The 144179-nt window shown below is 41.3% G+C and overlaps 1 protein-coding gene across 3 annotated transcripts; it reads right to left on the bottom strand.

The window, feature by feature from the left end:
• Window positions 1-28090: 28090 nt before the first annotated feature.
• Window positions 28091-103129, bottom strand: FAM110B (family with sequence similarity 110 member B). Of its 3 annotated transcripts, none has more exons than XM_033155272.1 (2): window positions 102930-103129; window positions 28091-29641 (listed from the first exon to the last, which is right to left on the bottom strand). In XM_033155272.1, exon 2 carries the CDS (start codon window positions 29299-29301, stop codon window positions 28189-28191), a length of 1113 nt encoding a protein of 370 aa, XP_033011163.1. In that variant the 5' UTR covers window positions 29302-29641; window positions 102930-103129; the 3' UTR covers window positions 28091-28188. The 3 variants fall into 3 exon arrangements, with proteins under 3 accessions (XP_033011163.1, XP_033011165.1, XP_033011164.1); XM_033155274.1 differs by lacking the exon at window positions 102930-103129 and adding an exon at window positions 58827-58969; XM_033155273.1 differs by lacking the exon at window positions 102930-103129 and adding an exon at window positions 58802-58965.
• Window positions 103130-144179: the final 41050 nt, after the last annotated feature.

Raw genomic sequence — 144179 nt, 5'->3', positions numbered from 1 at the left:
TCTTGCCCTGTGAAAGAGGCTTCTATTTTCTTGCTCATGCTCAGGGAACTTGAAAATGTAGTTACGATTTATTTAGAAATCTTGATCATTGAGGTGGGTGCAGATGTTTTCTTTCCTGGATACATTTCTCTAGCACTCTGCAGCCTCCCTGTGCCCTGAACCAAAAAAAGCCCCCTGGGAAGAATTATGATTAACGTTTTCAAATGCTTTGCAAATGTTAAGCGGTTCTACTAGAAATAGTAGAAACCCCTCCCCCCATTATTGAATGATTTATGTTGAGTTAAATGCAGTAGTGACTGTTTACTGATAGAAGGGGATCAGTCAGCAGAACAGAGAGCGAGACTGTTTTCATGACTTCCTCTCCTCCTTGCAGTGGCCCCCGTAAATCTGGGAGACTCCAAAATGACCTCTCTCCCTTATCTGCTGATGGATTCCTCTCCATCAGCAGATAGTGACCACTGGATCCCACCCTTAATTATTTATTTATTGCAAATATTTTCATACTTCTCTTCAATTAGACTAGTTTACAATTTCCAAAAATAACAACAAACATAATGACACACCCCTTTGTGACTTATATTGGAATTCTAGGGATAATACAAAGAACAGCAGCTTCACTGCTTCAGATTTCATTGTTTTGTCTGACTGAAATGCCTTCAAATAATAAGGATACTAGAAGAAAAATGCAGAAGAAAAATCCAGGATGTTTAAAAACTGATGTGGCTGCAATGATGCATTAGGGAGCAATAAAAAGGAAGCCGATAACCTGTTTGTTGAGTATCCATCCTGATTTCTTGGCACAAAGTTTGCAGGCAGTTTAGACAACAACAGTTTTTATTGAGCATTTATTCTGGTTTGCTTATGGATAGAATAAAGTTAGATAACATTGCATGATCAAACAATTGTTACCACACTTTCCAGTGCATTTTCCTTCTTGCAAAAAGTCCACTTGTGAGGGATGAAGGATGTTTGTTGTACAACAGTGCCAAATCAACTTTAATTGCCTAACCTGAATTTGGTAGGCTGTGATTAAAAATAGCAACAGGCTATAAGTGCCTCAGTTTTCCTTTGCAGTCAGATTCCACCTTGTTAAGTTTCCCCAGCAATCAAGCTAGCAATAGTGGACACCAATGTAATAATGATATAAGGGTGCTTTGTGGAAGGTTATTCCTGTTATTCTGTTGGGGTTGTGGTGCTGAAACCATGCATATGCAGTCTGATTCTAAACCGATGTCCTTGGAAACAAACTCTGTTCAGATTACAAGGAAATGTATTCAGGATTGCACCCATGGGTGCACCTCACTTCCTTTTGCCCCTGCACAATAATACAGGAAGCTGCCAATTCTAAATATAACTTCACTTTGAGTTGCACTTCTCCTGCAAGATGAGAGACCACTTTTACCCTTCCTAAGCTTCACATTGTTATTGATTTATCTATTTTTTGCTGTGCATGAGCTCTTAGCAGAAAGCAGCAACTCAGCTGATCTGCTCACTGGAGTTGTTTGACATGCTCCGAAAGTGCTTCTGTTGATGCTGAGCGATCGGGGAAATACAGTAAATCAAAGCCAATCCCTTTAATTTAGCCATACTAATCTGAAAACAGTAGTAAGGCCTTTTTGAACAACTTTGTCTACATCACTTTAAGCAGTGTTGACAAGTTCCAGTTCCAATGAAATGGAACCTCCCCTTCATTCTCCTCTTTTTCTCTCCAATGAAAGCAAGATAAAACATGGGTCCTTTTGATGCCCTTCTTTTCAAAGGAATGAGTACTTTACCTCCTGTCCTTCGTCTGCAGAATTCTGTACAGCAGTCCCAAGACTGGCAACACTGAGACTGTTCTTAGAAAGGGATGCAAGTTTTGCAGGTAGCTCCTCTTTGACAGAAGCTCAGCAGATGGTCAACCAGTTGCCTGTGGGAAGCCTGGAAGCAGGACATGAATGTGTGATTTCTGGGAACTGCTTTTCAGAGGCCTCTAGCAGCAGAGGTAGCACAGAGCTATCATAGCTAGTAGCTTTATACTTCATCAATTTGTCGGACTCCCTTGTAAAGCCATCCAAGTCAGTGGCCATCACTACACCCCGTGAGAGCAAATTCCATAGTTCAGTTATGTGCCGTGTGAAAAAAATGCTTCTTTCCCCCCGAATCTTTCGTCATTTAGCTCGACATACTAGTAATATGAGAGAGTGAGAAAAAATATGCTCTATCTGCTTTTCACACAAAATGTGCAATCTGATTCACCTCTATCATGTCTCTAACATGTTGTTCCCCCCCTAAAAAACAACACCACCACCCCAAATGTTGTAATCTTTCCTCATGGGGGAACTGCTCCAAATCAGAATAGATTTTCTACAAGGCTCCCCTTCAACTGTTATGATTCTATGCGATGCTGCTTTTTCATTAGTAGGATATAGTGACAAGATAGGTCACTATAAAAAAATGAACTTAGAAAAATTAAGGTTGAGCAGAATAGAATGGCTTGTTGCTACAGAGAATTCCTCCTAGAGGCATCAAATACCAGGATGCCTCAGGTTGACAGGCAAGGAAATGCCAGGCCTTAACTTGGCTTTCTTGTGGAGAGCCACCACTGCAGTACAGGTTAAAGAAGCTTTCCTATCCTATTGGTAAAACCTTGAAATGGCAGTTAGAATTAAATCCCTTATTTTCACAGGAATGTCACAGTTTGGACATGGCAAAAAAAATAAAATGCATCTGGCCAACTGAATGCTGAGCAGCTCAAAAGAATTGCCACTTTCTTTCACGGGCTGCTTTCTCATCAGATTTAGGCATTCAGTGACCTTGGCAGCCTTACAGCGGGAATCTTCTTAGGGGGGCTGAATCAGGGTTTCTGCAATTTCCTTAAAGCTTAGACATAAATACACTTGGCTGCTTCATCATTAGATTCACAGATTTGTGTCAGTTTCCTCTCCTCTTTCCCACTGAATAAGCGGCTGTTCAGGATGGGGGGGGGCAGTTACTCCAGCTGCTTGGTTTCTGTCAACCCTCCTAAAGCACCCCAAGATGGAAGGCACAAAACAGTTGTTCATTTCATTTTTTACAGAAAGATTTCAGAACCAGCAACGGGAAGTGACTTTTCTGTGTGAGAATCCTTCCCTTTTGGCAATGGACCAGGTTGATCTCATACGACCATGCAGATAAGGCATGTTTTTCCTCACTGAAGAATGTTCAGTAATAAGACGGGTGGGATGGGGGGAGAGAAGCAATTGCCGTGTTTATACTTTAAATACTGGATTTTCCATACTTGATTAAAACATTGGTTTGACTCCAGCCTCTTCCTTCAGGCAATAGTTTCTGGAATGAGACAAATCCCACCAGGCAAATGTAACAGATTGCTAAAACCAGGACCTATTTTTTTCTGGGCATACCAACATGAACAACTTAAAACTGAATTAAAAGAACAATCCTAAACATGTCTACTCAGAAGAAAGTAAAATTGAATCCAATGGGACTTACATAGAAGCAAGTGTGTATAGGACTGCAGCCTCAACAATCATCCCTACTTCTCAAGGAGCTCTGCAAACAGGAACAAGAGGGGGTGGCTTAGAGATCCAAGACTAGCCTTTCCCAACTGCTTCTCTTCTGTTTGTCACTGAACAACATCTCCCATCATCTCAGTTCATTGGCCATGTTGGCTGGGACTGATTGGAGCTGGAATTGAGCAACATCTGGAGAGGTCAATGTTGGGGAAGGCTTTCACAGAGCCCTTGATGAGGCTGTTTAGAATACCTTCTGAAGGAACTTCCACTTACTCCTATTATGGCATATTAGGGAGCATAGTTTCACTGCTTCCAAAGAGCTGGCAGGTGACAGCAGGGGCAAAGCTTCTGGAACACAAAACCAGATTTCAAACATTTACTCTCTCAACTTAACTTCCTTGTGCTAAAACACTTCTAGTGTGTCATCATTACACCGTATTGATTGTTTTATTTATTTTTTGGTGTGTAAAATACACACATCTCCCAGAAGAAGGTCATTATTAGAAATGAATTAACATACAAGAAGCAGAACATGTTGTATTACAGCTCAAAATATTTACTATGGTGATGATGTGATTTGGCACACCAGGCGGCTAGAGAATGAACAAACAGAAAGAAGTCAAGTAGTAATCCAGAACGAAGTTGTAATGAACTCCAGAAGGCCTGGTACTCAATCATATTTTATATTGCAGCCAGTGGCATTCCCTTTCTGTTTCTAACATTACTGGAACAACGGTATGTGGAATTTGAACTATTAAAGAACTGCTTAATAGACATGTCACCAAAGTTACCTGTATGATTGTGGCCAAGTCTAACAATGCCAGGAATGGACACAGTTTGTAACCAGCTGAAAGTGAGCAAAAATATCATCTTAAGGATGGCCTTCTTCCATATGTTCCTTCTCAGAAATTCAGTTTACTATCTGAGGTCCTGTTCCAGATTTCTTGGCTGTATGAGGCATGCAGGTGCCAACATGGAAAAGGCATTTTCGATAGTAATGCTCTCTTTGTGAAATGCCTTCACAGAGGAGATCTACCAATCCCTGACACTTTGGAAGGCATTCAGTTAAATTTTAGTCTGAATAAACCCATTGAAATGATTGGGCATGACTAAGTTTGGTTCATCAGTTTCAATAGGCCTACATATTGAATGCCACTTGTTACGTTTTTAGCTCAAACCAGGTTGTTTATTAAGGCCTTCAGCTAAATAACTTTTATTTTCTCATTATGTTAATAATGTTTTCCTCACTGTCTTTGCTTGATTGTATGAGTTGTTTTTGTCTTCAATATGTTATTATTTTTGTTGTTGTTTTGGTTTAATATAATTTGTGATTTCGGTCTTAACATTTGTATATTTGTTTGTTGTAAGCTGCTTTTGAGTTTCTTTTGGGGGGGGAAATAGCAGGCTATAAAATAGCAGGATATAAAATTCTATAAGGCAACCTGTGGGGAAAAAATGAGAACATTAGGATCACCAAGCAGGAACCATCCCCCCTTCTTTTAGAAACTGTATTGTTTAGGGAGAATCTTCACAATGATCGACGTTTGCGTGGTCGCACACAGCCCCTTGAGCTCCTACGTGACACCTGGTAGTTTGGACTGGCTGCGCCTTCACCCAGGAGGGATACCTGGGGTCTCCGCCTACCCCAGCTAAGCGCCCAATCCTGCCTGGGGGAGGTGTTGCCAGGGGGTTGGCCAGGTAAGGGAAGAGACTACCTTGACCACACAATAGAAGGTAGCTTACCAGGAAGCAGCAGTCAGGCTCCCGAGCTTCTCCCACCCTCCACTCCCTCAATTAACACTTATTTTTGCAAGTTAACCTCTTCTCCACAGGTACGCAGGCGCTGCTATGTCAAGGCCGCTGTTGAAGGGCCGGAAAGGAATTTCCCTGCATTGGCAGGTTTTGCCTTTCCCATAGCAATTTGTCACAACTTTGGCGGTTTCAGACCTTGGGCAGAATCCTTTAGTCATCTTTCTAAATGGGAGGGGCATGACTCAACGCCCCCAGTGCGGCAGCGATACCAGGGTTTCTGTTAAAGGGGTATTGGGGGGAGGCATTGACCATACGCCGAGAGGTTGTCATTGCTCTCCCCCACCAGTGGCGGCAAACAGGGGGCCAGCTATCTGCTTGAACATATGTTCTCCAGAGCTAGCCCAATCCCCGCACATTCTGGATAACCCTGAAGTTTCCCAGATCCCCGGCTGGGGGCTGGGAAGGATAAAGGCCCAACGCCTGAGCCAAGGTCTCCCTATATCTGAATCTTAATAAAAGTTGTGGCCAATTTTAATCCCATAGCACGTTGTCTTGTGTCATTATTTCGCTTGGGGGGTCACCTGGGGGTTGGGGGACTCTGCCTGTCCACGCAATATGAATTTCTGTTTTTAACCAGCCAGTCCTTACGCATGTTGTACTGAAGCTTTTGATTATGTTTCAATGGATGTTTTTACTGTTTTAATATATTTCATTTGTTGTGGTACTGCCTCATTCTTCCAATATTCTCCTCCACCTCTGTGTCCCTTTCAAGGAGCAAAAAGCAAGCAGTCTCCCTACCTCATGACAAAAAGGGTATGGGGCAGGGGTTGGTGCTCAGAGGTTTCATGGGCACCAGGGAAAGTCCTCACAGGTGCCACATTGGTGATCCCAGTTTTAGATAAGAGATAAAGTTTAGGAAGACGTGTTCCCTGACATGCTTTCCTTGTTTTGTTTTGTTTTCTTTTCTCTTCCTTCCACCCTGTTCACCACTATGTGAACTTTTTCCTTAATAATTTCTTGCTATTGTCTCCTAGTCTATTCTGAAAGGAGCAATTTTACTCAAGAGATTTCTAGCAGGAGCAAAAGGAAGACAAAAGTCCTTGTTGAAGGTTTTAGACAACAAATAAAAGGCTGAACAAGAAGGTAATTAAAGAAAAACACTAAATGCTCTTCATTCTACAAGGAGTTGGGGTGGGGTGGGGAGACAGTGGAAAAGATAAAGAGTCTCCAAATCCCAGTTTAATTTTTCTTGTCATGAAGGCAAGCCAGCCCTCACGAACAGACAAAATGTTCCTGCTTCTCTTCCTTTGTGTGTAGATGTTCAATTTTCTTTCCACCATGTTCCATATAAAAGTTTAAACATTGGAAATAGAGCATAGCTGTCAAGTTCTCCCTTATTTTTAGGGAAATTCCATTATGCCGAATAGGCTTCCTCATGAGAAAAGGTAAAACTTGACAGCTATGGAAATAGAGTGCCCAGTTATGCATTGCTAAAAAAGAGGATTTGCCTCAGCAGGTAAAAAAAAGAACAAAAGAGGGCGCCAATTTGTACAACATTTGCATATGGCAATTAGTCTGCAGAGCTGTAAATTTAGAAAAAGTACAATAATTTGAACAGAAATATTTAATTATTATATATAGAAATGAAGTAATGAGTGAAGAGACACCAGGTGGCATGTGTTGGCTTGATCTGCTGCCATGGTAAGAGGGGTTGTGCACTCATTTCGCTCTATATGCCAAGGGAGCCGGCGTTTGTCCACAGACAGGGTCATGTGGCCAGCATGACTAAGCCACTTCTGGCAAACCGGAGCAGCGCACGGAAACGCTGTTTACTATCCCGCCGGAGTGGTACCTATTTATCTACTTGCACTTTGACGTGCTTTCAAACTGCTAGGTTGGCAGGAGCAGGGACCGAGCAATGGGAGTTCACCCTGTCGCGGGGATTCAAACCGCTGACCTTCTGATCGGCAAGCCCTAGGCTCAGTGATTTAGACCACAGCACCACCCACGTCCCTCATAGTAAACCTATTTAATTTAAGGAACTTAACTATTTAGGCTGATTAATTTTACTATGCAAAACTTGGCTAACTATTGTCCTTTGTATGTTAGCCATGTTGTGCTTCCAGACAATTTGGTATCTTAGCTGGTTGCCATAAACAGTATGGTGACCACTCAGAGCAGGATGATGGTCTAGATGAGACTCTGATATGATTGAACAGGGCTCTTCTTATGCAGTTTACAGGCTTGAGACTGATCTAACAATGTAGACCAAACCACATCCTATTAGTTCTAAACATCCCCACTCCTATCCCTTGTGATTGGATACATTATTCTTCTATACCAACTTACACCCTCCCTCCTCTTTTCCAAACTTCCCACCCTTCTGCATACACTAAAGGAATAAAAGCCAGGGACAATTAGCCATCTCTTAAGAACTAATGCAAATAAAAAGGAGGGAAACCCAACTCCAGGATGTTGCTCTTACCATTCTTGACACAAGAATCCATTCAGAGTTTGCTTGCACTGGCTGGACCATACTTTCATTGTGGATATACTACTGCAGTTGTGACTGAGAATTTTTTAACACAGTTCTTTCCCATGAAGTCAATGCACACACACTCACTCAGTATAAACAGTCCCTCTTGGCAGTATTGTACTCTGGTCTGTGTTTGTGTAACCCTCATCATGCTTGCTCCCTGCCTCTCCGTTCCCTAAGGGGGTAAGAATTCAGAGTGAATCAATCTCTCTTTTATCTCCACACATTTCTAGAAAGATCAAAGCTTCATTATCAGTAGACTATAAATGCCACAACATTATAAATCCGGCGCATCAAGATGGAACATGTCATCTTCTCAACATTAAGAAAGTGTTCTTTCTTTCTTTCTTTTCTTTCTTTTTTAAAAGAAGGACACAACATTTTGGTAACATTTGAGAGGGTGCCTTAAAAATGATCCCACATTTTTCAATCTACCTTCTGCTTCTGTGGCAATACAAACAACAGCCCATCGGGCTTCACCAGTTTTAAAAGTAAGCTTATCCCTCGATCTTCTTCTATTCTTAACCTTCAAACGTTGAAGTTATCTCCCCCTGCCACTGCTCCCGATCCCTTTCCAGGGGAAAACACGAAGGGTGGGTGTGGCATCCAAGCCTCTTTCAACATCTTCATAAATTATTATAGTACCAGAGTGGGATTCAGGGGCCATGGTGAAAATGCAGAGGATGTGGGCCTGTCCGTGAAAAATGAGAAGATAAGATCTGTTGTTGTTTTTTTTTAAAAAAAGGTTAGTCTGTGGGAGCGAGAAAGCAATGTGGTTTTAATTTAAGTCTGGGAATCAGATTTAACTGTGGAGATGACAGCGCTTGAAGCTCTGCAGTCTTTGCAGGAGACCCAAACAGCTGGTTATCTGAGTGCAAGGAGCCAGCAGTCAGCTGGAGCATTTTGCTTTCATTCATTTGAAGCCAATACAGTTAAGCAAATTCAAAAAAGGGAAAAGAGATAGAGAGAAACCCCGAGTACCTGGCCCAGTATCTTTTCCTGATTCCGCCCCCCTCATCTTGGCACCAGACCAACATTGGGCTTGAATCTATTGCTTCCTTAAGTTTTCCATCTTTTAATGGACTGCATGTCATGTCCCATATGTTGATACCAAAGCTGAGTCCAGGGGACAGCAAGTGGGGGGGGGAGAGAAAAACCTGACAGACTCCTCTTTAGAGACAGGAAATTTTAATCATATCTCTAATACCTGGCAAACTCTTTTGGCGTCTGCAATTATCCCCCAAGTCTGCAGTCCATTTGGGAAAGCTTAACTAGATGGGACTTTTACAAGAGACAGTTAAGAGACAATTTCAGACACTTCTGCTTGCTGGAGATATCTTATATAGCCTGAGAATAATAATGAATTTAAAACAATGACCTCTGTTTTTAATAAAAGCAAACGTTGGGGGGGGGGGAAGTATACTTCCACTGGGTGGTATTCAACTAAGTTTTATTCAGAGCAGACCTACTGAAATGAATGGACCTAACTTAGTCATGTAAAACTTAGCTGAATACCATCCCATTAATTATTAAAATTAATTTTTTATTTTAAAAAAGCAAACTTTAAGAAAATTACTTTCTCAGCGTCATTATTTTTGGGCAGGATTCAGCTAACTAGTCCTGCCAGCAGAAGCCTATGCAAGGACTTCCACTAGTGCAAGAGGGCTTCCCATCCCTCTGCTCTCCCCATGCACTCTGAAAGTGGCTTGGGTAGGTCAGGAGAACCACAAAACAGGGTGTGGGAGAAGAAAGGGGCAGGTTTTTCTGTCTGACAAGCTGAAAAGCTTGAGCTGCTGGGATGGTTGCCATAGTATCATGCTGCACTTCTCCCTATATTTTGTACCCCCACTCTTCTTCCAGCACATTCAACGCTGGTCATCCTATTTAGTCTTACAGCAATGATTCTGTGGCAAAATTAGGTTGACCAACAGGGCCAGCAATAGTTAAATCATGCCAGTTTTCTTTTTCTTACCTTTTCATTGGTCAGTCTCTTCTCAGGGAGCCAAACGGCTCTGTTCCTTGTTTGTCAAGTACTGAATACATAGCGACATTCCAGCTACATTCAAACCATGAGCCAGAGATACCCAGAAACTCTGTACTGCAGTTCCTTTCCTACAATGAGAAAGAAAGTGTCTATACATTTTGTTTTGAAATAAGAAGCGTTTGTCAGGCCTCTTATTTCAAAAGGAAAAGAACGTCATTTGTAATGCCCCTGATGCCAGATTTAAGAAACTGAGTTGCTGTTATACGTAACAATCAACTTTTTTTTTGTTTACTAACCAACACGTCTATATAAAAAGCTAAAAATAAAAACCTAGGAATGAAAACATCTTGTCCAGACTATATGTTTTGTAACACCCTGGGGCTTGGATTCCTTACTGCGCTGTGGCCCTCATAATGAGAAGATAAGTTTTATTATTTATAGCACAGCCAAAATTTTATTCTGCATCTGCTGTGATAAGATTTTTGGAAGCAAAATAAAGAGCTCGGAGTGTCCTATTTTAAAATAGTTCCCCGCCCCCCAGCAAGAGTTCCCTATTTCCTCCTTGAGCAACCAATTCCTTTCTTTCTCACTGGTGAAAGATAACTGCAAGTCCCGTGATTAATGGCTCATGCCCAACCTTTATCTTTTGAAAAATGTTTTTGGTCTGTGTAAGGGAGTGCTAACTGTTATACGGGGATTGTCATACTAAGCAGCTGGAGTAATCCCCTGGCATTTAAAAGAGGCCTGGACTCTTTCGACTCTTTATTTTCATTCCTGTTGGCAGCACCTGAAAAAAGATACAGGAAAAAGATCTGTGCATAAGGAAGATGCTGTTGCACCTTGCATTGCAAATCCTGCATTGAGCGGGAGAGTGGGGTGGATTAGATGCTTTCCAAGTCACTTTTCAACTCAGCAACTCTATGATTTTAACCTATAAACAGTTGAAAGAGACAGAGCAAGATGATTTATCTGAGGTAAGGAGTCTGAGACCTGGTTCACACACAGTGCTAAGCCATGCTTTGTTTAGGTCATGGTGCATTTAACCAATTTCAGGTTAACCCCAAGTTGTCCCCCCACAGCTGATCAAACAAACTATGGTTTGTTTCACCAAAGCTTGTTTCATTTTCCAGCTGCTCTTGTCTCAGGCCTTTGTAGCTTGGTGAGAACCTAAGGTGGTAGGGTGTTGGTGTTGTGATATCAGTACAAGCCGAGCTGCGAAGACGCTGAAGCAGCTAGGTCACTTGACTTGACTAAGAGTCATATTTCTCTCTGTGGGAATTACACTGGGCATACCAGCTCCCACACATGTGATGTCATTGTAATTACTGTTGTACTCCTTACTTTCTGTTTTGCATCAGGAGGTGCAGACGCTTTACAGACAGCTCTGAATTATGAGCTGCTACGCAGAGACATTCTGCTCTTAATCTACAATAAAGTAGATCTTAGCCCAAAAGGCTTTTGTGTGTTGTTTTCAAGCTGGGAACAACCGCATATTACATTGTGTCCCTGGACTCTAGAAGCCAGAGGGCACAGAAGCTTCGTCCGCCTTGGGGGTCAGTCTCTCATCTTGCCCCCGCGGGAAGTTTTCATAACAGTTGGGTTCATATGTAACACCAAGCAGTAGTTAAACTGAAGTTCTTAAGCCAACAACAAACCATGGCTTCAGATATTGGTTTATTGACAAAAAGCAAACAATAGTTAAGCTGCAGTGCTGGGTTCACATATAGTCAGTTTGCATTTCTTAGTGCATAAAGTATTGATCTGATATATAAAGATCTTTCCTATTCTAATTAATTCAAGAGGGTTCTGGAAGCTTCTCTGTGTGAAAGAAACAAGCAGAAGGTTCATGATGCTTGGGTTATTCCTTCAGAGAAGCTGAGTACAGTTGGCTTAAACTGGTTCTGTTGAGGTCATGCTGACTATAAAAGTAAGGCCAGAAGGTTTCACTTTCTCTATCTCTCTTCCTTCTAGTGTGGTGTTCTGTACATAGCATGCTTAGTATTAAGGTTTAGACTTATTTTAAGTTATTGTAAGTTTAAGTCTGCTGTAACTGGATTTCTTGTGGACAGTGCCAATCCTGAATGTATTGGATTTGTAACCATTATGCTCATTTGCCTTCAGTAGCAGTAAAGCTCTGCTGGATGAAATACAATTGCCTCTGGTCTATTTTTGGGGGAATCCTGCAATGTGTTTAAGTTTTTACTCTGCTAACTATACATTGGAATCAATTCTGGATCAATTCTGAGTAGCATTTCATGACACATATAACGCTTTGCCATGGTTTCATAAACCATAGTCTGATGACTCATGGTTTGGCATTATGTGTGAGCCGAATATGAATGTGTGGGCCACAGCCAAGAAGGCTGTGTGCCATGTATCCACCACCTACATTACATCATAAGCTACTGTTGAAAACCCTTGGTGGTATAGCACATGAGAAAGTTATTCAGGAAAGAGTTTTCCAAATGCCCCTGAAGATACAAAATCTATAACATGCCAAGCATTGGTAGTCAAACCTACCACTGCAGAATTACACTCCAAGTCCAATCTTACGAGACGAAAGCAGAGCTGCTATTAATAGACAGGGAATATATTATAACATTGATTACTGCCTGGCTGTTTGCTTCCTGTTCACACTGGCTGCAAACTATGAATAATGAGGAAACTCATTAAATGTGATTTATATCAACCCATGTAATGTTGGGTGCACCATAGCTTGAAACAACTTAATTTGTTTGTAATAAGGATTGTCTGAAAGACTAGCAATTACTGTGCTGGAACACTTATTGGGAAGAGAGCATCATAAATACAGAAGCAAAAGACTGTGCTAAAGTTTACATGGTACATTAAAAGAAGCCCCAGTGCGGTGTTGCAAACTGGCAACAATTTATCCCATGTCTAATGATGTACAGTACTGCTAGTAACACACAACAAACTTTTAGAGTGATCCTTGTAGTCTCACACAAAGTAAGCTCAGGCCTCAATTGTTCACTGGTCTGCAGCCCTGAGATACCAAAAACAGTTATGAAAACTAGACAGTGCATCCATTAAAGTCAGTCCTGCATGAAGACTTTCTTAAGCAACTGTATACAGTAGCAAAGTTGCAGAAAGCACATATTTGGAAATCTCCCATGCAACCATTTAAAAACTGCAGTGAATTGATAAAATATGGGAGACTTTGTTTACATTTGTTTACATTTACATTTGCTTACTAAGGTGCATTGTATTTTGATCTCAGCACATTACTTAGCCAAATATATGCCAATACAAGTATTATTTGAAGGTTAATACTGTGGAGTCTTTTTTCCTGCTATCGGCTTCTGTAGGAGTTGCGTTTGCCATTTTAGGAATATTGCTGCTAGGGATTTTGGCTTCTCTCATTTTTTAATTTTCCCAGTCTTTAAGGTCATTTCATCATATTTCCACATGCATTTGTGATTCTGTTAAAAAATATAAGAAGTCCACATTAAATTGCATCTGCATGTTAGTACAAATTTCTCCCTATATACACATATTTGCAAAGGACTTTACCCTAATGTAATGCAGTTTTATGTTATTTGCACTAATATATGCTCTTTTATGCACACTTAAAAATGGAAGCAATATCCCCTTGCTGTTAGGCATCAACTTCTACAGAGGCAAAGGATACAACAGAATAGGGGAAAGGAGATGGGCTGAGCAGCTGGATCTCACTCAAGCAGAGTTTGAATGTATGAAAAGCAAGCACAGGGACCCTTCACAATGGCAAGAATGGATGTTGACACAAAATTAATATACTAAAGTGTCTAGAGAACAGCATTACAAAATTCGGGGAAGTGTGATTTTTGAAAGATGGCTGTGTTTCAGGTCATGTATTGCTTCACAAAGCATAAATTAGGTGGGTTTATCTTTCAATATGAACTTAATTGAATATAGTGGAACTATATTGGAATACAATGCAAGTTTAATGCTCATTTTCATATTATTTGCATATGGTTTTTTGCCGGAAGCAAATAATATGGGAATGAGAGCTAAACTTGCATTATATTCCACTATTTTTCCAGAAGCAGCTTTTAAGTCACATGAAAGCACAAATATAATTCAGAATTTAAGTTAGGGGAAAGTCGTGAAAACAGAATTGCCATGTGAATGCTGCCCAAGTGAGGAAGAGCAAATTTAAAGGAACAGAGAAGAAATTATTTTTTAAAAAGAAACAAGGATTGTAAAGGAGAGGATAACCTGATCAGCAAGCAAAGTAAAATAGTGGAGCACAAAAATGCTTTCTTGAAAGAGTATTGTTGATCAACATGGCAGAAAAGAATGGATTTATTATCAGCACCATTCCCTTGCTGGATCCCAAATGTCTTCCCATTCAAATACTAGCTAGGCATGGCTTCTTAATCTAAGTGATATGACAAGCTCACAGCTCAGCAGAATAAGTAACCTGACAGCTCTGTCAATCAGTTCCATTTCAATTTGGTTGCTTAGGTTACTATCATTAGCAGTAACAGGGTGCCACAAAATCAGCCCAAAGCAAATACTAACTTTTTTAAAAAACAAACAAACCCATTTCACTTTGAGAGTTGGGACATGCAAGATATTTACACAAATTTAATTCCTTTTCATGTTTGCTTCATATTTATTGACCAAAAAGGTGTCAACAAAGAACTGTATCAACTTTCAAACATATGCTTTAAGTAAAAGAATGGACCCTACAAGTGTAAGAAACATAGGAAGTTGCCTTATACTGAGAGTCAGTCGAAACAGAAGGCACCGGCTGAGTATTCCACAATACCAGACCAAAGACACTAAAGACTGCATTTTTTGTTGTTGTCAAATGAGCTTATGCAACTCAAGGAATGAAGCTCTTGCAGAAGATCTGAGCAATTGAGCTAGGATATAAGTGTTCAGGCGATCCCAGAGGTACCTAAATTGTTCTAAGCTTTGCAAATTAATACAAGGACCTTAAACCTGGCTCAGTAGTACATGGGCAGCCAGTGCAGCTGTTTTAACAATGGTCCAATGTGATCCTGGACAGATTCCCCCATCAGCAGTCTGGCTGCTGCATTCTGCACCAGCTGGAGCTTCTGAACCAGACCCAAGAGCAGCCCCACATAGGGCGCATTGTACAATTCCCTCTTCATGAAAGGATTATGTGCACATTCTCTATGAGGCCTGGTGAATGTGCACAATGGCCAGTTATTATGCACATTAAACACTCAAACTACACCCCCCTAAACATATGTTCAAGCTCCCCTCGATTCTCAAGGGGGAGGGGGAAGCCCTGCTATCTGCCCTCAGCCTTAAATTATGCTATTACCTGCTTAAAGGGGCAATCTAGCCTGGGCAATGGAGAATAGTAAATCACCTTTGTGAGCAGAGAATTTTTCTTACTTACTGGGAACATTTAGCATTAGAATATCTAAAGGCCCTAATGTTCTCATTTCATGAAGATATACTCCACCCGTCTCTGCATATAATAAGTTTGTTATAAATAGTCTCTTTTATAGAAGATGAAAAAAAGAGTCTACAAGAATCTGGAATATGTTCCTGTAAAAGTCTTAGGCATACATTTTTCTCCATGTTTGGCCTCCAAAATTGAAGCCTGCAGTTTAATGCAGCTGATCTCATTTCATCTTATTAAATGCTATGATTTATTTTTCTATCATAATGTCAAAAAGTTACATGATTATTGGACTTGATAGATTTTGAATTCTTCTGCTGTGCTAGCACCTGCTAGGTGTTTCTGGCTTATTTTATTTATTAGATTTATATACCACCTTTCATCATAAGATCTCAGGGTGGTTCACAGAGTAAAAGTGAAAGTTAGGAAATAGGGTAAATGTAGGAATGTAAAAAGTCCTTGTCGGCTGTAGTAAATAAGCAACCACTAGGTAGATTATCTCCTGCCCACCTAGCAGTTCGAAAGCACGTCAAAAGTGCAAGTAGATAAATAGGTACCGCTCTGGCGGGAAGGTAAACGGTGTTTCCGTGCACTGCTCTGGTTCGCCAGAAGCAGCTTAGTCATGCTGGCCACATGATGGCCAGCTCCCTCGGCCAGTAAAGCGAGATGAGCGCCACAACCCCAAAGTCGGACACGACTGGACCTAATGGTCAGGGGTCCCTTTACCTTTAGGAAGATTATTATTTTCTGATACATGTGAATATTTTTGGAGCCACCACCATTTCTGGCATTTTGGAACACCAATATTTTCATGGTAGCATAGTAGCTATTTGTGTGAACAGTGAAACGAACAAGTTCTCAGATATAGCTCAGAAACCCACCAAGAGGACTTAGGCAAGTCAGAATCTCCTAGCATTGCATCAGCTGCTTAATATGGGGATAATAGTATTGGCTTACCTTATACAAACAATTGTTAGAGAATGTATTTTGAATATTTATATACTACTTTGTAACCCTAAGAGGCTCCCAAAGCAGCTTGTAAAAAGATGCTCAAAATAAAACCACCCTCAAATCTAGCATAGGAACAGAAACAACATCTATCCATTTGCGACCAGGATAATTCAGGCAGAAGTCCCTGCCCTTAGCTTTTCTGGTGTCATACCATGCAGCAGCTCCTGCCAATATCCACTGAGGCAAAGGAGTGAGTTTGGGCTGCTGGATCTCACTCAGTCTGTGATGGAAGCAATCTTCCCTTGCTGTTAGGAATCAACTTCTACAAAGGCAAAGGATACAACAGAATGGGGGAAAGGAGATGGGCTGAGCAGCTGGATCTCACTCAAGCAGAGCTTGAATGTATGAAAAACAAGCACAGGGACCCTTCACAATGGCAAGAATTGATGGTGACACAATTGCCACGACAACACTGAGTAAATGAACACCTACAGTGAGGTGGGAGCAAGATCGCAGTGGTGCCACATTTGAGATTTCCCCCCACCAGCACAATAGCAGGGGCTTACCAACAGCCCAGAGTGCTCACTAGAAGGACAGTTACAGGTGGGTAGCCGTGTTGGTCTGCCATAGTCAAAACAAAATCGAAAATTCTTTCTAGTAGCACCTTAGAGACCAACTGAGTTTGTTCCTGGTGTGAGCTTTCGTGCGCATGCACACTTCTTCAGATACGTATCTGAAGAAGTGTGCATGCACACGAAAGCTCATACCAGGAACAAACTCAGTTGGTCTCTAAGGTGCTACTAGAAAGAATTTTCGATTTTGTTTTCACTAGAAGGACAGATCCTGAAGTTGAGGCTCCAGTACTTTGGCCACCTCATGAGAAGACTCCCTAGAAAAGACCCTGATATTGGGAAAGATGGAGGGCACAAGAAGGGAACAACAGAAGATGAGATGGTTGGACAGTGTTCTCGAAGCTACTAACATGAGTTTGGCCAAACTGCGAGAGGCAGTGAAGGATAGGCGTGCCTGGCGTGCTCTGGTCCATGGGGTCACGAAGAGTTGGACACGACTGAACAACTGAACAACAACAAACCAACAGCGGTGGTGAGCAGCTGCAGAATCGGAATCTTGTTCTGGAGGATGGTTGCAGGAAATTTTAAAGTGGCAGGTGACTTGCAGCTTCCTGTCAGCGAGTTAAAAAACAAACCAGGCAGGCCAAATCTGCACAGCTGACATCAGCAACAGTGTGTCTTGGGTCCTCAGCAGTGGCCTGAGAATGCCAAATGCTGATGCTGGCCCCTCTGAATAGCAGTTGTTGGACATCACAAGAGGGTCACAACATACAATTAGAAATGTGGGAAAACCTTTGGAAGAAACATATGAAATTTACAGCATGTATACTCCTAAAGGAAAACATCATGAAAATGATGTATCGATGGTACCTCACACCAGTAAGATTGGCAAAAATGTATAAAAAATATGATAAGAAATGCTGGAAATGTGAGAGAAAGGATGGCGAGTTTTACCATATGTGGTGGACATGTGAAAAGGTTAAGCCTTTTTGGGAAGCAATTTATAATGAATTAAAGAAAATTTTCAGGTATACATTCCCAAAAAAACAGGAAGCGTTTTTGATTGGCTTGGTGGGGGAAGAGATTGAAAGGAAAGATCAAAGCTTCTTTTTATATGCCACCACGGCAGCAAGAATATTATTGGCGCAAAAATGGAAATTAAAAGAGGTACCAACAGTAAATGATTGGAGAAGGAAGGTATTGGAATTTTCAGAATTGGCGAAATTAACTGGGAAAATAAGAGAACAAAAGGATCAAAGGTTTCAATTGGAGTGGGGTAAATTTTTGGAATATATAAAAGATTATAAAGAGGTGTAAGCACTTACAGGGTATAAAGAAATCTTGTAACAGGATAAAATTAGTAATGAAAATACTGAGATAACAAAATATGTGAAAGAAGAAAAGAGAATAGAAGAGAAAGCGTAGGAGTGATGTAAAAATTAGAAAGCCAGAGATGAGAGGGAAGGAAGTCAATAAAAACTCGGCGGAGTTTGGTGATATTGTAAAACTTTATTTGATGTATACATTTGTGTTCTGTATGAAATTGGAAAATAAAAATATTTGATGCAAAAAAAAAAAACTTTTGAGATGTGGTGGGGAACCAAATACATTACAGAATAAGTCTCACTCATTAATGGATGCTTTCATGACTAAGTACTGATATATTAGTTCTCCAGGAAACCACTGTAGGCAGAGATTAGTAAGGTGTTGTATTGTAGAAATTCAGTTAATTTAGTCAGTTAAGGGCTTAGATGCAACTCAGACAAACACAACCATTTTATTTACAGGTAGGTAGCCATGTTGGTCTGCCGTAGTCGAAACAAAATAAAAAAATCCTTCCAGTAGCACCTTAGAGACCAACTAAGTTTGTCATGCACACAAAAGCTCATACCAATGACAAACTTAGTTGGTCTCTAAGGTGCTACTGGAAGGATTTTTTTTATTTTGTTACAACCATTTTATGATTAAGGTGTTCTGTGCCAACCATCTCCAATACCTTCCCAAATTGTAGGCCATCACCCTTTCTGTCTTGTCATGCAGACCTACGTTCCACAGAGGATGTGTTGTTCATTAAGCAGGTTTGGTCAGTACTGACCATCATAATGTTCTATTTGCAGAAACACAACGAAAATAGGGAGACCCATCTCTGTCAGTTACTACATGTTTATTCTAGATATGGAACATAGGAAATAAATAGAAAGGTGTTTTAGGAAAATTAATCACTCTACTTATCAGAGTTGGAGCTTTCTTCTTTGCATCGCACAGCCATTGCTATTTCCTCTTCAGATTTTTTTTTTAATATAAACCTTAGCTTCCCATTAGAAGCTGTATTTGGAAATGATATTCTTTTAGTCTAGGTTAATATACCTTTAGTGCTTTTTACAAACCTCTGCCAAGGTTAGGTGCTTTGATCACAGACATGCTTCTAAGTTATTCCACTAGATCTGATGGAGGAATGGATTTAACCTCCTCTCCCCCAGCAACCTGGGTTCCTTAAAAAAAAGAAAAAGAAAATGCAAGTAGGAGTTGTGGTTTGCAGTTTCTATGGATTATTTTTATGGATCATCTGGTATTTTCGAAACAGAAAAGCAATCACAGACCAGCCAAATAGCAGGGTGACTTTATGCCATGAGTTTTTATTAGTAATGCAAAAATTGTATGGCCTTCACCTCACTTGTTTTTGCATCCCAGGATCTGAGATGTGCCTCCCATACTTTCTCGCAATGTCACAGAGGATGCAATATGGCACCTTTCAAGTTCATACACTGTTGACTAGTGTGCCTAACAACACTGCATACTATGCCACAACTGTTTCTTGCACCAGCCTGGGAGCTGGCATGGCAAAAATACAAAGCATTGCTGCTGCTCCTCCTCCTCTCCCAGTTCTTCCTCCCTGGCTCTATAGTGCAATGCAATGGTGACTCAGATGCCGCTGCCCAGACGGGTTTACAATTGCAGCTGTAATGTTTCTGCTTTACTTTATCACAGTTTCAACTTTGGAAGGTTCTCTTGGAAACCACTGAAGTCAAATTTGTTTTTAAAAAGTACCAACTACTTACTATACAATGTGAGAACCTCACTGAACTTCATCAGTCCTCTATAACTCACAGGTGATATCTGCTAAGCTGGAATGATCTGGTGAAACAAGTATCTGTGTCTTGTGTGTGGCAAAGCCTTCTGTGTTTCATGTTTCCTCATACAGCACATAACAGCCCACCTGGGAAAAAGACCCTTCCAAGTGCCAGGAAATTGGGAAGAGGTTTGGTCAGAATCATAGTGTTGGAAGGGACCCAAGGGTTATTTAGTCCAACCCCTGGCAATGCAGGAATCCCAACTAAAGGATCTGCTTAAAAGCATCCGAGGAAGAAGGAGAATCTACAACCACTGTTCCACTGCCGAAGCCCATTCTCAGCATATAGCAGAGGATCTACCTGGGCAAGAATGCTCCAACTAAGGCTGATCTTAGCTGACACCAAAAACAAAGCACCAGATTTTGCCGAAAGTACATTTTATAATGAAAATTAGAGAGAGGTATTCCAATCTCTTCCCAACACATGAAGGTTATAAACTCATCAGGTTTGCCTGTATATCTCCACTCTGCTTGTATATCACTGCATGCCAGGAATCTTAAAATTTAGATAACAGTGCCTTTTTGTTTTTGTTTTTTTTTATTTGCTTGCCATATTCTTCAGGATATGCACATGTTAACATATAGGACACAGACAATTCATCTGAATTGCCATTTAGTGTTTAGCAGCTGGAGAAAGTGCAAAAAATGAGAACCTTGGGAAACCTGGGAGTGTTATGACTGCTTTCTTTCTTCACAAATGCTTTATACAACAGACACATCAGCAGATGGGAGTCCAAATCCATAAGCTCACAGGAAGGGTTTTCAGGAGAAATTCGTTTTGTGCCAGATAATGGTAAGCTGATCTGCTTGCCGATATGCATAACATGGATAGAGCAAATTAAGCATTTATTGAGATTTAATACTATAATTTTCATGCAGCGAGGCACATTAGCAAAGCACACATTCCCAAGTCATTTGCAGGTCAGAGTTAATGGAGAAGATATGTGGAAATTTGTCTAAACTGAAACACTGCAGATAAAGCAGTGTTATATCCCATAATTTAAAATGGGGGAGGGCAGGAGGAAAACTCTCTCTTTGTACTCTGGAATATTATCTGCAGATGAGAGAGAGGGAGAGAGAGAGAGAGAGAGAGAGAGAGAGAGAGAGAGAGAGAGAGAGAAACCCTAGCATTATTCAGTCGCCTCACAAAAGCAAGATTAACTCTATAAAATAATAATATGCTTGAAAAGCAGGACACATTTTAGCACACTTTTAAAAGCACCAAGCTATTCTCTTCTAACCTATATTTATATAAGCAATTTTTCTATATTTCTTCCTTCCCCATCCCGATTTTCCTCCTGTCATGATTCAGAATTACCCAAAATGCCCTCATACAACCTTTTCTTCATTTTAAGATGCTAGTTATCCTGTTAGCATAAAGCCACTGGGAAGTATCAGGAACTGTCGTTTTTTTCTGCTTCTGAATCTTTTGGAAGCTGTTAACACTTTCTTAATGACTTTACCTGCTCACCGCTGACAGAGTAGATGTGTCAACAGTCAAAATTGGTATTTCACACACTAGAGGCAATTGGCCATTACTTTCTCAATAACAGACCAGAACATGTACCCACAAGAAGAGTGCCAGCTTCTAATCAGGCTAAATCATTTTTTAAGGCCGCTGAATCCACTTTGTTTGGGTTCACTAGCAGTGCTATCCTAGATATGTATTCTCAGATGTTAGTTTAATGGGTCTCACTCCCAGGTGTGGAACAGGGGTGTGGAACCTGTGCCCCCCATGTTATTGACTATAACTCCCATAATCCCTGATCATTGGCTATTCTGTTTTGAGCTGATGAGAACTGTAGTCTAACAGCATCCAGAGAACTACAAGTTCTCCACCCTTGGTGTAGTGTAATGACAGCCCTGTAACTCTTCTTAAACACCCTGAAAATGGAAGTGCTCTGTTTCAATTCTGTACCTCCTACCTGAGAGGAGGGATTAAGAAGCCTAGTTTTCCATTGTGTTCTGTATTTCTTGCATACAGCAGTGTTAGTGTTCTGCTGCAGTTTGTCTTCTTCCAAAAATCACATCATTCATCTCATATCTGTTGAGATGAAATTGCATAACTTACACTATTAATTGCATAAATAACATTGCCATTACATTGTTCCACCACCACCCCACTAATGCAAAGCAAAGCAAACACAATGCAAGGGAGGATGTAATCAACTATGTATCATTTGAAATCAACAGCAAATACTGATCATATTTACTGGATTGTTTTCTGTCTGGACATTGGATGAATAAGTGAACACTGGTAATTTCCACTGCTATTCCTGTTTTCATTGGAATTCTCCAACACCTCTAACTGAAACTAAGTCCCACTAATATTGAGTGGAATCACTCGTGTAAATGGTTAAACCACCTTCTCCCCCATGGTCCTGGTATATATTTTATTATTTTATAAGTAACATTGGTGTTGTTTCATATGTTTGTGCGTAATGTATGCTTGGCCTCTCATTTCCCCTCCCTCCCTGCTTCATTCTATTTCTTGGCCCGTTTGTGGGATGACTTTCCCTCCCATTGACCTTTAATATTAAATCAGCTAAACTGATTATAGAAGATGCCATGGTTAGGTATGAACAGCTCCTGAAAGGGCTTAAGAGAACTGTTGAAACACCTCTTTACCCACCTTCTCTGAGGCTACTTAAGATCTGCAGGCCATGAGGGAAGGCAGAAGCCCAACCAATGATTGAACCTCTCTAGTTCACCATTTCATTCCTGAGCAGTTGGAATGTTCATGAAAACTCCAAGATGCCCCACTCTCAGTGGATTCAATGCCCCTAAGAAAACCATCTAATAAACTGCAATATAGGCTCCTGAGCTGTCATCGTCAAAGCCTCTGTCACAGATCAATCCCATTTATTGAGGCATCGTCACCTTTTAATCTCCTTCATGTTGACGTTTATGCTACCTGTGAACTTTAAAAAACCCAGAAAGAAAATAAATAAGTTATTTTGTCTGAAGCCAGGAATTATAGCATTACATACAGGCAAGGGAAAAGTCTGCTCCAGCTGCTGATATTTGGCACTTTCCGGGTGATAGACTTCTGCGGAGAGTATATTCAACTCCCTTTCCCAGAGCTCCATTAAGCACTTTGTTTCTCACTGAATGAACAGAGAGACTTGAATCAAATATGTGCAGCCTCCATGGATGGATGAAGCTGCAGCAGAAAAAAAGAAAGAGAAAGTCAGCAATGCTGATTGGCTACATTTTCTAAATGTGTCTTTTGACTGTTGAATTCCTGCCAAACACATTATTCCTTCTGTGTTTGCCCTTCAAAAGCCCTTGATCATCCGATGTTAGATTTCTTTTGCAAACAAACACAGCATTCTCTAGCACAATAACTGAAATGCTAAATTTCTATCTGAAACTTTTCATCATCATTTGTCCCTATTTTCCTACTAGAATATAATTGCAAAATATGAAGTAGTAGCAGAAGAGCTGCATTTTAACTTTCTCGTGACTCTCCCTTTTGGGCATATGCAGGAAGTTATTAATTCAATGTTCCACATTTTTGAAACAGAGTTGAGAATGACACATACATACCCTTGAAAGTACAATGCTTTATGAAAAATCTGAATTCCTGCTAATGGGAGTACACAGACATGCAACTCATATTTGTACTAACAATGAAGAAGTAGCAAATGCTTGTACTACAGTTGCTAATAGGAGTGTGCAGAGAAAAAGTATTCATTTCGGAACCTGCTTCAGTGCTTCCAATAGGGGACAGCTTTGCTTCAGACAATATTTGGTTTGCTTTGGAGGCAGGCCAAATACATCCAACAAAGCCCACAGTAGTTCAGCAACGGCTCTCTCCAAAGCAGATACACAATCCAAGTACTGTAGGTAACTCCTTTGGAGAGTTACAATGCCTGCTGTGGGGGTAGAGACCAATACAGGAGCTACATGTTTCATTGTTGCTAGGGTACATAAAGGACAGACCACCGCAGGAGCATTTGGTTTTCCAACTCTAAAAATATATTACGACCCATTTAAATTCAAACAACTGATCCATGTTATCCAGAATGAGTCTTCCCTGGGAACTTCTGCTTCATTCGCCATCAGTAAGGGCAGTCCTCTCTTTACCATGCTAGAAAGACACAACATCTTTTTAAGGGCAATGTGGAAATCCTGGGCTAAAATGCTAACATGACATACCAGTACATTTGTCACAGACATAGGGAGATATAAGCAGTGCATTGGCTGGGGAAAATGCAGACTGAACCAGACATCTTTATTAAGGGTAGATGGCAAAGCAAAGCACAACTTGCTGAAAAGCTTCAAGGTAGCAGATTAACTGGCTGCTACAACATCAAATAAGCTCATTTGCATCTAAGCTTCTAAATATTCAGCAGGCAACACCCTGACAGTTACCTCAGTTCCTGAACATATAGTATCCACCATTTGCAATGTGTTCATTTTCAGTCTTCTGATAACAATGAAGTTTTAAGAACTCTATGAGGAATCGATGCAGGAACCTTTATTCTGGAGCTTCGCTTGTCATTCATGCGGACCAAAGTGCTCCACAAAGTCCACCTCAGCTTCAGTATGTGTGGTTTCCTTGGAACTCATGCATAGGTGCTATCTTACCCCCAACCATTTTTGCAACATCGATAGAACAATGTCTCTCATGTGTGCTGGAGGAGATGCAAGGAAAGGAGGGTGAATGATCTGCACGGGGTGGGCTGGTCAAGTGGTTAAGACATTCTGGGAACAGGGTTTGAGGAATATATCAGACATTGTATGTCTAAACATACTGTATTGCCCCAAGTTACCATTTTGCATATGTGTGTGTGTGTGTGTGTGTGTGTGTGTGTGTGTAGAGCATCAATAACAGCTTCTCCAGAAGGACCTCATCATATTCTTTCTTATAGCAGCTACCTGTAGAATGAAGGCAGATATAACTGGAAATGCTTCTCTGGATATTCAGTTCAGAATTGGTCCAGAATTACGTTTTTTGGGCAGTGCCTGAAAGATAACATGTCAAAGTAGACTGGCAAGTGATGCAGCTAAATAAGAATTCTTTGAAATGTGATTTCCCTTCATCACATCAACAAAGGGGTGTCAAGTACTCACCCCCCGCAACATCTAATTCTTCTTTTTTGAAAGATTCACTTATTTGACATTATGGTTATAATGTTGTAATCTAACTTATTAGTCCTTTGGGCTATGACTTCATTCATATTCGTTTTATTCACATTTGTGTTTTTCTGTGTGGCAATATATGCACTTGTACTTCAGTAAAATAAAATACAAATAATAATTCTAGCTTTAATAATTCTACCAATTTACCTAGGACAAAGAGTAACTAGCTAATTGTCATGACTCTCCCTTAGATCCCTTTTTAAGAACTGGTATTGCACTGGCTGTTTTTCAGGATGGATTTTGGTGCCAAGTTGCATATTTTTTGTCCAAAGCATACCAAATTCATATTTGCATTATGTAAAAACCATTGAGCACATGCCACTGAGCCCTAGTGATCTGTTAAAATTCTGGGACTAACTGATAAAAGTTACCTTCTTCACCTCCTTTCATCTCTGCTCTTCTCTGTGAAACATGTGGACACATACTTATACCTGAACTACTTTTCTTCGGGAATGGCCTCTAAAGAGGAGACAACATGTGAGGAGATAGGTTTTAATCCTTCCGCCCAGATGTGACCCTCATGAAAATCACCCCCTCTTCTATTAGCCTTAGAAGGCAGGTTTGCATCTCCAGGTGGGGCGGGGAGAGCCACTGCCAGTCAAAACAGACAATGGTGTGGTAGTTGAACCAACAGCGACTCTGGTATAACACAGTTCCCTACATCTGTAACACTGAGCCTTAAGGATATGTAATGGCTGCCTGTTTTCTACTGGGCCCAATTTATGATACTGACTTTGGCTTAGGCTACATAGATGCCATAGGCCAAAGTATTTAAAATAATGCCTCCCCCATTACCTGGTATCCCATGCCTTAAGATTTCCAAGAAAGGCCTTGTTCTTAGTTCCACTGATATCTCAATTTAATGATGTGGATTACGATCTTTGTTGTAGCATTCTGGATGTGGAATTCTCTCCCCATCGAGATCCACCTGTCGCCTACACTGTTTTTAGGTGTCAGATTCAGATGCATTAATTTCTACAGACTTCTTCTTATATTCAAATTTGTATACTGCCCTTCATCTGAAGATCCCAGGGTGGTTCACAACAGAAAAATACCAAATAAGAGTACAAAATACATAATAAAACAAAAACAAAAGAATATGGCCTGGGCTGATGTAACAGATAGATTGCTGCTGGGTTGTCTGAATTTCTGATTTTTTGATATATTGGTTTGATATTTGCTTTATGACTTTTGTGTTGATTTGTGCATGTTAACATATTGTTATGAACTGTTATGGCCTTTAGCTAGCACAATAAACTTATTGAATTGATGAAAAAACGTATTGTTATGCACTGCCCTGGGAAACTTGGGGTTGAAGTCTAAGACCACAAATTTTAACAATAACAGCAACCCTGATTATGCCTAATCTAGCAGTAAAAGGGTTGAGGCAGGGGGTGGGGACTGTTTCTATTATACATTTAACCAGGAGTTGCTTTCACACTCATTACATTCAATCTTTTTCCTGTGCCCACTTTAGCATAATGAGTACAAACAGAGAAACTCATGACAAGTAGCTGCACCAAGAGCTATTTATTAGCATAACACTTTTTTTAAAGATCTCATAAGAACTGAAATATGTACAAAGTCTTACAGCATTTACACAAGAAAAAGTTTCCTATTAGCTGATGAAATATAAGATAGTGCTGCAAAGTACTTCAAAGCATGAATAATAATGATAATAATAATAATAATAATGAAGCAGACCACTGCACTTTCAACTCTCCGCTATGCACCACAACTGCCACTTTGACATGACAGTTAAACCATTGGGAAGACACAAGATTGTCAAAAGAAAAAAGGTGTAACAGATTGACGTGCAGCAGCACTAAACACCGTACGGTGTGAGGAGGAAGAAAAGGGTACAAAAAAGAAGAAGCTACATACTGTCATGTTTCTACAGTTTCCTAGAGCTGTAACAAACTTCCACAGCCTTAAGATATAACATATTTAAGACAACATAATCACAATTTCTCAGATATAGTTCAGCTATATTGAGTGTGTTTAAACTTCTGGGTAAGAGGCTCTTATTATACTGATATGGCTGTGTACTTCCATTTTCTGTTCATGAACTGCTCAAACAGGTCTACAAAAAAAGTAGTCAGCAGCAGGAGCTTGTAATCATGATGTGCTTTGTCTAGTTTAAAGGCATTCAAGATCAGCAAACAGGATCTAACCATTCCTGTCAAAAGTTTAAGACAAGGAAACTTCCTTTAAAATGCCACCCATCCTTTTTCATTTTCCCAGCCTCTTTTCAAAATACCCCTTGATTGGTGAAACCAAACCATTACCATTCTTGCTAGATTTTTTAAAAAAATAGTTTATAGCTTTCCAGACCACTGCTTGTAAAAAGGCTGTGTATGGGGGCACCAGGTGTGTGGGTGGGTGTGGAGGGGGGATTCAGTTAGAAGATTACGACAGAAAACCTGTGTATCCTTTCTTTGAAAGGTAAACAACTTTTTTTAAAAAAGAAAAAATAATTGCATTATACAATGTAGTTCATGGACAGGCCAGCCCCCGCCCTCCCTACAAGCTCAGCCCTACACTACTGCCTTTTACTGCTGTTCACAGATGAAGACATCTGAAGGCAGCCCTGTATTGGGAAGTTTGTAATGTTGGACATTTTAAAATGTTTTTATATGTGCTGGAAGCTGCTCAGAGTGGCTGGGGAAACCCAGCCAAATGGGCAGGGTATAAATAATAAAAATTATTATTATTATTATTATTATTATTATTATTATTATTATTATTATTATTACAGGTAATCTGACCCATTCATTCCACAAACTACTATGCCGTTCTAATGCACAGTGCTATAACAATCTTAGGTTGGCAATTTCTGTCCTGTGTCTTAACTATACCTGTGCTCAAGACACACACAAAAATGTACAAAACAAAACAAAACCCCCAAAACAACCACAAGGGACCTACAGATCTAGAAAAAAGAAGCCATATAACCATTTAATGTAAACAATTTGTTCATAAACAAAGCCCTATTTAGATTCTGGTCTTAAACTTTTGGCAGATAATGTGTGTATGCTTAGCCAGGCTCTGTAGCTAGTTATTGTTCAAGTGGAAGCCAGGTCAGTTCACATGTTGACAGGCATGCAACTTGAAAACATTGCACAACAAGCAACACAAAAAGAGATCTGAGAAGTGTATTAAGACTTCAAGTAGACTTCACAACCCTTCACAATATTCACAAAGATACAGTCCCTCTTTGCCCCCCTGCGGATCCAACTCACACATGGGACACTTTCTGTGACTCTCTAGCTTGCTTGATGCTGTATAACCACTTGATGATTCTGGCATTTCTTTCGATTGCAGAAATGCCATATGGCACGCGGTCATTGGCACTATCATCGTTTCTAAGGTCACTGTTGCTGTCCTGAGACTGTTCACAGTCTGAACTGATCATACTTGCACTGCGAAAATTGAGAGAGATAATATCAGAGTTAGCCCTTGCAAAATTTTCCATCCCAAGATTTTCAAGTTCTTCAGGATCCAGTCCACAGTAGTTAAAGAATCTTTCAACATCTGCATCAACTCGAAAGTATCTGTCACTTAAGTCTGACTTTGATCGCTGTAGAGAAGGTCTTCTACTGACTCCACAGCTGGATTCTACTGTGTCCATCTCTGGCGATTTCAGCGTGGTGATGGCAGCAATTTTGGGTTTGGGAGGGAGTGGTGGAGCTGAACTACTGCACGGTATTGCTTTTAAGGTTTTGCCACTAGATACTTTCCTAATGTCTGATGAGCTATGGGAAACGTGCAAGAATGATTCTGGCGACTGTCCCAATAGCCTTCTACCCACATTGGAGTTGCTTTCTTGAGGACTGCTACGGCCTTGGGTGGGGTAAACCTTTAAGGATTCTGCAAACGAATGCCGGTTAAGGTCTCCTGAATCGGATTTGTGGGGAGGCCAGTTTCGTGAACTATATTTGTGACCCGAACCTGAACTAGAGCCCTCTGAGCTATTGATTATGTTTTTCAAAATCTCCAGCTTCAGATTCTCCCTTTGGACACCACTCTCAGTCTTTGCATTGTTGCTAAACACTTTCAAGGTAGGGCTGCCCAAAGCTCGCTTGGCTGCAGGACACACTGGTGGCTTGGGAAGCACTGCTGGTTTCACAGGCTCTTGTTTGGCGTTGATGACCTCTTGGCTCTTAACATATTTTGCCTTGTCAGCTTCCAGCCTCTCCACGGCACTAAGTCTTTTTGGGTTAGGCTCTGCTTGCCTGCGAAAATAGTCAGGTCCTTTGTTTAGAATGCGGAGTGGAACGGCTGAAGTGAAAGTGATGGCGGGGCTGACAGGTTTCACCATGCTACCTGTCTGTAGTGTTTCTGTAGGCATGTTTGGTGGTCTTTCCCCGGCAGCCGTTTTGAATTCCTTTCTGGGATCTTCTAAATGCACAGTGCAGAAACATGTATATTAAGCACAACGAATAGCAGATGAATCTAGGAATTGGGAGGTTAGCAGCAGCAGCAGCAGCAGCGCTTCATTTCACAGCTCATTAAATAAGCACGGTGTTTCTTTCTTCCTTCTCCCCCCCCCCGCCCCCTTGAAGGCAGCCTTTGTACAAGAAGACCACCAGAAACAAGCCTGTATTAATCCTGCTCTGCTGGCTTCTTTCTTCTCAATGAAGGACGTGGAAGTCTCTGCGGTTCCTTTGTGCTCCACTACAAGCAGTGATCTGAAACGCAAAATAACCAACCACATGTTAGTAACCGTGTATGATATCACAGCTATAGCAACAGAGATCTCTCTCCACACCCCTTAATTTGTTGGCTGTGCTACAGCTGTGGACTGTTCAAGCTAAAACATTCCATCATACTTTCGACTAACGGCATGCGCCTTATTAATATGGGATTAACAAACTGGGATTAATGCACTTCTATGTAGGTATATTTATGCATCTTTTAAAGATGTTAGTTATTTGAAATCTAAGCCTGGGGTTCGAATGTTTTTATATATATATATATATATATATAAAATAAGTTACAGCGACAAAGCTGCAGGCTTATATGGTAAATCATATTCTTGCTTAGACATTTTATGTGGTCTCTTGAATTTTCAAGGCTGTCCCCATGTTTCTGCCTGTCATTTGAAACGAGGCAAAGAGGCTGAATGAAAAGGACCAACTGGGAGGGGAAATTTAATAATCCCTCCCGCTGTATCTATTGTCACAAAAGAAAACCAGAACTGCAGCTGTTGGCGTTTTGCCTAGATGATCTTAATTCATTTATTTTATACTGAACAGTTTATGCAGAGTTAAAAACAGCAATAGCTCCCTTCTCTCTTAATGTTTGTCTCTGCTGTGAATGTTTAAACAAGGAGTTTTGTGGCACCTTTAAAAGACTAACACATTTTGTTGCTGCTGCTGCTGCAACAGACTATCATGGCTCCCACCCTGGAATGTTTAAGGAAAATGCTACAAATGTCTAAGACAAACATCTCCTTCTGATCTTAGAGTTACTTCATCATTGGCTCTGTATTCGCTATACCTTTAAAGCATACTCAGAGCACATTTTTCTTCTTAAAGAATTCTGGGTGCTGCAGTTTGTGACGGAGTGATGGAATTGTAACACTGTGAGGGGTAAACTAGAGTGCCCAGAATTCTTTGAGGGAAGCAACGTGTTTCAAATGCTGTGTACAGAACCCTTTTGATCTCATATGATCACACGCCAAAATCAGTTACAAAAATAAATCAGTCTTGCCACCCTTACCTCTCAAAGGGGGAACTTGCCTCCTGTCTCCTCTACTTGCTCTGCCTACTCACGCCCCAGTCCTTCCACCCTATTCTTGTTACTCTTGCTCACTCATTACTTCTTTACCTAATACCCTTTCCCTTCAACTATGCTTATTGCCTTTCCTCTGCTATAGTTACTACTGCTGATGTTACGGCAACAAAAGGGGAAGGAAACAGAATGTAGTGGCAGCACCTGGTGGGCAGAGAATGAATTAATGTATCTGCCATCAACACAGCTGCTACTTACTGGTGGTAAATGATGAATTGCATGGCTGATAATGCAGGGTGAAAACCATAACAACCTAATTGAATTGCAAGCAAATTAATCTACCATCAGAGGGTACTTAGTGCCTACAAGCCATGAAGCACCATTCCTATACCTATACCTGTGATTATCTAATGCTGGGGAGCAACAGACCAAGATATGACCATCATGCCTTGCATGAGAATCACACAATAGTATCTGACTGATCACAGTCAGCAGGCAAAATAATGAGTTAGACAGAAAACTAGTTTAATCCAACATGGCAGCTTGTATGAAAACATCACATTTTGAAGTGGATATAAATCAAATGAATAGAGGGTAGCTCTGCACCAGGGGTGTGAAAGTGCTCCCCATGCCCCTGCACTGGGACTGAGTGGGGGATCCAAAAGCTTTTTGATATGTCTTCCTTTTAATAAGCAAATTATGTTACCAGCATGGGCATTAAATAAAAACACAATTTGGTAACATTTTATTAATGCACTCCAAACAGAACATTATAATTCTTTTTCAGAGATGTTACATGTGTATAAAATATTTATTATTATTTCTTGCTATGAAATTATGACACCAGTAATTCACATATATTATTAATTCTTAAGTTCTCTTAATCTACTTATTAGTATCCAACTCAATAAAAGTTTTTTTAAAGCTTCATAGAGCAGGAAAGGTTTGTCATACTTCGTCAGTAACTGCTGAAATAAACACAGCAATAAAGACAGAATTATACATCTTAGTGACATTAAGTGACATTAAGAATATGGAATCTTTAATAGGCATTACCAGGCAAACTATGGAACACTAAGTGCTACAAAAAGGCAGCAAATTATGCAACAAAATTATATTGAATATCCAACCAGAAAGTATATGCAATACTGCAAAACCTAAGGTGTTTATTGAGTGTGGTAAGCAAGTTTTCCAGCCATACAAACACTGGCTGGTATTTAACCTCCATTACCCCCTCCATTGATGCAAGGTATCCATTTGTGAAAGAGGGGGAATTGTCTCTCTCCCTATTTCCCTATAGCACCCTGTCCTCCCTATAGCGGCCTGTCATACACATATTCCCCAGAAGTCTGAGGTGGTGGTGGAAGGGAAAAGGAAGAATAGCAGAGCAAGTAAACTGTTGTTGCATTTATTTACAGCACAATGGCAGGACTAGCTGTGCCCTTTCTGTATCAGAAGTCTAAGCTCAACTGCAATGGATACCATTTATCAATCAAAGCTCAAGCTCCGCTATCACAATAGATGTTCCCCTCACAAAACCTGTTAGTTCCATATTTTAAGATAGATTCTCCCCACCCTTGACTCAAAGTTTGTTGTTATTGTTCTTTATAGTTCCATATAATCAGCAGATACTAGTAATAAAACAAGCACCAAGGAATGTCCTGATTCCTGTTACTCTATTCTTGCCCTTTTTATTGCTTTTATGACTCCATACTAAATCTGCAGTGAATCCTAAGTTTCTTGCGCAAGGTGCTAATCAATTCCTGGAAGTTGCTGCAATTGAGAATCACTGTCCTGATACACTGACACCATAAACATTTCAGCTGTGATATGGCATGCCTTGCATCTCTAGCTCTCTCTTTATACTGCAGACCTGCAGTGTTATTTCAGTAAATGAGGATCTAAATTCAGTTTCTAAAATGTAAATTCAGTAGCATGTAAAAAAAAAAAACTGGGTTAAAACCTGGCACACGTGTAACTCATAGCCTATGCTCTCAGATGCAAATTATTCTCTTTAAAAGGTTGCCAAACACAAAAAGCCTTGCATCTGGATTATGAATAGACTTATTGGTTTCTCACTAGGTGGAAGTGTCCTTCAAAGGGTTGTTGTAAGTTTTTAAGCAACACTGTGTGCCAAATTTTATCTCTTAGCTGTGTCTTGTGGAAAGGGTGATTTGTTTATTTCAAGTAGACAGATGAATCAGAACTTAATTTTAGAAAGCAAACTTAAATCAGACAATTGTTGTGCTGCACACATGCTGGCCATAAAAAAGATCTCTTCGATGGCATGTATATGCTGAATTGAATATACCGGTATCTAGAAAGTAGAGCTAAAATATGCACTTCAAAATCTGACTTCATATAGTCTTCTAATGTTAACAAATCAGTTAAGAGTTCAGAATACCCTGCTGAACCATCATCTTGTTTTCTGGATAGTGATTCATAAAACTTTATAGCACTATACCCTATCACCTTTTGACTGCTGCTTAAAAACAGCCTTCTCTGCAATAACGGCACTGTAAAGGTTACTATTTATTGGCTTCCATCCTTCCCCTCTCTTATACATCATTAATAATGGAAACTCTTTGGAACTCTCTATTTAAGCGATCCCTTTGTGTTCTGCTACTGTATTAGCCTTTTATCTCAGGGCTACTATGCTAGTTTTCAAAGCACCCTGGAAAAAACCCATGATTACTCTTGTTGCAATCTAAGGCAGTGTGCACATTACTGGCTTAAAACACAGCTAGGTCATTCTTCTTTCTCAATTCGGATCAAAGCAGGTTTGTGGAAGTCATGGATCAAAATGCAGTATTTCTTAAGAAATCACAGGATAGGTGTAGATTGTGGTTAACCTCTTGTGTACATGGCTTTCCAAACCAGCCATGGGAGCACAATGGATAAAGAGCAAAACAGAGAGTGTCCACAGCCTATTTTGACATTGCAAGCAAATACGAACAGAGCAAACAAAAACCTAGTGCTACATATAAAATGTGTGCTTAGAAACTAGCTCACTTCTTTGCAACTGTTTTCTTCCTTGCCCTTTTGCTCAGGCCTGACAAGGAAAACATGGCAGATTTTGGATATTTTAAAAAGCCCATAAAACAAGCAGTCATAGTACCAGATGTGAGAGAGAATCAGTCTGTGCACAACATACATTCAGAGCATATTTCTTCACCCACAAGAAGCCTGGGAACTGTAGTTTGTAAAAGGTGCTGGGAAATGTAGTTCAATGGCAGGGTAAAAGCTACAGTTCCCAGGATTCTTGGTCCGGGTGTGCTTTAAGAGAGCTTTAAATATATGTTGTGTATGCAGTCTCAAATAAAGGATGGCTGAGATTTAATGAATACCAGAAATCTTAAGAGATGAGAGTTCAAGAACCATCGTTTAGGATTTTTCTTGTCCAACAAGAAAAGGGATTAGGCAAGCTACTACTAGGCATGATGGCTATGTTCCACCTTCTGGGGTCACCAGTATGCCTCTGAATGCCAGTGGCTGGGTTACGTGAGTGGTGAGTATACTGTTGAACTCATGTCCTGTTTCTGGGCTTCTCGGGTATCTGCCTGGCCACGAAGAACAAAATGTTGGATTAGATGAACCTTTGGTATATGATCATTAAAGCAAAGACACACTTAAGTCTCTGATAGTCAGGTATTAAAGGAAGTTATTGCACTTCTTATGCATCTTAGGGTTTTTATTTTGGTTTTAATCTAGCAAGATGAAAAGCAAATTTTTCACTGCCTTAGGAGCTGTGAAACGGAAAAAAATGAAGCAGGTACAAAATGTTATTTTCTATGGTACAGTTGCACTGGATGTAGGCAAAGGTGGTGGTGGAGAGGTTATATCTCTGAAAACGAGGCTCCAGTGACCCTAGTTGAAAGCAATCAGTTAAATAAGAACGTAAGAAGAGTCAGCTGGATCAGGCCAATGGCCCATCTAGTGAAGCATCTTGTTCTCACAGTGGCCAACCAGATGCCTGTGGGAAACCTGCAAGGAAGACATGAGTGCAACAAGACCCCGCCACCTGTAATCCCCAGCAAGTTGGTACTCAGAAGCATGCTGCCTCTGACAGTGGAGCTGCAACATAGCCATCGTGACTACCCTATGATCCTTCAGGGTGTTATTGGACTCAAACTTAGCGGTCTGATTTTGTATTTAAAATCCAATCTTATATCTAAGGTAGAATGCTGAGTAATATTAGTGTGAATTATACGGAAGCAAAAGTGGAAAACTGTGGGCATAGCTTTTTCCTGCTCTGTGTTGGGGAGCATGACAGTGGGGAAGAATGGCTTCTATGCTAGCATTTGTGAAGTGTGATATGCTGGATGCCAGAAAAGTCTAAGTGAAAGTGTTCTGAGGAAATTGGTCATTTAACTCTTAAGAAGAAAACATCAGATATCTTCCCAAATAGACACCATGGCTCATGCAAAAGGGGTTGGGGAGAGAGAGGTCTTTGAAAAGGTTAGAAGCAGATTCTGGGCAGTGAGCCAGTTTCTAGCTGTGTTTTGCCCTGTTAATCTGCACCTAGATTTCTAGCAAGCTGCCTATGGACTCAGCTAAAAGGTAAAGGTAAAGGACCCCTGACAGTTAAGTCCAGTCATGAACTACTCTGGGGTTGCAGCACTCATCTCGCTTTACTGGCTGAGGGAGTCGATGTTTGTCCGCAGACAGTTTTTCCGGGTCATGTGGCCAGCATGACTAAACCGTTTCTGGCAAAACCAGAGCAGCACATGGAAATGCCATTTACCTTCCCGCCGGAGCGGTACCTATTTATCTACTTGCACTTTGATGTGTTTTTGAAGTGTTAGGTTGGCAGGAGCTGGGACCGAGCAACGGGAGCTCACCACATCGCAGGGATTCAACCTATCTAAAGACTCCAACCTCCAAATGCAATTGCATCCTGCAAAACTGCATGTATGCAGTTGCAACATGCATGGACTACTTTTTGCCTATTTGCAATGAACACAAGTCTGCAGAGACATTTTCTCTTCTGCTTTGATTTAAAGTGCTAACTTAAAAAAAGAAACCCACAGCAGGATATATCTGGTGCATGGATCTGTACTGCATTTCAAATAGGGACACTTTGAGTTGTGGGAATTCCCTCGATTAACTCTGCGAGGCAAAACAGTTTTTCAAAGTGTCCATGAGAAGAGAAAATCAAGTGTCTCAAGTAACAATAAGGAAGATATGTATCCAACTATCTTCACCACATTTCAAGTCCTGCAGCACAACTCCTGCAGAATAATATATTTTTGCAAAGCAAAGTAGTAACTTCTAAGCACTTATATATTTTAGGATTCAGTCAGTCTTTGGGAGCAAATCTGGCAGAACAGCAGCAAGGGAGTATCTACCGTAATTCACTTGCAAAACTTTGAATTTATCAAAATCCATCTGTAGTAGCTCAAGCAGTCATCTTTGGGTTTGTTTGTTTTTTAATTGGTTTCAATAAACTGCTTTCAATGGGGCAATTTGTTTCCTCTCTGTGGACACAAATTCATTGTTTGGCATGACTCAGATCCAGGCACATTCCAAGAAAACTGCTTTCATGCACGGTAGTGTTTACAATTTACAGGGAGTGATTCTGCATATAATACAACAGTGATTAAGTGTAAACTAATGTGTAGCTCTTAGTCAAATGCAGATGAAATGCAAATCCTTTCTGCTGAAGGTGAACAAAGAGTTCCACCCTCTCTAGCAATTCTAGCTCACAACGCATTAAGCCTCACATAATCACCAGCACATTAAGTTTTTTCACAGCTGCATGCACTTCACCAATGTCAGGGGATGGGTAGGTGTTTGTACCTGAGCAGGTGGGGGAGAGAGGTGGTGGCAAGGGAAGGGGTGCATGCGACCTGAAACAATGGGTTGCAATAGGGCATTAATGCCCAGCATAATTGATAAACATTGATCTTTGCTTTTTAAAAAGAAAACGAAACACTATGCACTTGTTCAACAAATTTTATCACAATTTTCCTTAAGGAAACTCAAAGTCCAACCCTTAATTTCACTACTGTTTCTGCTTCTTCAGTGAACTTCCAATAAATAAAGTAAAATGACCTCAAGTACAAGTTATCTAACTTTATATTTAGATGTAAACTGAAAGAACAAATGAATTACTCAAGACATCAGGAAAACAAATTTGTAAACTGATATCTAAGTTATAATAATTACGTTTTAAGGAGAAGTGGGTTACAGCATCAAATGCTGGAAACACTTAAGATAATTCTTGGAAACAACCGCTCATTTTTAATTTTTGCCTTAGATATCCCAAGACAAATTTGCACAAAAATATGTACAAGGCCTATGCAATAAATATATATCAGTAATTGTATTCTGGGAAGAATATGCTGGGTTTCTAGATTTATGCTTTTATATGGAGAATAACAATCACAATAGCTTGATCTCGTGATCTGAGTAAATTTGGCACAGCACCGCTAATGATACTAAATGCCCAATCCTCAGCTGAATTGCTCTTCAAACTTTTATCTCATTCCTTGCGATTGAAAACACTGAGCAAGGAGCAAACTGCATAACCTCTGTCAAATGCAATCACAGTTTATAAGTTCAGTTTTAGAACTAGAGATGTATAGGATACAGAAGCATAGACCAATCAATCAAAATGTAATAGAGCCAATTAGAATACACAGTGCTAACTCACAATTGAATTCAACTGTCTTATCTATACAGCTTGTTGGATAATTGCTGGTATAACCCTTGATACTTCATTTTTTGCAATGAACTGGATCCAGGCACTTCTACAGCAGTAGAACAGCCCTGGAACCCTGAGGTTAGGGGCAGAGACCCTTTCCCTGAATTATCTTGGACATCACACACAGAGGCAACCTATCTGCAACAGATATATACCAATGCTGCAGAGGAACTACTCTAAGGCCAACACTTTTATTTATTTAACTAGACTTGTACAGTTTATGGAGTACAACCATCTTGTTTTGTTGATCATGGCAGCCACTCTGTGTTGGCACCCAAGGCAGTTTTATCAAGATATGAGCACTGGCACTTCATTTTTACCCCCCTCCCCCGGGGTCCTCCCAAAGCACTGCAATTATATCTCAACTTTTCTCCAAGGAGCTCAATGTGATATACTGTACAGGTGAAACTAAAAAAATTAGAATATCGTGGAAAAGTTCATTTATGTAAGCAATTGTTTTCATTAGCCTCTGGAGTTTAATATATGAGATAGACTCATGACATGCAAAGCGAGATATGTCAAGCCTTTATTTGTTATAATTGTAATGATTATGGCGTACAGCTGATGAAAACCCCAAAGTTGAGATTGTTAATTTGGGGTTCTCATCATCACAATTATAACAAATAAAGGCTTGACATATGTCGCTTTGCATGTCATGAACCTATCTCATATATTAGTTTCACCTTTTAAGTTGAATTACTGAAAGAAATGAACCTTTCCACGATATTCAAATTTTTCAAGTTTCACCTGTACAGTACATTGTTTTGTCCTCCCCATTTTGTCTTCCACACAACATTGTGAGGTAGGTTAGGCTGAGCGATGGTGACTGGCCCAAGGTCACCCAGTGAATCAGATCTGAATGTTCTCTGAGACCTAGTCCAACAATGTAGCACCACACTTTAGTAAAACTGATTTGTGAATCATTTTAGAGCCCCAATACAAATAATTCACTATATCAGAGAAACATATATATGACTACCCTAATTCATGCCATTTTGAGTAGTGAAATGTCACCCATTTCAGTGACCCACCGAACAGTTTAGACAGAAGAGAGTGCAAAACTTGTCATTGTTCCTCACAAATCCAACCCATTAATACAATTCCTTACTTCCATTCAATTGCTTTCTTTCCAGTTGCCTGGCTGATGTGACAACATTCCTGTTCTTAAGACAAACAGACACTATTCTTGTTATAAAATCTGTCCAACAATTGTGGGAATACCAATTATCTTGACAGCCAGCCTCTCTGTGTCCACTTGGCTTACAAACAAAAATGAATTTGAAACCCAGATCATCACCGATGTGCTTGTTGGTTCGATTTATTACAGAGACACAACAAGAGCAAAGTTAGTGAGCAGGCTTTGATTAAACGCTTGCAGTTAATAGAGATGGGGATAAAATTAGAAGAAAAAATAATAGTTAAGCACAGATGTGGAATGCAGAAAGTTGTGTTAAATGATATTCTAGATATTTAAATAACACATGTGGTAAATGATTTGAAATGTTAGTAAGTTTTGATTAACTATGTGTAATTACTAGAAAATTGGGTACCGGTAAATGGATATGGAAATATAAGAGAATTTTGTTTATATAAAGAACCAGAAGAGGGGATGGAGGGAAGTCTGGAGATTCTTGGAATCTTGAAGAAAAGGTTTTGAAAATATATTGCTACACATGGGGATTGGGTGGGTGTGTGTGTGTGTGTAAAAAAATAAAAAATTATTTAACAAAAAAAGATAAGAAAGAAAGATCAAAGTAAGTGGAAGTAGCCAACACATTTTTTATAAGAGGTATCTAATGGTAGAAGGAGGGAGGATTTTTTTTAAAGAAATAACAAAATTCAATATATATCATTTTAAAAAAATCTGAACATTCTGATCAAACTTTAAACCAGTGTTTTTCAACCTTTTTTGGGCAAAGGCACACTTGTTTCATGAAAAAAATCACAAGGCACACCACCATTAGAAAATGTTTAAAAAATTTAACTCTGTGCCTATATTGACTATATATAAAGTAATTCTCTTGAATAGGAATCAAATAAACACAAAGAAAGTATTTTATAATTACTTTATTATGAAATAGTAAGTAAACAGAAATATGAAAAATTATAAAATACTTTATTCAGTGTGCAACCAGGGCCTGTTTGGCTGAACACAAAGCTGATATTCTGGCTGGAATTTTTCCCACGGCACACCAGGCAACATCTCGCGGCACACTAGTGTGCCGCGGAACAGTGGTTGAAAAACACTGCTTTAAACTATGCAAAGCTTACTTGTAGAATATATGCTGAGCATGCACTAAAAAGGACAGTGGTTTTCAGACCAAACCTCTCTCTCATTCCATCTTCTCCCTCCAATAATACAGCACTGAAAACATGACAAGAAAGCCTGGGAATATTGAATATGATATTGTTAATCCTCTCCAAGTTCAGATGTACCCATATGGATAATTTTATGGCTTATGGATGGAAAGACTGAATATTCCAATAGTCCCAACACAGGCTAAAAGACATACACAGAGAAAAAGCTGTGTGCAATGGTGATATCTTTGCAATCAAACCAAATTTTCTTCAAAAGACAGATGAAAAGCTTTATGGCACAAGCAGCAGTAAAGAAAATTAATGAAAAAATGTTTTAACATTAAAACTTTTTAGATGCAAGTGGAAAATATATGCATGAACCACTAATAATTCAAAGTTATTTTAAAAGGGGAAATGGTATACCATATATACTTGAGTATAAGCCTAGTTTTTCAGCACATTTTTTGTGCTGAAAAAGCTGCCCTCGGCTTATACTCGAGTGAGGCGGGTGGTGGGGGTGGCGAGAAAGAAGCCCTTTCTCTCCACTCGTGCTGCCACCCGCTCTCCCCAGTCAACCATTCCTTAAGAAGTGTACAAGAACAGCGGTTCTTTACTCTCCCCAGGCAGCTTGTTCCATTCCTGAACTGCTCGCACAAATGCAAACTTGGCAAAGGAAGAAGAGGAAGGAGCAGCCCAAAGGGTTGCTTTCGGACTGCTCGTTCCTCCCCCTCCTCTACAGCGGCAAAGGTGAACCGGCTTATACTCGAGTCAATAAGCTTTCCCAGGTTTTTATAGGAAAATTAGGTGCCTCGGTTTATATTTGGGTCGGCTTATACTCGGGTATATACGGTAATTAAAAAATAACAAATAGCTGTTAAATGTCAGAAGGTATTTTGGAAGGAACAAGGAAGTTATATGGAGAGGAAATCTGTGATTCTTCAGATGTTGTTGTGCACCATTTACAACCATCCCCAGCCAACATGGTCAGTGGTCAAGGATGATGGGAGTTGTAGTCCAGGGGTAGGCAACCTAAGGCCCATGGGCCAGATGTGGCCCAATTGCCTTCTCAATCTGGCCCACAGACGGTCCGGGAATCAGCTTGTTTTTACATGAGTAGAATTTTTATTTTTATTTAAGATGCATCTCTGGGTTATTTGTGGGGCATAGGAATTCATTCATTTTTTTTTCATAATATAGGCTGGCCCACCACATGGTCTGAGGGACAGTGGACCGGCCCATGGCTGAAAAAGGTTGCTGACCCCTGTATGTAGTCCAGCAACATCTGGAGGCCCACCAAATTCCTACCTATGCTCTAAAGTAGTAAGTTTGGAAGAGGAAAATGGAGTAAAGGCACCAGCCTGTACAGTTCATCTATAAAACCTCTTAAAGGAAACAGTGATCCCCTCCAATAGTTAGGGTTAGACAGTGTGTTTCTGCAACCACTCCATATATTTCATCTTCAAGAAACTTTCAGCAGAAAACAATCTGTCGGGAGTGGATTTCAGGAGTAGGTCAGCAATCAATCACATAACATCAGTGCAGTTAACTTTTTATTCAAGGGGGAAATGTTGGCTCAGGAGGCCAGGCCTACTGAGCACAGCAACTCATCCTGGTAGATCCTGCTTGTATGAGTCAGTTGTGGGGACTGAAGGAACTTGCCTTACAGTTGTGTAAGTCTTCCCTTGGACCCTTCCCAAGCAATTGGAGACTCCATTGCCATGCCTGTCTTTGCTCCTCCATCTTCATACCTCCTCTGGGAGACCAGAGTGGGAAGGGAGCTGGTCACAGCAGGAGGGGAAGACACCCTGGCTTCATCACCAGCTTGACTCATATCCCTGCTTCTTGACACTCCTCCTCTTTGGCTTCTGCTTCTGGACTGCTCTCTTCCTGCTCACCAAACCCTGTTACCTCTTCAGCTTCCGACACCTCTTCCTCCCCCAGTCTTCTCCTTCTGACCACTCATCATCACCATCCCACCACCAATCCTCAGGCCCTGAGCCTTATTCCCTTGGGGGTTCCTCAGATGGCTTTTCCCATCACTCCTTGGCATCCAGCCAATCTATGACACAATCCGTGGAGGGGACAAGACTTATTATACCTTAATAGTTTTTGCTTAAAACTGAGAAATAGGCACAATACCACCTTTAACATTCTGTTATATGTTAGTACATAGAAAGGCACACTTGAGAGTGAATCTAACCATTTTCTATGCATTTCTTCTGCGTAGGATCTTTGGGGGACAGTCATCTGTAATGGGAAAGGGTCAGGAAGTTCAATCCTGTTGCTACTACTTGATATCTCAGCAGCTTTTGATACTATTGACTGGCTGTATAGGATATATATCAGAGGCACTGTACTATAGGGGTTCCATTCCTACCTATATCATCAAGTCCAAAGAGTAGCATTGGGGAAGTGCTCTTAATACTACCTGGGGCACTATTTTCTTTCCAATGCTATTTAACATCTATATGCTACAGCTTTGGCTAATTAAACAATCTAGGGCCTTTTAAACAATGTGTGTGTGTGTGTGTGTGTGTTGTTTTAGTTTGTTATGCATTTTTGTGTTTTTATATTGTAAACCGCCTTGCGATCCTTGGGTGAAGGCACTGTAGTAATTTAATAAATAAATAAATACTATGGGTAGTAGTAGTAGTAGTAGTAGTAATAATATATGAAGCCACTGGGAGTGGTTATTGGGAGTTTTGCAACATAGTGCCATCAGTATTCTGGTGACATGCAGCTCTACTTCTCCATTAACATCTGGATCAGGAGAGAGATAAATCAAAGAAATAAATAAACAAGAGAACAAATAAAAATAAATATCACCCCCTAATTCTATCATGCAGCCTCTTCCAAAACAAGTTGCTGTTTATATAGCACATTAAAATTAAAAACATTGTTGGGGAAAAAATCTTGTTTTCAACAAAACATTAGTTCAGTAAATAAGTAACTTGTTAAGCTTGTGCTTAAATTAAACCACTCCTATTTCTTCTTCTGCAGCACATTATTTGTTCTTGGCACAGATAACCTAGGATGAAAATTACAAGTCAGTGTTGCAGTAATTTTAGTCCTACCAAAAAAAGAAAAGAAAAAATACTCTAAGAGAGTAGAAATAAATCAACACATTTTTCAAGTGACTGAATAGTTATCAGACAAGAGGGCAGTTATATTCTGTGATTACTTTTGAAGCACAGCATCATTAGCATTCCACAGGCTAAATATGAAAACTCTGAAAAAGTTTAAACTGATATTATGAGGTGCTATCTAACTCTCATTTGTCATTACAAGCGCAGCACTAGCCCACAACAGTACACATGCGTATCATGAAGGGTGGGGGGTTGATAGGCACTCTCTGGGCTGTACGTTTGATGCCTGCTGTAGCTGCATCCTATATTCAGTATAAAATTTGGTTGGACTAATGAAGGTAATCCCCTAATACAGATTTTGCCGTTTTTCTTATGGGCCAGCACGGCTATCTTCAAAAGACTATCTAACAATACAATGTATCTCTTGGAATTTAAACCTAAAAGATAAAGTATCACATATTTGAAAGCAACACCATTAATCTATGCATTATTATGTAGAAATAATTGCTTCAATATACCAAAAAACTGTTGTACTAGACCGGGGGTAGGGAACCTGCGGCTCCGGAGCCGCATGCGGCTCTTTCGCGGCCCTGCCGCGGCTCCGGGGCGGCTGCCTGGGGCGCGGAGGTGGCGCGGAGTGGTGGGGGCACTGCGCCTGAGAACTCCTCGGCCGGAGGGAAGACGCGCCAGCCCTGCCCGCGATGGAGGGGCGGTTTGCAGGGGGCAGAGAGAGAGGGAGGGAGGGGGCAGCCGGGGGGAGGCGCGGGGGCAGGGCCTGGTGCGACGGCGGCAGCGCAGTTGGCGGAGCGGAGCGGGGCCGTCCCCGCCGTGGCCCGCCACTGTGAGCGCGCAACAGGCGCTCCTCCTTTGGCTCCGGGGCGGCTGCCTGGGGCGCGGAGGTGGTGCGGAGTGGTGGGGGCACTGCGCTGCGCTCCTGGCCCGCCTGGGCTGCGCCCGCCGCGCCATCCTCCTGACCCGCCGCGCCTGCCCGCTTCCCTCCTTGGAGTGTCGGGCCTGGCGGGCGGCTGGGGTGTCCTTGTGGGGCTTGGCTCCGTTGCGCCTTCCCCGCTCCCCGGAGAGGCGGGCGGGCGGGGGACCTTCCCGGCGTCGGTCGCCGGATGGTGCTGCTGCCGCCTCCGCCTGGCTTTGCTGCTCCGCCTCGCCGTCCGGCGCCTCTTTGGCAGCGGGATCCGGGGGGCGCCCGGGGGCCCGGCCGGGACTCGGAGCCTTCCTGCGCCGCTGTGCAACAGGAAGGCCGGGCGGCGGCGGCGAAAACGTCCGGGCTGCTTCTGAAACCTCCGCCAACCGGTGCTTCGCCAGCGCTCGCTGCGGGCGGTGTACATGCTCAACGATGGCCCCAAGGGCGGCTCGGGGGCCCGGAGCTCCGAGGCCGGCGCGCTGCAGAGCCTGGCGCAATTCCCCCCCAAAAAAACCTGTTTTTTGCTTTTTGGCTTTTTGCCTTGCTCTCCCACCCCCCCTCTCTTTTTTTTCCTCCCCTCCTTTTTTAATCCAAGGGGAGAAATCCCATTTTTAAAACAAACAAACAAACGAAAAATAAACAAACACCCCCCACAGCTGCTGCAGCCACTCTATTTGAATTTTTATTATTACCCTTTTCTCCCTCTATCCCCCCCTTTTTCTTTTCTCTTCCCCTTTTGTTTTTGTTTTCAAAAAAAGGAAAAAGAAGAAAAAGATTTTCCCCCTTTATTTTTATTTTTTAAACTACTACATATTTTTAATAGATATTCTCCCCACCCCACCCCACCCCCAATTTATATTTTTCCACCCCACTTTTCCATTCCCACCCCCCTTTTTCTTTCTTTATTAATTCGCTTGCCAACCTATCTTAGAGGGGGAAGCCCTCTCTCCCACCCACCCCACCCCCAATTTATATTTTTCCACCCCACTTTTCCATTCCCACCCCCCTTTTTCTTTCTTTCTTAGTTCGCTTGCCAACCTATCTTAGAGGGGGAAGCCCTCTCTCCCACCCACCACACCCCCAATTTATATTTTTCCACCCCACTTTTCCATTCCCACCCCCTTTTTCTTTCTTTATTAATTCGCTTGCCAACCTATCTTAGAGGGGGAAGCCCTCTCTCCCACCCACCACACCCCCAATTTATATTTTTCCACCCCCCTTTTCCATTCCCACCCCCCTTTTTCTTTCTTTCTTAGTTCGCTTGCCAAGCTATCTTAGAGGGGGAAGCCCTCTCTCCCACCCACCACACCCCCCCAAAACAACTTTGAGCTGAACCCCAAAAAACGGGGGTAGATCACTGCTGAAAGTAGATCACAGTTTCTTGGGAGTTGGCCACCCCTGGTATAAGACATGTAACTAGAATAAAAATTTTAAAAAACCAAGCAAATAATTGTAATAACTACTGTAATAAAGCACTGCTATAATTATATATAATTTCCCTAAAATTTTGGTTTCATTCGCCTTTCCGTGCTGAAATGTCACAACCTGAAGGACCATGGCTTGCCCCCCCCCCCCAGTTTTGATCCTGGGTACGCCCCTGAGTCAATGCAAAAAAGTAAGAACTTATTCTTGTTGTTTTTACTAATTATACTTTACATTGGCTCCTATACGTTATTTATTATTATTGCATTAAGGTAAGAAACAATATATGCAGCATTATATTTGTTTTAAATGTCGCAATGGTTTTGCGGCTCCCAGGTTTTTTTTTTTCCTTTGGAAACGGGTCCAAGTGGCTCTTTGTGTCTTAAAGGTTGCAGACCCCTGTACTAGACTATATTTTTAGTTCTCCTGGAAGGAGAGATATGAATTCCAAACACACACACACACACACCCCAGCAGATTGAGGTAATAAATCTGTGCCTTGATTTAGTTTTGAGGTGTGAACTTGTATGAGGGAAGGAAAAGAAGATTCCTCCGCCTGGAAAAATAGTAAGTTGAGGGCATGGGAGAAACTTGGCTAGAAAAATGACATTTGATTATGTATTCCTATACATAATTCATTCATGCAAACCATGAAAGTTTGCAGTGATAGGCAGACACAGGTATACCACCTTATCAGCTGTTTGGGACAATGAGGCTTGCAACTCCAGTCTAAAAGAGCTGTTCAGAATTTTAGAACTTTTATGAAGTGCAGAGGGCAGGGGAGAGCACAGAACCAAGTTCAGCTGCTATAAATCCCAAATGTTGTTTATTCCTTTTGTATGTCATAGACATCATGCTTAAGACGGCCAGGGTTCTATATTGGGACACTGAATAGGCACATCAAGCAATTCATATGTCAGCCATTGGTTATACTAATGTTCGCATGCATATTTTTTTGGGCAAAAAGTAGCATTTTCAATGGACAAAACTGCCCCCACCTGTCTGCTAATACCTTTCTCTGCTCTTCAAAGGCTGCTAAGTGCCTGATAAGCAACTGCATCCTTTTACAACAATAAGTACATTATCCTAATCACTCAGGCATCATGTAAAAAGTGTGATGGTAGCACTAAACATTTTAGCCCTGAGTAATCTACGAAGTGATATCATGTGACCCATTCAATGCAAGCACTATTGTTTTTGGTCTCTTTGCACAGGCAAACATTTTCAAGTCAGTAACAGGCTCCTTCCAAAATTTGCCCTATTCTGGCTGAGTCTTACTTACTATAGAGACACAGTACACAAGACGCATAGAAATAGTAAAATTTGGGGTATATCAGTATAATACCTCCTATGCCATACCATAGCACCACCACCAAACAATTCCTTCACTCCTGGCCTCCAAAGCTCTTGCTGATCATACACAATTTTCTTTTGGCTAATTTATCTCTGTTTGGGATAGCATTGTTTCTAACAAGCCTTCAGAATCACAATATTTGTTTTAATGTGAGAAGGTAAAAAATATATGTGAGCATGTGTATGTCAGGAGGGGGTTGGCTGCATAAGAAATCACATCTACAGAAAGGTGACCTGTGTTTCAGCAGATTTATAGGAAGTAGAAAGAAAAACTAAGGCTACACAGCAGAGTCTACTACCATATTCACCAAAATATTATCCATGACTCACTCTGCTTAAACTTTCCTGCCACCAAACGTAATTATATTTGTGTGGGTTGATGCTGCCAAGCAGTCTTGCACTGAACTCTGCCATGCTTAAAAAATGTAGGTGGCAAAAAGTGGAAAGCAAAAATACAGATAAACTTTTGGAAAATGTAGACAAATAGTTAAAAGTTTCAAAAGCCCATGAATGGGCAAGTGATAGCCGGTCAGCCAGCTTGAGATATCGCCAGCTGAACGAGATAACAGAAGATAGAAAGCTCCCTTTTGCGCTTTACAAAAGTAATTTAGTGTATACAATGGGAGGTGTGGGCTGCTTAAATAAGCAAACAGTCTGGCCACCTAATTCAAATCATGGATACTTAAAACCAAAATTGTATACAAATAACAAACAGTATGTTCATACAGATTAACATCAAGTTAGTATATTGCAGAAAAAGTTCAATTAGTATATAATATGAAAAATAAATTTGTTTGTACACCAATGCCAAGATGCATAAACTTCTCAACAAGTTGAATTCTTGTTGCTTATATACAGTAATGGATCCATGATATAATTGAAAATTTTGAACATGGCACATTGCACATATTGACTGCATACTACCTTCAGTGTTAAATAAACTTATGACCTGCAAACACTTTAGTGATTACATTTTAAGTAAACACAGCATCTAGAGAAGAAAAGAGGTTAAAACAACTCTTTCATTTACACTACATTTGTTTCAAGAAATGAAAAACTATGATAAAAATAGCAACAATTCCCTCCTCAAAAGTCTAATATAATAGAATCAGCTGATGTAGGTAAAATGAACAGTGTAGCAATACCTCTAGCAGATTCTTCCGTGGTGATTTGCTTTAGACAAATACTTGTCAGCATTTCAAGAACCTGATGAATCTAGGTAGTTGGAAACCCCTTCCCCACCTCACAAAATTTTAGGAGATCTGTTGATTCTTACTCAGTACTCAAAGGACAATAAAGATCATGGAACATATTACCATTTATCAATATAAAGAAAATTGTAAGAATACTGAACAATATGACCAATTAGGTGTGGAGAACAGGAACACAACTGACCTGGTAAAAGTTTCCAGATGCACATTTAGGGTGCATTCAGACATGGGGATTATTGCTCTAGTTTTTCTGGTCATTATGCTAGAACTTCTGTCCTGATTTCTAATATTCATTTTACACTGCATTAGTTGTTGCATTATGGAATTGTGGCTTTTTGATTGATATACTGCCATGTCATGCTAAATTTGTTTCATGCCAGTGGACATTGTGTAGCACAACACTGGATGTCATCGGAAAAATCATCACCCTTTATGTTCATGTGTGCTTCTGTTTCCCCATTATTCATCCATGAAAATGGTGGGAAAGAACTGCCCCACATTTTGTCATGTGAGCAGAGATGGTGTTATCCATGAAAACCACAAGAAAAATTCAGGTTTTCCAGTGGGGTTGCAAAGGAGTTCTTTTCTTGATGCAATTATCAAGGAAGCCTAGAATTGTAGAGTTGTAAGGGACCCCAAGGGCCATCTAGTACAACCTCCTGCAATGCAAGAATCTTGCCCAATGTGGGGCTTAAACCCACAACCCTGAGATTAAGAGCCTCATGGTCTCCTGGCTGAGCTCTTGCAGATATGCCTAAACTTCCAACCTGATTATGGTAAATATCCAGAAGTGGCTTTCATATGTGAAAGGTTACATAAAATGTGAAAATTATCAGCTACTTAAATGTCAGGACAAAAGGACAAAATTGCTGTCTGAATGTGGCCTTAAAATACATCAGCTGTTGCGATTCAAGTGCATCGATTTTTTCAAAACCCACAACTGATTGGAGTTTTCTGACATCTCAATGTGGAAAACTGTTGGGATATTTCAAAAGTTACATCTCTTGTGATAAAGTCATCATGACAGATCTTGAAATGTTAAGTTTAATAGAGAAGAGTTTCTTTGAAAATAAGGACAAATCCTGATTTTGCCATTACCACCATTGGTAGCAAAGTCATATCCGTATCGACCTACTCTAACAATAAGTCTATTATATATGCTATGGATATTGCAGCAGGCTGCAGAGTGGTCTATTCCTAAAATATGTTTTTTGAAACTGGAATATAGAGAACCAAAAAAAAAAAAAGGGAGGGGGGAGAAAAAGTGGATGGTTTCATACCAGGCAGCTACATAATGTTGCAAATAGAAGCATGATGTCAGAATCGCTTAGAAAACCTGAATTATCAGATTTGAATTATCAGATTTGTGGTTTTTTTAAAAAGTGGATTTGTCCAAGACTTAAGCAACGTGTGTAGGATTTGACCTACAGCATTAAGAAAACAACTATATGTTAGTCAGTAGACAATAGTTGGAGAAATCAGCATTACAGAATATGAACCTGAGATTATGATCTGATAAGCCTGCTCAGTGTCTCTTAATACACTTGATTAGCTGGCCTTTAAATTCCCTACTGTCATTCAAAGTTGGTAAGCCCTGCTGTATTTATCCTGCACACCAGCTCCAAAACTTGTAGGCTATGTGAAAGAAACATACTAAGAAGAAGTTTAGTCATATAGGGCAAAGTATAGGTAACCAACAACTTACACACATTTAACTTGCATGGTTTCAGTTTTACATGCTTGGCGGCCAGCCAGCTTAGATCACACAAATTAAATGTGCATGAGGAGAGGTTAAAAGCTCTTTCCGCCTTGGAAAAAGCTTTTAAACTCTCCACCTTGCTTAGCAGGCTCTGGGAAGCCCTTACAAGAACTTGGATGGCTTAAAAGCTCCCCACATTGTTCAGTGGTGGTTGGGCGATGGCGGAAATGCCTCCTCAATGCACCAGCTTCAGAAAGGTAGGGATGCTCACATGGGGGTGATTTCAGGGCTGCCTTGACAATACACAATATTGGCTTTAGTTGCAGTATATACTGGCAGCCAGGCAGAGCCGTAACTAAATGATCTTGCGCCCCTGGCAGAACTGTCCAGATTGCGTCCCCTAGTCACTGACAAATCAGCTCTTTCTGCCTCTCCTCCAACCCCCCCCCATTCAATTCACCCTGTATTTAAAACCTTTTATTATGAGACAATAATCAGTATTTTTATTTATAGACATATTTATGGACATATTTTTAGCCAATTTTGTGGGGGGGGGGTCGCCTGCTCCCCTGGCAGGGGCCCACCTCACCACCCCCCAACTACAGCCCTGCTGCCAGGCTCCACTGCCTTACTTCTTGTACCATCATCAGTCTGTTTATTTGCAAGTCCATCAAACTGAGCTCCCCGCCCAAGGTCTAATAATCATCTGTTAAACTTTAGAGCTCAATTCAAGCAACTCTGTCTTAGTGTAATCAAGCTGTCAACCACAAACTTCAGCTTGCCTTATTAGGCAAAACCATTGCTTGTGTTGCTACTCACCCTTTCTTCCCAAAATGCTTGGTGTGTGCAGGGAACTCAGGGAGGAAGTGTACTTGCCCTTAGAAGATATATTTTTGCAGCAGGTGCAAGCAGGACTTTGCCGGTGTTGTCTCCAGCAAAAATTCAAGAGCATGGAGGATCCCCAAAAATTCACCCCCCTAAAATAAAATCCAAAAAGAACAATCTTGCAGCTACTCGAGTACACTTTTTAACCATAAAGTTTTTATGGTGAACTTTGATGTGCACATATTTCTGTAGTCAAACATTTAACAGTTATTTAAGACACTGGTTCTATAATATCTCCTTTGTATACATGCATAGCAATAATGTTTGTAAAGAAGCCTGGTTTCCATGGTAACACATTGCTAACAAAGTACAATTATTTCACAAATTTGCAAAGGAAGCAAACCTAGCAACTTGTAGAAAGAAAATATAATTTCTGTATCACTATGATAAAATCAGGTGGGTAACAGTTCTGCAAGAGCAACTGTCACAGGCAGCAGAAGTTCATTTGTGATTTTCACTTGGTTTGAAATTACTGCTGTTTGCAGATAGCAAAAACTATTTTGAATGAAAGAGGTATTTTGAAAAAAAAAATGTTTTTGAATAAAACATTACTGTTGAAATCAGGAGAAAGAGGCACACAGAATGCCATCTTTAACTGAACCAAACTGTTACCATCTCATCTTCCCTTGTCTCAGTTCAATTAAAGCTTTTTCATTATCATCTAGTCTATGCTAATACTCAGGCAGATCATTCAGGGAAGGCATCACAATAGCACAATGTTATGAAAAGGAGAAACGGGGCAGTGTGTCATCAGCAGACCAGTGAAATTTCACCCTACATTCCTATATTATTCTAGCATAATATAGAATAATATTATCCTATAGCTTGAATTAGACCACCTGATATAGCTATAAAAAAGGTTTCACTTCTGTCAAGACATCTGAGAATGAGTTTTACAGGGCACCTATTTCATTAAAGAAAAGAAAAGAAAAAATCCAAATAGCTTGCATTGTTTTTGAAAGATAAAGGTCTTTAAAGGTCTTCCTTTTTAGAATCTGGCTATACAAAAACTACTTCCACAATCAATCAAAAATGCTGCTCCAGTCATCTCTTCCCAACAGAAATCTCTTTACAGCACATACCTTCAAAACAAACTTATTCCTTGAAAGCCCAGAAGAAAAGAACATGGGGTTCTTGCTAAGTTACCCATGTCCTCATCATAAAATCGAAAATTCTTTCTAGTAGCACCTTAGAGACCAACTGAGTTTGTTCCTGGTATGAGCTTTCGTGTGCATGCACACTTCTTCAGATACTTTTTCGCATGCACACGAAAGCTCATACCAGGAACAAACTCAGTTGGTCTCTAAGGTGCTACTAGAAAGAATTTTCGATTTTGTTTTGACTATGGCAGACCAACACGGCTACCCACCTGTAACATGTCCTCATTATGTTCCTAATTAATGTTGGTAAACCAATGTTTAGAAATGGAAAGTTTTCTTCAGAAAAAAATATAGATGTGGAGAATATTCACTTCACGTCACTAATCAAAACTATAGCACTTGGAAAAACAGACCACATTCACCCCTTTTCTTTTTACACATCTTCTAAACCTTTCACATTACCATGCCACTATACAACATTTTTCTGCTGTAACAAAAAGGGAAGGAAAAGAACCAGAGACAAAAACCTTCAGGATTTCAAAGAAGAGCTTATAAGCAATTTGTTGCCTCTGTAGCTATGTACTATGCACCCAAGTCCAGTATCACCAACTGGCAAAGTCCCAATCAGAGATCCTAAGGAAAAGGAAACAGATTTGAAGCAGAAGGCGGGCGCTGGCAGGGGAAAACAGCATGAAAGAGTGTCATGTTCTACTACCTCCGCTATTGCTGTGGATGATGCAGGGGGCTCTGGAATGATCTCCCATTGGACAAACAGGCCAAACCCTACGCCAAAGGATAAATGGACATAAATCTGATATCAGGAATCACAAGACAGAGAAACCAGTAGGAGAACACTTCAATCTCCCAGGACATTCTATACAAGAACTCAAATTAGCTGTCTTAATACAAAGGAATTTCAGAAATAGACTGGAAAGAGAAGTTGCTGAATTGCAATCCTCATTACCAAACTTAGAACCATGGAGAGACCTGGTCTGAACGAAGACATTGGATTCTTATCTCATTATACATGACAAAGCTATCTTTATCCATCTCACCCCTTGCCTTTCCCTGTAAGACCCTGTAAAAATTGCAGTCTATCAGCTGATCACCCATTCCCACCACCCTTCTGAGTAATACCCCTCCTCACTCTCTCACTATATATAAGGGTCTGGTGACTTCTGTTTCAGTATCTGAAGAAGTATGCATGCACACGAAAGCTCATACCAAGAACAAACTTAGTTGGTCTCTAAGGTGCTACAGGAAGGATTTTATTTATTTTTTATTTTGTTTTGACTATGGCAGACCAACATGGCTGTAACTCCCATTCTCCAGTGCAGCAAATAAAATCCTACCAGCAGTGAACTTGCTTCAAAGAAGATCAAGGCTAGTAGGTCCAAAAGGAGCCAAAGAAAGAATCAGCTGTAGTCTATCCCATTCCTCTTCACTGTCACTTCACCCCCTTTCCATGTATGCATGCACACAGAAAGGGGACTGAAGAGGTGGTGACATTGAAAAGGGATGCTGGTAGTTATGACACTGGAGACGTCACTAGCCCACCCCACTCCCCAAAACAAGTGGGGGAGGGAACCCCAACCATGGACATATCCTTGATGTCAGAGAACTTGGGTTTATGGCAAGCAGACACAGTGTAAACAACTTTGCTTTCAGTGAGAATGACAATATATCAGAACCATTTTAAATGCAAATTAATGTCTTTGAAAGATAACATGTCCCTGCACTTTTATGAGATAATAATACTGTCGGCTAGTGTATCATATTTTCATATTGAGAGATAATGATACAAGCACCATTTCAACAACAAAAATTATCGGAGTTGTAACAGGCAGACCAAGATATTTGGAAAATAAGAGTTGATTGCTACATTTTCTCATATCTGCTGGATTAATAGCTTGATAATAGGTGGCTTGTCAATTGGTAAAACGGAGCAGAAATCAAGCAGTTTTAGCTATGGGTGAATGTTTTGTCTGCTAAAACAAAGTGTGAGCAAATTATTTCATATCATGCATTCCCTTAAAAATCCAACTTCTTCCTGAGTGAAACTAGCCATATGTGGAAGTTTTTACTGTAGTCTCTTTGCAACTGGTTTGATTGCCTGCCTTGAAATATTAAAGTTTTACAGCACATTTTCACTGCCTGTCAGGAGGACATTCTCTTGTCAAAGGCAATATTTATATATCCAAGGAAAATCAGATTTCTCTGATAAAGTAGGAGTTATGAATTTTTTATGAGTGTATTATGAAGTTGAAGTGGATTTCTATCAGCTGGGAAAACTGATGTTTAACCAGGTAAAAGAAAAAAAAATACTTCTTTATAACTCTTGGTCAAAATATGGTTTCACCTTGCTGTATTTACTTATTTAAAGCATACACCCTGCCCTCCCAAGGTGGCTTGCCAAAACATTTTAACATATGTAAACATATATTTTACATCAAGCTACAAGAATACTATAAAGTTGTTATTGTTTACGGTAGTCGTTTAGTTGTGTCCAACTCTTCATGACCCCATACTATAAAGTACAATGTTAAAATTAAAAGCCAGCAGCAGTTAAAATTTCCAAAATTAGTTACAGCCTGGAAATGAAAAAATAGATATTCCAAAGTTCTTTTAAAGAATAGCATCAGTGACGCCCTTGGGGAGGGATTTCCAAAAAATGTGGGGCCACTACTAAAAAGGCCCTGCCCCTGATGCTTGTCAGCCTAATGGTTCATATTGCTGGGCCTAATAGGAGGTCCTCCATTTGTAATAACTATAGTTCCTTTTTTTTCATTCCAGGAAAGGCGGTCGTCCCATATAGATTGCTGGCAATTGAAGCCCTATTTGTACATTGATACAAATGACTGAGGAACATGAGTGGGGGGGAAATGTTATCTGACTGATGGATATAGAAAAAGCCCCCAATACATAATTCACTGTGTGTAACATCCTCACGCACAGAGTGGCCATGATTTCTGAACTTTTAAAATACTGTGATAAAGCAGAGAGTCTAGGAGCAAGAGTCCACGTAATCTATGAACACAGCTACACCTGACATTCTCCTAGTATGTTAAGTGGTTGTTTATTTTTGTAGTAATGTTGGTTGGCCAGTATCCAGAGTTCTTCCTCACACATTTTATAAAACCATATTGTCACATTCATTATGAAACTGTTTGTTCTAATGTATACTGGTGTTTACTGGTATTCTTTTGTTTGGTATCTAACTATTCATCGGTTATCTCACAAAGAAGTTTCCGAGGAACCTGGTTAAGATAGAAATGTGCAGTCCCTTAAGAGTGGTCCCAAACATCTGAGGGTAGATTGTTGGCACAATCCTTTGGGAGAAAGCATCCCATGGGATCTACAATGAATGCAGACTGTGTATGAAACAATTATGCTTTTTTCAGTGCTATATGTGTTCACTGGAGATTGGCGCTGATGTTTAAGGAGAACCTCCATCCTAGCCCTTAAGAACTTTTGTCTGAATTTGTGGGTGGCTTAGAACCAAAGGGGTAACAAAACCTACTCAGCCCATTTGCCTTTCTTTCTTACTGATCCCTGTATTTTGCTACAATGGTGGCAGTAGTGTTCTTTCCTTGGAATAGTACTACTGTCACACAGAGGGAGCTTCTGGGGAAAAATGGAAGACGACCCAGCATGATAAGAAAAAACAAACAAATCTTGTATCCCTCTTTCTCTTAGATTGCCCAGCCTGCTACCCTCTGAATGCTGTTTATAGCTCCCACTGTCTCTGACCATTGGCTATGCTGTGGCTGATGGGAGTTAGGAGTCCAACAACATATGGAGGGTAACATATTGAGAAAGGCAGTTTCAGCACGTGGTCCTGTTATTCCCTTGCTTTTTTTAGCCAGACCCTGGTTGAGCACTGTGATATATATAACCTCTATGTTTTTGTCTGGGAATACTGAAGCAGTTCATCTTGGGAAGCTCTCCACAAAGTCTGACGAACTGCACAATGGTAGTGCATAAACATTTGTTTAACAACAGTATGGTACAAAAATATGCTTTCCAACAGATATGCTGGAACATCCTGGTTTAATATGCAATTTAATGAAATAAGTAGCAAATTCATTTTACAATAAAAATTAACTAATATTTGTGTGTTAATTATTGAACCATGTTTCAGAAGGAAGTACACCCTTGCAAAACATAAACCAGCTTATTTGTCAGCAATATCTTAACGTGATGCAATATCACATTCGTTCTTATGTTTACAAGGTCTCTTAACATGAAAAGCAGGACAGATACCATATGCATTACTAGACTGCTTTTGACATTGCTTTTCCTTACTTGCATTAAAAATAAATAAATTATGGGGAAGCTGTTAGGAAACAAATCAGGCACAAATGATTGAAAGATGGTCAGAAAAACTCAGAAACATGTATTTGTCAGATAAACATCAGGAAGAACTTTCTGACAAGAGCTGTTCGACAGTGGCAGACTCTCCTTGTAGTTTTTTAAGCACAGGTTGGATGGCCACCTGTCCTGTATGATTTAGTTGAGAACAATGCACAGCAGGGGTTGGACTAGACCTTCAAACTCTACAATTCTATTATCACAACAAAATGAGGGTGTATCATAGGTACACCTTCTTCCTTCCATTCTTTAACATTGTTAGAAACCAGCAAGCTTTCATGTCATCTTGCTTGCACAGTATGTATAAGGAACTAGATCAGTTTTCTCCAACCTGATGTCTTCCAGATATTGTTGGACTACACTGCCCATCATTTTATGACCATTTCCCATACTGGCTGAAGCCGATGGTGTCACGGTCCAGGCTGGCAGCAAAGAATGTCAGGACCAGAGGCAAGTGGATAGGACAGAGGGTCCGAGGAGCTGGGGTCCAGGGTCTGGGAAGCATGCGGTACAAGTCTCAGTCCGAGGGTCAAGGCACGAAGTCACAGTCCAAGAGGCAAGGAGGCACGCAGCGAGGCAGGGAATGCGTTGCTGTGGCAAAGAGCTGAGGGAAAAAGCTGACCTTATATCCCTGCTGGCTCCTGCCATCAGGTGCAGTGAGTTACTAAGCAGCCTCACCTGTGCAGCCGCGCCCTGCCTCCCTAGAACAAGCCGAATAGGCCCTAGTCCTGCCAAGCCCTGCTGGTCCCAGGGCCTGGATCCAGCATGCACTCCTGACAGATGGGAACTGTAGTCCAATAACATCTTCTGGAGGGCACCAGGTTGGGAAAGGCTGACAGGGTTACTGTGTCAGAAACAGCTTTCAGTATGGAAGATACCACATGCATGAAATGGTTATTAAGAGATGCATATAAAACCTGCCACAAATTAAGGAGTTACATTCATTATTTTCAGAAAACTAGAGCTTACCCTATATAGTTGCTGGCACAGAAAAGACAGGTACTTCTCATTTTGAATTAAAACTGTCTAGAACTGTCACATGAGCCGCTGTCAACATCTGCAAGGCACTGGCAGCATCAAGTTCCATGCCATAAAAAGACTGCAACATTTTATTTTCCACCCACATAGATAATTACAGGAGGCAGTAGGTCTCTTTTGAAAAAGAAAACACAGGACAATTATAAGTGGCAATATAGCACAGAGAGGGGCTAGCAGACAGCAACACACAGGTTGTATGTGCACACCCACTCTCTCTATCCATCATTGTCCTAGACTTAACTGTTGCTATGCAAAAAGACTATTCTATAATTTCTGGGAATACAGAGTTCAGAAAACACTGGTATTGAGGTTTCTTTAAGGCAATAAACAAGTAAATTAAATAAAAATAAAAATCTACAGTTCCACCCCCACCTTCATGGTCAAGGTTCTTTGCATATATTATCAATTTAATCCTGTAATATGATGAGTATTATTAATATTTTAAAGCTGGGAAAGGAAGGTTGAGGTTGAGAGGGTTGCCAAAAGCCACCGACCAGTTCATAGCTGGGCTCAGATTCAAAAGTGTAATGGACCAAATTTGGGATGTCAGTCATAACCACTAGTTTAACTCTTGTTCTACAAATAGAACAAAACAAACTATCAACATTATACACCATATTAAAACAATCTAGGCTGAAGGTTAAACTCAGTAAAATATCTGATGAACAACTACTTTCTTGTGTTTGCTTTCCATCCTCTCTGTGTTCAAATGTAAAATGCACAAAGCTGACAACAAATGACAACAAAAATCTGCTTTTATGGGCAAAAGACCGATAGCTATGACTCACCTAGTTTTGCTTTGCAGCGCAGTGCAAAACTTCACTGAAGGGGGGGGGGTATCAGAGATTAGTGGGAGAGATAAGAAGTGAAAGCAAAGTGGTGAAAGTCCATAGCTTGTGCTCACTTGAGGCAAATCTCCTGTTACCCAGACGCATGGTGGCGAAGTGCCAGCTGGACAACTGGTGACCTAATGCACATTTATGTGGCTATCAGCAGTCAAAACAAACCAAGGGAACATCCTCAAAGAACCTTTCCTGCAGAAACCCACTGAAACCATCGTCATCATGTGCAAGGTCCCATGAATTTGAGTGAGATTTGAACAGAGTAAGTCACAGCGCTCTCTGAGATTACATTGAGATAGAGCTCTCTTTAGCTGCTCTTTTAATAAATCAAGTGAGATGTACCCTCACAATCAGCATAGTTTTGAATAAGTTTGGATCAGTCACCACACAAATCCCAAATGAAAAAACAGGACAATACAAGATGAATCAAATTTCGGAAATGTTTTTTTCCTGAACAGCTCTCCCCCCCAAAACAAAAACAAAAAAACCACCCAAGCTTGTTAGATATATCACTGCAGCAATATATACCTCTTTCACTACATTCAGGGCAAGGTCTTTAAACACACACACACACACACACACACACACAAGCTAGATCTCACTGTTTGGCCTTTGGGAACAATGAGTGTGCAGAGATGAATTCACTGCACTATAGTGGTTGTTTTCGAAAGGCTACTTAAAAAATTCAAAGGATCAAACAAAGAATTCACCCAAACAACGTAAGGTGACAGACAGACAATGGAGCATATTAATCCGAATTCCTTTCCCTATGCATAAATCGGCAGGCAGTTATTGCACCATTAAAGCATACATCCTGGCATTATTCCCTGTTATCTGCTCGTTACTTCGAAATATCTCCGTCTCCATGAAAGGCAAAAGTCATTCAAATGTTCAGCCACCCCCCCTTCAAATAAACGCCAACACTGCTCTTAGAATAACAAAAAAGGTACATGCCACGCTCCAGATTTCATATGAGAGCTATTTCTTCATGCAGTACACATTATACTTCCCTGCTAAATTCTTAGTATAATGATGTGTTTTATAATGTGATGACCATCTAGCCGGAGTACACACAATATTAATGAAAGCAAGATCAAATTAAACAGATGACATGATTAACTGTATTCATTTCATGCATGGATGTGTTTTATGGGGGTGGGGGGATAAAGACCTGAAAGTAATTACCATTAACTGAAACTCCTTCACTGACCTCTGCTTGCAGCCAGCAGTTGTTAAATGCTGATGGGTTTATAACAAAGAGCAATGCCTCTATCGTCTGTAGGCTTTCCTTTTATTCTACACAGAAGAGGCAGAGTTCCTCCACCGTTGCATGAACACTGTACCTCTGTATCTATGTCTCTAATGCAGCATAAAGATTACTGTGGAAACCTATCAAATTGGCAAGCAGCAAACGCCAGCAGCCAATGGGAGAAAGGCGCATGCAGAATCTAGCACATGCTCTCTGAGACTTGGATACTGTCACTGCTGTTTAGCAGGCTGTTAATCTAATTATAGCAGTTTGCTAGCACAGTACTATGAAAAACGGCACATGATCAAGAAAATAAACCCCCCCCAAAAGCAGGTATTCTAGGAATGTCTAATTGTATATGTATGAGTGTGCGTGTACATGTGCTATTTCTTTAAATGCAAAAAATCAAATTCACACATTCAGCTTATTTCAATACTCCCCCATGAGATCTGAAACCACGAAGCAGCATTAATCAATTTCAAAGCCAGTTTCCTTCATAAGTTATGCTACAATATAGTGTTTCATTTTTTATATGCAAAATCATTGCATTTGCATGAAATATGATCATTTTCCTTGACATACCACAGACTGGCAGTAGAGAAGGATGAGTAATATCAATTCTGGTTTATTGTGCTAGTGTAATGAGGATGCATATAAACATTTGGCACATGGCTTCTCAAAGCAAAGTTATAGTGGAGCTGCTGAAACTTGTAAAGAATATGCTTGAGTGTTTTGCTGAATTGTGACTCTATATCTGTGTTTCCAAAAACAATTCAGGTATCTACATACCCCCACTAGTTCCCCAGAAGCAAATGTTCCTCTCTATCAGTGAGCATCCCTGCCCAGTACAAAGATTCCTTTCCATGAATTATCTGCACTTGGCAGGGACCTCTGGAAGAAAGAAGCACTCTGTGTTGGGCACAACAGACCAGCTTGGTCCTCTTCTAAGTTTTCTGTTGCATGCAAAGAACCTCATTTTGTGTGCAGTAGGTACATACTAGGATCGGCAGAGGATGCCCACTAACAACTTTCTTGATGGCATATTGAGAGGAACAAGTGTAAGATGTGCAACAATATCAAGTCTCAGCAGCCAGGAGAACCAGGAAAGTTGGGAGTGGATCTGGGCCACTGCTGCTCCTGTTCTTCCACACCAGGCCTGCTCCCGCTGCCATTCAGGTGGTGCCATGTACTGAGAAAGGAGTGGGGTAGTTAGCCTGGCAGGCAGGTATGTGGCTGGGGTTTAGGTTACTTGATATGGGGAGCATGACAAGACACACCCCATTTCAGCAATGTGAAATTAAGTGAATTATCTGCCCCATCCTCTACAGTAATTGCATATGCCAAGCGACCTATAGAGTAAAGCAGGCAGTGGCTATGATGGCGAGCACAAATAATGACTAGCCAAGATAAAATTTATGGAATCCTGATTTAGGGTGGTCAAATTGCTAAAACAGGGCAAAATAATAATGCTTATTTCAATGACCTACAATTAAGGGAAAGCCAGCAAAACAAATCAATGCTAGAGGTTGGGCTTGAAGATAGCCTCCCGGTTCTCATTTTCTTTCCCTCTCTTGACCCAATCTGGTTGGTAGTGAAAATTACCATCTGAATAATGAATACACTAATTCAACCCAGGAATAAAAACTTTAAACTGTATATGCAGCTATATATTATATATTGCGAAGTATTTTTAAACTCTGCTAAAAATGCATGTGCTTAAAGCCACTGAATGAAACATAGACATCAACCGTATCTGTCCCAATTTACCCCAGTAGTACTTAAGCACACTTAAAAACAAAAACAAAAACAGATTGAACTTGTTAGGTCCATAACTGTATTTTATTTGACACCCACATTCTCTAATGATTTTCAAATTATGAACATGCTTCATCTGGAGATTCACAAAATCTATGCTATTTAGGCTAGTCTTTCCTTCTGTAAATGAAACAAGATCAAGCCCTTCCCAACAAATCTTTTTGTATACATAATCAGTGGAAACCACCAGTAATTGTTAGGGTGAAAACAGGCCTTTGTGGGATTTTGTATTTAGACAAAAACATTTCTGAATTGCTTGAATATGGCAATAAATTGAGTGAAGTTAAATTACAGGTCATTCACTGACAAGCCACTATTTGACAAACTCTAGTATGTTGCCATCAACATGTACATCCATCTTTGCACATTATATGAATTCAGGAAAGGCCCATTATCCAGCTCTGAAGTTTTAGCATAATGGCCCAGATTTATTTAATATGTAGCCATGAATTTAACATCCAGATGTTATGTGTGCTAAATTCATGTCAAGTTTAACACCTATGGACACTTACTGTGGGAATAAATTCCACTGAACTCAAATGAGTATACTTTTCAGAAGACATCTGCGAAACTGTACTGCATTTCCCCCCTGATTTCTTATTATTAATAATGCAAGTTATGAGATACTTTCCTTCTGCATTGGATTATGACTTTTATCTTTCTGTTGCATCAGACATACCATGGCAGCATAAATTAAGTTTGCAATTCCTGTGCAATAACCAACATAATTAAAGCTTTTCCAACATTAATCCAAATTAGTTGATAAAAGGTTTTATTGACATATCTGCAAATTATTTTACTGAACTGGTGAAGAAGAAGAAAATTTAACATACAAGGCTGACATGTTGCTCAAACATTCAAATTCAATAAACAAATCTCCCAAACTGAGCATGCCTAGGAATTTAATTGGAATGTAAAAAGATGGACTTCCGGCGAGGTCGCCATCACGGGCGGTCGCTGGGTTGCCTCGGCAGCGAGGCGACCCAGTCCAGCCCGGGGGTTGGAGCCCCGCCACCGCTACGCGGGGCTCCGGTGAGGCGCGGGAAGAGCGTCCCGCGCCTCGGGCTCCCCGGCGGGCCCGCTAGGCTACGCACCCTTCCCTCATTCTCCCTGTAAAGGGGGAGTGGGGGTGAAGGGAGCGCGGAGCCGGGCCATTAGGGGAAATGCCCCAACCGGGCGGAAAAGCGGCGAGAACTGGGCTTGATGAGCGAAGACGTTCTCCCTGAGAGATGAAAGGAAAAGAAGCCCGGAGGTCGTGAGTAATTGATTGAATTAACTGTTGAGCTTAAAGACTTAACGACCCGGGAGGCTTTAAAGAAAGGAAGCCTGCCTTTAACCCTTCGGTGGCAAGAAAATAACGGTCTGTGATACTGTTGCTACTGGATGGCTACATTGTTAAGATTTTTTTATGAGTGAGACTTTATAGATCTCCCTTTGGGGAGGAAGAGGATGGAGAATATTCCTTTTGAAAGTTTTGGTCTTTGCGCCCCGGTTTCAGAGAAAATGGCTGCGAAAACTCTGAACCGAAGTGGAAAATTACTGTTATAAGATGGATAACATTGAAATAGAAACTGAAATTTGATACCTATGCCCGTCCTCACCATGTTGGGCTTTGTCTTTGAAATTGTTTTGAACTCTGGACTAACTGATGAAGAAAGGATTATTATATTGAAACTGGAACTGCTTAATCAGAAATTGAAGGTTTTGAGTGGGGGTATGAAGAAACATCTACTTCCCACAGAGGAGACCTTTCAGATATTTGATACTATGGAAGAAAGCCTTGGCAAAGAGCTGAAGGAGATGATTGAAAAACTGAGAGAGACGGCATGGCGACTCCCGGAAAAAGAAGCGTTCCTCGGTGGTGGCAGCCTGGGGACGGTGAGAAATGATATATCCAGCCCCCGAGGTGAGAGCTCGGGAGCGAAGGGCAAGAAATTGAGACATTTTCAAATAGAAGAAGAATACAGCGTTGAATGGGAGAAGCCGATGGAAGATGAACAGTGTATCCTGAAGCTCGATGCAAGGACTGTTGGGGACTGTGTCTGGTTCTGTGGACGTACAAGAAAAGAGGACATTTGGAGCAGTGGTTCCGGTGAAAGATGGAAATGGACAATGGATAGAGGGGGGAATAGGGTGAAGTGTACTAAGTGTAGAATATAAATGGTCTGTTATGGTAATCTGAAATCGGAGGGTTAAGACATGAAGTTTTATTGTATGTTTCAATAAGAAAAGGGGTATTTTGAATTTTATGTTATTAGCAGCAGTTAAGAGATAGAAGAATTTCGTATAGATTTGATACAAGAATAATTTGTTAAGATGTAAAGATTTGTTACTAACTATTAGGGATTAATATTATTGTCTAGATTTGAATCTTTTTAAATGAATTTAATTTTTTAGAGAGATGATGTTATTAAAGTAGATATGGATCTAAAACCGAAGGAGAGGAGGCAGGGGAAGTCAACCGTCAAGATTCGGAATTAGAATATTTTCTTATATGTGTACAAGAAGAAGAATCGTGATTATGTCTGTATTTGTTTTATATATGTAGGCGTGGGTGTGGGTTTATGTTTTGTTATGAAAATGTCAATAAATTCTTATAAAAAAAAGGAATGTAAAAAGATGGAATGTCTTGCTGCCCACGTTCACATTTTGCAGAAAACTTTAACAAGTTTAAAATGAAAGGAGAGCAAAAGTGTGCATCTTGATTGCATTGAGAAAATGCCATTAATGAAAACACAGCCAACATATCTAGTCTCCATTCATAAATTTATTCCTCATTCTATAAATTAATGGAAACTCTCATTGTATCTTTCTAGACTAAAAAATGGCTTTTAATACCTTAAAACTAAGGTGCTGCAAGCTTTTGTTGCTTTTTCTGGCACAGATTAATACAGGTAGGTAGCAGTGTTGGTCTGCCGTAGTCGAAACAAAATAACAAATTCCTTCCAGTAGCACCTTAAAGACCAACTAAGTTTGTTATTGGTATGAGCTTTCATGTGCATGCACACAAAAGCTCATACCAATAACAAACTTAGTTGGTCTTTAAGGTGCTACTGGAAGGAATTTTATTTTTTATTTTTTACAGATTAATATAATTACTCTTCCAGAAGTGAAGATTCCCAGACTGTTGCTAAAAAATTTTACTCAGAGGTAAGAGCCCATAAGTTCAGCGAAGCTGACTCTCAACTAAGCATCCATAGGATTGCAACCTAAGAGAGTTTCACTTCCTAAAAAAATTGAGAAGAGCATTTGCAGTCCCCTTTTATACAGGAAGCTGTATAAGAAACATGGACGAGATATTAAGGGCTTGCTTGCAAACAAAAAATAAACAAGTGGGATTAACTGCTGATGTTATATTATGTCCTGTGGTGGGGGCTGTTTATTGGGACTGCTAGCATGGAAAGCAGGGAGAAAAGCAGCAGGCGGAGACAGAGACAATGACATGCAGCTGTTGTTGTTCAGTCGTTCAGTCATGTCTGACTCTTCGTGACCCCATGGACCAGAGCACGCCAGGCACGCCTATCCTTCACTGCCTCTCGCAGTTTGGACAAACTCATGTTAGTAGCTTCGAAAACACTGTCCAACCATCTCATCCTCTGTCGTCCCCTTCTCCTTGTGCCCTCCATCTTTCCCAACATCAGGGTCTTTTCTAGGGAGTCTTCTCTTCTCATGAGGTGGCCAAAGTACTGGAGCCTCAACTTCAGGATCTGTGCTTCTAGTGAGCACTCAGGGCTGATTTCTTTGAGAATGGATAGGTTTGATCTTCTTGCAGTCCATGAGACTCTCAAGAGTCTCCTCCAGCACCATAATTCAAAAGCATCAATTCTTCAATGACATGCAGAGCCACCCACAATTGCTTGGAAGACTGCAGACTGACTGAGGATGACAGAGGTTGGTCATCCGTGCCCCAGTTACCCAAAGAACCAGCCTCCCCTGCTTTATTTAGAATATCAGTGTTGCACAACTAGAACAGTAAGAGTTAAGCTCTTCTGGATTTCAGAATGCTACTTTGCATTAAGAGAGGAGTACTACTTCTGGATTTTATCCCTTATGTTAAATAGCATCCTGCACCCCTTTGTAAGATACCTAAACATATGCCACAAGGGCATTTTGGAATCTTGTTAGCGCTCTCTTCAGCAACCTTTGCAATTTCTACCTCAGGCAAATCTTTGAGCTCTTGGTTCTGACACACCTACATCACAATAAACAGAGGGGTAGAAGCTTCCAGGAAGTAGAAGCGAGAGCAGCACTCCCAGAAGCCTGTTGTGAAGGCAAGGGAACAAAATGCCATTTTCAAAAGCACTAATAATCACCTTCCTTTCTCATTAGACACTCATATATACTGTTAGAAGATACTTGTTAGAAGGCCATGGAATTCATTCGGTAGAATCTTTTGTCTATAAAAGGAAAAAAGTTGCATGTTTTGTCTCTTTTGCCACACGCTACAAAGAAACACAACCTGGTAGAACAACACAGACAAGGGTCCCCTTTGGGTCTCTCTAGAATAAAGCCAATGGAACAAAACCAGCCTCCCCGGCCCCAGTAGTTGTGGCTATCAGTAACAGGCATGTGACAGATTTATTTTCCAGCTGCAGTCCACCAGCTGAGTTATGTCTCCATACCCAAACCCTTAATTCTACTTTATTTTACCTTATTTCTTCATGTTTAACAAGTTTCCCTCTTTGAAAGTGTATTGGACTATGAAAGACTTTTGGGACAATGTTACACTCATATGCATGCTCAATTTCACTGCACAGTGGCAATTGTTCCAGACTATCATACAAGTTCCTGGGCAATATGGAGGATAATCATATCCTGCTACCTGCAATAGTTTAAAATATGCTTCATCCATTCTTACAAATCAGTACAATCACAGCATGGTACCTTTACATATGTGAACTGTCTGAAACATTCAGCAGGCTAGCAACCTGGAGCTACCTGAATACAAACTGGGACTCAGCAAACAAAATGTACTGGTTTAAGTATTTTATTATAAACAGTAAACATCTCAGTTCATCCTATTTCCCATAAATCCAATTAGCCCATTTAAACAATGCAACCTATTTAGTTCTTTTCAAACTCATGCACATAATAATAACATCACCATCATTATTCAAATGCACTCCGTACAATTCTGGAAAGCAGCACTTATGTGCCTTTCAGTCAAGTCTTCCATCATCTGGAAATCTAAGTAGCTGAAACCTGGAGCATTTTTCTTGATATTTAAATTTATGATAAATACGGTCATATGCATGTTAAGGTATTTGCTCTCATACTTTAGAATGCCGGCCTAACAAAGATGCAAAATGGGAAGATAATTAGCCATATGATTTATTTCATAAGGAATAAAACCTTATTAGTTCAAGTTACTTATTTATTAGAAAGTCACTATGAGAAATTCCAAGGAACTCTAGCTATGACTGTTTTCAAATATATAAATCGATCCATTTCCCAAAATGGAGTTGGTGGTAGTTTGTAACTGCCAACTGTACCTCTAGCAATGTAGACAGGTTTTATGGTTAAGTACATTTAATTTACATAGTCTTCAAGGCACTCAGATGGAAAAAGAGCATTGATTTCTTGACTGAACCCTTTGCAGCCTGTGGCTACATTTGCCAATGAGCTGCTTTAAAAACAAAACAAACAAAAAAAACACCCCACTCATAAGTGCAGTCACTCATAACTGCAACAAAGAAATAGTAATCTAGGTCAGTGTTTTTCAACCACTGTTCCGCGGCACACTAGTGTGCCGCGAGATGTTGCCTGGTGTGCCGTGGCAAAAATTGAAAAATTACTTTATATATCAGTGGTGGCGAACCTATGGCACGCGTGCCAGATTTGGCACGCAGAGCCCTCACTGCTAGCACGCGCACCATCGGCCCATCTGTGCTGCTGTTGTTGTTTTTTCCCCAGGCTTGCGTCCACTGTTGCCTGCCTGCACTCGCTGGGGCTGCTGGCCACGCAGAGCCGCCTCTCCCGGCGGAGCTGCGCCCAGGGTGCGAAGGCAGCGGCGGCTTGCCTCGCTGCCGGCGCGCCTGGCAAGGCGAGCAGCGCCAAATCCACCCTCTCGAGCAAGAAGGCAGCCCGGGCCCCGGATCAAGCAGGCGCCAAGGCCGGCGGGAGGCAGCCCGGTGGCGAGCCAAGCAAAGGCAGGAAGGGCAAGCGATGCGCCTCCTTGGCCCCGCCGGGTTCCCTGGCACCGGCCGCTGGGCTGGGCAGCGGATCCGGCGCCAGGATCAGCCACATGGACAGCAGCTCCGACCTGTCCGACTGCCCGTCCGAGCCGCTCTCCGACGAGCAGAGGCTGGCTCAGGCCGCCAGCAGCGATGCGGAATCCAGCACCGGCTCCAGCGATTGGAAACGCGAGCAGCCGCAGCCAGCGCCCGCTCTGCCCCCGGGGCCAGGCGTCGCCCCTCAGCCTGCCTCGCCTTCTTCGAGCGCCACCAGCAAAGGGCCGGCAGCGTACCGCCCCCCATAGCGACGCCCCTGCGGGTGGGCTCCCGCCTGCGGGGACTGCGGCTTGCTGGAGAGGCTGGGGAATTGGGGGGGCACCGGCGGGGGCTTGGCAGAAGCTGCCCGGGCGTGGAGGTCTTTGAGGAAAGGTTTGGCTGGGGAAGGAGCTCGGTGGAGCCCCTTCTTCTCGGCGAAGGAGTGGTGCAGGCTCTGCGGCAACTTCAGAGGCTCGCCGAGGCTGGTGCCATTCAAAGTCTCCATAGTCCCGGCTGCCTAAGAAGACGCCAGGGAGGGGCGGACACTTGAGGCTCCTCGAGCCCTTCCCGAGCGCAGGAGTGTGAGTCGCGAAGGCGACGGTCCTCCCGGCAGAGCCCCGCAGCAACAGCGCCTTCCTCTAGTTTTCGCCTTTGCTCTCTCATCACTCCTGCTTCCTCCTTGCCCGCCACAAAGCTCACACTTTTTCCTCGGTCTGATTCACAAGACGGGCTCTCCTCCACCCCTCGGTCAGAAAACACAAACACACACAAAGCACAATCGGTGGCAATCTTCTCCCCCCCCCCCCCAGATCTTTCCAATCCGCTCGATGCAGCTCACGGTAACGTTGCACCCTGCAACATCGACTCCCTTCCCCCCCAAAAAAAGCTCAGCAGCTTTGGGGCGCCCCCCCAAAAGCAAAGCAACTTTTGTGCACCCCCCCAAAAAACTCCAAAACTTTGGTCGGCAGCTCCCCCCAAAAAAGCTCAACAAGTTTGAGCACTTTGTGATAAATAAGTGGTTTTTGGTTTACAGTTTGGGCACTCGGTCTCTAAAAGGTTCGCCACCACTGTTATATATAGTCAATATAGGCACAGAGTTAAATTTTTTAACATTTTCTAATGGTGGTGTGCCTCGTGATTTTTTTCATGAAACAAGTGTGCCTTTGCCCAAAAAAGGTTGAAAAACACTGATCTAGGTCACAAATACTAAGCTTGTTATTTTCACATCAGAAAAAAATCTTCAAATCTTTCAGCAATACATAAAATTGCCCATGCTGCTGCTTCCTTCTTCAAACCAGCAAACTGCTAGGCAGTTCTCTACTTTAAAATTGCATTGTTGTTTTTCTTTATAAGAAGAGTGAGAAAGCAACAGAATACCAGGCCCTAAAATGTAGATGGTGGTTGGTACTAAATTCAGATTTCATTTTTATATAAAGTTTTTTCCTCCTTTAATACCGTATGTTTAAATCAGATTTTAAGCTTTTAAATTATGACACTTGATTCTGAAGCAATTATATCCAGCTTTTTGTTCCAAATACAAAATTATGACTTGATGTGGCCAGTTCCTTGTTTATTATGTACCCAAATCCAGCTGTTAATGGGCTGGATCCAAAGAGCCCATTCTTCCATGAGAGGAAAACTCCTTCTTTTGGGAGGAACAGAACCTTCGGCTACAACCCAACATTTTGTAAGTTTTAAATCAAAACAGAATATTGATCTTAACAGCAGTCCATGACATGGGGTATACTTCTATATTCCATTCGAAGGGCGGGGGGGGGGGGAGCAGGCTTGCCGAGTTGTGACAAACATTGTTTTCAGAAGATTTGCTTCAGGTTATTGTTGTACTTTTTGGTATACTAAAGCTGATGCACTCTCTTGTGTCATGGATGCTTTCCCAGGCCTGTACAAATTCTGTTCCAGCTCTTCAGTTTTCTCAGGGACAGCTAACATGGTGCTCTCCAGATGTTGCTGAACTCCAAATACCATAATAAAATAAAAAAATTCCTTCCAGTAGCACCTTAGAGACCAACTAAGTTTGTTCTTGGTATGAGCTCATACCAACACGAAACACGAAAGCTCATACCAAGAACAAACTTAGTTGGTCTCTAAGGTGCTACTGGAAGGAATTTTTTATTTTATTTTGTTTTGACTATGGCAGACCAACACAGCTACCTACCTGTAACTCCAAATACCATGAAACCCCTACTGGCTGGAGCTGATGGGAGTTGTAGTCCAACAATATCTGACTAAACCTGTCTTAAGACGACATTTCTTAGATGGCTCTTTCTATGACCAGTTTTGGAGCATCTGTGAAATGAAGACAGAAGGTGGTTGCTGCTGGGTATCCCTTTAAGTCTAGATGGAATTTGTATCTTACCTGGGGCATTTGAGAAAGCAGATCTGTGGTGTAAACATCACCATTGTTGCTGTAAATAGTAGCAACAATAACAATAATTTTGATTTATTATATGTTCTTTACCCTAAGGTCCCAGGGTGGGTCACATCAATTTAAAACACAAGAAAAATAGCTTCAAACAAATTATGGCCACAAAAATAGGACAAGCCCTATAAGTACTCATTCCAAGTGTCAGAGTAAGAAGGTAGTTCTTCAGCATATGATGAAGGTGCCAAGTGCAACTCAGGGAAGAGAATTCCCTCTCCCAGATCATCACCATCACCCTGAGCTTCTGAAGGCAATGGCACTATCAATTATATTTTAAAAATTGAAAGATCGCAGTATTGCGACAAATATGATTTGAAAACCCCCAGTTTCCAGCAGTATAAAATAGAACTTGCTGATGACATCAGCAAACATGTCCCTGATGTACTCAGTATGAAGAAGGCTGATCCCTACAATCAGTAAGAAGAAATTGCTTTATCTGAGCCCTTGTTTATAGGCCAAGCAACTACAAAACTTCTAAAACTAGAGAGAGAAGTGGTTCCATCTCTTGCAGTATACAAATGCCACCTTGTCCCACAACACATTTCCATGTCCTTACAAACCACAAAATACACAAGGGCAAGTAAGAATACCAATGGCTTTTAAAACATCACATCAACTTGCTGAATTTGCTATAGCAAAGTTTCAATAACTTCCTAATGGAAACAAAGCAGTCAATTAAAGCTTACCCCATAATGTCTCAGAGCTAAAGTGCTGACTAAAAAACAAAAACCAAGAGTCATTACTTTGGGTTTGCGGTACAGAAGTTTATATTTGAACACAGCTGCATCTCAGTCAGCCGGTTCCCATGACAGCCCCTCCAAGCTGTATTGATTTCCAGAGGAAAAGGCACCATAAATCTACTTCAGCTGAATTGCATCATTTTCGAGGCTGGCTTTAGAAGGCAAATTAAATGTCTTCCGCTAGAAACAGCAAAACAGATACACAGAGCTCTGTTTTCATTTCTTTTGGAGTCTCCCCTTACAGAATACTATGTGGCAAACCCCTCATGTTTAATATCTGTAAAGACAGCAAATCCAGACTTGTGAGGAAACATCTCTTCTAGGTCTGTGGTTTTTTGGAGGCGGGAGGAAAGGGGGGCAGGCAGATGTTTGTTTCAATACTAATGTTGATTTCTGAACGTTTTATTTAAATCATGGAGGGAATTGAAGCTAAAGCCAGCACTCACACTGGGGAATGAAACATCACAAACATATAAGAAGGCCTGCGCCATAATAAAGAGTGAAGCACAGCTCTGAGCAGCAAGTGAGCAGAATATTACTTCGGGTAACGAGTGAGGTATCCTTGTTCAATTATTCATACAATCTGCAACAGTTAAACTTGCTTCAGTGAGGAGAAATAAAGTAGGACAAACATCACCTTGACAACTTTAAAGAGAACCTTCCATTTTCCTTGAACATATTACAGTGGTAGTATTTCAAATGTTTCCTATTAGTACCTTCATCCCACCCACATTTTAGGGGAAGGGGAAGCAACACACCAACGTACTGCAATGAAGAAGAGTGTCCAAGACAAGTGCTCCATCCCGTACCTCCTACTATTCCAGGTTTTTTTTATTTTATAAAAACATATTTATATTGTTTTCATTTTTTTTTTTTATAAGAATTTATTGGCATTTTTCTATAACAAACATATACCCACACCCACACCTACAATAAACAAATGCAGAACAAATAAAACAAATACAAACAATGTCAAGCTTTCTTATTGCATCTTTCTAGAAAGAAAAAAAAAAATTTCTAATTCCATATCTTGACTTTTGACTTCCCCTGCCTTTTCACCTTCGAGTTTGTATCCTTAGTCTATTTTATAACCATTTCTCCTACAAAAAAAAAAAACATTAACTACAATTGTATAATTACATTCAATTATATCTTCAACAGTTGCTAAAAATGCATCATCATAATAATACCTCACCATTTAATCTTCTAAATCCATAAACTTAATCCACTTAAATTCACTTTGCTTATACTCCACCTCATAAATCTTCTCAAATCATTCACATCTAATCTATCTCCTCTATCCTTAAGGTTGCTGCTAGTAACATAAAAACTTGAAATATCTCCTTTCGTGTTCAAATAAGAAATATAACAAAAAGTTGTTGACAGTATTCACCCTCCGATTTCAATTTACCATATCAGGCTGCATAAAATTTTACTTAATGCTTCACCCCACACCCCCTCTGTCCATTATTCTTCTCCTAATGGCATCAGCACTGAACTTCCATATCTCTTCCCTCTCCAAGCGTCCACAGATCCAGGCACAGTCCAAACCTCTCCTTGCCGCGAGTTCAGAGGTGTCCATCTCATCATCTCTCAGCTTCTTCGGTTCTTTGTAACATTCCTTTTCTTCTTGTAAATACCTTAATTCTCTGTCCCTGGCCCCCGAGCTCACACCTCGGGGACTGGATATACGAAATCTTGACGTCGCCTTGGGGCTGCCACCCCCAAAAAGCGAATTTCTTCTCCGAAGTAGCTCATTCATTTCACTCCATCTTTGCATCCATCCTCTCAACTCTTTGGCAAGGCTTTCTTCCAAAGTATCAAAAGTTTTGTAAGCCTCCTCTGTGGGCAATTGGTTCCATTTCAGACCCCCACACAAGACTTTGACTTTTCTATAAAGCAATTCCACCTTCAAGGCAGTGAGTCTCTGTTCGTCCGTTAGTCCAGAGTTCAGTGCCAGTTCAAGGACGAAACCCAGCATACTGGCAGAGGAGGAGGAAGTGGGTATCATATTTCTACTCCCCTCTTTGTTCGTCGCCATTTTCCTGAACTGGAGCGCAAATACCGCAACTTTAAAAGGAGATATTTTCCTCTAGTTAACTTCCCAAAAGAAACGTTTGCCAGTCTCCTGTGTCAATTTTAAATACATTGTAACCAGTTCTGTAGCAGCAATCGGTCAAACTGGTTAGATTCTTGAGCTCGAAGGGAGGGAGGGCAGGCTGCCATTCTCCTTCCCCCCGGATCGTTCCAAAAGCACAATTTCTAATCAAATTCTTTACTCACGACCACCGGGTTCTTTTAGCTCCATTCTTCACAGGTAGAACTTGGACGCTCACCGCGGGCTCTGTCGCCGCATTTGCATCCCGGTTGGGGCATGTCCCCGAAGCCCGGCTCCGTTTGCCCTTCACCCCCACTCCCCCTTTACAGGGGGGGCAAGGGAAGGGTTCAGAGCCTCCGCGGGCGCAGCCGGGGAGCCCAGGGTGCGGGACGCTCTTCCCGCACCCCAACCGGAGCCGCGCGCTGCGGTAGCGCGGCTCCTAACCCCCGGGATGGACAAGGCGCTTCGGACCCGAAGCAGCCTTCGACCACCCGGCGATGGCGTCGCCGCCGGAAGTGTCCCATATTTATATTGTTTTCAAGCCCTGCAAACCAATATATCTAGAAAAACAAAACCTAACTTCCAAAATGTGGTGAGACTAGCACTGAGATTTAGTTTTAATTGTTGCTGCCTTTAACCATGTATTAAGAACCAGAGAATAGATATAAATTCACTGCCTCCCTAAATACAATCATGGACATGGCTTGTCTCACCACTTCCTAGGAGGGAATTCCATAACATGGGTGCTGCTACAGAAAAGGCCCTGTCTCACATTGAACTGCCATTAAATTTTCTACTTTCACAGTAGCCGAAAGCATCATCTTAAGTACATTAACTAAAGAGTCGAGATGCAAATTGTGTTGGATATTAATTAATTTTAATTTTTCATAAGGGAAACATACTTTCCATTTTCTACCAAGTTTGACAAAATCATTCCATTCTTATTTTATTTTAGGCTCTATTTAGATATCAGTACAATTAAAAAGAGAATCCAAGGTAACATTCCTTCAGCTTCCTGGTGCCAGAGGAAACTTACTTAGTGTTGCGTGTTTAGACCTTTTACCTTTCCCCAAATAAATTCACACAAGAGTCAGATATTTGGTTTGGTTTTTGGCAGAAATTTAGGCCACAACTTTATTGATTACAACCAAGTGGATGGTTGCATAGGTTCTGGTTCAACTATCTCCCTGCACCCTTGCAGGCAGTGCTTTTCCAGAACCATGTTCGTAGGACAGCCAAGGATGAACACCAGGGACAGCTGCTGGGAGGAGCACCAATCAGCTGCCCTGATGTCCCCTGGACTCGGGTGCAGGCCAGATCCCTTTTTGGGGAACGCCAATCCAGTGAGTCCCTGGATTCCTCTACCGGAATATCCTTCATTTGCATAGGCGTGGCCACATCATGTGCCATGCCTATTACCTGAACCAGAGCCTATCTGCAACTTACAAGTTGTGGGTATTTGCTACGCAGCCCAAATGGCACCAGCAAGATGGCATAACAAGATCAAGTGCAAGCCCTAAATATAGGGAGAGGTGGGCGAGTGTTCCAATGCAAAAACCCCAAAGAGGAAGCTCAGTAGCCTCACATGGGCTTAAATAGGTCCCGCTTCCATAGTTGGCGGTGAGCATACCTGCACAGAAGGAGAAACAGAAGAAAGCGAGGAACCTTGCCGAGAAGTAGAGCGGCTGAAGGGCCCAGCTGGGAAGCTGGCTGCTCCAAAAACCGCCACATTAAACAGTCCAATCCAACGTATCCCGAGGAATCGCTGGCTGGGAAGGAGAGGGCGGAGGCTGAGATGCCCTCCTCATGGCCCTTCGCTCCTTGCTGACCCATAGCTGGAATGTGCTTAACCAGCATGGCTCAAGGCCTCAACAGCTAACCCAATTTAGGGTAATCAACTTAAAATAATTAGGGCTTGAACTAACCAAAATGGCGCCCACCGGAAACCAGAATTCGCGCCAAAACAAAATGGCAGCTTAGTAGCGGCCTAGAAGAAGGTGTCCCCAAGCCCAAAATGGCAGTTCCCACCCAAATGCGCTGCACAGACTAATCAAAGCCTAGTATGCAGAAACAGAAAAATGGGCTCGAAGACAAAGCTTTTTTGCCCGCTCCACCCCCACTCCCGCCGGGATAGCGGCACAACCACCCAAACCAGCCCATAAGGACTGGAAAGCTGAAGGCACCAACGCTCGGCGAGGAAAGGGAAAAAAGGGGCAAACGACCGCTACCTATTGGAACGCCCGGTTAAATCCACCCCAGTAACTCCCGCAACCTGGGAGAATTTAATGAGGGACACCTAATTTACCGGGAAGGCCCACAGGCCCAAGTTGGGGGAGGGGTTAAAACCCCAAGTAAAATTGAGCGCAATTCGCGAGGGAAAGGGCAAGATAAAAGAAAGGAGGAAAGTTAACAGGGTCTAAGGGGAAAGGAAGGTAAAAAGGGGAAGCAATCACCGTATGACGATTGAAGTCTCTCTGAGCAACAGCGGTCCATGATCCGATGTTCCCTGTTCTGATGCAAAAGCCCCAAAGAAAAAGCTCAGTAGCCTCACATGGGCTTAAATAGGTCCCACGTTGCTGCTCTTTCGTGATACCCCATTGGTCAGATTGCACGCCAGCAACACGGGACCAACCTATCAGGGGTTGTGGCTGATTCCAGATTACCCCCCCCCCACAACACCGGGTCAGGTGGCCAGGTCGCACCGCAACACGTGCCCTCTTTTATGGAGGACACGCTTAATAATGCTTTGTGGACATAGTTTCTGCTATGCCCTTCCAGTGATGCAGTTATTAAAATAGCTCCACCGATCTGTTGATGGTTCACACCTTTTCTTGTGTCCTGTTCAAGTGTGTTTAGCAGAAACCAACAAAATCTCAATGCAAACTTCTAAAGATGGCTGGCAGGGTAAAAAGTAAAGAACATGGGGAAAAGATGATGAAGGGCTTCAGCACACTTCCAAAGCTGCTGCTTATTCTTTTGATCAAGAGAAGTGTCTAATATTACTTCCATTTCTCAGTATAAGAAATCTAGTCCTGATTACCTACTGCCTGAATGATAAACACCCCACAGTTTTAAGAACAGCTAAGCACAAAGCTTCCTTTTGCTATTCAAAGGATATTTTTAATTGATGACGCTTCTTTTGAAAGAGCTCCATTCAGAAGAGTGAAACTTATTTATTCAATTATTCATTTTCTAAGTGCTAAGTTGGCAACAGCCTTTTAAAATAGCCTGCATTTAACTTTGATGAACTGTGTTACTGTGGGTCACTCCAATTGTTCCTAGTGCCAGTCAAATAAATGTGTCAGGCTGCAAGCCAAAGTGTTACAAAATTGGCTTTGATACAAGCGCTTCCTCTCTGTATGTTGTTGGTAGACCAAGTCAGTCAGTGGACCAATATGTAGCTGAATGAACGGAACAACTCTTCTACCACCAAGAGCTCCCAGTTAGGTTCCACCAGAGTGAATGACTCCACAATGAAGCCTTGAAAACACACAGGTAGACAGGTTCCCATTCATGTTTCCCACTTCTGCAAGACAAACCAGAAATGATACACAAATGCATGGAGCAGTTGCTTTTACTGCCTATTTCACTACAGTGGTACTTCGGGTTGCAAACACTTCGGGTTACAGACTCCGCTAACCTGGAAGTAGTATCTCGGGTTTAGAACTTTACCTCAGGATGAGAACAGAAATCACGCGTTGGCAGTGCGTTGGCAGTGGGAGGCCCCATTAGCTAAAGTGGTACCTCAGGTTAAAAACAGTTTCAGGTTAAGAACGGACCTCTGGAACGAATTAAATTCGTAACCAGAGGTACCACTGTATTTCAGAGAACTATAAAGCCAGATTGAAGCCTTTGGTTGTAATAAACTTTAAGGCAATGAGAATCAACTTTTGCAGTAGCTTTCTGTTCTTTGGGACAATTAGTAAGCTTCAGGAAGCCCCAACGTGAAAACCACTACTTCAAGGGAATGATGAACTCCCCCCCCAGCTCCCCCCAATATAAGTACTAAAGTCTGGGAGGAGGAGCAGAAAAGTAATTGCACAAAACCAGTCCTGTCCCTTCCAGCCTTCACCCTAAACTGGTCCTATGAGCTGAATGCAGTTTAATCAGCCAAGATTCTCCACATATTTTGAAAGTCCTTCCAAGGTAAATAAACCCATACCATATTAGGATGAAAAATTAAGAAAGCTGGAGCAAGCAAAGAGATGGTACACAGAAATTCTGTACCAGGGGAAGAACTGAATGCTGCACTCTACCAATCATTTTGTCAGAATAAATGTATAAAAAGTATCTCATTTTTGTTATGCTCGTCTGGACCACAGGTAGTTTCTTGATGTAAGGTGTTGTTTCAGAATTGAATTTTTTTGTGGAAGGGGTGGTGGTGTTAGTAGCTCTCCAAGGCTAAACTCCTCAGCAAGCACATTCAGGATTTTTTTTTGCAGTGCCTAGAGCAAGTAACAGCAGAAGATAGTCAGGTTGGTGGGTCCACAGTCTCAGAAGCCATATTTTTGTAAAGGCATAACATTTATCCAAGCACTTGTCAAAGTAGCTGTCAAAACAACTTCCATTAACAAGGAAATATATGTTAAACACCCTACAAATTAATGAGTACAGCTTGAGGTGTTAGGAAATTCTTTGGACTGATTTTCAATAGTAAATATTACCTTTGAGTGGAGGACTAAGGACAACGATACTGATTATTTAATTTAGTTTCTAAAAATTCACAACTCACTGTGAATAGTTTTTTTTTAAGTGGGCTGAATAAACATATATTGATTCATTTTTATAATAGCATACATATATCAGACACAAAAGACCTAGTTTATCAGAGTTACTGGGTTATCATTTTCAAAAGAAAGGGGGGGGGGGACTACGATGCAAAAAAAATAAATCCAGAAGAATGATACCTATCCAATAGGAAGAACATTCTACCCAGAATTATATCCCTTTATGTCCAACTGATTAAATGGAAGTGTAAAGCAGATGCATTAACAACAGTCTTGTATACAAGCAGATAATATTTAGCTAAAATGCAATCAATTTGTTTGTCTCAAGAACTGCTAAAGTGTTACAGAATCTCTTTTCACAAGCAAAGGAACAAGTGCTGAATAAGCTATTGACAACTTCCTACAGCCTTGTGCCAAGAGAAAGGAGCTATTGATGGATATGTGCCTTCACCACAAAATGCAGAATGCAGCTGCTGCTTGAGGGAAGTTACTAAGATACATGAACCACAGCAATTTCAAGCTAGAATAGCTTTTTTTCAAAATTGTGGTTTGGTAATATTTGCAGTCAAAACTAAGCTCTCTTTTAAATAAACAGCTCTAGCCCTAAGGATTGCACCTCTACAGACTGTCAGAAAACCAAGTCACATTCACAATGATAAGTGCTTAGAGGCCATATTCTAAGAATAAGCAACAGCATCTCACCACTTACATAAAGATAAATGGCATTAGAAACTTCTCTGCACAATTGAAAAAGAGCATGCACTTTCTTCAGTACTCGCAGCCCACCTGCAGACATGCTTGGAAGAAGTTGATTATCTAAACCCATTTCAATCTGATTTCAGGCCGAGATATGGAACCAAAACTACTTTGGCCACTCTGGTTGATGACCATTATCAGGAGAGAGGACACAAATCAGAGTTTCTCAAACTTGCGTCTCCAGCTGTTTTTAGACTACAACTTCCATCATCCCTAGCTAGCAGGACCAGTGGTCAGGGATGATTGGAACTGTAGCCCAAAAACAGCTTTTAAGATGCCCATTTTAAACAAAGTCATTCTCAGAATATGGAGTTGTTTATAGTGAAGAATTTGAACTCTCTTTGTGAAGTAATTGCAAGAATCAGTGTGTCATGGTGGTTAGAGTGCTGGACTAGAACCTGGGAGAGAAGGGTTCAAATCCCCACTCAACCACAAAGCTTACTTGGTCTCCTTGGACCAGTCATGGTCTCTTAACCTAACCTATTCTTAACCTAATCTACTCTCAACATAGTTGTGGGGATTAAATGAGGAGGGAGAGAAATATATATGTCACCCTGAACTCCTTGGAGGAAAGGTGTGATATAAATGTACAAGTGAAAGTAAGCAGAGTAATTCACTTGTCCACTTACTCCCATATAACCTCTGAAGACCTGGCATTTCAAACTGAAGACAAATGATAATCTAGTGCATGCTTCAGCAATAACACGCACACAACAGCAGCAGCAGCAACAACAACAACAACAACACCTAAAAAGTGAGATCTTCCTTATGAGGCCCAAGGCAGATGTAACATTTTCTGATCTCCTGTTAAGACCCTGGGTGAAATAAACACATGGATGCTGTTCTGTCCCTTCCAGGTGCCATCCCTCTATGAACCCCCCCCCCCTTGCAATTTTAAAAGTTATTTGCAGAAAATATGTTTAAATTCATAATAGTTAGTGTTAACTGTGGTTTGCAAACCACTTCGAACTCTGTCTAAAGCTGAAGGTGGTTAGCGTTATCCTCAATACAATACTGGTATTTTAGAATTTCAGCAAACAAAATGACAAAATGTACTGCACTATGCACAATGATGTGAGAACAGCCAGATCTGTCACATCCAGGACAAGTTGCGTCCCTTTGGGTTGCAGATTAGGCTCACTACTCCCCAAAATAAAGTGTGGGTGTAAACCACATACCACAAATGAACACTCCCCAAACATACTATGTGTGTCACTATCCTGGGAATCTATGCAGCACAGGGCAGACTGAAGTCTGTTTGGCCATGCCAGGTAAGCTGCAACCCTGGGCTCAGAATATACACGGACCTTTTCTACCTGGGATTATCAGGGCGAGATCTTCCACACACACAAACATACATATTTTTCAGCAAGAATGTGCAAATCCATACTTTTAGGTTGAATTTTAGCAGTTCTTACTTTTATCTGTACGACACCTTGAGTCCCGCCAGAGGTACCGGTAAATCAAATTGATAACACAGAACTCTGTAAGATCCTCTTTACCTGCCTATTAAATGTAGCATTGTCTTCTTTTTAGCTTCTAACACAAAAACTCGGATTTATTCTGAGTATGCTAATCTGCCCCATGTTTCAGTCTGGAAATTCAATAATCCACAACTGTTGAGCCTATTGCCCTAATCTTGTCATTTTAGGATATCAGTTCTGTTTATATTAGATACAGTTTGCTCATCTGACATCGCCTGACCTCTCTTTATTCTTGTTGATTACATTCCAGTGCCTGTGAAAGTATACAGTACTATGTTCTCAAAACAAGCCAAGGTTAGTTTGGGACAAATTTATGAAGCTGGGTTGACTAACATTCCCTGAAGAGCCACTGCATGTATTCAAATCTACAAAAGGATGTTTTAATCCATTGCTCAGTCTTAAAGATGATAAGCAATGCCAATTTTGATACTTAACAGGAACATACAGAAGCTACTGATACAGCACTTTAACACTATAAACAGAATTAACATACTAATGAAAGAGAAAGAATTATGCCAATTTTAACTGACTAGACAGCTACAAGGTTCTGTAACTATTCAGTTGAAGCATGACAGTCTCTTCCAAAAGAGCACCTTCTGCTCTGCAACTGAACTAGGAAAGATAGCTCTATTCTTGGAACAAGAGAAGTGATTTGACAAAACAGAAAAGGTGTGGGAGATCCTGGCCTTGCATCTAATTGGAAACAGAAGATCTTTGCCAGTGGACATTATGACAAAGAGAATCAGTCTGTAAAAAGCATACTCGCAATTCAAGGAGACAGGCAGGCTGAGTCACTATTTTTAAACACACACACACACACACACACACACACACACACACACTTTACAGGAATAACTGAAGCCCAAATGAGGTTGCAACAGGAAACCTTAAAAAGTTATCGCACCCCATATCATCTGAGAAGTGCATTTCTGTTTAAAGAACTAAACAGAATCAAACAAGTTGCACAGTGGTGTTAAGACACCAAACAAACACTTTTGCCAGTCCCACATCAAGCCACCTGCATAAAATCAATGATAACATTCTGAAAAATGCAGAAGACAAACTATGCAACATGTTCTACAGTGACTCAAGTCACCCATATTAGATAAAATGAATTGTGTATCACATCTGTTTATAGTTTGTCCATAACATGTGCCTTAATAGACCTCTTCAGCACAGCGCTGGGGAACCTGTGGGCCCCTAAACATTGCTGGATTACAACAAGGGCCAGGCTAAGGACTGAGGAGGCCCTAAGCTACCGGTATGTCAAACTTTAAAAGGCCCCACAGCATTAACAAAAATGTGTATCATTTTAACAGAAAGGACCAATAAAATTGAAATAATCATAGGATTCAGCAAGGATTCAGCTAAAAAAATAATCATTTAACCAAAACATACATCTTGCAATAAGCCTATTTGCATACGAAATATTTTTAAATTAAAATACCTTATGACATCTTGTATATAAACTTTTAATGTACACCAACACAAGAGACATTACTCATACAGTTTATTTATTTCAAATACGGTGGTACCTCGGTTTTTGAGCATCTCGGAAGCCGAACGTTTCGGAATCTAAACACCCAAAACCCAGAAGTAATTGCTTCCGTTTTCAAATGTTCCTCAGAAGTCAAACGGCTTCTGCTGTGTTTTCTTCTTTTCTCTCCATTGACTTTGCTGACTGCCCTCTGTGCCCCGGTTGTTGAATGTTTTGGAAGTCGAACTGTCTTCTGGAATGGATTGCATTTGACAACCGAGGTACCACTGTATTTCTTTACCACTTAATATTCAACTGCTACTTATTTACGAGAACTGATTACAAAGACAGAGCCTAGTTGCAGAGAGTTTGCATAGGCATGCAATACAAATATCTTTCTGATATCACACTGAATACATGTAGGGCAGATATGGAGTCAGCACACATAATCTTGCTCCCCTCTCCCTACACACTTTCAAATAAATGTCTGAACGTGAACCAACCTTACACTAATAAGTAATCGATGTTTATGTATTGTGCAGACCCTGGACAATATCTAACTGTTTCTGCCAGCACAATGATTTTTGCTTGTGTAGTGCAACTTCCCTTCTCCTTTCTGTATGCATGCCCTGCACTCTCCTCAAATCTGCTTTGGAGAGTCAGGGGAAAACCCAGAGCATATTTCAGGAGTACACATGGGGGAAGTGGTGAAGTTCCGTTGTGCAAGTTAAAGTCCTTTGTCATTCAACATCTCATAGTTTCCATGAATCTATGTGCCTGCAATATTTTTCGTGTCTGCATATATGAGCAGGATTGAATAGATGCTCACTAAAGCAAGCAAAATATATACTCAGAGTTAGAACAAGCATCTTCTAGAATATCCGATACCCAATCCTTTCTTTTTTCCAAAGTGGAAACCACAACACCATGGTCTCTCCGTGCTGACTGCCATAACCTCATTCTGGAAGCCAAGAAGTTGTGACAAACTCCAAAATGAAAGTGGGCTGCAGTACAGTGGGATTTAATTATTGGTACCTTGCCCTCTGCCTTCATTATTCAGCACTATTATTCCCCTAATGCAACAGAAATCCTGATGGGCACCTAGCTTTTTGAGTTCACCTTTCTGTAGCTTTCTGCTGAAAAGAAATGTTGTGTCAAAATGTTCACTCAAGCATTTACAAGGGACAAAAAGTGGGCTTTCAGGAAATGCAGAAAGAAAAAAACAACCCTCTTGGAAAAGTTTGCTTTTTGCTGCAAGTTGTAGCCCTCAATTACTGCTTCTTCGGCACCATTTTAGGGCTCATTTGGAGAGGAAGGAATGTGTTCATGTTGCTGAGGCTCAGTTTCATTGCATGGCAGCATGGTGTAGCAAGGCTTTTGCCCTGAGAAAGCTCTAGTTTCGCTCAGTTAAGAGTGACGAATTGCAGAACATGAATGGGGGAATGCACATTCCAATGCACATCCCACTGAAAGCAATATACTATAGATGGACAACCATACATCCAAATAAATATGTTGATCCACCATTCCATGCTGTATTACTGAAAGAAAGCGCATCCTTATCCACGTTATGCTGAAACTAATCAGCTACAAGTTGTTATATCAGCACACACGAATATCAGCCCAATTGCTTTGGCATTTCAGCTCACCACTATCACCCTCCAGTAGCCTTCTGACAACCTTGAAATATTAGAACAGAAGGAAATGACATGTATACAAAAGAAGTACACATCACATGTTTAGTCACCTTGTAGCCATTATTATATGTTTAGTATTTTTGTACCTCTTACTTATGAGAGTGCATTTGACATCCAGCCCTCTTGGAAAGCTTGTGTCTTCTAGAGTTTCACTTAATAGGAAACAGATTTTATACCAGAAGTTCTGAAACAGCAGATGGAGAAAGTTTCCCCATCATTCTTCCATATAACACAGAAACTCCAAGGAAGCTATTTGGTGCTACTAGACAAATGTGGCAAAGAGAAAAATTAAAGTAGAGGGGCTCACGTGGTGCACGCTATTAACCAGTACAAATGAAAGAGTTCCATCATAAGCAAAGGAAGGAGGGGTATTCATAGCAGCAGCTGTGAATGAAAATAAAGAACACAAGTTCCCTTATAGACCTAGGCTCCAGTGAAACTCACCATTCTGATTACTTTTAATGAAAATATTATTATTAACTATTTAATAACATTTTACATGTCTTTAGAGAGGTTTCTAACACCAATGCCTTTAATTTCTCCTTCCCTAGCCATACATGGACTATCACGGTATGTAACTGGTGATGTTCTATTTCCAATGCAAATATTTGTTGTTCTGATGGTAGCTGAAATTTATGACCAGTTCTATCCAATTTATTTTCTTGTCCGAGAGGGAAGAGTTGGATGTTGGATGTGCAAAGTCTTGGGTGGTATTCAACTAACCTTTACTCAGAGTAGACCCATTGAAATTACTAGGCCTAAATAAGTCATAGACATTAATCTCAATGGGTCTACTCTCAGTAAAAGTTAACTGAATAAAACCCTTTGGTACAGAGTAAAATGGACGAAGGATTGCAGTGGGGACGAACATTCAAATGCAAATCCCCATCCCAAACCAGCCAAGATAAATACATCTCACCTGCCACTATAAATGTCCATCAGTTTGTGCAACTGCTCTTTCAGAGGGTGGGGAGAACACTGGAGGAATTGCTTGGAAAAGCAAGGATATCCAAGACACTTTGTAGACTTCCCATGGATATCTGAGACCATGGCAAGACAAAGTGCAAAACTCCATGAAAATCCCCAAATGTAACAAAATAGAACTGAATTAAGACAGCAATGTATGACCATACAAACACACAGAAATACAACTGAGAACTCTGGAAAGAAATGTATGCAATATGAGAATTCAAACAGTGTGCCAAATGAAGGAGGGGGTAGAAACCAAAGTTTCAAAACCTATTAAGTCATCAAAAAATGTTTTAAATAGAACACAGTCCTAGGCAAGGAGACAGTTTTCTCAACTTTTTAAAGGCTTGCTGCAACTAGCTGCTAATTAAAATGATATTTTAAACAAAAGGGTTTCTTCATTTCCCTCCCTGCCCACATCTATGTTCTACAGCACTGCAAAAAATATGCAATTGGATAAAAGACAGATATTAGTTCTTTTTGTGTGGGTTAGAGAAGGACACACAATGCAATATTCATGAGTAAGTTAGATTTTAGGTTTCTTGGTGCCCTAATTTTCCCTTTTGATCCCAGTGCTTTCCATCCTTTATGCGGAAGATGGGGTGAAATCAGAAGCTAGAATAAACAGCATGACAGAAGATGTATTTATTATTTGTTTTATGGTAATGCCTCTGACTTTAAGGATGTTCAAGATATTCAGCTTATGCCCAGGGAAATGCATAATTTAAAGGACACTCATGCAAGCAAAAATGATGTTCATGGAAAAGAATTCTGTTATTTCAGATACATCTAAATATGTTCTGTAGGCAACAAGCAAAGGTGTTTTTTTAAACAAACAAACGGAAAGAAAATGGCATTTGATACCAATGCCAGGGAACTGTCACACTGGTAAACACTAGTTTATTAGCGATAGATGAGGATACTGGGGGAATGTGGGGTGGTTGTTTTTTTGCAAACTGAATTATTCTGCATCTCCTAGATTAATGCACAGGTTGGAATGTAGCCATCCACTGGATTTCACACGGTGACATAGTGATTTGCTGGGGGGGGGGCAGAATCAAACTACATATTCTAAAATCCTTATTTTGATAGAAAATGCTTTTAGAAATGCCTATTTAAAAACATATTTAAATGGAAATTTTAATCCCACTTGGTTTTCAAAATTCACCGATTAATGCAGAAAAGGGATAGAACACAGTGGATGAATGCAGAAACAGAATTCTCCATCCCTATTTAGAAATACCTACAGGTGCAAGCAGGGGAGCTGGGGGGGGGGGAGTCAATCCAACATACAGGAAGAGAAGAATTTGGGTGACTAGGTCATATTATATTCATGTCATAGAGATGCACCATGTCTGCACTATTACCACTAACCAATAAAATAAAATTTAAAAAGCTATGGGGGGAGGCTGGAAAAGGGCAAAGAAGCACAAAAGACCCTACTCCACCCACACTTTCCTCTGATGGCACAAGCCCAACAGGGCATTGGATTAGGCTGTTCATCCACCTTTGTTTCTTCCCTCCCTATTAGATTGCACCTTTAGTTGTTTTAACATGCAAACACGATTTAGAAAGTGCATGTCCTGCCTCTGCTTATTAACCTGCTTTCCCTCAAAATTCACACACCTCTTTTAAGTCTGGCTCTAGCATAAAATGCAACAAATGTTTTATTTTTGGAAATGATTTATTAACAAGGTGTGGGCTCAGCTGTGTTAGTAAACAAAATACTGAATGTTACAACAGTGCACCAATTCTTTGCACTTAGCACCTCCAAACTGGATTATTATTTATTTAGCAACTTAAAAGAACATCATATTAAAGCCTGCAGTCCAACTAGTCACTTATGACAGAGTTTGCAACTCAGCAAGGCAATGCTACAAATCAAAACCAGAAAAAAACATTAATACAAGAAGGCCTCATTTCAAAGGGGGATGAATTTTGGGACCAAATTAACTGCAGTAGTTCACACAGTGGGCCAAATACCAGTATCATTCCTTAATTTAGTATTGTCTATGCTGTTTGATGTGGGTGGGCCTTTTTTACATTTCAACATAATTTTAGGTTTCTGATGTATAAAATGAATTGTGTTTGACATTGTTTTATTATTTAGTGCTGGTTTGACTTTCAATATGAATTTTTTTCATTGTTACATTTTAAAGCTGTTTTCATTTAATGTATTGTACATAATCTAAACAATCTAATAAATGTTGATATACGAGTCTTGCATTTAACTCCTTATACGGTCATCTACTTGTAGAATCAAGAAGCCATATTGGGTTGTGAGTGAAATGCACCTCTTGCCCCAGATATAATCACAAAAGACAGCTTTCTTAGACCTGGAAAACAGGACTTCCCCTATGATGATGGCCCTCCTGTGGAGAACCTTCTATTCCTGTCTGGGTACCATAAATTGATGCTGCAGGTGAGCCACTTAAAATTTTGGTTTACCTTGAAAGTAGTTGTGCCGGGAGTAATTCCTCTAGATCAGGGGTAGTCAATCTTTTTATACCTACCGCCCACTAATGCATTTTCTTGATGGTAAAATTTCCTTACCGCCCACCAGTGCTGCAGTAACATGTGCCATAGAACCCCCCTACCACCCACCTGGAATCCTGAAACGTCCACTAGTGGGCAGTAGGGACCCCTGCTCTAGATGAATTTCTTCCTTTCACATCTCTGGCTCATGCAAACTCAAGCATTTACATCATGAAAAGATGCAACTTCTTTTGTGTAGCCAAATTCTGCAAATGCCCCCCCCCCACAGCCTCTTACAAAATATTAGTTAAATGTATAAGGATTTCCCTCCATCTATGATGCAGTGATGGGCTTCATGAGTTTTCTCTAAAATCTTCCCTTCATCATCATAGCAGAAAACTTCTCCTTGGACAGCCTTCTTAAATGCTGACCAAAAACAATAGATAAAGTATACTTCCCAACAAGCAGCTCAGGGTTCCAATCCTAGGCACTATTATTGGGAAATATAGTACCATACCCTTCAAACACATGCCTCCCATTCTGAACTAGGAGCTAATTTGAAAAGATACAACTGTAAGGACATATTTATAGTGAGAACATGGGAATAATTTATTTAATATACATTTTATACCACCCTTCATACAAATCCCAAAGTAGTTTACAACAGTAAAATACAACTTAACAACACAATACAGGAAAACAAAGTAAGTAAAATCACAATAAATATGCACACTAAATTCATCATTACCAGTCAATGCCTTGCACTAGTGATCCATAAAAGGTTGGATAAGTGTTTTCAGGAGGTGCCAAAAACTCAACAGAATTGGTGTCCATATTATTTCCATGGACCAGGTGCCACAAGAGTGGGGAGGGGGGAGCCCTTACCCCAATTCCTGCCAAATGCTCTTCTGCATGTTGTGAACAACCAAACAGGCCATATCCTAATATCTTAATAGCCAGGCTATATGGGTGAACACGTTCCTTCAGGTTCCAAACTGCTTAAGGCTTTGTAAGACAACAAAACCTTAAACTTGACCTGGTAGCAAACTGGCAGCCATTGCTGCTCTTTCAGCAATGGTTTTACATGACCATAGTAGGTTGGTCCCGAGCTAGCAGCATAACCACTGCATATTGCACAGCCACAGCTGCAGAAGCCTCATGGCATAAAGGATTGATGCATATGGCTGTTAACAAGGTTAGTGGTTCAAGCCCACCCAGGGATGGTTGTGGGCAGGATTCCTGCATTGCGGGGCATTGGACAAGATAACCCTCACGTTCCCTTCCAACTATACAATTCTAGACCAATGTCAAGGGCAGCCCCACAGAGAGCACATTGCAGTAGTCTAATCATGGATCATGTGCATGGATCACTGTTGTTAACCTATCCTTGTCCAGATACAAAAGTCGATAACACACTAAATGAAGCTGTAAAAAATGTTCCTAGCCAGGCACTTGGGGCTCCAGTGTTAAAGGTGAGTTTCTGCAGGGTACACACCTGCTCCCTAATAGGGAGAGCCACCCCAGTCCAAAACAGGGAGACTAACTCCCAGAACTGGGGACCACCACTCACAGCCAGGGCCTCAGCTTTGTCAGTATTCAGCTTCAGCTTGTAGCCCTCATGCAGACCACCAATGTATCCAGACATTGGGCTCAGAACTTGCAGATCTGCACATTATTCAGCTGTCACAGAGCTGTGTGTCACTTGCATCTTGATGATACAATACGCCAAATCCCCCAAGCACTGTTAAACCGCTTCAGAGACAGAATGGAACCCCGTGGCACCCCACAGTATAACAGTCACAGTGCAAACATATAGTAATGTGCATGTGAAATAGACCCTATTCTCACTTAAATCAAAAGGACTTGCTTCTGAGTAAAATATGTTTAGCCACTGAGTCATGCTAGCAAATATTTCTGTTGGAGGAACAGCAATGAAAATGCAGAAACAAAAGCTGAATAAAAATCCAAAGAAATCAATCATACACACACACAGACACACAACCTTTGGCTGTATGAAACTTAGAAGGCTGCAGAGGAGGGAAAGGTCAGAAGCAAGGGTCTCAGAACAATGGATATGGAACAGAGAAGCTAGGAAGCCGCTGAAGATAATTTCTGTTGAACGGAGCCCTAAGTTATTAATAAGACAGCATCTCTTTGACCTAGATTTTTTTTTCTGGCTACAAGAAGAGACTGCATTTTAAAGAGAAGAAGAAGCAACATATTATACCACATACTGAATTATATTAGACAGGTATGAACAAGTAAAACTAAAAGAATATCTACTCTGCTGGATTGCATATAATTGAAAGAGTGCTTGTACTTTGGGTCAAAATCCAGTTTATTTGGACTCGGGTTAAAGATCTATTTTCAAACTTATTTGATTTCTTCTTTCTCTTACTGTTGTTTAATTAAATGTTTACATGTAGGCATCCACAGCACAGTAGTATATCTAGATTTAACTCCCAAGAGAGATGCTTGGTGGATTTTTGTTTTATTTATAACAGCTTTGATATTTATATATATTATCTGTGCAACAGATTTAACGTTAGGCTATCAAAAATAGTTTGCATTCTCATAATCTCATTTATTTTTATAATGATTTTTTAAAAAACAGAAACAAAGCTAACACAAAAAACCCAGGGCTTTAAAAAAAACCCACAACAACCCAAAGTAATAGAATCAAAATTGAAAAAGCCTTCTAATGGAGATGTTGAACCTGTGGCTCTCCCTCAAAAAACCTTAAATGATCATATAATAAATCTCCTATTGTGTTATTCTGAAACATATTTTGAAAGCCAAATTCATCAGCATCAGAGAAACAGATCTATACTGGAATGCACGTTCGAATTAACTGTTTATCAAAAGTTCCTCATTTCCTTTTTTGGTATACAAAACCATATACATTTGGCTGTATGATTAATCAACAGCAATTTCCTCCTGAACCTATTATGTGGATCAGAACGTAAAGTGAGATGTTGTGCACGTGAACTCCATATTCAGCCAACCAGGTGATGAAAGCGAGGTGTTTTGTGGGGAAATGGGCATTTGTTCTTCAAATGTTAACTCCTTATTATCAAGTGAACTCTCACAGATTGCAACAAAACTATATTCCATAACTATATCCAATAATAAATAAATAAGCAAGCAAGCATGTAAAATTGCAAGGCAATGTTGTGCTGCATGGACAACAGCTGGAGAGATTCTGAACAGCTGTTGCATCTGACATTCTGTTGCAGCATCTGTACTCTCCATAACAACAATACTACTTGGGAGTATCAACCCAAACTACGCTACAATGTGATAGAAATATGTATGAGGCACCATCAGTATGCATGGAATAACATTACAAGCCAGGAGGAACTGTCCAACAAAAAAGTTTTCTCCTAAAGCTTGCTGAGAACACTCCAATACATCAAGCTACTTCAGAATTGACCTGAAGGCAGCTTGTTCTCCAGAAGTTGGAACCAATAATTTGTTGTTGCTATGACCACACTACACTAATCCCTGACCTCATGATACACCTCTGAAACACAACATGAAAACTCATGTTCTACCTAATGCAGACTCTTAGCTAGGAGTACTCACTCCAGGGGATGCAGAACACACCAGGCAAGTGTAGGACCAGAAGAAACCCCAAGCTTCAGTGGAAATTTGAGGTTGGGGAGGCAACAGGCTTTATTCTTTCACCTCTGCGACTTCAATTTTCAGAGAAAACTTTGAGTATACTCAGCCCCTGGGGTGAGCAACATTGTTGAACCCTGAGCATTACTATGTAGAATTATGGTTTTAAAAATACAACTCACAAGACAGTGTAAACATGAATGTGAAACACACACATTGTACACTTAAGAGGGGAGCACACAATTAAAAGTATTTAAACTAGTATCATATAATTATAGAGTTGGAAAGGACCCTGGGTATCATCTATTCCAACCTTCTGTAATGCAACTGTCCCATATGGGGACTGAACCTGAAACCTTGGTGTCATCAGCACCACGCTCTAGCCAACTGTGCTATCTAGGCACACAATCTAAGGCTCCAAAACTGAAAATAAGCTTCAGCCCTCCCAACTCTGTCTCTGTTCCCTTTGCCAGTTGAGCAATGCTACAGCTGGACCAACACTTCCTAGACCTCCAAGTAAAGCAGAGTTAGCAGAGTTTGTAACCTGAAGAGTATGTAACCTGAAGCGTATGTAACCCGAGGTACCACTGTATAGCAATTTGGAGTGCTATCCTGTCATAGCTACTATAAGAGACTTTCCTTAACGCTTCTCGTCTCTGTTGTCCACTTCCCTCACTGACAGTTCACGAATGCAAAATTTCATCAGCATTTGCCTTTTCCCACACTAGCTGCTCTTCCCGATTTCCCGGGAACTGACCAAAAACAGGCACAGAGTGGATGAACCTGGCTAAATCCCAAGCCAGAGAAAGAAAGAAAGAAAGAGCCTATTGGTAAGCACATCTGGAATGAGTTATGTCAATGCGGTTCCCTTTCCCCTTATGAGAATTACATTTTAATTGAACTGGTTTGATAACTTTAATGTTTAAAGCTGGAAAAGTGAATCTATGGCAAAGTATTCACCCAGTTGCTCAGCCATGAGAACCCAGGCTGCCACCCACCTCACTTCTGATGGAAACCCACTGGTAGAAAGTTTGGACTGGAGTTATCAGATTATTGGAAAAGAGAATGGGGTTAAATGAAAAGAGCAAACACACAACACACAGCACCTTGAGCAGCAGCAAAACTGCACAAATATAGTTGATACTTTAGCATGTCCTCACATACTTGCGTTCTTATATCCTCCTTTTCTTTCTTTTTGCAATTACCTCTCATAGTTTAGGACAGTGTTTTTCAACCACTGTTCCGCGGCACACTAGTGTGCCGCGAGGTGTTGCCTGGTGTGCCGTGGGAAAAATGGAAAAATTCAAGAGAATTACTTTATATATAGTCAATATAGGCACAGAGTTAAATTTTTTAACATTTTCTAATGGTGGTGTGCCTCGTGATTTTTTTCATGAAACAAGTGTGCCTTTGCCCAAAAAAGGTTGAAAAACACTGGTTTAGGAAGCTGCCTTAGGCTAAGTGACATTACTGGTGTATTTAGCTCAGCATTTACATGGACATGGAAGCAGCTCTCCAGGTCAGGAGGAATCCCAAGGACTACCTGGAGATGTCAGATAATGGGACTGAACCTGAGACTTTCTGCTTTGCATGTGCTCTACCACTACAACTACAGCTTGCTTGTGCGGGGCCCTGGGGGTGAATGGGAAAGGCAGAGAACAGTAATGTTCAGGGACTGTCGCTTATCATTTAGGCAGGTATATATGATATATTGATGCATTGCAAGATGTTTCTAAGGTTCATTTGATAGAGCAAGCTCTTTTCCCACAAAAGCATGTCAAAATTAATAGATACTAACCAGGAAGTCTTTCTCTGCACAGTTAGCAAATTTTGCTATTCTAGTCACTAGGATAAGTATTATAAAAGAATTACTGTAGTTCATGGATAATTTGCAATAGATTGCATGTCAAAGAGATTCTGTAGGAAGGCTCAATGAGCCCTCAGGGTGCAGCAGGTAAGGCAGCAGGTGGAAGTGCATGGAAGTTATCCAACTCGTTGTCCTTGGGAATCTATAGATCTCCCAAACTAAAGTACTTTTTACTCTAAAGACGTCACATATTAGCTTCATAATGACATATAACTAAACCATCCTAATCTGAGCTACCAAAAGACTAGTAAGAGTACACTAAATTCCATGAGATAAAAAACCCCCAGATGCATTTCCATAGCAGGAAAATATTTAGCTAGCACAGCAACTGATTCTATGCAACTTACTCAAAAGTAAATCCACTAGTTTATTTAGTTATTAAGTTTATGCCATGTCCTTCTTCCCAAAGGAGCCCAAGGAAGCAAACAATAAATCCATGAAAATATCTTAAATACTAGTTCAATTACGTATATAACTCACAATGTGTTCGTAGGACTGCAGCCTGAAACACCAGTCCCATATATTAAGGATTTGGATTCACTGGTTTCTCAATGAAAAATAAAAGAAGTCAGAATTAGATAATCCTTTTTTTGGAGGGTGGGGGAGAGAAGAGAGTAAGGAACATTCATTGGCTCCAGACAAATAAATATCCTATCTGGACTTGTAAATTATCATATCATATTAGTGATAGGAAATCCTTTATGATTCATCGAACAAGAGTCTCTTTCCTGAAAACACATGCCAAAAACACGAACATCAAAGGGATGAAGGAACCACACTAAATTCATGGCACTTTTTTACCACTACGAATATACATACATAAGCATTCTTCTCAGTATACTTAGAACTCAGTGCCCAGTGATATTTAACAAGCAGTTGCAAACATATCTGTACACAATGGTGCTCCTCACATGACTGCCTCTCCCCATATTGGCAGCAGCTTGTCATCAGTTCAAGCAGCGAGTATCATGGTAGGAGGTGACCATTTAAAAAAAATCAGCAGGATTTCTTGGAAGTGTAACAAGGTGCAGGGTTGCAACCCAATGGCAATCGGGACCTTGCGATTGGGTGGGTGAATGGTGTCTGCTGCAAGGGCTTCTTTGGACTGGCTGCTGCTTTGTCAAATGGGTGTGTTATTAGCGGATGCGGCAAGGGCTGCTTTGGATTGGCTGCCACTTTGGCAATTTGGCACGCGTCGCGCTTGTTAGCGTTTGTCAGTTGGGTGAGTGATTTTTGGCAATCTTTCCCCATTTTCTTTAATTTTAGTCCCTCAAAATAGGGGGCGTCTTATATATGGGGGCATATTATTACACAGAAAAGTATGGTACAGTGGTGCCCCGCTAGACGAAAATAATTCGTTCTGCGAGGATTTTCGTCTAGCGGGTTTTTCGCCTAGCGAAGGGGCAATGTAAACCGCGGCTTTCGCTAGACGAAAAAAAAAATTCGTCTTGCGAGGCAGCCCCATAGACTTTTTCGTCTTGCGGGGCAGCCTTCCGCTAGACGAATGCCTTCGTCTAGCGAGTTTTTCGTCTAGCAAGGCATTCGTCTAGCGGGGCACCACTGTAAGTGCAAGGCATGCATCAAATGGATTTCTTTACTATTTGCACTTGCAAGGCTGCAACCAGGCATGTATAAATAACATTTCCATTATGTAGAGCCAAACCACATTACGGTGAGGGAAAATGTAGAAAGTTGTCAAGCTAGCAGTTCAGCTATACTTCTAAACTCAAAGGGGTAACTCCTTAAACGTAAGCTTTTTATCGCCTCCAATTTCATGCTAAATTTTACATTGATTAAAAGTGAGGGGGGAGCTTTGTTTTATTTCATTTCTACAAAGCTTATGTTTTAATTCATGGAACTTGAGAGGTGGGGTGTATTTTATTTTACTAGCAGTGGGACTACAGAGTTAGCAAATGCTGTGTCACCAGTTATTAATTTTGTCACTTTTGACCTAAACGGAACAGTCTCTTCCTGAAAGGAAGGATTGCTCTTGGAATTACACAATTTCATAGATTCATAAAAACAAAGACAGTTTTGTTGTAGTAGTATAGGTTGAGTTTTGCTGTGGGCAGGAAGAGAAAGAAATGGTATCTACTTGTCTTATATGTAATTAAAAAGGAGGCAACAATAGATTTGCAGTCTTATGGCTATAAACAGCCATGAATAGAAATTAAAAGAAGACTACCTTAAATCAGTATTATTGATTTGACAGTAAGCAAACAAGAGGTAAGACTGTTTAGGATCAAAATGTCATGTGGCATCAAGAGTAAACACAAACAGAAGAAAGGAAGTGTGTCTATACAGATGAATGTATGCAATTGGTGTCACCTGGAATACCAATGGCAATACAATACAAATATTGACAAGGGCGGGGCATTATTTGTAACTATACAGATTTCTCAACATTCACTATATTTCTGGGGATCATGTCTAATGCCAAAATTCCATATGGTCATGGGTTCAATGGCAGGTGGGATTGCCAAAGTATTTTTCCCCTTTCCACCCCTTATTTGTTTGGGGTTGTTGTTGTTGTTGTTGTTGTTGTTTGCCAAGCACATAAAGCGGAATGTGCACAAGTTAAATGTGCATATGTTGTGTGCTTTTTATATTTCCTTCTAACTGAATGTACATTATTTCAGTTGACAGAACAGAACACAAAGTTGCATAGATGTCCACATGGAAAATCCTTTCCACATAATGGGCTACAGCCAGAAGAAATCAGTCATGCTTTAGTTGGCTCCTGCAGAACAGTGGTTCCCAAACTTCCTTTCGGCATGAACCACTTGAAAATTGCTAAGGTTCCTGGCAGAACCTTGTTTTCTGCCTGTTGTAGCAACTGTAATGCACTTTGCTAGATGCTGTATGATCTTTAGTTGTATTTTTATTGCTTCTTATTTTCTTATGCGTACTGCATTTTATTGTAACAGAATTTGAATCCCATCAAATTTTATGTAATTCAAATGGTAACTGTTCTTCACAGATATGCTGTGGACCACCTGAATGAAGCTCGTGGACAACTAGTTTGGGAGTTGCTATTCTAGAGAGTAAAACTAGCCCAGAAAACAACAAGAAACCAACAGAAGCTAATGCAAAATGTTTAGTCTGAATTTGACCATCCAGCTGAGTTGCATACGTATAGGTGTTTTTAAAGGTTAAATTCAAAGCAATAATCATGGCCATTAATTTTCACATCAAGTATTTCCATACAGTCCTAATCTCATGTTCCACTCATCTATGCATAGCTTACTTCTGAATCTGCATGTTAGTGCAAAAGCCAGCATTCAGATATGAGAGTGAAAATCAACCTTGTTCCACGAAAGTCATCCTAAAGGGTTTACATAATTTTTTTAAATTTGATGATTCAAGACTAAAGAAAATCCTTTACTGCCATGATCTTGGAGTACTGACACTGCATGGACTTTCTTAATCTTGGATCTTGAATGCATCACAATGCTCTTAAAACATAAATGGATATATATATGACTGGAGCTTGTTGTCTTGCAATCTATACATTTATTTATTTTACCGCACTTTTCTCCTGCCTTTTTGTCAAAGAAGCTTAAGCGGGGTGGCTTCTCAATGTCCCATTACCACATAAGTAACATTGTGTAGTGAACAGGATACAGTTCTCTCTGTGGTGACAGCCCAACTATGGAATGCTCTCCAAGCATCAACAGTTTACTTTTCCATGTCAGCTGAAATACATCTCATTTTTGACAGGCTTTTACAGATATTTGATTCCATTTCACCAGCTACAAAATAATGGGTTACCTGTCTGCTCTGATAATAATACAGTTTGTACTTGAAATCAAATTTTAATGGATGTATCTTATTGAGTGTTGTGTTTTTATTGTTGTTATATGGTTTATTTTATGTTGTAACCCACCCTGGGATCAGGAATTGATGAACGATGAGATACAAACAGACGTAATAACCACCAGGTTCCTCCCCCTTCATTTTATTCTCCCAACCACACTGTGAGGTAGGCTGAGAGTCCTTCCACTGTGAGGTAGGCTGAGAGTTGAGTGACTGCCTGACCCGGGATCACACAGTGAGCTTCATTTCACACTGCACAGTCAGTATGCAAAAACTGAATTTATCTCAGATTACCAAAAAAAAAAAGCAAGCTCCTCTACAGTGTCATTAGTTTGTAGATGTTTCCTAGAACCTCTCATTCTAACAGGTTTTGCTTGCACTGAGCTTTCAGCTACTTTTGCGCATCCAAACTCTTGATGCTATGTAGACTTTTGGTAAAACAAAATACAATCATTTACCTAAGAAAACATAGGAATTATTCCTAGGTCACCTGTCTTTCCAAAACAAGATTGAATGCATTGCTGTATCCCATGAATATTCAGAGGATATTTAAAATATATTTGTGTTCTCCATTCCTAATATACTTGTTGTTGTTGTTCAGTCGTGTCCAACTCTTTGTGACCCCATGGACGAGAGCACGCCAGGCACACCTATCTTTCACTGCCTACCGCAGTTTGGCCAAACTCGTGCTATAGTGTATGTCTATACAGACCTCACTATACAGACCTCAGTACTTCATGAACCTTAACTATCAGTGGGCCTCATCTACTGCAGCAAGTTATTCTGTTGACTCATTAGGACCGCTCACAGAAAACAACTTGTGTCAGCAAAACAGTAAGAATCCAGAAAGGGTTAAGAACATTAAAACACCACAGTAGTTCCTTACATACACATTATGCAATATGTTTAAATACACAAAACTTCATCCTATTAGGGATTGCATTACTAATCCCAATTTAGTGCAACCATGTAGGAAACTGATTAAAATGATCCATCTTTTTTAGAGATTTATGAATTATGAAAAACAAAAACAGTCAGTTAGAGACAGACAAGTTGACTTGCTTGTCAGTTAGAGTTCACAGACATTTCCCATTCATCTTGTCACCAACAGCCAGTGGCGTAGGAAGGCTCTTCGCTGCCCGGGGCAGCAGTGCAGAGGCACCCCCCTGGGGGCGGGGTGTGACGGCGCATGCGTCGTGACAGCACGACACGTCAGATGCACTGCGCATGCCCAGCATTTCCGGGCATGCGTAGTGGATCCGGCCGGCGCTGCTGCGAGCCGGCGAGCAAGTGGCGTGTCGGGCAGCCCCACGACTCGACGCTCGCTTGCCAGCTCGCTGCGGGAGCAGCAGCGCCGGCCAGATGCATCTGGGGTGCCAGGTAGTGGGGAAGGGGCCGGGAAGTGTCACCCCCTCCCCTGGAACCCGGGGCGGAGTGCCCCCTACACCCCACCCTTCCTACGCCACTGCTAACAGCACTCAATAGAACCTGTATTTCATAGTGATTGGTTATATATATTATTTTCAGAAATTACAGTTCAGTTCTAACCATGTCTACACAAAAGTAAATCCTGTTGAATTCAGTGGAGCTTACTTCTAGGTAAGTAGGGTAAGGATTGCAGCAGAAGCTGAACTGTAATAATATATATAATCAACAATAATATATATAATCAAACACTATGATTTATCAATTACTTCTCTACCTCAACATAGGGCAAATTATTATCATGCTTCTGAGAACATAATATCATCAAATGAAATACAAGATTTCAGGCAACTCATTGGTAAAGGAATATTGCTCAATTGTCCAGTCAAATATTATCAAAGAGTAGACAAGTATTTAAATCATCAACTTAATAGAAGTGTGCATGAGACACTGACATCACTTAAAAAACAGAACCAAGTCCATCAACTGTTATTATGACATGATGAAATAAAACTGTTAACTATTTTAAGGGAAATTACCAATAATGTTCTGTAAATACAAAGGTACACAATACTGAAGGGAATAAACAGTTCTTAGTTTTCATCATGGATCCTCAGGAAGAGCCCAAATAGTTATTTTTAAAAAATGAACTTAAACAAATAAAATACAGAGTGCATATGAAACACACATGTTGAATGCACAGCAAAAGCCAGATTTTAAATGTGGCGAAGGTTACACTAAGCAGACATCAGGCCAACACAAGCATTTTTGCTTCATATTATCCAACTCAGATGCTTCAGTGTCATCACCTTTCTCACCAGTATCCCTCACCCTCCTCTTGTATACCCCTGCTCACTGACACAAGTCTTAATCAGGCATTCTTCACAACTTAAAACTGAGATATGCGGATACAGTATCAGTCTCCCAACATTGGAAGGCTTAAAACTGATTTCTGGTTTTTGAACAGTTGATTCTGCAAGCTGACCGATTCCATTCCGCACTAGGAGCAACACAATAATTTCTGCCACTATGGCTGATCCATAAGGAAGTCTCTACCCTTTCCACTATCATGAAGGAGCAAGCTGCCTTGATTGATCTACTGGAATTTCACGTCGCATTATTGTAGCAACCAAGAGATTCCCCCACCCCATTTCATTATTTGCTACCTCCTTCACAAATATCTGATCATTTTACAAACTGTTAAGACTTAGGACCCTGGCATTCCTGAAGCTGATGGTGGCAGGGTGCAGCAAAGAGTTCCTGTTCTTGCATTTCCTATCAGGAGACATCATGATTCAAATAAAAAAGGTACATCACCATTTCTATAAAAAGGATACACAACATATATTTGACTACTGTGAAACCAGCACTCAGTTGACTGACATCCTACCACTAACAAAATACCCTCTAAAGAGGTGGAGAATATATAAGGAAGTATAGTCTCTATGTACCGTATATACGTGAGTATAAGCCGACGCAAATATAAGCCGAGGCACCTAATTTGACCACAAAAAACTGGGAAAACTTATTGACTTAAGTATAAGCCGAGGGTGGGAAATGCAGCAGCTACTGGTAAATTTCAAAAATAAAAATAAATACCAATAAAAGGCTTGGAAAGAAAGGGTCTCTTACAGGGAGGGCTCAGGGGGTAAGGGGGCATATTGTGGGTACATTTCAGGGGGCAAGGGGAATATTCTGGAATGGTTAAGGGGGAAGGGGGCAGATTCTGGGAAGGTTTCAGGGTGGGTGGGGCATATTTAGGGAGGGCATGAGAGGCAAGGGGGCATATTCTGGGAAAGTTTCAGGGTGGGCAGTTTCTAGGGTGGGCAGAGCTGGGATGGGCAGGGGTTAAGAGGGAAGGCTTGGAAAGAAAGGGTCTCTTTACAGGGAGGGCTCAGGGGGAGGGGGCATATTCAGGGAGGAATTAAGGGGGGAGATTCTGGAATGGATTAAGGGGGAAGGGGGTTGATTCTGGGAATGTTTCAGGGGTGGTTGGGGCATATTTAGGGAGGGCATCAAGGGCAAGGGGGCATATTCTGGGAAAGTTTCAGGGTGGGTAGTTTCTAGGGTGGGCAGAGCTGGGATGGGGGAAGGGGTTAAGAGGGAAGGCTTGGAAAGAAAGGGTCTCTTTACAGGGAGGGCTCAGGGGGAGGGGGCATATTCAGGGAGGAATTAAGGGAGCAGATTCTTGTAAGGTTTCAGGGGTTGATAGTTTCAGGGTGGGCAGTTTCTATGGTGGACTGAGCTGGGATGGGATGGGGGCAAAAGCAACAGGCTCTCTGGGGCTGAGCCGGCTCGCGCGCCTGCTCGTCCTCCTCCTGTTCCCGCTGCCCCTGTCGCTACCTCTGTTCCCCTTCGGGGAGAAGGGACGGGAGGAGGAGGAGGAGGAGGCGATCCTCGCACAGAGCAGTGACTGCTCTGTGCAAGGCATCGGAGAGGAAAAACATCGTGGAGCACTTTCTCCCCACTTTTCCCTCCCCGATGCCTTCCGCAGAGCAGGCACAGGATCATAGAGTCTCAGCGCAGTTTCTACAGTGGGCAGAGCTGGGATGGGCAGGGGTAGAGCAGGCACAGGATCATAGAGTCTCAGCGCAGTTTCTACAGTGGGCAGAGCTGGGATGGGCAGGGGTAGAGCAGGCACAGGATCATAGAGTCTCAGCGCAGTTTCTACAGTGGGCAGAGCTGGGATGGGCAGGGGTAGAGCAGGCACAGGATCATAGAGTCTCAGCGCAGTTTCTACAGTGGGCAGAGCTGGGATGGGCAGGGGTAGAGCAGGCACAGGATCATAGAGTCTCAGCGCAGTTTCTACAGTGGGCAGAGCTGGGATGGGCAGGGGTAGAGCAGGCACAGGATCATAGAGTCTCAGCGCAGTTTCTACAGGGGGCAGAGCTGGATGGGCAGGGGTAGAGCAGGCACAGGATCATAGAGTCTCAGCGCAGTGTCTACAGTGGGCAGAGCTGGGATGGGCAGGGGTAGAGCAGGCACAGGATCATAGAGTCTCAGCGCAGTTTCTACAGTGGGCAGAGCTGGGATGGGCAGGGGTTAAGAGGGAAGGCTTGGAAAGAAAGGTCTCTTTACAGGGAGGGCTCAGGGGGAGGGGGCATATTCAGGGAGGAATTAAGGGGGGAAGTTTCTGGGAAGGTTTCAGGGGTGGGTAGTTTCAGGGTGGGCAGTTTCTATGGCGGACTGAGCTGGGATGGGATGGGGGCAAAAGCAACAGGCTCTCTGGGGCTGAGCCGGCTCGCGCGCCTGCTCGATACTTGTCCTCCTCCTGCTCCCGCTGCCCCGTCGCTACCTCTGTTCCCCTTCGGGGAGAAGGGACGGGAGGAGGAGGAGGAGGAGGAGGAGGAGGCGATCCTCGCGCAGAGCAGGCACAGGAGGAGGGATCAGAGAGCAGGCACAGATGGGGGATCGGCAGGGCAGGGGAGACAAGCAGCAAGAAAGGATCCCTTTCTTGCCGCTTGTCCCTTTGCAGCCGCCCGCATCACTTGAGTATAAGCCGAGGGCGGCTTTTTCAGCCCAAAAAATGGGCTGAAAAAGTCGGCTTATACTCACGTATATACGGTACCTTTTTGGCATTTTTGCCCCACTAGGTTCGCCTCTCTGAAAAGAAAGAGCATCCCTTTGAAATCTGACCAGTTACCAACCTTTTGTTTAAAAAAGTTAGCCTCATAGGAGCCTAATTTCATGTAGTGTTGTGACAGATGTGTACCAGATTTGGAACAGGACAGAAGTCTGGGTTAGAGGAAGGAACCTTGTGTTTACTCATTCATCATAAAAGAATTAAAACACATTGGACAACCCCAAAATCAAGTCATAAATATGTAATATTTCTAGGCCAGTGTTGTTATAGTTGTTATAGGCACACCACTACTAGAAAATGTTAAAAAATTTAACTCTGTGCCTATATTGACTATATATAAAGTAATTTTCCCACGGCACACCAGGCAACATCTCGCGGCACACTAGTGTGCCGCGGAACAGTGGTTGAAAAACACTGCTCTAGAAACAAGGCTGCATGTGGAATGGGCATGGAGAGTCTCTTATACCAGTGGTTTTAGAACTCTCTGCCTTCAGGAAACCTCTTCTGCATGAACTTATCTGCGGGGAATACATACAACTACATACTTGCTAAAGAACATTAGCACATGACCAAAAAGTCCTTGTATACTGTAGGGCATGGTTGGAGAACCTGTGGCCCTCCAAATACTGCTGACCTAAAACTCCCATCAGTTCCAGTCAGTTATGACCAATAGTAAGGAATGGTGGGAGTTGTAGTTCAGCAATATTTAGACAGACACAGGTTTCCCATCTCTGCTGTGGGAGATCATGCACTGAAATCATCAGGCACTGGCCATGCATTTTGAGTTCCACTGTTATCCTATGTGAACCCATAAGCAAGCCTCAAATGCATCCAACATCTTCTGGCAAAACTGTACAGGAAAGAAAGATCAATAATGGAGGACTAAATGCAATGAACTTTGTCTAGCATCACAGGTCTTCTCACTAAAGAATGCACTAATAAGTTCTCAAAAAAAACACCAGGATTCCCTAGAAGGGTTTTAAAACCATGACTGGGCTGGTGGCATGGAGTAAATAGCTTTAAGCCTACTGTATAGAATGCCACCACAAGCAAGAATTTTACATAGCCTACTCATGAGGCCCATTCATGTCTAAGTAGTTCTAGTACATAACCTATTGCCTAACTGATTGAATATTTCATGTTTTCTTAAAAGTTACTATAACAGCCCTATGCAGTAGGCCATTATTCTTATCCTCACACTACAAATGGGCTCAGTTAGTTCAGGTGGTTAGAGCATGGTGTTGATAATGCCAAGATCATGAGTTCGAGCCCCATATGGGCCACCTACCTATGAACTAGGTGACCCTCAGAGTCCCTCCCAACTCTACAATTATATGATTCTAAATGGGGAGGGAGAAAGTCCCCCCCCAATAAATTAGATGAGATTTAAGTAGACACTTCCCACATCACAACTATACCTAACCACTATACTGCATCTATGGATGAGACCGAGATCATAATGCTGCCATTACAAGGACCTGCACTAAGATGAAACAGCATTGATGAAAGGAGTTTGGCAGGCAAGTATTATGGATGTTTTAGGTAAGGAAAGCCTATGTGAAAAGTCCTCCTCTGGATCCGGGCCATTACTAGAAGTCTAGGATACTGCCTTAACACAATTTATTCAGTTGCAAGGGTAACTCCAGTTCCCACCTAACAGGTGCACCTCAAATGTGAAAACACAGTTGTCCTCCAACAATGAAACCCTATGGATGTTTTCTTGGAAGCAAGTCCCACTGTGCTCAGTTCCACTTACTCCCCAAGTAAATGTTTCTAGGACTGCTACCAAAAACACTGCTGAACTATGAGAGAGAGAGAGAATGACATTAAAACTGAAACCCTAAAAATACTTACTAGGGAGTAAACTCCAATGATTATGGCTTCTGAGTAAACATGTACAGGAATGCCACGCACAATACCAAAAGAGAACTATTCACAACATACATATTCCCAGGAGCCATACAGCCTATTCCTGTGCATGCTTACTCAAAAATAATCTCACCAAAGGTGAAGAGAGACTGCTCATCACAAGTGTGGTGCTGGTGTTCTCAAACTGTAGCAATTCTTTTTGGGGGGTGGGGGGTGGATGTTCGTTCAAAGCAGCCCCCCCCCTCAAACTTTGGCTGTCTTCAGTCCAAGTTCAGGCATCCCCGAGTAAATATGCACGTGATCCCAGCCTCGGGATGCAACGATGATACTAGCAAGACTTTGGAACCAGAAGCTGCTGCACCTGGATCTCAGCAACCAACAGCTCTTCCACTTCCCATGCAGCTCTGGGTATCCAACCTTTTGCTATTCTCCTGGAATTACTTCCATCTCTGGAGATCTGCAAGGAAACGAGCCTCCCTCCCTCTAGGCACACGCAGATAACCCACCCTCCTCTCTGCAGTACAAACACAGTTTACACGAGCAACCTCCCCCCAAAACCTGCCCCCATTTCCTGCTTCTAACCCAAATGTCTCCGAGAGACTGGAAGAACCGACCAAACAATGCCCTTTTGGAGGGAGGGGGCTCAGTCCAGGTGGTTGGCGCATGCACAAAGCAAGCCCCCCCCCCCCTTTCCTAAAGGACTCAGCTGCCGCTATTTCAACGGGCAGCAGCGTTGCTTGCTGGCTTGCTTGTCTGTGCTTATGGCCATTGCAACAAAACAAGGCACAGGCGCTCCAGTCAGAGCAGCCGAGATGTGAGGGGGTTGGGGAGGGCAGACGAGACGGAGCTGTAGCTGCGCCAGACAACGAACGCGACAGACAGACAGCCACCCCTCTCCACACACCCCTCAGGTATTCATCCGCCGCCGCCGCCGCCGCCACCGGTCCCGAGGCGCCCGGCTTCCCTCTCCGTTTCTCTCAGAAGCACCCTTACCTGCCGTGCCTCTCCTCAGAGATAACAAGCCCCGCGCCAGGCGACGCCAGTTCCCGTGGAAAGGGGAGACGAGGCGGCGAAACCGCTGAGGGGGCGCGGGAGCAGCGCAGCCCGCTAAGGCCGTCCCGCCCGGCGCGCGGGGAGCTCCCTCCACGCGCTGAATGAAACTCTCCCCACGACCGAGCTGCTGCTGCTGCTGCTGCTGCTAGCTGCTGCCACAGCTAGAGCCGCTGGCGGCGGCGGCGCCGAGCTCCGTCCTTCCCACTGCCTCGCCAACGCAGAGGGGGAGTCGAGGGATAGAAGCTGTCTTGCTCTGGGTGCTGCCTTTTCTCCATGGGCGCCTCCCAGGGTCTAGCCAAAAAGCAGCCAGAAGCCCCGGTTCGAGCTCCGGCCTTGAGCTCTCGGGAGAGCGCCGCTGGGCCAAGGGCTCGCATGCTCCTTTCCCCACTGCCTCTCGGGGCCCCCGCGTACTTCGGGATGGTTTGGTCCAGGCTGAAATGGGGAAGGGGGCGGGGCGGGGGATGCTGCTGCCCGCACACAATAGGCTTGAATCGGCCCCCTCCGTGTAACGGAGCAGACGCGGCCGAGAAAGCGGCGCTCTCGGCATCCCCTCCCTTGTCTTTCTTTTTAAAGGCAATGCTCTGGGTTTGGACCAGACGTGTGAGGGGAGAAAGAGAGAGAAGGCAAGCCAGCCAATGCAAGCGTCCAAATAAATGAATAGTAAGCCAGGGGAAAGGGTCCCCCCCCCTTTCCCCTTTAAACCAGTAATAATTTGGATTGCGAGAACTGTTACGATCTATTCTTCCGCATTCGGCTTTGTTGTTTTAGCAGCATGTGCGAAGCTGCGCATAGTGATTTGCGCGCAAGCCCTCCCCCTCCCCCGAGAACTATCAGCCTAAAAGCCTCTGCGCTTTTCCTCCGAAGTAACATCGGTTCAGTTGAAGTTTACTCTCAGGTTTTGATTTTTTAAAAAAAGGTATAGGATTAAAGCTTGAGAAAGAAGGTGTTTTCTGTGTGGCCTGAACCCGTTCTTGGTTTGGCCTGGTGTTGCTTTAACCTCTCTCTCCCCCCCCCCCCCGCAAAAGAGGCTATGATGCCAATTTGAAACTCATTGCAGTATACAGTCAAGTTTAAACCTGACGCTAGGAAACGGAATTCTTCGCACACTCTATGGATGGTTGGTTGTTATCCGTGATTTGTAAATAATGAGCCAATGGCCAAATGTTTTCCTGAAAGGCATACATCATTGGAGTCGGATATGCTTACCGTGTACATAGACTGCAGTCTTAAAACATGTCTACTTCGAAGCAGACACTATTGGATTTATTAGGACTTACTCCCAGGTAAATGGAAGTACGCAAGAAATACCCTATGCGCAAGAAATGCACTCCACTCCCACAGCGGACCCCATGCTCCCTCGCCCTCTCGACTTTCCCCTCTGCAAGCTGCATCCATGGATAGAACATCGCACCTAAATATTTCCATTCTGCACAACGCGCAGCATTTGCACGACCCCCTCCTGACAGCACCACACACAGAGGGATAATTCCCACACACAGCTTGATGGGCACATGTGCAAACCCCCACCCCACCCCCAGTATATTATATATATCAGATCTGCAACCAGAGGGAATGGCACATGCCTCTTTGTCAATTTGAGCATAGTTGTGCTCCGTGGGCGACAACGTACGGGAATAGAAAGAGATGGGCTTGGCCTGGGCAGGCCAGGTCGTCCTCTTATATACCTGCTGGGATTGACAAGTCATCTGACCCTCACCCTCACCTGAATCTCATAGCTCTCCGGTAGCTGCCTCTGATCAATTATCATTTAACTCTTGGGGGAAATAATTAGCATCACACATCATGTGCCTGGAAGTTGCCAAACCAATTAACCAACCAGAAGGATTACTGTTAATAGCACCAGTTTTCCTATAACTTGATATTGCTGGATAGTTTTGATCAACTGCAAAAGCATTTTTAGTTTGCTTTCTGTTGCCACACTGGAACGTTTCTTTATTAGTGCCACTTTGTTTTGTATGATTCCTTGCAAATGAAGGAAAACAACTTTTCTGCTTTTATACGTTGATAATATAATTTTGGTTACTGAGGACAAACAAGATTGTACAAAAACATTGGGTGCAGGCCATGCTGTAGTGTAGTGCTTATGCGACTGTGGATAAAAGGTGGCTGGGCTCATTGTCCCAGGGTTTGGCGGGAAGAGGTGACAAAACTGATTTCCAATAAGTGCCCCCCTTTATTTCCATAACACGCCCTTGAGTCTGTACTCTGAATGGTGACATAAGGGACCTAGAAGGTGCAGGGCTTGTCAGTCCAACCCCTACACAGTCTCATCAGGGCTGACCTTAAGGCAATTGGGCCAACTTGGGCCCTGCAGGCCGCTCCTAAGGGGCCACCTGCACCAAGGCACTCTAGATGGATTTTATTTATATCTATAAGATTTTGTGGACCTTGGGTGTGAACTGAGGTGCTACAAGAAAAAAAATCAAGTTATGCCCCACTGCTTCAAATTGGGCCCCACTGAGTAGCCCTGAGTCTAATAGTTGCTGGGCCTGAATGTGTGTGATAGGGGCTGAGTGGGGAAGGGCATCATGAGGGCATTGCTAAATAAACAGAGACATAAGCAACATTAAATTCCCATTAAACTCCAGTGTGGACAACCCCTCAGAGAAGAACATTGAGTTGCAACCACTCTGGGACAACAAAGTCCCTCACCACTCCTTTTAAGGCAGGCCTCTGGTCTTCTGCCTACTACGTAGACCAAACAATATGATGCTTAATGTCCACCCAGTGCTATTTTTCTAGAGAAAGAGGTGCCAGAACTCACCAGGAACAAATCTAGGGGTGGGGGTGGGGGTTAGAGACCCACCGGAGGAAGGAGAGAAAGCTTTCTACGTCACCCCCATCAAAAAAAAGCCGCCCTCGCCGTCTCCTCCTGTCTCTGCCTACTTTGCCCCCCCTCTCCTTCCCCGGACGAGCCACGCGGCTCTTGCTGTCCCTGCAAAGATGGGGGGAGGCGATGGAGCGAGAAAGAGGCGCGCTCGGGTGGGCTGGGAGTTAAAGGTTCAGGCGGCTTCACGGGCAACCCAGGGAGCCCACCTCTCGGTGTTTTTCTCCTGCGCTGCACGATAGCTCGCTTTCAGATCCAGGAGAACTTTTAAGGGTCTCTGATGCGGCTCTCTCCTCGCTCCTCACACTTGGCACGCGCTCGGCAGCCAGACGTTGAGGAACGTGGGGCAGGAAGTTTGGGAAGCGTGGCCTCTTTTCCTAGCATGGTCCTCCAGCTGCGTGGGCAGGGAGGTGGGTGGGTGGTGGACTCTCCTCCTCCTCTGGCTCCTCCTCCTCCCTCAGCGGCACTCTAGGATTGCAGAGGGGGAGCAGCTCTGCTCTCCCTGGACTCCAACTCTCCTTCCCGGACACTCAGCTTGCCGCCCGGCCCTGGTTCCCCGTGCCACTGGCGCCACAGGGTAGAGATGTGCCTGGGGAGAGGAATATTCCCTTTGAAATAAGGGAAATTTAAGGGATATAAAAAATCAGGGATAGCAGTGGGAAACGGCTTGGAATAAGGGAGTTTCCTGCAAAAAAAGGGAGACTTGACAGCTATGCTGGGGACTAGAATGACGAAGTTCCCACTGCAGTGGATAGAATGCAGAAGTGTCTTAATAACACAAATTTAAGCATATGAGTGTTCTAATTCACACTTGCACTTTTTGAGAACCTCATGTTTCATTATGAAATAAATAAATAAATAAATAAATGTCCGGTAGCACCTTAGAGACCAACTAAGTTTGTTTTGGTATAAGCTTTCGTGTGCATGCACACTTCTTCAGCTACTTACCTGAATTATGTTTCATTGTGTATGTTACACCACAGGATTTTTTTGGTTCAAATCCCTTTCACCTATGGACTTTCTAGTTGCCTAGACCAGACTTTCCCAACCTTGGGTCCCCTCCACAGATGTTGTTGGACTACAACTCCCATCATCCCTAGCCTGCAGGGCCAGTAGGGGAGCGGGGAAGCTAGTCTAGACAAGTCACTGGCTAAGCCTCATTTTCCTGTCCATATAATGAGACCATTAATTATCTAATTGGGGCTGTTGTGGGGATAAAGCATTAGGTTGGGAGTCTTATAGAAGTGATAATCGCTTTCTTTATGTGTATTTATTTTTATTTCATCTACAGCATACTGCACAGATGTCTCACAAAGCTGCTGTTAATATGACTGATTTTGAAGAACATGGCAAAGCTTTATTGCTAATCCTCCTAACTCTATGATAAATCTTCACTGTTTTGTACAAATACACACAATGACACAATGTGGCTGTGCTTCTTGCCACATCTTATCATGTTTCATTTTGCAAATCTCAGGACCTCGAGATTAGGATAAACACTATAAAATTTTAAATTCTATGGCTTAGCCTTGATGTATATATAAACTTTTACTCCATTTTTAAATGTGTGGTTTATCTTGCAGGATTTAGTTGCAGGATTTCTGTATTATAATAGATTTACAAGCTTTGGGAGCCAAACAGTTTTGGAATCTATAGGTGGATTCAAGGGCCAATGATAAATCCATAACCTGTTTTGGTACCCAAACCATGCTTCCAGCAGAAAAACAAATCTGGTGAACTGCTTCCAGATTTGGGTGGTGGGATTGGGTACCTCTCCTCCACATGTCCCTTTGAGATGAATGAGGGGCTATTGAAGATAGTCTAATGGCATGCTTGTTGTTGTCTGTTGATTTTATTGCTCTTTCCATTTCTGGCCCTAACTTGGCTTCTTCCAAGTTGTGTAGAACAGCTAGAACAGGTCAAAAGCACAGTACCCTAATGCTGGCCAGCAGAGGCTCTCCCAACTGGGTTGTGGCTTGGATGACAAAGTGGGAGGAGCTGGAGGAAAAGGGACTGACCCAAGGCACCTATCCCAAGAACAGATCCAAAAAGATAGAGACTCATGAAAATTGAGGGCATCCTCTATACAGCGCAGGGCATGTATTAGCTAGGCCTCTGTCTTTTTCCAGAAGAAAATACTAAATAGGTACTGTCCCCCTGTGAAAGTATAATGGGGGGTTTAGATATTTAGGAATTATTTTCCTTCACCAGGTGAAAAGAGTCAATGGGCTATAACACCTTCACCCGTATTTTGCTATCTGTTGGTTCCATTTTATTTCCTTATTGGAAATACTTGCATGTGATGAAGTAGTAACTTGGGGAAGCAGACTTCTGTGAAATTATTCTGTATGGCATCTCCTGCACATTACTTCCCGCTGAGCCATGAAACTCCAACTCTGCTCATTTTTAAAAATGCAAACTCCACATTATACACTTTCACAGGGGGACAGTACCTTTTCTTCTGGAAGGAGACAGAAAAGGGGGGCTTGGACATGCCTTGTTATTGTGACTACAATCCCTCAGAGGTAAAAGCTGTCCATTTCTGCACTATAGTGCAAATGGGATCCATTCAAAAGAAAGTTGGCTATAAGTAGTTATGCTTTTAGCCATCATAACCTTTATATCCAAACATCAGTTCCCTTGGTATATTATAGCAACACTTTTGCCATCTGGTAATCTTGACAGTTCACTGGCTTTCAGATTTCAAACTACCGGTATTTCATAGCACAGGTTGAAGAAAATCATTCATATTAGAACCCATAAGTTCAGGCACTACTTGAAATATAAGCTGCAGTGCTAATACGCCAATGAGATAATCTTGGTGGCAATTCACTGTACTTCTGAGATCACTTTTTAAAATCTGTAGAACAGAAATCTCTTTAATTTATAATATATTCACCAGTGAAAGCTCCTGATTAGATGAATATATTTTAGCAGCATGAATTTTAATACAGCGAGGGGGGAAAGTATTTGATTCCCCGCTAAATTTGCCCGTTTGCCCTCTGACGAAGAAATGCCCAGTCCGTAATTTTAATGGTAGGTTTGTTGTAGCTGTGAGAGACAGAATAACAACAGGAAAAACCCCAGAAACCCAGAAGTCAAGAGACTGATGTGCATTATAATGAGTGAAATAAGTATTTGATCCCGTATCAACCAGCCAGATATTAGGCTACCTATCTCTGACTTTGCTCTCATTTTTTAAAAAAGAATTTCTTCCGCATCATACTGACATATCCTTGCCTGGAAGAGCCTATAGCAAACCTTTCAGCAAAGCATCAGTGTGCATGGGATTGTGGCTTTTGTCATTATTAAAAGCTGCTGACCTCATAGGACACCTTTGCAAGACAGCCATAGAAATGAAGACTTGGAATCACTGCCATAAGTTTAGTAAGCAATTGACTGAAAAGCTCCTCAAACAAAAGGAACAAGTACATGTACATCAGAGTGGAAGGAAGAAATCCAGATATATTTTAGGATGCTATTCCATGTGTTTTGCAATGACCTGATTGAAGGGGATGATAAAGAGTTTTAAGGTTATTATTACAGTAGCAAGTCCTGCCTCTAAGAAGCCCTTTGCTTCTTATTCAGTCACAGGCATAAAGCTCCCAGATTGGTGGATGTGTACATTTTCAAATTCCATATAGATCTTTTACTATTGGGAGCTACACTGAAACATAGGTTGTATTATGAGTCCCAATTTTACATCTTGGAGGAGATGATCAAGATGAGGGATGGGAGGAGTTGGAGGAGTTGCTGCTCAACAATCTCAGGGAGGGTCCAAGTGATATGTTACCCTGACATGCTGCTCTGCCTACCCTCCTGTCACTCAGACACTCCATGCCAGCCTCACTGCTAGTTCCAGCACTGCCTTCCATTTTGCCAGAAAGCCTGCCTCTGTCCTTACTTTACAGATGAGGTGACCAAAGATGTACCCACTGCTCAGTCTGGTTCCGAGCCAGCACTGACACCTCCATTGCCTAGGACTTGGAGATGCCAGCACCAGTGTGAACAGACTGCTGAGACCCAACTTACCAGAAAGGGTTCTTGTTTACTTGTACAGTCCAAAGAAAAATCCCACTTGCTGCAGTAAAACCATGCCTGCCCCTCTGGGATCCAGATCCAAGGGCCTTCTGGCAGTTCCCTCACTGTGAGAAATGAAGTAACGGGGAATCAGACAAAGGGCCTTCTTGGCAGTGGCACCCTCCCTATGGAATGCCCTCCATCAGTTGTAAAGTAAGTAAATAACTACACAACTTTTAGAAGACATCTGAAGGCAGCACTGTATAGGGAAGTTTTTAATGTTTGCCCGAGTGGCTGGGGCAACCCAGTCAGATGGCTGGGGTACAAAAAATAAAAGTAGTTGTTGTTATAAATAATAATATAACAGCAAGCCAGGGGGCATGTCAGCTGTTGGATCAACAGCTTGTGTAGCCATGCCTTGAAACTGTTGCACTTTTGAACATTGCCTTGCTTATGTGCCACCATACCGACTGGTGGTACATAACGTTTTTAGCAGAGAATGTAATTGTCCTTTGTGCAGCATGAGCCAGGACAGGTTTTGAGCCTCTTCTGGATCCCCAGTGCAGCCCTTTGCTGTTAGATAGTTCAGAAATTAACCTAAGATGGACTGTGCTGACAGTAGGTCAGTTGATTTATGTATTTTCTGGTGCAAAGATGCTAAATAATGGCAAGTTCAACTAGAACGGATACTGTAAAGGCACTTAAAGCAATGTTTATGAGCTTGATACAGGAAAGCACTAGGACACATGTTTCATTTTGGACACACAGTCTGCTTCACTAAAACATGAACAAGGTGGAATTACACATTTACCTGGAAATAAGACTCAATGAACACAGTGGGGGTTATTTTTGCATAAACATCATGCTGCACAGCATAGATATAAATATCATCTAGCTTTCTAGTTTGTGGGAAATGCTTAGTGCATTTGGAACATTAAAAGAAAATTAAAACATGTTCAATTTTTCATGATGCCAAATGTAATAGCCTTTTGTTTCCACAAACGATCTCAGACAATCAAGATTGTTATTACCAATAAACTTTCCCTAGTGAATGTGTCCTTATTTGCAGAAAAATATATATTTAATTCTTAATTGGTGCTATTTTCAACTGATGTTTTTCAAAAATGTTATTTTATGCCATCATCTTACACTTCTCCTAGTAAATAAATAATGGATAAACCTATCATTCACAAAAGGTGTGCATATTCTTTTTAAGCACTGCATAACCCATTCAATTGTTTGTTTACTTGAATGCAAGTCTCACTGACTTAGCTGAGATGTATTCAAGTGAGGATACATAATATTGAAACAAGTGCTTCCAAGTATATGACATACATTGTCATATACTGGTAATTCAGGAACTCATCAACCATTTAACTGCATAGATACACCAGCTGGAAATTATTAGGGTAAAAAAAAAAATCAAATCAACCTGACTTCTCTTCATTTACCATTTTGTAAGCATTTTAAAATGTTTAACCCCTGAACCACCACCACTCCAACTTCCAAAATGGAAATGTATGTGAATGCGGCAAATATTTATGCATTCAGTATTCCAAAATAGTAGATGAAGGATTCTGTTTCCTTACAGTTCATAATGTACTCATTTCTACCGTGGGGTTCACTGCTTAATTTAAAACCAAATAGAGATAGTATAGATTACTGTTAAAGTAAGCATATAAAGAGTCACTGTCTGTGCGAATTCTAAATCACACAGTTTTGATAGGGTCTCATGTGAGCTTCCTTTGTGCTACAGCAAAAGAAGCAAACCATGGTAAAGAGGAGACTGCATTGCTTAATTTAAGCATGGTCTCTTTCCTGGGAAGACTTGTGACTAGGTTTATATGCTAACTCTGAGTAATCCCCCAAATAATGTGGTGTGGTCATAAGGTCAGCAGGGTTTGAACGAGATTGTTAAATTCGCCCTCTGCTGAGCTGTAATGCACATACCAAACACAAAACACAAATGCACATACTCCTCAACCCTGAAGTAAATGAAGAAACTCTGTTTGTACAAAGTTCTGTATGCTCATTGGTGCCTCTGCAAATGTCCCTTGAGCAATGGCTATGGGATACCAACTGCTTGATTATGATTGTGGTTTAATGACACAGTTAAGCATGTGGATGGGTTGATCAGTATATAAGAAGAACCCTGCTGGATCAGACCAAAAGTTTATTTCCTTGACTATTCTAGTTCCCCCAGTGGCTATACAGATGCTCTGGGAAGTCTATGTGCAGTGCATGTGGGCAATAGCCTTCTCTAGCTGTTGCCCCACAAGGCTGATACGTGCTGATGCTGGACCTTCCTGAACGGCATCTCCTAAGCAGCACTGAGAGAATGTGTCAGTTGTGCATTGGCAATAAGAAGCCAAGCTAGAACTCTATAACATGCCCTTTAAAAAGCAAAACACCCATTCACAGATACCACTCATTGTTCCTGGCCCATTTATGATTTGCATCAATAAAGCTTTGCCCCATCTTGACAGGTTCTGTGGGAAAGCACTGAAATGCACAACAGTCAGTCACATTTATAGTCCACAACTGTTATGTACTGAGCTGAATCCTAGAACAATAGGATCCAGAATGCAGCAGTCTGATTGGTCCGCAGGAGCCACCCAATCCAAGAGCAGCCAATCAGGCTCCTGGAGGAAGTGAATCTGCAACCTGATTGGCCTACAGGAGTAGCCCAGAATTAGCCAATCATGTGGGGCCCATTGTGTAAATAATGTATATATAGCAGACATTTTGGGGAAAGATCTATTCATTGCTACTGTGAGCTGAATAAAGAGCATGAAATTCACACTTGACTCCGAATACGTTTCACTGGCGACGAAGGTGGGATCCCGCTGAGCTGACTGCCATAAACAGCACTGCAGCACCGCCACCTGTCGCACCACTGCCTCGCACCGTGTATCCAGGCTTCAGCTCCGGGACCCAAGGAACTCAGATTGGCAACTGACAGCAGCTTCTCACCGTTCAACCCAGCATCAAGAGACTGGGAAGGGTATGCCACCTGTTTCACCTTCCTCCTTGAAGCTAAAGGGGTCACCAACAATGCCAAGAAGAGGGCGACATTCTTCAGCGTCTGCGGAGAGGAGACGTTCGAAATTGCCTGGGCTCTCCTTGCACCTGAAGACGTCGCTACCGTTTCTTGCGAAACAATAATAGAACGGCTGAAGGGGTACTTCTCGACACAGCCCCAACCCTTCACATCCCCCCCCAAAAAAGTATTTCTTTCCATATAATGAAGAAGCTAAAAAGTAGAAGAAAGTCAATATATTTTTCATAATGAAAAAATTAAGCTAGATTAGGACAAAATTAAAACCATTAACGACTCTGGAAAAGCTGCTTAGGCATCTTTATAGCTTGGAACATAAATTTGTAACAGATCAGTATTTACAATAGTTTTGTAAAGTTCTGTTTCCATGACCAGGAAGGCCATATACCACTTTCTGGGAACCACTTAGAACCATACAATCATAGAATGGTAGAACTGGAAAGGGTCCCAATGGTCATCTAGTCCAACCCCCTGCCATGCAGGAATCTTTTGCCCAATGTGGGGCTCAAACCCATGACCTTAAGTTTAAGAGTTTTGGGCTCTACCGACTGAGCTAGCCTCAGTGGGTGCATCAGTTGGGCAATTCTGTCTCTCTAAAAATCACACAAGAGTAACACATAGGCCCCTGCCTTATACTGAGGCAGACCATTGGCCCATCTAGCTCAGTATTGCCATACACTGACTGGAGTAGCTCTCCAGGGTTTCAGACAGAAATTATTCCAAGCCTTACCTGGAGATGATGGAGATTGAACCAATACCTTTCTGCATGCAAAGTACTATAGAAGTTATTTTTCTGCTGAGCTACAGCCCTTCCCCAAATGCATGCAATTTGCATATGGAATGCCATTAAAACCAGCTTCCAAAGCTGCTGTGGGGAGAACATTTAAGTGAATTAGTATAAATGCTTTCCTATACAGTATTCTGGAAGACATAACCTCAACAAGAATTCCATTATTTTTATTATAAACTTTGAAGTGAATTAGAGTAAATGCTTTACACTATTTGGGGAGAAATAATGATCTCAACAGGAAATTCATTAACTGCTAAATCATTAACTGGCTACTTAAAGTAACATTTTGCAGTGTGTGTGTTTATAGAATGGATTAAAATTATTGGCTTAATTACTGAAATAAGGTAAATCACTGAAAGAATAAAAAAAAATGTTTTATTCCATTTGCAAGAAAGTATTCATCTACCTTGTGATAGGTGAAGGCAGCCCTGAAATTGGGCTCTGTGTAAGATCTAAACCAGCATAACCTGGATGAAGCCAGTTGGAGTCTTGGACAAAGAAGTTCCTACCGTATCTGTTCATAAGATGGGTATGGACTGCAGAGACTCAGTACTGTGTAGTGACTGCAGTGTTACACTAAGCCTGGGAGACCAGGGTTAAAATCCCAGTGTAGCCCTGAAACTCACTGGATGCCACTGGATAGTCACAGTTTCTCTCAGCCTAACCTACAGGATTGTTGTGAATAATTGGAGGGAGTGTCCTTGTGTAGCAGCTTGAGGTCCTTGGCAGAAAGGTGGGATATACTGAGGTCCTCCTCCTCTGAAGGTCTTCTGCTGGTTCACTCACTCAAAGAAGCTAAGATACAGGGAACCAGGCAGAGGGCCTTCTCGGTAGTGGCACCCTCCCTGTGGAACGTCCTCCCCCTTCAGTTGTCAAGGAGTTAAAGAATTACACAACTTTTAGAAGACATCTTAAGGTAGCCCTTATCAGGAGGTTTTTAATGCTTGATGTTTTATGGTTTTAGGTATGCTGTAAGCTGCCCAGAGTGGCTGGGGAAATCCCTGCCACGGGGTGAATAAATGAATAATTGTAATAGTAAAGAATACTTGCCATGCCCTTCCACCACCTGACACAGGGGTGATGTGTTGCTGCTAGGCCAATGCCAACTTCCATCTTTCAACATGCACATGCAGGTATGTGTATAACATATGAAAGCAAAAGTAGCTTCAAAGCCCAGCACGAGCACAAAACCCTATATAAGTTTGTGCTGATTCCCTTCAGGGCTGGACGAGACATTTTTGTTGCCTGAGGCAGAGCAGCAAAGGCTGTCAAGGTGCCCAAGTACTCAAGGCTACCCATGTTATTCTGACATCTGAGGCAGAACCATCCCATAAGCCCCTCTCCCTGGTAGTAAAAGTAAAATCATAACAAATGGAATAACTATAATTTTCTGTTCATTCATAAGATCACAAAAATTGACTTGAATGTTTGTGTGAGGAGGGTTGCTAGAGCGGAAGTTCCCCCCTCCAATACCTAAATTAATACCCACCTACAAAAGCAGAAATACAAATGAAAGAAATTGACACAAAACCAAATGCTAGATGCAGACGTGGCCAAACCCTTTTTTCTTTGGCCATATGATCTTCTAGGCAGCCCCCTGTAGGGCACATGCCACTTGTGGATGGGTTCAGAGGGTAAAGTGAGCGGAACAATGAATCTAAATTTTACTTTTGTACAATTGTCCCTAACACACATTTATCACCCCCTTTATCCTCTATTCAGGCAACTGAGAAGCATTATCGGAGGTCAAGGATACATTCCAGCCAGGAAAAAAAAAAACCATTCCAAGATGGTATGAAGCACAGCTGGTCAGAGGTGTGGCCTGAGGGGAGAAGGTATGGCCTGAGGAGGTAGTGTGGCCTGAAGAAAGTCCCAAGGGCCAGACAGGCCTGGAAGGACACATTTGGCCTGCAGGCATGAGGTTCCCCACCCCTGCACTAAGGGCTGCATGTCTGTGGTGAGTATGGCAAAATTGCATACTCTGCAACATTTCTCTAATGAAAATAGGGACGTTCTATTTCATCATCATCATCATCATCATTTTTTTATTTATACCCCACCCATCTAACTGGGTTGCCTCAGCCACTATGGGTGGCTTTCAACATATATAAAAACATAATAAAACATTAAACATTTAAAAACCTCCCTATACAGGGCTGTCTTCAGATGTCTTCTCAAGCTCGTACAGTAACTTATCTGCTTGGGTCGGGAGTCACATAACTCCATACACTCCACCATTTATCTGATGAAATAGGGATGTCCTAAGGAAAATCGGGACATTACAGGATCAAATCAAAACATGGGATGATCTGGATCAAATCAAAATCCAGAACTTAGGGACACTTAGAGGGTCTGAAATTGGCCAGCACAAACTCTCTCTGTTTTTTACACACACACACACACACACACACACACACACACTACTTGTTAATTCAGAGAGGCAGGCACACACACAATCAGACAAACATGTGCATGGACACACACACACACATTCAGTAACTAGAGCCTTTGCCCCGAGCTCCTTTTTCCAGAAGGCTAATTTGAGGAGGGATGGAAAATAGGTCCCATTCCACAAAGAGAACTAATAGATAGCCACCTTGCCACAGGCAGTGCTCCTACACATTCTTCTTAACTCTGAGTGGGCCACTGGGAACCATGCCCCCAAGGAAGCCATATTTGACTCTGGCCTTCCTAAGCCTTAAAATTGTCATCCTCATACATTCACACTTAATATAAACCTTCGTTACACAATGAAGGTTTGCAACCTTCATTTCCTTTGTGACCTGTGGCCACAACCATTCTAAATATAACACAGCTTTTCATAATTTAAATGAAGTAACATAACATGTAATTTCACCAGAAATTGGACTTAATACAGTGTGAATTAATAGGCTACATCTATTTCCTGTTTATTTAAGACGTTCTAGGAGAGAACCACAGCGGACCCGTTTGAACGAAAGCTCTGTGGCATTGGTTTACACAGTTATACGCAAAGCGGCAATAGAAAATTAGATTACATAGCACAGCCTTGATAAAATGTTTAGTTAAAGCATGTTTAATTTGACCTGTTGGTCTGAGGCCAAATTTTGCAGTCAGCCATGAAGCAGTTGGGCAGCATGTGTGAAATTGAGGTTAGAACTGCTGCTGCTATACTTAAGTCTGCTGCAAGCTCATTAAATCACTGCTCTGTCCAAAACCAAAAAAGGTCAATTAAAAGAAGAGGGGGAAAGTGCCACTTTTGGTGCGCCCAGCAGATTTAGCAGGACCAGTGCTATGTTGTGACTTGTTTCCTTTTTTAGATTTTATAGCCTCTTATTTATTTATTTATTTAAAAAAGGCTTGTCGTGTGGCACAAGGAGCAGCTGTTTGAGACACATGAGACCAAATTCCCCTAAGGCATGGCTTATCTAGTTGCACAGTTTTGTTTTTGTTTTTTTGTTTTACTCTAGGCTGTTATATTTCTCTGGCGTGCTTATTTTTGCTCCAGATTTGGACTTTAAACATAGCAATGTGGCACAATTCTATACTACTGTACCTAGAATTCAGTCCCACTGAATTTAAGGAGACTCATGTCCAGATAAGTGGCATAATATTGCAGTCTTGGGTAATAAGCAGCAAATTTACACTCACTTGCCATAAACTAACGGTAAGTCCCCTTGAACATAATGGAATTCATCTGTGAGAACAACTACATTACACATTCAGTAGGGATGGGCGAATCCGTCAATTGCAGTTTCTCATTTTTCAAGTCTTCAGTTATCCACATTTCAGCATCAGTATGCTTTAACTTATGAAAACTCACCAGCATTTTAGTGCAAAATTTCCCAATATTTCTGTATGCAATTTTACTTAATACACACATTTTTCAAAGCAATTTTGCATAGTATAATGCATTTTTATATCTTATTTTCACTATTATATTCATTTGATGCAAATTTTATCCTAGCATATGCATTCTGTACACATAGGGTCCATATCATATGGTTTAACACGCAGCATGGTAGTTGCCAACTTGGTCAGCAACACTGCACTATATGGAAACCTGCCTGCAGGACCGGTGCTAGGGCTTCTTGCGCCCTAGGCAAGACCACCTTCTGGCACACCCCCCCCACCAAAGCCTGCTTTAGCAGGAGCCGGGGGGGTGTAGGGGGCAAGCAGCACCTCTCCACTACAGCGGAGAAGCTGCTGCTAGCCCGTCCCGCCCAAGCCTGGCCAGCGCCCCCTCCATTTTGGCGCCCTAGGCAATTGCCTAGTTCGCCTTAATGGACGCGCCGGCCCTGCCTGCCTGCATGAAGCAGCTCCTGCTGGCATCTTCCAACAGCTCGCCACTTTCTCCTCATTCAAATTTCCCCCAGGATTGTACAGGTCAAAATTACTTGGTCTTGTTTCTCAAGTAGAACTGATGAATTTGAATCCATCATGATCTGATTGATTTTTATTTTTCAGCTTTGCTCAGAGCACTGTGAATGCACAGCTATCGATTCCTTCAATTCATTTGTGACTCTTTTCCACCCCAAATGTGTGTGTGTGTATTTCTAAAGCACTGCCAAAAAGCTGCACTCTCTGTGTGATTATTATATGATTGCATCCAGATTTTTGTTAATGCACAAGTGCATATGTGCAGATTAATAAAAAGCTGCACAAAAGGAGTTGTTGTTGTTGTTGTTGTTGTAATATTTTATTACCCACCCTTCAGCCTAAGATTCCATACTCATATTATGATCACACCAAGACTTCACTTATTTTGGCAGTGTGCTAGCTGTACACACATGCACATTTTATTATGTACAGATTTTTAAATATGGAAATTTTCTGAAGGAACTGAACTCCATGGCAAAGTAGACAAGTTCCTATTCCATAAATAGTTTCAAAAATTGTTCTATTTTAGCAGCTAGAGAGACATGTTATTTATTGGCTTGTCAGTTACAATTTAATCCATATGCTCACATTAAATTAACCATATGGGGTAATGCAGATCTGAAGACAGAGAAGCAGTCTTGGGAGAAATGGTTGGAATGTGGAATATATACATTATACCAGCTGATAGGCTCAGATTGAGATTTTTAATATATATAAAAAATCTTATTTTACAGCTTAAATATCGCTTACTGATGAGAAATAGCAATAACTTCAATTACAACATTTGTTGGGGTGTATTTATGGCTCATTTGCTTTGGTGCTTTGGCACCTCCTAAACTGTTTGGTGTTACAGAAAACTAAACCCATGTTTAACTCATGTTAAATGGATTTTGGTAAGGTAGAAGTTTAGAAATTTAGAGAAGTGTGCAGCAGGGAATTAGAAGGTATTATACAATGGAAACAATGGAAAATTGGTATAGAGTCTATACAAAATGTTTCTTCAAATTGAGATTAGTGAAGCAAAAGTCAATCTTTTGAGCATACTGGACTCTACAACATTCATAGGAAAGCATTTATAATACAGATGTGGAATATGCAATGCTGAGGAGGCCTCTTATGACATCAGCTTCTCCAGTGATATCTACCTTTCGGTCTTCAGTTGTTACAGCATGTAACTTTTAAACTATATTCCTGTAGTATGGGGATTAGATTTGGCCAAACTGCGGGAGGCAGTGAAAGATAGGCGTGCCTGGCATGCTGTGGTCCATGGGGTCACGAAGAGTCGGACACGACTGAACGACTGAACAACAACATTTACAGTGGTCTTAGGACCTCACTGCCCTAGCTACTTTTGAATATATTCCATATAGGCATCCATTTCATGTGCATGTTGTGTGTTAAATTAATATTTATTCTGATTTGCTGACAGTAGGGTTGGAAGGATCTGCCAATTTTGGTTCTCTCCTGTTTCTCATTTTTACAAATCACATTAGGTTCTCCACATCTTGCAGCAATTTGCAACAAAAATCCTCATTAAAATTCATGAGCATTTTAGTGCAAATTTCTCCTAGTAAACACACTTTATATGCAGTTTTCACTAATGTGCATAAGTTCCCCTAATATAATGCATTTTTGTATGTTCCTTTCACAAATATAATTGTTTTTATGCACACTTCCCCCCAATATATGCATCTTTGTAAACATTGTTTGGTAGCCATTTTTTGTGACCTAGTGCCACTTGAAGATAATGGGAAAGAAATCAGTTTAAAAGAGCCATTGGATAGAACCTTGGGATAGACAACAGGAATGAATAAACAACTTGGATCAGATATAATAACAGTAATGGAAACTTGCCGTCATAGAAATGAAATGCCATTCTGCATACAAGCAGGACTTGGCTTTTGAATCCATCAACTTGATTCAGGCAAATATTCACAAGGCTATGAATGTGATTGAAAAGAGGGATGCCAAGGTTACCCTCTGCCTACGCAGTGTGATAAATACACTGACACATCTACTGAAGTGACAAACTTGCATGTGAAAATGGAACTTAACTCATTGGCATAGGATGATGGCGATGATGCAGCCACAGGGGTTGGGTGACGGATGGAGCTGACATTTGGAGGTTATTCTGAGTATGAGCTCTCGCCTGAGCATTTCATATAGCTAAATGTGTGGCAAAATGAGGTTCTGATGTGCTATACTAGTATTATATGAGACGTGTTTCCTCAAGATTCCATGCTAGTTATCAACAGATGTATTAAATCTTTCTGTATGGCATTCCAGGATGATTTGCAAAGGGAGGGGATTGCTACGTTAGGGGAACCTAATATAACAATATTTAAACAGGACAAGGTCTGCAAATTTGGTTGCTAACATGGTGGCCTCCAGATGTTGTTGGACTACAACTCATTATTTAGGATTTTATTTTATTTTATTTTATTTTATTCTATTCTTAACTTACTTAGTATAGATTATAAGAAGATGTACACCTGGAGCAGAGCCATCATAACTACAAGTGTCTTAGGAAGATAAGAATTCTGACTGGAATTCAGTGCTTCACTGGAGGAGTAGGAGTTTGTGAATGGTAGATAAGCTGTTAAATATATCTGCCTGCCCTTTCCTTAGCTACTGTACCCTGCTGACCTAGGCTGTTTCTTTGTCTTGGTTGATCTTGGAGGGAGAGAACTGAAACCAGCTGTGGGTAATGTGAAAGACCTGGCCCATAGACCTAAAGGGTGCTGCTGCTTGAAGGATCATAGCTAAGTGGCAGAGACTCCTCCCTGAAATCCTGGAGAGCTGCCGACAGTCTGTGTTGACAATACTGAGCTAGTTGGACTAATGGTCTGACCTGGTATAAGGCTGCTTCCTATGTTCCTAACGTTCAGTAGTAGCTTACAGTATTTTTTGTTTTGTTTTTAAAGTTCTCTTTCTCTTTCCTTCCCCTTTCTATTTTGGGTTCCCACCCTTTCCCCTTCCTTTCTTCTCTTACCCGCTTCCCTGCTCAGTTTTCTGTTTGTTTTGGAAGGTATGAAGGTTATAGTAGTTGGTCTGATGGGTGGTTGGGCGTGGGAGTTTATAGCTCAGGCAAAGAGCCTGAGCAGCTGGAATATTAGTGAGATAAAGTTGCTCATTGCTGTTTGGAGCAATAATTTTATCGACACAGAGCTGCCTTTGGGGATGAGGCAAGGAGACGACGTTATTGATTTATCTTTACTTTAATTCCAAGGCTCTTTGAATTGTTATCTGGTCAGCTGTTTTTGTTTGACAAAGTGATTAGGATTTTCCAAGCATTGCTGGTTTAAAAATGGTTTATTTTATTATTCATATTTCATACCCTATTTGATTTTTCTTTTGTATTCTGTTTTGAGATATATTTATTTATTGTCTTTGAGTTCTGCTCAGTATATTGTTTGGTTTTTTGGTATTGTATTTTGACCTACACTTTGCATGCAGTTTTCAGATTCTTTTATACTATATTTGATTTTCATATTCTATATCAACTTGAGCTTTTGTTTATTCAATATCTGATCTGTATTTTGTCCATGGCTTTGAGATTCTTTCATATGCTACGAGATCTCTACTTTCTATTATGCTTTGAAACACTGGTTTATTGTATTTGATTTTGATTTTCTATACATCACTTTGAGATTCTTTTGACTGTAAAGCAATTGGGACGTTTTCTAAATAGCTAGATAGAACTATCCTATAAGGGGGTCATAACTGTTGGACAACCAGGTCACACAAGGATATCACCAACTTTGTTGGTTGTTTTATATTGCTACTGCTACCTGAAAGATGATTCATTTCAGTGAGAGTGAAATTCCAGAGGAAGAGGTGCAGAGTTTATTCCAGTCTCTAGATGAGAGCTTGAGTTTAAGGGACAGCAACTTGGCTGGGAGTAGGGCTGCTGCCCATGAACACACATCTATATGATTTGGATGTTTGTTACACTACAGATCTCTTTGTAGGCATTTCTGTTGGATCATAGTCCTCTTCATGCTGGCCATGTATTTTTATGAAGTGAGTGGAGAGAATAATTATTGGACTATTCTTGGTTGTAGTTGTGAGTATAATAATGCTTAGCTCACTTTTTAGATGCTGTATTTTTAAAATAGGTTAGAATTATTTATACTTGTCTTATTAATGATCTGCTAATTATATAAGCTGTGGTGTAACTATGGTGTTTTTTGTTTTGTTGTTGTTGTTTATTGCTTGCAGGCCCCTTCGGCTTATTTTGAATAGAAAGTGGCATAGAAATGCAATTAATCAAATCAATAAGCAAGAGGTTCAAATCAGGGAAAGCAGAATATCCAATTATGAAGACTGAATCCTGGCAGTAGAAGTGGCATGCAATAGGGAGAAATGGGCCAACACTGACAGTTCAAAAGGTGCATGAAGAAACAGAGGAATGAGAAATGCAAATAATGCAGCAGCCCAACTCTGTATTAAAGGGACGTTGTCCCCAACACTGTTCTGATACTGGAAGCAACCCAGGCTGGGGGAGGAGGTGAAATGCATGAAACAAGGGGTGGGGGTGGGGAGTAAGAATTGGGGTGGCTTCAGCTCACTTTGGGCATGCACCCATTTGCAAATATTATCTATTTAATAATATTAGTTTTATAGGTGCAGAACAAGAAAAAGGAAAAACAAATCCCCAACTCTCCCTCCCCACCCTCTCCTTGGTTGCGCCAGTGAGCATTATGTAATCCATCCCATCCCAAAATGCTTTTCCACATGTGTCTGTGCATACCTGGTGGATGCAATCCATGATCTTTTGCTGTAGCATATGTCATAAAACTTGATAGAGCTCAGTATAGAACTTGTCAGTTGAATGTTCATTTCTCATGAGTCAAGCTTCCCATTAATGCCCAGGTCCAAATTTAGGTAGTTCATTCTAATAAGTCTCCCACCACAGTTCTCCAGTGCTTAGCAATTGTCAGTCCAGTTGCTACAATAAGATACTGTATATCACTAAGTCTTTACAGAACAATGTTTCAAAGACAGGATCAAAAGGAGAATGGAGAGTGGACTTAGGGTCAGGCAAAATTTTCTTCTTAGTTATGTATTTGATTTCCTGAAACCCTTTTCAGCAAAAATAAAACAACTTTAGGGCAAGTTCATCACATGAAGTAAAAGGAGCTGGAGGCCCCTGTGCCCTCTTTGGTTCCTAGTATATCGATTCTAATCACCCAATGTCCACAGAGTGGTTTACATAAAAAAAGAAGATAAACTACATCATTACAACTCACAGAACACAATTAAAATAATAATAAAACCATGCATGCAAAACAATTCCTATAAAACCAAAGATGCTCAAGGTTCAAACACAGTCTTACTGTAGACACTGAAAGCTAGGGGAAAAACAACAACTAAATTTCCATCAAACAGTGAAAGCCCAACAATGACTAATGTTTGATGTTTTATCGTGTTTTTAATATTTTGTTGGTAGCTGCCCAGAGTGGCTGGGGAAACTCAGTCAGATGGGTGGTGTATAAATAATAAAATTGATAACAACAACAACAACAACAACAACAACAACAACATGATGTCATTTAAGTGCTCTCCAGGTGTTCTCTAAATGTATTAACTAAGCACACAGGGGGGTTAGCAGAGATGAGTGTGACACCCACTATTATCATTTTCCCTGGAAAAGTTCTAAAAAGTGCTGGTTGACTACATAAGTTCAGGGGTCTCCCGACTTCAGACTGTTGCCCTCCAAGTTGTGAAGGGCAATGAGAATAATGATGTGGGGGTGGAGCTAGCATGCTCCTCCCAACTACCCCCCCTTGCATGTTTAGTTAACACATTTAGATGATGCCTGAAGAGGGCTACATATGCATCTGGAACCAGTGTAGGAGCCTAACCTCTGTGGGAAAGCGTGTGGTTTCCTTGCCATTTTGAAAACTCATAAATCACAATTTGCATAGAGTTTGCTACTCCCTAAATGCTGGTGATTGAGTTATAGAAAATTCTGTTGGACAAGGCAGTAGTGAGCGCATTAGAAAGATCTGTAATGACTGCATTGCTGCAAAAGAAGTGTTAGAGATAATCCACTGCCATCTGTCTTTATTTTGCAAAGCCACTCAACTGGAGACCATATTTACAAAGGAAAAACAACAACACTTATTACAAGAGCTGAAAGACTAGTGCAAAATTATCTTCACAGAGATACAGCCGCATTCCAAATAGTACTATGTTCATTAATCTGAAGCCTCACAAAGCAAGCTTTTATTAAAAAAAAACAAACTGCAGATTTTTGTGTAATCAGAAGGATGCATAGGTGTGTAGGCTACTGAGTGTTACTTCTGGGCATAATTTTCTTCTAAATGATTTCTGTTCAGTGTGTCGCACAGCGGTAAATTAATCATGCAGTCTTCTTCATAAATAGAATAAAACTTTACTGTTCATAAACAGCATAGTTAAAGATCATACACAGAGTGCTCATAGCAGCTGTCTGACTCTTCACAGAGGCACAGTCTTAGTTACTGATTCACTACAGTCCTGGAGCCACTCTATCTGCCTTAGCTTTACATGACAACAACAACAGTACTGTTCCACAGACTACTCCATACACAATCCATACAGCTCTCTGACTGAGGCCCATAGAGAGGCTGGCCACTTTTATAGGGAGAATGAGTCATCACCCAAGATGAGTCAGAAGTCACAGTGACTTAGCAGTTTGCTGTTAACAGTTAGCAGTTAGCAGGCTTAGGCTTGAATGATTGTGTAGGCCTTACTGCTTCTTCAGCTCTCAAGAACCTTTGTCTCATGACACAGTGGCCACAACATTATCACACAGGGTTGGTTTACTGAATATGAAATATGAATAGCATACAATCAAAAAGAAAAATGGCTGAACATCCTACAAGGTGGAGCTAAATTGCCTAATGCACAGAAATATAGTACATAATTTGCAAGAAAGAAAAAGGACTAACAGTGCTGAGTGCCATTCTAAATGCACCTACAAGCCCCATAATTCCAAGTATAGGATTACCATTGCAAATGAGTGACTTGTAGGGAAAACAGGCGGCGATCATTTTTGTTGTTGTTGTTCAGTCGTGTCCGACTCTTCCTGACCCCATGGAACAGAGCACGCCAGGCACCCCTATCCTCCACTGCCTCCCGCAGTTTGGCCAATCTCATGCCAGTCGCTTCGAGAACACTGTCCAACCATCTCATCCTCTGTCGTCCCCTTCTCCTTGTGCCCTCCATCTTTCCCAACATCAGGTCTTTTCCAGGGAGTCTTCTCTTCTCATGAGGTGGCCAAAGTACTGGAGCCTCAGCTTCAGGATCTGCCCTTCCAGTGAGCACTCAGGGCGATCATTTTAGGCGCATCCAATTGACACATGATTGGCAACACGTCGGTGCTTTTGGACCTGGTAGAAGGCAGAATGGTTGGGGGGAGGACAGAGGCAGGGAATAGAACAGGGCATAGCAGGGCTGAAGTACAATGCCTGGAGTACAATGTTTACTTTTTGTTTGGTTTTAATCTGAAACCGCAATATTTCTATTTTGTTGTGTTTTGTTTACTTCTTAATACATTAATTTAATATCAGTATAGAATAGGTAATTATGCCTATTTGGCAAGACAGGTGATATGTTATGATTTGTTTATTCATTCATGGAAGATCCTTAAATCCCACTATTCCTCCCATCTGGAGCATAGAGCGGCTAACATCCAATAGATAAACAATTATACAAAATAACACATAACTGAAACCACAAAATTGTACACGGTCTCAAGTGACAGCTGAGATTTCAGCGTGTAGCACTTAATAATCCAACAGCAATTCAACTAATAAGTGAGGCAATAAAAATATAACCATCAGCTAATCGTGGAACAGTAAAAGAAATCCCAAATAATCAACTAATAACAGAAATAAAAGCACACATTATTATAAAATCTCCCATCCTGGGGTGCCTTTTCTTGACTCTCACTCAAGGATCCCTTCAACTTCAACCCATCAGTCATTTTTAGAGGGGTGCTCCATCCTTGTTGCTTCTGAAGCAGTCACTTCCCTACTTCCCAAAAGCAGTTCATGGGATGCAGCAGTCACTACCCTAGCTTCACAGCAGGTGAGTCACTGCTGCTTACCAGGAGGCAGCACAACACAAACACATCAACAAAGCCAATCTGGCACCTCTGCTAATGTGTTTGCACCACACCGACCTCCTTGTCCCCTCCCACTCTCCCTCCTGGTCTCTCTGTCTCCTGGAGACAAGTGGAAACACCCACCCTCAAATTCTAGTGTAGCCACGATGTGCTACTTTGCTTCCATTAGAACAGATTAGCATTTGTGCATACTCTCTGTCCACACCTCACACTAAATATGCATTCAGTCTCACACTGGTGCAGGCGCAGTAGCAGATACAGTCATAAACATTCTGTCAACGTATCAATGCTAGCATAGTAAGCAAATTATTCTTTTCATGCCAGAGATGGCGTCATCCATTTAAAACGACTAAAACCCTTCTGCGTTTGCCAGCTGTGCAGCATATGGTACTTATTCTTTGACCTGAAGCTTTGAGCATCTCAAGAGAAATTCTGCCAGGTACTATTAACACTGATCTCTTGTGCTGACTCCCCAAGCCATACCTTCATCCTTACACAAGGTTTATACCTAGAGCTATAATCGCATAATGAGCATAACCTACTAATTGGAGTGAAGAAGAGAGGAGAGAGGCAACAAATTTTCATATTTCTTTATGTAACTTTGTTGGGATAAACTACCGGTACGCAATTTTTATAACTTCTTTTGAATTTTTGAACTCATTTGTTCACCCAGAGTTTTCCCAATGGATAAGCCAGTTATGTTGAATGTCCTAAGCTGATCTACTGACTTGTGACTAATTTTGTTGATTTTATGCTGTTTTATGCACTTTTTTTGCTTGATATTGATGGCATAGAAAAATCTGTAAATAAAACAAATCAATAAATTATAGGTAACCCTCTCTCTACAGATACTGAGTTCCCAGTGCTAGGCCTAGCTATGCTAGGATTTGCATGTGCACTTTGCTAACTTATGCCCAAATTCCTGTGTCAAAGCAGCAACAGTCATTAACCAGTCTCCATAGATGAGGCCCTGCTTCCAGCTTAGAAGTAAGCTATGCAGAGCTGTGGGCTAAGAAACTTTGATCTGCATATTTGGGGTGCCTTCTGAAAAAAGTTCACCTAGCAGTACTCCTTTATGAGTTATGAGTTTAGGAGAATGAGAAAGCCGCATTTTTGCTGCCGGGTGTTTTGCCAATAATAGGTAGCTGGTGCTGGTTGGCTCTGTAATCTTTTTGGATATAATTAGTAGCAGCTGCTTTAAACTTAAAAAAACACCTATGTCAGCTGTGATTATGGGTGTTGCAAGCATTTGATCAGAGTGCTTGTAAACGCAAGCACCCCTGACTGAAAACTTGAAAGTCAGGGCCAGTCACACTATTAGGCAGAGTGAGGCAACAGATACTGGAGAGCAGCAGCTGTCCTTCCTGAGCCCCAGTTCATTCCCTTCTGTTTACACACAGACTATTATGCCCCCAATCTGTCCCACTGCTTTAGATTTGGTGCAGGATCCCATCCCATCACCATAGTCAAGGTAAGATTTAACTGCCAGGCCAGTCGGCTTCTGTACATGGTATAGGGAAGGGGTGCCAACCCCAGAGGGTGGAAAGATCATTTTAAAAAGGAAATAGTTCTAGTACAACATGTCCAAAGAGAAACTAATTCCAGTTCACATTTGACCACTTACAAAACAAACTAATTTGGGTCACGTTCAAATCAGAGTTCCAGTTCATCCAAATGATCCTCAGCAAACATTTTTTAAAATTAAGTATTTTAACGGTATTTTTGTATTTTTCTTAGAATGAAAAGTGAACATTGTCTCCTTTTTATTTATTTCCTCTTCAGCCAAGCAACTTCTTGCCATATATTCCAAGGAAAAAACTTGTTACTTCCTATCACTCATGCAACTACTTTCAAGAAGGAATAAATGCCACATGTCAATTATTTATTATTACTATTATTACTACTACTATTTATTATTTAGTTTAAAATGAAGCTCTTCAGCAAGCAATATGTCTATCATATTTTGGAATAACGTGGAAGGGAAAGCAGCATTTTGGTTCTGTAAGTATTTCACTGATTTCCATTTTTATTTTATTCATGAGGATAATGGGTTTTGATGGTTCAGCTTTTTAAATACAACTGAAGGTTTCACAGAATGAAGAATGGATCTATTGTGTGCTCTGACACTACTAGTCAAAATACATAACAAAAAAAAAAGTTTAGTAGGGAGAAGCAATACTTTCAATCTGTGTTTCTTTTTTTAATGCACTCCTTCCTTTATGAATGATTATTATTTGAACTTATTAGTTATTTGCTACCCAGCAAAGGTCTCCAAGTGACTTACAAAAATACAGCAATGAAAACATCAATAAAATAGTGATTTTATGTTGTGGTTTTTCCTATTTGAGGAAGGGGCTGAAATGAAACAATAATCTATACCAATCATGAAAGTAGTTAAGATGTGTGTGGTAATTCTAAAGTGATGTTCTTAAATATAGAATTTGAAACTGTGCATCCTGTGTGGTTAGAAAATTTCAATGATCTGTCTATAAAGCTAGTTCAAATGAGCTTTATTTTATTTTTTTTACCTTCATTTTTAATGGACCCATTGTACATTGGCTTCATGCCTACAAACACAACTGCCATGAGCAATCTAAGGTGCAATTCATCTTTAAGATGGAGAATCCATATTGCAGGCTGACAGTGTTGAATTATGAAAGGCCAGGATGGTATTTGTTCTAGATGTCACAGTTCCCCTGGTGTTTGAGGTACCAATGAGTTATTCCTTCCACTTTTTCTTGAATGGCCTGGGAAGTAGGAATGAGTCCAAAGGAAAATTGGTGTGCAGGGATATCCTGGGGAAAATATATCCAGTCAACCCCAAGATGTCTACTTTGAAGACAGTACAGTTAACCTGTATCTGTTCAGGAGAGGCAGTTGAGGTGTTATACTGGTGCTTGGAGGTGGTAATGGGCTGGTTGTGTGCCAATAAACTGAATCCTAAAAAAACAAAAAACAAACCAGAGGCATTATTATGTGTTCCAAGTTCTCCAGCATGAGAGGTGGGGAAGGCATTTGTTATGGGTGTCATTTGTTTTTTTTTTTTTTTTAACAGAATTTTATTAGCATTTTCATAATATAACACAAACCCAACCCCACACCTACAAATACAAAAACAAATACAAATACACATAAAGTCAGGATTCTTCTTCTTGTTTATATACCTTACACAAAAAAATTCTAGTTCCGAATCTTGACGTTTGACTTCCCCCGCCTTTTCACCTTCGATTTTAATTCAATATACTATTTCCTTAACAACTTTTCTCTATAAAATTTTTTTAACTTTACTTAAAAACAAACAAACATACTTATCTCCATCTTTGCATTATAACCTAAATCATAACCAAATATTCTTATAGCTAAACTTATTTCTTCTGTCCTTTATCATGCTGCTTTTAACTTAAAATTCAATATCTCCTTGCTTATTTAAAATAATCTTATAATTAACAGACTTCACACTCGGATTTCGGATGCCATGGCAGACCATTTAGATTATACATTTAATACTTCAACCCACTCCTCCTCTCTCCATTGTCTTTTTCTGTCTTTCTCCATAGCCAAATCTCCCATTGTCTTCCTCTGAGTGTCCACAGATCCAGGCAGCGTCCACAACAAACCCAGCATCGAGCCTCAGGGCGTTCCTCATCTCCAATCTGGGCTCCTCCGATTCTTTGGCTCCTTCTTCTTGTAAAAATCTTAATTCCATGTCCCTTGCCCCCGAGCTGCCACCTCGGGGTCTGGATATTGTAAATTTTCCCGTTCCAGGGCTGCCACCCCCAGAAACCGGCCCCCCTTCCATTCGGAGTTGCCCAGCCATCTCAGACCATCCTTCAAACACCTCTCCCAGCTCTTTGCAAAAGTTTGTTTCCATTGTGTAGAACTTTTGAAAAGCCTCCTCTGTGGAAAGTACATCCTTTTTATGAATAATTCCACTCAAGACCTGTAGTTTCCGATTAAGCAATTCCATCTGCAAAATAGTGAGCATTTCCTCATCCCTTAAACCAGAGTTCGATGCCAGTGCGATCACAAAGTCCAGCATTTTGAGAGAGAGGGTGAGTATCAGATTTCAGTTTCTGTCTCTTCCTTCCTTTGTCTCAATTTTTCCCACGACATACCAAGTCGCCGCCATTTCTCCGAAGCCGGAGTGTAAAGACCAAAACTTCAAACGGAGATATTTTTTCCCCAGTTAACCCCCGAAGGGAGATCTCAACAGACTCAGTTTTTAAATTCCAAGTACTTTCTATGATTGTTGTAGCAGCAGTCACTTAAAGGGTTAATCTCTTTCACCACTCGAAGGGAGGGAGGCGGGCTGCCTTTCTTCTTTCCCCCAGAGCGTTCCAGGAATACAAAGAGTCAATCAATTACTCACAGCCTCTGGGTTCTTATCAGCTCCTTAATGACAGGTAGAACTTAGACGCTCATCACAGGCTTTGCCACCGCATTTCCATCCCGGTTGGGGCATGTCCCCTAAAGCCCGGCTCCGTAGTCCCTTCACCCCCACTCCCCCTTTACAGGGGGCGCGGGGGAAGGGTTCGGAGCCACAACGGGCACAGCCGGGGAGCCCAGGGCACGGGACGCTCTTCCCGCACCCCAACCGGAGCCCCGCTATGCGGCTGCAGGGCTCCTAACCCCCGGGATGAGCTGGGTGCTTCGCAGCCAAAGCAACCCACGACCACCCATAATGGCGTCAGCCGCCGGAAGCCGTTATGGGTGTCATTTGGGCCTTGTCCTTGAAGTTTGGAAAGCTACTGCTATTTCAATATGATCGTACCAGAGAGAGAAAATATAGTAAATTGCTTTGGTTCTGTTGGTATTGATTGAAGGTTCTGAACTTCTGAGTACTACTGTTTCTGCCTGAAGCAACACTATGCAGTGGTGGACTTTCAAATTTCAGCAGTGCCCTGTACAACACCCAAATTCAGAGTCCTCCACCTCTCACCTTCTGTTCTACATCATTGTTGTGGTGCCCCTCAGCACCCAGTATAGGCAAACTGGTTGCACTCCCCTAAACCTACCTCTGCAGTCACAGAGAGAAGACAACTTACTTAATGTTGCCAGGCTGTGCAGAGTAAATGGGAAGACCATTTTACCAGATGGGTTTTTTCCAGCAAATATTGCAGTGGCAAGAAAATTTTGGTACCTACTGATGTGTCAAGTGTTTACATATGCGTTTTGCTGTATTATCCATAGTGCCATACCTTTTCTGGTGATCTTTGGGAGCTCTCCTTTATCTAGTTTGTGAGAGTGTATCATTGTGTGTTTGATAAAACTGGCTAATGTGCATGTTATTGTAATTTACAAGATGCAGAGTGCTGCACATTCCATATTTGAGGGTTCAGTTAATCCCTTAGCAGAGCAGAATTCTCTCAGTACAGCAAGGGATTTGATAACTGGACAGATGAAGCATGAAGGAATAAGGCTAAAGTGCAGGAGCCAGATTTTCTCATTTAAATCAACCAATCCCAGGACAATGTTTTTTTAAAACTTTAGGCTATGTATTGGTGTAGAGGGAGGTCTTCCTTGCCACCAGTACATTCTTCAAGGTTGCATTCTTAAATAACAATTACCCCACAGAGCAGAAACTAGTAATGTGGCTACACAATGTTGAAAATATTAATGTATCAGGTACATATAATTTTAAATAATATATTCGAACCTAAATCTGTTCAAATTCCGCATGAAACTTGCTAAAATTTTATAAACTTTTTTTTTAAAAAAAGTACGAAGTAATGAACCAATACTTCTAAGTGCCATGTGCTGAATTAAATCAGAAAGTAGAAATTGTCATGGCCCATGATCTGGAAACTAGCATGTGGAGGACTCTTAAGGGAATGCTTTTCAGGCTATTTCCTTGGGTGCAGAACTATCAGGACCTTATTTGGTGCCCCCTGCGATGGCACTTTTTCAACCTGCTGTCGTTGGACCGGCACTCACTTAAATATAGTGTGACCACTTCACAGCACACCAATTACATGAATTTCTACAAATTACCCCAGATTATCTAGTGGGGGACTTGTGTGAGGGAAAACTTAATGATTTGGAGTCTCAGGTAGGATTTGATCAAATAAACAAGAAAGATTGCATTAAACAAAGGACACTTCAGGTTATAATGTTATTTCAGGTAATCATTCACCTAATAATATTTATACTAAATCTAACTGTTGTTATGGATTTCTAATCAAGCACAGCTTCTTTTACCCTTCAGTTGCTTATGTTCAGTTACTTAGCTTCAGGTAGATGTTAACAGGTTTTTATACTAAAGGGTAAATGCTGAGCTTATTTCCAGTTATTTCACTTCAGTTCTTTCTCAGTTGTTGCACAGCTGTTGCTGCTTAATACTTTGGTTCTTAACAAGGTGGTATTTTCTGTCAGTTACACACCCCTTTGACAACACTACTCCTGAGGTACTCCAAGTAACAGACCCAAGGGATCACCACACCCCTCTTAACTGGTTTGGGAGACTTCTCTTTTTGTAGCAGAATCTCTCCCCTCTGACTGGAATGAGACCCAAGTAGACTGTATCTTTCCAGCTTCTACTTCTCCTGGCTCAGCCTCAGTCTCCCAGTTAATTCCTGGCCTATTTCTCTCACAGGACATCACACACTGTCCTTCACACTAAGCTCAGAGACTCCTTTCTGTAGCTTTTGATAAATTCCTCATAGTGGATGTTTCTACCCAGAACCAACTTTCTCTCCTCTCCCAACATGTCTCCCAACCTATCTCCCAACCTCTCCTTTTCAGCTCCCTCTCTTGGAACCCCAGCCAATCAGAAGCTGCATTTCATTTGCTGGCAGGGAAAAAGAAAACACTTGGTGACCCAACCTGCCCAGCAAAACAAAATTTTCCGTCACACTCCCTGGCCTGAAAACACAGCCTTCCACTACCCTCTGACCCATAGGATAATATCCCCACTATATCCCCAGCCATGCAGAAACCCCAGATTGCAAAATAAAGTGAGGGTTTTTTAGCCACTTAGCCAGTTCCTCCAGGGAGGCGGAGCATCCTACACTGCAGGTCTAGACAGTTTCAGATGGCTCTAGGTCCCTGCAGAGACAACATCTTCTGTAGCTGTCTTGGGGGGGGGGGGAGAATGTTTCTGAGCAGAGACCCTCTTAGAGCTGTCCAAGGTGCTGTTCTCATCTGACTTAATTCTTTCTTAAAATTTCTTTTTCAGTTTAATAAAAAACATACAATGAACAATCCCCATCTCACTCCCACCCCACAAGAAACTTTCCATGCATATACGAAGTAAATGATACAGTCATGCAGCTTTGATTGTAGCAGTTAAAGGTCTTCTACACTTTCTTCTTAACAGATTGTCCCAGAGTGAGCCATGGGTAGCTGGTGGTAAGGGAACAACATTGCCATTTCATGTGTACTGAATAAACACGTACAATACATTTTCAAAATATACATTGGTCTTTGTGTGTGTTTGACTTCTTAACTGGACTCTGCCTCCTTTCTCTGTGAGCTTCAAGTCCAGTGGAAATGAACAGAAAGATGAGAAAATACCCACTCCACATTGGACTTTTGAAGACTAACTTTATTTAATGGCATGAAAGATATCATTTGTGCTCTATTTGTGTTTTGTTTGTCCACATACTCACCATACTGGGTTGAATCGGTGGAACATGTCTAGCTGAAACACCCCTTCCCCTGGTCAAACCTGGCCTTCCTAGTTACTCATTTACACCACCCATCCCTTATAATGAGAGGGTAACATGTGGTCTGGTCCCCTTTGGTCCCCTATAAACCTATTTGTTAACCCCTGTCCTTGACACTAGAAATAGCATCAAGTTTGGAATCATTAGTGATAGCCTTGCTCTCAGTGGAAGGGTCAGGTTCCTTTATTTTCCTCTGTTATCCTTATTTATATTCAGCCCATGTCTACAGAGGCCCCGTGGCAATAAGAAAAAATAAAGATAACTGATTTAAACCAAGCCCAAACCACAACAGACAGATTCACTAACCATCAACTCTAGGAGATCAACATTGACAAAATGAAACTACATCCATCAAGTTAGGCTTCATGATAGACAAAATTAGCATCAGTATAAGAGAATAAAAAATAAATAAATCTGCCAGAAAATTAAAAAAAAAAACCTTCCTTCCCATTATACAAAGTGAGAAGCTAAGCCAATGAGGGCATGGATCCTTAAGGATCTGTGTATCTTGAACTGGGATTCTTGGCAATCAGGATCTAATGACTAAAACTTTACTACCTCCACATTTAAGGGTGCCATCTAGCCTATAGTACCTCTGTAAGCTAGTGGTGCAAGGGTGTCATCTAGGCTGTGCTACCAGCCTCTCTGGGGAATTGTCAGCTGACCTCACATGCTGGACTAGATGAGCCTTTGGTCTGATCAAGCTGGTTTTTTATGTTCTTATTTTTGCAGTACTGCCAGCAGATGCCATGTTCTAAATGAATACCTTTAGAGATGTTCCTGGACATTCCAGGTTGTTTTTTTTTCTTTCTGTAACATAAAATACTGCTCTGACTGCAAACTGTCAAACATGAAAGATACCCAGGAAAGCTAGTCTCTGACGATCTTAGTTTCTAGTAATGGGATTTGAGAGGTTTCTGAAAGCAGTCTTTCTTTCATTTATCACCAATGGGCCAAGAGGGGAAAAGAAACTGAGTTTTTTTTAATGAAATGTCTTGTGAATTACTGACCTAGAAAGACAGTCCTGAAAATCTTTTCTGTGAAAAACATCTCCAAAAAGTGATTGCATTCATCTTCTTCCATCTCTCTGCTGGATTATTGGATTGGACAAGAAAGGTAGTGTCCAATTAAAGAACAGGGCATTCAAAGAAAGACTCCACATTGCAAGGACTAAATCCAAAATACTTTGCAGAAGACACAATAAAAAAGAGAAAACAAATTCACAAGGAAAAATTGTCTATCAGTATTACTGAGCTCTAAATTCCTGTTCAAGAAGAAAATATGTTATTTATTTATTTTATCTATTTTGTAGTTAAAAAGTAACCCAGTTCAATAAAGATAAACATCAGTTAAAACTATAAAATTAGAATTCAATGCCTGCTGGAAAGGAAAAGTCCTCAGTAGGTGCCACACATTCAGCAGGAAGGGGGCCTATCTAACCTCAACTGGAAGGGATTTCCATAAAATGGGGCTCATAGGACTAGATGTTGGTGGATACAAACCATACATCTAAGCCAAAGGGGATGATTAACAGTGATTCCCCCAAAGACCTCAGTTATCTTGGGCAGGGATTTGAGGAATCATGTGGTCCTTGAGGAATCCTGGACCCAAGTTCTTAAGGACCTTGTAAATTAACACAATAACCTTGAACCTCACCTCCTAGCTGTATGGTTGAAACAAATAACTGACTTGGATGTTAGGAATAAAATAATTACATCTGAAAATTTAGTTCTTTGAATCTTTATCAGTGTGTGTAGATTCGGTTATTCTGGAGCCATTGTTTAGTATACTGTTTGAAGTAACTAACAGAATTTACTGAATTTGATTGAATTGTGTTCTCTTTAGAACTAGGGGTATTGGAGGAATTCATTCTTTGTGTATTCTGATATTGGCCTCGCAGGCACTTCCTACCCTTACCTGGTTGTCTGATGCTGCCAGAGGTGGTTGGCTCCAGCTGACTGCCCTCTCCTCCAGCAGCACTGAAGATGGTGGCCTCCCCAGACCCACCACAGTCATGGCAAAGACTGCCCACCCTGAGCTCCAGATGAGTGGATATTCTCTTTGTATTCTGATATGAACCAACATTGATTGATAGATTTTTTAAAAATGAATATCGATGCAATCAAAGTGGTTTACAACAATTGTACATCAAACCTTCCTGAATGTACCAACACTTTTCTTGGGTCAAAAACATATACAAATTTCTTTTAAGATGTGTATTTTGAGGGGGGAGGTGCATCTGTAATAGAAACACAGGAAGCTGGTTTATACCCGGTCAAACTCTATGTGCATCTAGTCGAGTCTCTCCTCTGCCTGGCAGCACCTCTCCAGGGCCATTCTCAGCACCTGTCAGGCCCCCACTAGCCCTGAAGGGAAGAGGAACAGATGGGGTCAAGTGGCAGTGAGGCCAAGCAAGGGCTGTAAGGCCTCATAGCAGCCCTACTGCCTCCACCTGAGCCTGGGCTCAGAGACAGAGATGGAATCCCCACCCTGCCCATTGGGCCAGTCACTGTATCTCAATGTAACCTTCCTCACAAGGTTGCTGTGAGGATAAACTAGGGAGGAACCACGTCTACCACCTTGAGCTCCTTGGAGGAAAGGCAAGATATTTAAATGTGTGTGGGAGGACCCCAATTAATTGCAGCATCACTAAAAATATTCTCAAACAGCATTATAATTATGGTATAACACCCTACAACAATGTTTCAACAATGATATCTTAGAAACAGTGCATTATCCTATCTCCCCATATTTCTTTTTAATTAGAGTGCGGAGGGTGGTGGGATCACTTTGCAAATTCTTTGCCACTTTAAAAAAATAAATAGTGGCATGTATGAAATGGCAGAGCAATTCCAAACTATCCAACCTCCCTGCAGGCACTAAAAAAACTTTTATAAAAGCTTTTAAAATGGCACGACATCACACAGTTTCCAAACAATTAAGACTGCAATCCTATTCCCATTTACCCAGGATAAAAATTCAGAGGGACTTCAAAATAAACAAGCATCGCATTACACTATATGTCTCAGTGAACACTGGGTAAACAAGCATAGGATTGTACTGAACAAAGCCTAAAAACAAAACAAAAATCCCCCGTAATTTAAAATGGATTAAAAATAGATCAGTATGCTTGAGCTACTAATGTAATATTGTTGAAGGGGAGAGATTCTGTCACTGGACACTAATTACAGAATAGGTGACATTCAGGCAACCACATTCCATACGGCAATGGCAATGGTTACACAACGTGAAGGAAGTATTGTGCTTTTCCAGGTAAAATATGCTTTGACTGGAAAACGCATTGACCTTGACACAGAAATATCTATAAATTCTTTGAAGCCCATGGGGATCTTTTGATTTGGGATTTGCAGGCTCATGGGGAGTGCAATCCTCAGGCCCATCCCTTCTGTCAGGACAGCTTCTAGCTCAAAGCTTGTTTTCATTGTGGTTTGACTGTTATCAACTGCTATTGTGCCAGGGTTGGGTGTTTTTTAATCATTGTGAACCCCCTTAGAGGCTCTTTTTTTTTTTTGGCGTAAATTCCTTTATTGCGTAAATTCAGAAAAAACAATCAATAAAATATACACATCCTTTCAGCCTAAAAAAACAAAAAATAAAAAATAAAAATTTACAAAGCAAGTTTGGTTGTGTCTTAAATAAGAAAAAAAAAACTTCACAATACATCTGTATGTAAAAAAAAATATAGTATTACATTCAGACTTCCAAAGAAAACATAACCTTTACATTATTTTCTATTACCCCTTAGAGGCTCTTATTGGGGCTGAAAGGCACTATATAATTGTTTCTACAAATACATCAAGGGACAGTGGAGCTGTGCTATTCCCCATGTTGCCTATGTCTTGGGAGAAGATCTGCTTCCTTGGTCTGGGGTTTGGAAAGCAGACAAACTGAATGACTCAACTCCCCCCATACAAGCTTTTACAATGTGACAGCCTTAAGACTCAACATATCCTCTTTGCCCTTTCCTCAAGAGTTCTCTTAGGATTACTTGAAGTAGACTTGCATTTGGGAATAAGCAGCAGGGCTGTTGTATCATCAACCCCCACCCACTTTGCGAGACCCTGCCTTTATCCCCACCAAACACACACACACACACACACACACACACACGAAACAGGAAGCCAGATTCACACTGTATATATTATACACACAGAGAGAGATTGTGCAAAAGTCCAATAACCATTTCCTGTTCTTTTGTTGTGTAGAATTACTGTGTAATTCTAGATTAAAAATAAATAAATTCTGCCACCGGCAAGGCAGATATGATGAATGCTGTGTCTTATGAACATCTAGCTTGCTGCTCAAAGTATTAAGGTCACATTCCATACATTCTGGAAATAGCCTGATTCCACAAAACTTAAGTGAGATTCCAAAGCAGAAGGGAACTGGGACAAGGTATGTGCTGACAGTGTCCTAGAGATTTTTATTAGAATGAAATTGGCTTTCAGGGCAAACATACCTGTGATCTATCCTTGGCTCCCAGAGTCTTTGGCCTCCATGAAAGACAATTGCCTAGGACTTTCTTTTCAGTAATGTGAAGTCTGTCCTATGCTAGCAATAGGGTCAAAGAATTACAGTTTGTTATGAACAATTGAAAGACCAAGTTACAAATTGGTTACAATACCATCAGATTAATGAAATATTTAAAGCAGATAAGAAAGTTGGTTTTCAGACAGAAAAATCCAAATTGGAGACAGAACTACTAGAACCAAAAAATAAAAATCTTTCCAGAATGTACAATTTGATACTGGGGTGGCATACACAAGATGAGCTGGTGAAATCGGCAATGATTGAATGGGCAAAAGACCTAGGGCACAACATCATGATGGAGGATTGGGAGAGACTGTGGAATCAAAATATCAAATTTACAGCATGCAGTTTGTTAAGAGAAAATATTATGAAGATGATTTATAGGTGGTATTTGACTCCTGTCAAACTGGCGAAAATGCATCATGGTTTAAGCAATAAGTGCTGGAGATGTAAACAATCCGACGGAACATTCTTTCACATGTGGTGGGGGTGCCCGAAGGTGAAGGACTTTTGGGAAAAAGTTTATAATGAGTTGAAAAAAATTCTCAGATATACTTTTAAGAAAAAGCCGGAAGCCTTTTTATTAGGTATTTTAGGTAAAGATATTTTGAAATGTGATAGAAATTTAGTATTATATGCCACAACAGCAGCAAGAGTGGTAATAGCAAAGAACTGGAAATTGGAAGAGCTACCTACCATTGAACAATGGCAGATGAAGATGCTAGAATATATGGAGCCGGCGGAAATGACCGGGAGAATCCGTAACCAGAGTGACGACGTGGTGGAGAAAGAATGGGGAAAATTTAAATTTTATTTAAAAAAGCACTGTAACATTTAAAAGTTTAATTTTATTGGTAAAAGAAGGATAGGCTGTCAATGTATAGGTTGAAGTGAATAATAAGAATTTTAGGGAATTATAAATTTCACAAATAGATTCTGAATATAGATTAGTGGTTAATAGCTAATAGTTAATAGCTAATAGTTATAAATTTAAATAGTTTTGAATTTTAAGATTGTTAGCATGCATAATGTGAGAGAAATTAAAATTGGAAGTTACGTTTAATATTCTCAAGGAAAGCAAATAAGGGGAAATAGGAGGAAGTTCCTAAAAGATGATAAGAAAATGGAGCTATTTTTATTATGATGATATATTTTTCTTTTTGTGTTTATTTTCTGATGTTTTTCTTGTTTTTTATTGTGTTAAGTTGTTTGTTGTTGTAAGTGTGTATTTGTAGATGTCTATTTTTCTTTTTTCTTTTTTGAAAATACAATAAATATTATTGGAAAAAAAAAACAAAGAATTACAGTTTGCAAGAGTTCCTATCTAAGATATACCAGCTTTGCTTTCAAGTGGATCAGGAAAAGCTGGCTATATGAGGAGCAACAACATTTTGTACAAAGCAACAGTATTCCTAGGTTGAGTATACCTAGGTAAGTAGTATGTAGTATGCCTACCTATAGCTTGACTTGCAGTAAGTATGGCATATCTGAAATGTCTTATTTATCTTAATTTTAGATGGATGTATTTCATCTGTTCTATGTGTATATTGAAAATAGAGACAGATCATTCACTTTCCCACTTCTGGATCCACAAAGATGTCTGTCATGATTAGAAGCATTTTCACTAAAATGAGTCAAATTGGCAAAGCAAAAAGAATGCCCCATAGTGACATCAAAGACAAAAACAGGAGCAAAAATTGCCTGTGTTGGTTTCTTCATCCCATGACCAGAACAGAAATCAATCCAATGAATATGGTTGGCATCCACTGTTTTTGTTGCTTTCAGCCTTCAAACCGTGCATAATTGAACACACTTCGCCATTCACATTGCATTCCTTTGCATTGAAAGGAATGAGGTGGAATAATACAATGACAGCATAATTTATGTAGTTTATATAATTAATTACATAAATGACACAAGTTGCATAATTTTGCCACAGAGGACAGTGAGATGAATAACGTCAATTTGGGCGGAAGGCAAACTGCAGCAGAAGAGAAATGCCAATAAAAATAAACGGACACTTATTTTCCCTTCAAATCTTCCTTCTAATTTTGAAGGCTTCCTTAAAGCAAGCAAGCAAGCAAGCAAGCAAGCAAACAAACAAACAGCAACATTGTGCCAAAATTTGTGAGTCAATCTGTGTGATGGGCCCATAATCCTTGCCCCACTAGCAGGGTCAGAGCTTCCTGTAAGTACATTTCATAACACTTAGGAAGTGTGCAGTAGCATTTGAAGAAGTGAACTCTTACTTAAAGAGCTTACTATTGCTCATGCAGAGTTTGGAAATCTGAAACACGTCATGGAAGCTGCAGAAATCATTGTCCCTGCCAGATATGCAGAGGGAGTATCAAGATTGTTATTTCTCTAGGGTCCATTCAGCAGAGGCCTGTTAATTTATTTGGGAGTTAATCCGAAAAACCTCAGAGACAGGGTGGAACAAAGGAGGATTTATTTCCAAAAACCAAAAACAGACAGAGCAGTCATTTTCTTACTGAAGCGGCCTGAATTAAAGAATAGTAATGGGTTATTCCAACAAGCCTTGCTTTATTGTTTTGAAGAGGGAGAGTTTTAATTCTCCAGTTTATAAGTTTATAAGTCTGTTTGTAACCAAGCTTTCTTGGTTAGCTTTCTCTCTCTGTATAAGTTGAAAAAAAAAGTTTTTAGCTAAGAGCTCGTCTGCTAATGCATTCTTTACTGACATACTGTTAATCCAGAAGCGGGCAGCTAAGGGAGGGGGCTTCCTCCCCCTTTCTCCTCTTCTCTCTCCTCACCTTATCTCTTTCTCCTGGTACTGCATGGCATTCTTTTTGGCTAGAGCTTTCAACTTTCGCTGAACTGAAAGTCAGGTTTTTTTTTAGTGGCTCAGAGCCGCGCATTTGGTTTTCTCTGAAGGACAGTCTCTGAACAGAGAGAGAGAGAGAGCTTTTTAATTAATTTTGAACTGGATTTCTGGGCTGAAAATCTTCCTTTTCTGGAAAAGAAAGAGACCCTCCTCCCTGAATACAGGTAGATTCTTCTTCTGAAAGACAGTCTTTTAATTTGCTACCAAGGAGAGACTCCTTCTTTGGAGGTCTTTAAGCAGAGACTTGATAGCCATTTGTTAGGCATGCTTTGATTGTGTTTCCTGCTTGGCAGGGGGTTGGACTGGATGGCCCTTGTGGTCTCTTCCAGCCCTATGATTCTATTCTGTGATTATATATTGAAAGCCTCCTGGAAAGCCTGATGTAAGTTCCCCTTTTACCTTGTTCCCTATGCAATTAAGTCCTTTTAATTGACTTTCCTTTCTCTATGTAAGTCTCTCTTAAGTCCCCTTTTTACCTTCCTTCTTTCTCCCTTTTAAGTCTTTTAAACTGAGATTCTTTGTGTCTCTCTCTAATGCTTTTTAAGTTCTTTTATTTGACATGTAGCTTCTACTGATGTGTAGCATTCCTAGCCTCTCTATAAATGGTATTTAGACTTTACCTGAGTTTGTAAAACTTTGGCTTTTGTCTGTAGCCCCTTTTATTTGATACTATTTGCCTGGCTTTTATTTGATACTATTTGCATGGCCTTTTTAATATTTCTATGTTATTGGCATAATATTTAGCTTTTACTGTAAGCTCTGTCTTTGTGCAACTTATTCTCTTAGTGCATACCTCTCTGGCATATCATTAGTCAATGAAAAGCGCCCCTTCGCTGGAGCGCCCCTTCCCTGGATGGCACAGGAATTCCTGGCCGAGGGATGTAAGAGTTGCCAGATAGCCAGAGACAGGATAATTCTTTGATGGATGGTCCTGCTGGTTGGAGGAAAAGGCGGGAGGTACCAGGGGCAGCCAGGGGCTGCTTAACCCCCACTTTGAGATAAGAGTGTGAGACAGGAACTTTCACCCAATAATGAACTCAAGGCTGAAACCCTTTAAGTAAAAGCTTTTCTGTAACCTGTTTAGATGAAACCTTTTCTGATAGATATGAACCTTGATTAGTAGTGCATTCCTTACTGGCATATTAAGCCAGGAAAGGAATAGATCAAGAGGGGCCCACTCAAGGAGACAGGCAGGCACCAGGAACGAACTCAAGACCTTTTGCCTTGAAGATAAGTCCTTGATAACAGGAATTTTCAAGAATGTTACTAATGGTGTGACGTGCAAGAAGCAGATTCCTGGGGAGGGGGAATGAGGGGTTTGAAGATTATATAAACTGTATGCAACTGATGCTCGGGGCAGTTCGCTGTGAATTATCACGCGGGTGCCTTCCTGCCATTCTAAATGACAGGAATAAAAACTCTTTCTCTATTTCAAATCCTCAGTGTCTTTTTTTGACTCCTTCCTCCCTCACCCCCCCGGGTGCAACAAAGAACCCAAGGTTAACGGAAAGGCCTGCAATAAGGCTACATTTTCCTGGGGGCTCTTTTCCGGGATTTGGCGTTCCCCGGGGTTGAGGGACTAGGTCTGAGGCATCTCTGCAAGGCGAACAGCTCAGTTCGGCTTGGCGCTCCTGCGCGCACCTACCAGTTTGTAGGAGGAGCCAGCCACTCCGTTCTTGAGTGGAGACGCTGCAAGAGATGAGAGAAAGAGAGCGGCCGCACGGGGGGAAATCTGGAGGGAAAAGGTAAGCTCCAGAGGTTGGGAGGTACAGGGCTTGATCAACCCCGCAAAGGCAGTGAGCAATGAGTGCCGCCTTTAACCTGGCAGTGAGCACATGGCATGCCGCCAGGGCCAGCAGTGAGCAGCAAATGCCGCTGGTTTTTGGGAAGAAGGGAATAGAGGGGAGGTTTACTTTGTTCAAGTGAATGGGTGTATGGGGACACTCCAATGAATGGTTTGAGTGAATGAGACGCTAGGACTCAGAGTCACTGGCAAGGCAAAATGTTTGTCTTTAATGTGAATGTTGGCGTGAGAGAAATTTGGTTAGGTGGGGGGAGTGTCCCAGGTCAATTGAAATTTTTGTTGCTGTGTAAAAATTTATGATTTGTAATAATGTTATGATATTGTGAATTTCCTCTTGTGTGTGTATGTGCCTGTCTGTTTCTCAAAGATGCCGTGCTGTGTGATTTTGTATGAGTCCGTCTGTGTCTGCAGTGATGCCACAAGAGGCTGTTTTGACTGCTAATCCAGTATGTCTTGTGAAGTAAAATTTTTGTATGTGTGGGTCTGTGTGGGTTTCTAGGAGATTAGCCTATCTGGGTGAATTTCTGTTGCCTCTGTTTGAAAACTTGGACGGGAGAGATTATTTCCATGCTTTCTTTCCAAGTGTTATCCTTGGAGAGAAGGGAAATTTTTTACTCCAGTTGTCTAGCAGACAGGGACTGCCTGACCTCTCCTCCTCCTTCCCTCTCAATGTGTGTGTGAGTGAGTGGGGGTGCAGGTGGCACCCGCCTTTCCTCCTATTTCTTCCAGATCTCTGTGAATGATTATGTCTCCTTATTGCTTTTTGCAAAAATTATGAAGGATTCTTTTCTGTTTGAGGCTTGCATTTCATTCAGAACAGGGGGTGCAGAGGGCAGCCCCAAGCGTTTGGCATTAAGTAAGTGAAAAGGGAGGGCTGCCACCTCCTTAGAGAGTGTGTGAATAGAACTGTGTGTCCCCAAAGCAAGCAGTATACCTGCTTGTTCCCTGCATCCCCCTCAAATTCCCAGACCCTGCCTTGGAAGGGGGAAGAGCTACGGGCTGCCAGGTTATCTGCGTGCACGTTGTTGTGGGAGCATGGTCTTTGAAACCTCCATGACAATTTACACCTTCTGGTTGTGTGTTTCTTTGACTTTGGAAGCAAGTTGCACCTGTTTATCTACCTGTTGTGTTGTTTTTC

The sequence above is a fragment of the Lacerta agilis genome, chromosome 7 (assembly GCF_009819535.1).
Source record: "Lacerta agilis isolate rLacAgi1 chromosome 7, rLacAgi1.pri, whole genome shotgun sequence".
Lineage (NCBI taxonomy): Eukaryota > Metazoa > Chordata > Lepidosauria > Squamata > Lacertidae > Lacerta > Lacerta agilis.
The sequence above is the reverse complement of the archived record's forward strand: the minus strand, read 5'-3'. Positions and strand labels throughout refer to the sequence as shown.

Coding starts and splice junctions, on each gene's coding strand:
- FAM110B (XM_033155272.1), bottom strand. CDS start 29,301: ATGCCTACAGAAACACTACAGACAGGTAGCATGGTGAAACCTGTCAGC.